This window comes from Antechinus flavipes, chromosome 3 (assembly GCF_016432865.1).
Source record: "Antechinus flavipes isolate AdamAnt ecotype Samford, QLD, Australia chromosome 3, AdamAnt_v2, whole genome shotgun sequence".
NCBI classification, from domain to species: domain Eukaryota; kingdom Metazoa; phylum Chordata; class Mammalia; order Dasyuromorphia; family Dasyuridae; genus Antechinus; species Antechinus flavipes.
The window spans coordinates 338,951,366-339,073,261 of record NC_067400.1 but is presented as its reverse complement, the minus strand read 5'-3'; the positions used below and the strand labels follow the sequence as shown (position 1 = coordinate 339,073,261).

Genomic DNA, 121,896 nt, shown 5'->3' with positions numbered 1-121,896 from the left:
TTTCTCATATTTGGTCTGCATTTTTCCTGACGTCTTCCTTACTAGACTGCGAGCTCCCTGAGGGCAGGGTTTATGCTTTAGCTTCACTCAAGAGCTTAGCACTGGGTCTAGTACAAAGGCTTTGCAAGCTGCCTTACTTAATTTTATCCTGCATAACTCTAGGAGATAGGTGCCTTAATTATCCCTATTTTTGCAGATAAGGACACTACAACGCCTCGCCATGGGGGAGGTCGGGTAGGAGGGCTCTACCGTTCGTGGCACGGCAGGCTAGTCTCTTCCGTCGCTCTGCCCAGGCCAGAAATCGCCGCGAAATCTCGTAAACTGAGCCGACCCCTCAAAAGAAAACTTGTGCGGAGAAAGGAGACCAAGGCCATTCAGCTCTCGAGAACTAAAGCCAGCATATTCGTGACAAAAACGAGGCGTCTGTCAACTGAGAAAGGGCATGACTGTTCCGAGAATGACTGTTCCGGGATTGAAGATGGCGGTCGAGCGACGCTCTGGCAATTGTGGGACCCGCTCTGTCACTCTATGGCCGGAAGTCTTCCGGGCATGCGGAAGCGGAAGTTTAGGTGGTCGGCGACCCGGGTTGTTTGCTGCTGCCTCAGGCCAGCCTCGGAAAGGAGCCGGTGCCGCTGGACTGGGCAGAGTGGGGCGGGACAGGACGGGAGCGGAGCGGAGCGTGTCAGCTGCTCACTGGAGCGGCAGCCACAGCTGCTCCCGCCCCCCCGAGCTCCGTCGGTGTTGCGGGCGGAGCGTGAGTCCAGCTCCGGGATGAGCAGGAGGAGAAAAGGCGGCGGCGGCGGCGGTTGTGCCGCAGTTGCGCGCCCTGTGACAGGTACCTGGGAAGGACGAGTGGGAGGCGATGTGCAGGCATTGGAAGATCGGGACGAGACTGGGGGGCGGGGAGGAGGGCGCTAGGTCTGCAGTGCCGGGACTGGGACTAGCGAAATAGATGGCCTGGTTCCTGGCCTCAGTTTATTCTCTCCGTAGAATGGGCATCTCAGAGGGTGCTTCAAGTGGCGGTTTGATGGGGGAAGAGAAAGAGATTGGTGCGTGCACGTGCTCCCTAGACGGCGAGCTGAGGGAGCGAGGGGGTCAGTGGACTCTGCTTGTTGATAACCTTGAGCGTGTACTGACTCTGTACCTCAGTTTTCCCAGCTGAGGTGGAATTAGTAATAACTTCCTGCCTCTTAGCCAGTTCTGGATGAAGGAAATGATTTCCATGCAAAACTCTCAGGGGAAATGTTTTCAGCCACTTAAGTGCCGTATAAATAAGTTGTTAACTGTTAATATATGTTTAATAATGCAACCCCTTTTAAAGGACTTTGATATCCACAATTGAGAATACAATAAAAGTGCAAAAGTGGGGAAAGCTGTTAGCTAACATTTCTATAGTATTTTAAGATTTGCAAAGCACTTTACCTATGTTGTTGGCATTGAACTTCATAACAAGCCTGTGAAGTAGGTGCTGTAACCCCCATTTTATAGATGAGTAAACTGAGGCTGAGAGAAGTTAAGTGACTCTTCTGGTGTCACATAGATAAGTATCTGAGTTACAGGTTGAATTCAGATTTTCCAGAGTTCAGGCCCATCACTCTTACCCACTTCCCTATGTGATTTTAGACCAAACTTTATATAAGCAAACGATGTTCCAGAGGTCTGAGGGCTGGTTTTGAAAAGATCTTTGTCCTTTGGAAATGATGACGTTTCAAATAAAAATTGGGGTTGTATATTGCTTCTTTAATCCCATTTTGTCGGCTAGATGTTGGATAATGAGGTTTCATTTTCATATTGCACTGTCCTGGCAGAAACTCAAGGTCTTCACTGCCAAACAAAGTCATTTCTGTGATCTAGACTTGTCTGTTGACTCATATATAAACTTAATTGCATTTTTTGACAAGTTTGGAAGTTAGCATTTTTTTTTGTATATTTCAAGTAACATATTATTTCCTTAAGTATTAGACACTAAAGGAGATTTTCACTCTGATAACAGTGAGTGGCGCAATTTTGATCCCAGAATGGCCTTGTAAAAAATGTCAGCTTTTCATGAAGAATTTTTGGAAGCCTCCAGTTACATTTTGTTATAATGATTATGTTTCCCATTCTACTTGAGTGTAGTCTTCAGAAGTTAGTTTTGTACTATCAGTACTCAGTCTATTTAACTAAATAGCACTTTGTGCAACAATTGAATGTCTTATTTTCAGTTGCCTTTTAATACATGCTTGTATAAATGTTATGCATGTAACTTTTATTTTTCAATGAAATTGTAATAAATGGTTGTTACCTATTCTGATTCCCCAACAAAACAGGTCTACTAGTTAAATAGCACTTTGTTTTAATTTTTATTATCAGAAAAGCAAAATTATGACTCAAGAAATAATCTTACGATAGTGTTCTTTTCATTTGGCTTCCTTCATTTATATCGAAATAATAATTATTTTATTTTATTATTAATTTTTAATAATTAAAATATAAATATATTTATTTATAAATTAAATTTAATATAAATTAAAATAATTATTTATTTTATTAATAATAAAGTGAGTTGTAAATTATATCTGCATGATTTGGCACTACTGTTTAAATAAAATCAATGATAATTATATTACATTTTTTGGTTTATATTTTTCAAGGAATTCAAAGCACTCCACATGTTATTATTAATTATATTAAATATCTGTTTGTAGAACACTGGCCTCCAAAGTCACTTATATCTCTGAATTCATAATTATAAATTTAAGGTTCAAAAAGGTGACTGGGCAAATAAAGTGGCAAATCCAAAATTCAAATTCAAAGATATTATTCCATTTCTAATGCACTTTACATTTCACCAGGATGAATCTCTATATTGTATCTCCCAGATACTCTTTTCATTTTACAGATGAAAAAATTTGGGTGATAGACCTGTATTCTAGAGAAAATGATTTTCATTTTACAGATGAAAAAAATTGGGTGATAGACCTGTATTCTAGAGAAAATGATCTATCTGTCTAGATATTTTATATATATTTATATATATATACATATACACACACACACACACACACACACACACACCCAGAGTTTGTCAGTGCTGTGCTTTGCATTTATTAGGCTATTCCATTGTAGTGTTCTCAGTCCTGCTATGTCAAGTTGGCAAGTTATTGATTTTTTTTTTAATAACTTTTTATTGATAGAACGCATGCCAGGGTAATTTTTACAGCATTATCCCTTGCATTCACTTCTGTTCCAATTTTTCCCCTCCCTCCCTCCACCCTTTCCCCCAGATGGCAAGCAGTCCTTTACATGTTGAATGGGTTACAGTATATACTAGATACAATATATGTGTGTAGAACCGAACAGTTTTCTTGTTGCACAGGGAGAATTGAATTCAGAGGGTATAAATAACCCAGGAAGAAAAACAAAAATGCAAGCAGTTTATATTCATCTCCCAGTGTTCTTTCTCTGGGTGTAGCTGTTTCTGTCCATCTTTGATCAATTAAGGCTCTCTTTATCGAAGAGATCCACTTCCATCAGAATACATCCTCAAACAGTATCGTTGTTGAGGTATATAATGATTTCCTGGTTCTGCTCATTTCACTCAGCATCAGTTCATGTAAGTCTCGCCAGTCCTCTCTGTAATCATCCTGCTGGTCATTCCTTACAGAACAATAATATTCCATAACATTCATATACCACAATTTACTCAACCATTCTCCAGTTGATAAATGGTCAAAGGGTATGAACAGACAATTCTCAGATGAAGAAATTGAAACTATTTATAGACATATGAAAATATGCTCCAAATCATTATTAATCAGAGAAATGCAAATTAAGACAACTCTGAGATACCACTACACACCTGTCAGATTGGCTAGAATGACAGGGAAAGATAATGGGGAATGTTGGAAGGGATGTGGGAAAACAGGGACACTGATACATTGTTGGTGGAATTGTGAACACATCCAGCCATTCTGGAGAGCAATTTGGAACTATGCTCAAAAAGTTATCAAACTGTGCATACCCTTTGATCCAGCAGTGTTTCTACTGGGCTTATACCCCAAAGAGATACTAAAGAAAGGAAAGGGACCTGTATGTGCCAAAATGTTTGTGGCAGCCCTGTTTGTAGTGGCTAGAAGCTGGAAAATGAAAGTTATTGATTGATGAGAACACTTTACATTTCTAAGAATGCACATATTGCCATACACACTTAAAGAACTTTTGAGAAAAAACTACTGAATGGGCTAAGTTTGTTTTTTTGGCCAAGCTTTTACTGTATGTTGTTTCTGGTAGTTCTTTCCATCTCTCCTTCCCATAATAAGTTTTTACTGATTTTTTTCTTAGATAATCAGTAGTGGAGCAGAGTCTTCTGAGAACCAAATGCATATCTTTTCTATCACTTCTTTTTCCCCACTCCTTTATTCCTATCTTAGTTATGTTAAAGTACATGGACTATTATTATAGTGCAAAGGAGGATTCTCAGGGTACATATAGAATAGATAAAGAATAAATATGTAGATTTGCTTTCTTCATTTAATATGACACAAGTTAAAAACATTAATGCAGTTTTATTCCAAAAAGCTGTTCATTTTACACTACCCTCATATTTTCCACCTACCCCCAGCCCCTCTTCTTTCCGTTCTCCTTCCTACTCCTACTGCACCAAGTTCTAGCTTGAGCTTCTTTTTAAAAATTTCCTTAGATTGTCTGTCTCATTTGACCCATTGACTTCAAGTCATAATTGTCCTTCTCTTAGTTCTTTCTAATCCAAACTTATTTCCCTCGGGTTTTTTTCCAATTATTTTCCTCAATTAGTACAACCTGAACATCTTTTAATCTTGCTGAACCTTTGAGTAGTCTAAAAGGATTTGAATGCCAGTGGTAGTGGCTATCTTATGACTCTCAACTTAATCATTAGTATGTATTGACTTTTTAAAAATTCACTTTTTATTTTCAGTTCCAAAATCTCTCTCTTCCTCCATACCTTCTCCCAACCATTGAGAGTGCAAGACATGTACTTCTTCTATATATAAAGTCATGCAAAAGCATTTCTGCATTAATTGTGCTCTGGAAGAAGAAAAAAATAAGAAAAAGAGAAAAAAATATGCCTCTTATCTACACTGAGTCCATCTGTTCTCCATTTGGATGTGGATAGCATTTTCCAGCATAAGTCCTTGGGGATTGTTGTGAATCATTGTATTGTTCAGAGTAGCTAATTCTTTTACCAGTTACCTTTACAATATTGCTGTTACTCTGTAAATTCTGATTCTCATTTTGAATCAGTTCATACAAGTTTTCTCAGGTTTTTTTGGAAGCATCCCCTTCATAATTTCTTAATTCTATCACATATTCCATAACTTGCTCAGCTATTTTCCAGTAGATGGACATTGCTACAGTTTCCAATTTTTTACCACTACAAAAAGAATTGCTATAATTTCCTTTTTCTTTGATTTCTTAGTTGTAGTGTACCAACTTTTAAAGATTATGTAACCATATATTTAAACATATTTCACACGTCTTGGTCTACCTATCATCTAGGCTGGGAGGGGAAAGAGGGGAAAAATTGAAACAGAAGGTTTTGCAAGAGTCAGTGCTGAAAAATTACCCATGCATATAGCTTGTAAATAAAAAGTTATAATTTAAAAAAAAGGATTATGTAACCAGGCTTTCATTTCTGGGTTATTGTTTCTTCCCCCTTATTCTAGATTTAGCCCAAAGCCTTGTACATAGTCAGTACTTAGTCCTTTTTGAATTGGGATCTTCAAGCAAATGGCGTATAATTATATTATAATCTTTCTGGTTTCATCCAAACTAGTTTTTATTTTGGGAAACATAAATTTGTCATATGTTAATGAAATAATTGGCTATATACATTACAAGAACAACAGAATTATGATTGTATCAGTTGATGCAGAAAAAGCTTTTGACAAAATACAATATATGTTTCTGCTAAAAACATTAGCATGGACGTTTCCTTAACTTGGTAAATATTACCTGTCTAAAACCAAGAGTTACCAAATCAGCCACTTTCAAATCTTTATCAGTTCAAGCATCTTCTTTTTCCCGCTGCAAGCACAGTTTCCCAACAGAATGTAGAGAATTTCTGGTGCAAAGAAGAATAACCCTTTCTTTGATCTCAGGCTTCCTGTCTCCTGTTGTATCTGTCCTTTCAGGGTAAAGGAGTTGTGTTCTCCATTTAAAGATGACCATTTTCATACCTAATTATATCCTTCACATGCCAGTAACTCTGAATTCCTGTACATCATCATTCAAATCTTATTCCATATTCTCTACAACATGATTTTCTCATTCCCACTCTCAATACTTCCATTCCAAAATTTCATCTTTAGACCCAGCCCTTCTACTCTGCCTTTTGGAATGCCTCCATAGGCAACAAACTTCCTTTCATCTTAAATCTTTTCCTTTTCCACTCATTCCATCTCTTAGCTATTATTGATACCTGGTTTTCCTGATGATATAGTTTCCCTGGCAATCCTTTCTAGAACTGATTGTATCTTCATTCCTTCTTCTTGGCTCTTTGGTCTGTGCAGGAGAATTGGAATATTCCTGCTCCCCATTGCTACTTCCAGGTTTTCCTTCCACTTTCATAATTCAATAATTTCTTTCTTTGAGGTTCATACTATATGTCTACCACGTAATCAAAAATGCTAATAGGTGTGATCTATGGACTCCCAGATCACTTCCCTTCCTTCCTTAACCAGTTCTATACAATTTTTCTCCCCTTCCCAACTCCAACTTTCATACTAGGAGACTTCACCATAAATATTGATTCTTCCTCAGATATCTAAATCGCTTAATCTCTCAACCTACTTAGGCCCTACAAGAAGTTAATCTTCTAACTCATCTCTGCTACACATAAAGATGTTCACACCCTCCCTTGATCTTGCAGTCACCCAGTCCATGTTCAATGAAATTCCTTATTCTGCCATAATCTGTTAACGTTTTCATTTCTCCCTCTGTCTTCCCTACTTTTTCATTCATACTGTGATGTCCAGTCCCTTGACCCCTCTCTCCTACCTCATCTCTCCTGCTCTAGCCACTCTCTTCTCCATCTTGACCCCTTAGTGAACTAATTTAGCTCTACACTGTTTTATTTTCTTGTCCCCCAGCCTCCTTATCATATCTCAGATTATATCAAGCCAAGGTTCAGCATTGGATCACTCCAACTGTTTGTTTTCTTCTTGCATACATACATACTATGAAATAAAAATAGATGAAATCACAAATTGTTCTGACTAGGTCTACTATAAATTTATCTTAAGAGGGTCTTCACTGCTGCTAGGCAAGCCTTCTGTGTCTTCTTCATCACTGTCCCCAGCAGCTGTTATAAATTTTTTCATCCCTCAAACTTTCTTTGGCTCTCCATTCCTCCACTCGCTTAGCTGTGAATCTTGCATCATGTTTACAGGAAAAAATTGAGGCCACTCACAATAGCTCCATTTTCTCCTGTCACTTAGATATGCCACAATCTCCTCTTCCATCCCTGTTATAAAATGTCCTTACTCTTTACCAGAACTAATCCCTCTTCTTGTTTATGTGATCTCATTTTATCCCATTTCCACCAGTAGATTACTTTCTCTGTCCTCATCAGTCTTTCACCTATTTTCTTTTTTAAAATAGCATTTTATTTTTTACAATTATATATAAAGACAATTTTTAACATTTTTACTAAAATTTTGAGTTCTAAATATTCTCTCTCCTTCCCTTCCCTTTCCTCTCCCTAAGATGATAAAGCAATTTGACATAGGTTTTGCACACACGCGTGCGCACACACACACACACACACACCTCCCAAATTATTTTCAATCTTTCCCTCTCCAATTAACTCCTTTCGTTCTGTTTTGGGGAAGGGAGGGAATCTCACCTGATTGTTCTATTTCTATTAATTGTCATATTTTTTACCCTTTGTAACTAAACTCCTTGAAAAGGCAGTCAACATTAAGTACCTTTTGCTGTCCTCTTCTTATTCTTTTCTTAGCCCCTTATAATCTGACATTTTCATTCCTCCCCTCTTCCTCCAAACTTCTCTCTGCAAAGTTACTAATGACTTTTTTTTTTTTTAATTGTCATACATTTATTTTTAATACACATTACTTTATGAATCATGTTGGGAGAGAAAAATCAGAGCAAAAGGGAAAAACCATGGGAGAGAGAAAAAAACCCCAGAAAAAAGAAGTGTACATAGCATATATTGGTTTACATTCAGTTTCCTTTGTTCCTTTTCTATATGCGGATGGCATTTTCTGTCCAAAGTCTATTGGAATTACTTTGGATCACTGAATTATTGAGAAGAACCAAGTCTTTCATAGTTGATCATTGCACATTTTTGCTGTTATTTGTGTACAGTGTATTCCTGGTTCTGCTTGTTTTGCTCAGCATCAGTTCATCTAAATCTTTCCAGGCTTTTTTATAATCAGCTTGTTCATCATTTTTTATAGAACAATAATATTCTATTACCTACATGTACCAAAACTTATTCAGCCATTCCCCAATTAATGGGCATCCACTCTTTGTTACCACAGAAAGAGTTGCTACCAACATTTTTGCACATATGGGTCCTTTCCTTTATGATTTCTTTGGGATACAGATCCAGTAATGGTACTGCTGGGTTTAAGAGTATGTGCAGTGTTATAGCCATTTGGGCATAGTTCCAGATTGCTCTCCAGAATGGTTGGATCATTTTACTACTCCATTAACAATACATTAGTGTGTCTCAGTTTTCCCACATTCCCTATAACATTCATCACTATCTTTTCCTATCATTTTATTACTAATGATTTTCTAATTGCCAAATTTAGTGACCTTTTTTCAGTCCTCATTCTCCTTGACCTTAATTTAAAAAAAATTATTATTATAGCTTTTTATTTACAAAAACATGTGCATGGGTAATTTTTCAACACTGACCCTTGCAAAACCTTCTGTTCCAAATTTTCTCTCCTTCCCCCCACCCTCTCCCCTAGATGGCAGATAGTCCAATACATGTTAAATATGTTAAAATATATGTTAAATCTAATATATACATATTTATGCTGCACAAGAAAAATCAGATCTAGAAAGAAAGAAAAAATTGGGAAGGAAAACAAAAATGCAAGCAAACAATAACAGAAAGAGTGGAAATGCTATGTTGTGGTCCACACTCATTTTCCATAGTAAAAATGGACTCTCTCTGGGTGTAGATGACTCTTTTCTACACTATTGAACAATTGGAACTGGTGTGAAACTTCTCATTGTTGAAGAGAGCCATGTCCATTAGAATTGATCATCAAATAGTCTTGTTGCCGTGTACAATGATCTGGTTCTGCTCATTTCACTTAGCATCAATTCATGTAAGCTTGACCACTCTTCCTTGATACTGTCTTTTCCCGAGTTTCGCAGAACACCATTCTCTCCTAGTCCTCATCCTACCCATCTGATCAGATAACCACTCTGACTCCTTTTGTGGATCTCCTCTAGATCATCTATGCACCTCCCTGTTCTCATCCCCAACATAGGAATCTCAGAGTTTTTTCCTGGGCTTTCTTAACTTCTCCCTCTCTACTACTTCATTCTTACTCTCATCAGCTCCCTTGAACTTAATTATCATCTTTGTGCTAATGATTCTCAAATCTACTCTTCCTGCCCCAATCTCTCTGATGACTTGCCATCTCACATTTCTTTCAACCTTCTCCCTAACCTGCCATGTTCAATCTGTTGCCAAATCTGTCAATTTTACATTTCCAACATCTCTCAAATATGTCCCTTTCTTTCCTTTGATACTGTCATCACTCTAATAGTCTGCCTAACCTAGGTCTCTCCCCATTCTACTTCATCCTCCATTCAGCCCTTAAAGTGATTTTTCTAAAGAAAAAGTCTGACCATGTGAGTCCCCCCCATTACAATGGCTTCCTATGACTTCAAAGGCAAATTTGTAACGCTCTATTTGACATTTAAAACCCTTCATAACTTAACACTTTCTCCACTCTTTCACTTTTCCGGTCTTCTTAGACTTTACTTCTCAACATTGACTCAAAAATCTATTGACACAGGTTTCCTGGGTATTCTACAAACAAAACACTCCATCTGTCTGCTCTGGACATTCTCTCTGACTGTTTCTCATGTCTGGAATGCTCTCCCTCTTCTGCTCCAATTGCTGATCTCCCTAGTTTCCTTTAAGACCTAACTAAAAATCTTATCTTCACAGGCGACCTTTCCCTACATCTCTTAATTCCATTGCTTTTCCTTTTTAAATTATTTCATATTTATTCTGTACGTACTTTTTTTGTTCAGTCATTTCATTTGTGTTTAACTCCTTGGGATTTTCTTGGCAAAGATAGTGGATACCTTTTCCAGTTCATTTTACAGCTGAGGAAACTGATGCAAACAGGATTAAGTTACTTATCTGAGGTCACACAGTTTATGAGACCATATTTGGACTCAGATTCTTTCTGACTTCAAGTTTAATGCTCTATCTCTAAATGCCTCAAATAGCGTACTTTGTATATGTTCATTTGCATAAGGATTCCTTTATTAGATTGTAAGATTCTTGAAAACAGAAATAACATTTTGCCTCTTTTTGTATCCTCAGTACTTAGCACAGTGCCTGGCACACAGTAGGTGCTTAATAAATATTTATTGAATTGATTTAAAATGTCACAGGGCCAAACTAGAGGTCAGGAGTATAAGATCTGAGGTAAAGCAGGTATGCTTATTATTATTGCTCTCTGACATAGTGCTAGTAATGCTAGCCATGGCAGGGCAGGAAAAATCATTAGAGAGAATTAGCATAGGTGGTGAAAAAATGAAATTATTACTTTTTTTTACAGATGATTTGATAGTATACTTTGGGAATTCTAGAGAGTCAACTAAATTTTACTGAAACAATAACTTTAGCAGAATTACAGGCTATAACTTATAGAAACAAACCTAGTAACCTAATATTTGATAAACCAGAAGACCCCCAACTACAAAGGTAAGGATTCATTATTTGATAAAATTTGGGAAAGCAGGATTGTAGTGTGGCAGAAATTAGATTTAGATTAGCATTCCTTACCTTATAACAAGATAAACTTAAAAAGGATAAATTATGATTTAGGTATTGCTTTTAAATTCATAGTAACATTTGGGAAGTTTTAATTTTAATTTCTTGTTATCTCTTAGAACAGATATCAGTGGAAAAATATACTTTGGAGGAGAAATGTATTCTATAAATCAAGTAAAATGGATAAAGTATTTTGCTCAGTGTGTTCTATAGATCAAGTAAAATAGAAAGTATTTTATTTAAACAGTTTTTTTGTACTGCTGTATCATTCTTTCACTTCTCATGGGTTTTATTTTCAAATATCTAGTTCTGTCAGTGCTATCCTTTCTCAGTTTCATTTGTATATCTCCCCCCACCCATTCTGTCTGTACCAGTGATTTCTAGCTCAGATTTTTTAGCATCTCAAAATAACTTCAGCCATTTCAAAGGGTGTTATGAAATTTTTTAGAAAGAAAAAATAATGAAAGATTTTTGCCATTAAAAAAAATTGGGATGATGAATGCTAAGAAAGTAAAATATCAAATTTTTAATGAAAATATAATTAATTTTGAATTTATTGCTTTATGGTATTAAAATTTTCATTTAGGTATCCTTTCCTTTTTTAGAATTTGGTTTTGGTTTTGTAGAATTTAGTTTTTTTAACAAATGAATATTTATTAGATGGATGTCACTTGAAGTAGGATATTAATACAAATATAATCCTTAAGAGAGTGAGACCATAACCAGTGTTTCTCTTATGTCATGTCATTTATATGTATAAAAATTTAGGTATATGTTCCATAATCAAGCTGCTGGATTGGCGCATAGTTCTACTCATACTCATGCTTCTAGAACAAGAAAGAATGCCATAATTCTTCTCATATATAGTCATGACTATTTATTATTTTTTCCTTCAAATTTTTGTCATTGGGTGAATTATTTTATGACCATGAAGATAGGCATTATATGGAAAACATTGATTAAGGTTCTGTTAGGAAACTCTACTAAGAATTAATATATTAAATATATAATTTAGATAAACAATTCTAACCTTATACCAGGATAAGTTTCAAAAAAGATAAATTATGACCTAGCTATTGTTTTTAAATTCATAGTAACATTTGGAAAGTATAAATTTTTATATGATGAATACTCTTCAGAGGGAAAAATTGCAGTAAGAATAATCTAGGGATATTATCTTAAAATTTGTATGTTTTCTACAAGGATGCCATTATATAATGAAACCTGCCTGAAATTCAGTCTGTTTTCCAATCCACTGTCATTTATTATATGACATATATATAGTCATTATATAATATTTCTTTTGCAAATAAGTTAACAAATGTTTGTCTCTTGATTTTTATTTTAGTTGTAAAATGAGATGATTGGATTAGATTGTTATTAATAGCTCTTCTGTCTCTAAAATTTACTTCTTTTATTCTACCATCATGGACCTATTCATTGAAGGTTTTGTCTGTCAGCCTTGTTTATCTATAGTCAACAAAATTTAAATAATGGATAACATGGCCTAATTTCATTGTGCCTCTGATAATCCTTTCATATTTACATAGCTCCAATATCATAGTATTGAGATTAAGTGATGTCTAGCAGGAAAAAAAATACTTTTGTTAATGATTATAGCATATAAATGAAAACAGTAGCAAAAAACCTTATTGATTTCCTTGCCTCAAGTCTCACCTTTTTCCTCCACCTAACTGCCAAAGTGATCTTCCTTAAGTGGGTTTGACTCCATCACTTTCCCTTTTTCCTCAACCCCAGTAAATTCTAGTGGCTTCCTAGTATTTCCAAATATAATCCTCTGGATTTGAAAGACCTTAAATTCAATTTAATACATTTTTTATTAAGTGTCTACTATGTGCTAGTAATAAAGGATCTTACATTATAATGGAAAAAGACAACACACAAAAAGAAGCTGAAAGGGGAAGGGGAGAGAGGGCCATCAGCTTGGGCACAATGTTCCTGAAATCAAATAGTGTTATTGATAGAAAAATGAAGAGTTGACTGGAAAGTTCTGCAACTTCAGAGCCATGTATAAAGGCAGGCTTTGGAATGAGTTTATTGTTCCATCTTCCAGCCCTCCAATATGAGAAGGGAGGCAGCTGAGGGAACTGAAAAAGATGAGGAGTATCAAAATTGAGCTCCTTAGTGTGGTGATGAGATTTCTGTTGATCAATATTTCCTGGCCAGAGGCATGATGATAGCTGCTGTGGAAAATGGGAGAAGTTCTGAAAGATAAGTTTGCCCCATTCTACTTTTCTTATACTTTATTCCCTCTCCCTCCACCACCATATTTTTTGATATAGAATATGTGGAATAGGGAATGAGGAAGTCATATTAGTAAATAACTTATTTTAAAAGTTATTAAGAAAGCCACACAAGAAATATTTTAGCTTTCATTTGTTAACCATCTTATAGATATTAAACATTATATTGTGTGTCATCCTTTTCAGCCCTTCCCTTTATCCCCTCATTTTTGTTACTTTTTTCTTTTTAAAAGATTTAACATTCAGAATATATGATTTTAAAATTAAATCTGATGTTTTGTTATTTTGTTTTTTCACTTAGGGGTTAATTCCAAAATGGAAGTTCTGATTGCACTGTGCCTGTTTTTCTCCTTGGTAAAGGCAGATTCTAAAGCAATTACAACATCTCTTACTACAAAATGGTTTTCTACTCCATTATTGATAGAAACAAGGTAAGAAGTATGATTAATTCTTTGACATGTTTGAATTAAACAAAAAATAAATTTGACAGTGGATGTACATTATACAATTCTGGAATTATCATCAGAAGCATTTATTAAGTACCTTCTCAATGCGGAGCTGTTTCTGAGAAAATAGTTGATTGATAAAGGAGGTTTGGAAAGTTAGACAAGGATATTGCAACATAAAAGATTTGGAGGTCATAATGGAGGAAAATTGAGTGAATTTAGTTAATTCCCATTTTTTGAGTTATGTTTAATTACTGTGCTTCCTGGGTCCCTTCCCTCTGCTCTCTGTCTGTTTAGTACTAAGCAATATTCTTAAATTTTACAAATTTACTTTTTTGGTGGGAGTGAGATAAATGAGTCAAAGAGAAATATAGGCATATTTCCACTTTAGGGAGACCCTGTGTGGTAGAGGGTAGATTATGAATTGTAAATATTGTAGTCACTTTATTTTACTGAAACCAAAGCACTAATTGGCTTTTTTTCAGAAGTGCCTCAGATTTGCTGTGTGATTCCAAGTCAGTCACTTAATTATCTTGTCCCTCACTTTCTTCAATTATAACATTAAAAAACATATTCATTCTCTACATGTCATAGAGATTCTATGACATTTTTTTCTTTCTGTAAGGCAATCAGGGTGAAGTAACTTGTCTAGGATTACATAGCTAGTAAGTATCAAGTGTCTGAGGTCAGATTTAAACTTGGGTTCTCCCAACTCCAGAACTGGTACTCAATCTACAAAGCCATGTAGCTGCCCCTGATTTGATTATAGTACAGTGAAACATCTCATTTATATGAGAATTTGTGCTATAGATAACAATCCATCCATGCCATTCTTTGTCATGCCTTCCGTAAATAAATTATCCAGATTTTGGGCCAATACACTGGATTTCTTCTTCCAAGTCTTTTAGTATTTGATGGTAGACAGTTCTTCCAGCAATCTCTTAGCTTTTGTGAGACAAAGGTCTCATATTTGTTCAATAGTTAAACTGATATTTATATTGACTCTAACAGATGGTATAATATTTTTCTTAGCAGCCCTATCTCTGCCTTATCTCCCAACACTTTTTACTTCCTTTCTCACTCTTCTGCCAGTGTCACTGAAGAAGCTAAACAAAGACTTGTATCAAATAACTTTTATTTAATTTTTGTTTCATGAATTAGAAATGAATTAATCACATACTGACTACTTCCTGGTGACTGATCTTACCATACTTAGCCAGGTCTTCGGACAACAAGTATAGTGTTTCTCAGACACAGTTGGGTAGAATCTGCCAGAAATTATATTTCATTGGCATAGCTTTCAAGAAATTAAGGCCACTTCCATGCCTTGATGATGCAGAAGGAAAATACCTATATGTAGTGTTATGATAGCGATGAAAGAAATAATGGCTAAAATATTTAGAGATCTTTGAGCCCCTTCAAAAACAAGAGGTGTATTAGATGTAAAAGTTCTCATAAATATTTTCCAAATAATGATCTATGGGATTCTAGTGTTCCATGACATGTGAATAAGGTTTTTTGTGAGCAAATTTTGATGCTGATATTTTCCCATCTAATAAAATAGTTATTGTAAAATTGCTTATGTGTTAAAAGTACTTGCTAAATTTTTTATTATTTTTCATAATAAAATAGCTTAATTTCCTTTATTTTACTTTAAAGTTTTCTCAACATCTTTTAATGCATGGCATATTTTAACTCTCAAGTTCTCCAGACCAACATTTTTATCTTCTGTCAGTAGAATTGTATAGGCAGAGAGTGTTCTTTGGATAAATTACTTTGGGAATTACACTTAGCAGAGTGTTTATATTAGTGACTTAAGATCCTTGGATATGCTTAACATAATTGGATTCTTTATATTAATGAGGATGTTTTGTAATTTAATTCCAAATGAGCAAAATTTTTTAGCATCTTGTTGATAATTCTTTTTTTAAAAATTAAAACATTTTATAATCAAAATATATACATGGATAATTTTCAACATTCACCTTTATAAAACTTAATTTTTCCTTCCCTTTCTCCTATCCCTCCCTTAAATGGCAAGTAATTTAATATATGTTAAACATGTGCTGTTCTTCTAAACATATTTCCACAAATATGCTGCACAACAAAAATCAGATCAAAAAGGAAAAAAAAAACAAGAAAGAAAACAAAATACAAGCAAACAGCAACAACAACAAAGAGTGGAAATACTATGTTGTGATCCACATTCAGTTCACATAGTCCTCTCTTTGGATGCAGATGGCTCTCTATATCACAAGGCCAATGGAACTGGCCTGAATCATCTTATTGTTGAAGAGAACCACGTCCATTATTGATAATTCTTTATGCCCATTCAGTTATTCAGTTTTTCTTGATAATCTGTTTATAATGCTAAACCTTTATTTCATTACTCATATTTTGACTGATTATAGCCTCCAAACTTAAAATAGTCTTGTTAGCCATATTTTCTAAGAAACTTTAGAAAAAAGAACTTATTTATAAAATATTATATTCCTAAGTAAGATATTTTTGCTTCTGAAGTAAAACTAGAAGTCTTTTTGATTTTTTTTTGAAATGCTTTAACAAAAATTTTAAAAGAGTATAAACTGCTGAATAGTTCCAAACCTCTTGGCACCCACTGTTCATACACTTTGCTCAGCCTGGTCAGAAATTTTTTCTTATTTTTAATGTTGTCATGATTTTTGTTATTTTGATCTTTTCCTTTAGGTTATTAAGAAGGGATTATGTTGTGATTGTTATTCTTGGTACCTTTATTTATTAGGTATTCCCAATTTCTAGAAATATGTATTTTTTTCTTTCCCCATCATAAATATTGTTTATGCTTTTTTTCTCTTTTCACAGTGATTTCTCCAATTATCTTTTCTTTTTAACCTCCCCTATTCTGAAGTACTTCACCCACTTTAAAAAAAAATTTTTTTTTATGATAGCTTTTTATTTACAAAATATATGCAAGAGTAATCTTTCAACATTGACCCTTGCAAAACCTTCTGTTCTAAATTTTACCCTCCTTCCCCCTCCCTTAGATGACAGGTAGTCCAATATATATTAAAATATATCTTAGATCCTGTGTGTGTGTGTGTGTGTGTGTGTGTGTGTGTGTGTGTATGTGTACATAAGTTATCTTGCTGCACAAGAAAAATCTCATCTAGAAAGAAAAAAACCTGAGAAGGAAAACAAAAATGCAAGCAAACAATAACAGAAAGAATAAAAATGCTATGTTGTGGTCTACACTCGTTTCCCGTAGCCTTTGGGTGTACATGGCTCTCTTCATTACTGAACAATTGGAACTAATTTGGAGCTTCTCATTGTTGAAGAGAGCCATGTCCATCAGAATTGATCATATAGTCTTGTTGCGGTTGTGTACAATGATCTACTGGTTCTGCTCATTTCACTTAGCATCAATTCATGTAAGTCTCTCTAGGCCTCTCTGAAATCATCCTGTTAGTCATTTCTTACAGAACAATAATATTCTATAACATTCATATACCATAATTTATACAGCCATTCTCCAATTGATGGGCATCCATTCAGTTTCCAGTTTCTAGGCACTACAAAAAGAGCTACCATAAACATTTTTGCAAATGTAGGCCCCTTTCCCTTCTTTAGGATCTCCTTGGGATATAAACCTAGCAGTAACACTGCTGAATCAAAGGGTATGCACAGTTTGATAACTTTTTGCATAGTTCCAAATTGTTCCCTGGATCTGTTCACAGTTCTACCAACAATGTATCAGTGTCCCAGTTTTCCCACATCCCTTCCACATTCATCATTATCTTTTCCTGTCATCGTAGTCAATCTGACAGGTGTGTAGTGATATCTCAGAATTGCCTTAGTTTGCATTTTTCTGATCAATAGTGATTTGGAGCACCTTTTCATGTGGCTACAAATAGTTTCAATTTCTTCATCTGAAAAGTGTCTGTTCATATCCTTTGACCATTTATCAGTTGGAGAATGGCTTGAATTATTATAAATTTGAGTCAATTCTCTATATTTTAGAAATGAGGCCTTTCTCAGATCCTTTGGATGTAAAACTGTTCCCAGTTTATTACTTCCCTTCTAATCTTGTCTGCATTAGTTTTGATTTTTTTTTTCATTAATTCCCTTGAAATTCTTGGCATTTTGTTTTTCCAGGTGAATATTGTTGTTATTTTTTTCTAGATCAGTAAAATAATTTCTTGGAAGTTTGATTGGTATAGCACTAAATAAATAGATTAGTTTAAGTAGTATTGTCATCTTTATTATATTTGCTCGACCTATCCAAGAGCACTTGATATTTTCCCAATTGTTTAGATCTGACTTTATTTGTGTGGAAAGTGCTTTGTAATTTTGCTCATATAGTTCCTGACTTTCCCTTGGCAAATAGATTCCCAAATATTTTATACTATCGACAATTATTTTAAATGGGATTTTTCTTTGTATCTCTTGCTGTTGGATTTTGTTACTGATGTATAAAAATGGTGATTTATGTGGATTTATTTTGTATCCTGCAACTTTGCTAAAGTTGTGAATTATTTCTAATAGCTTTTTAGTTGATTCTCTGGGGTTCTCTAAGTATACCATATCATCTGCAAAGAGTGATAATTTGGTTTTCTCCTTACCTACTCTAATTCCTTTAATCTCTTTTTCTTCTCTTATTGCCAAAGCTAGTATTTTTAATACAATATTGAATAGTAATGGATTTCACCCACTTTTAAACTGAGAAAGTGGTCAAGCTGGTTGAATTTGCAAGCTCACTGGATGAGCTTTTTTCAGTCATCCCATCTCTAGAGACTGGTCCTAAGTTTTCATTTTTGAAGTTGAAAAAAACTCAGGCTGCTGACTGGCTTGGTCCAGAGTTTCTAAAGGAGACAGTGTTCTTACTTGATTGAATTAGAACTCTGGATGTGTTTTGAGAGGCTTATATCTTTACTACAGAAGTAATATACTAATTATAAAGTGATATAAATAAGTTCTTCTTAATATTCTTGTGAGGAAAGATAGCTTTCATGTTAATGGTCTCTAGTCTAGTCTTAACTGACTTCAAAAACTAAGAAACTGACATGTGCTAAGGTACCATCTTGTTCATCTTTTTTAAAAATTTGGTTTTTAAAATAATTGCTTATAAAGGATGCCTAATAATTTTCCTGTTTTCTTTTTGACAAAGTAAGTATCATGGAATCATAGTTTGGGCTATGTCATGTTAAAATTTCTCAGCTACAATTTAAGGCTTATTTAAACCCCCCTTTTTTCTATGATTAATCTCGTAGAAAAATTCTTGTCAGTTTTTATGTACAAGTTAATTATTCCATTATATACAATATAACAAGATATTTAAGTTCCAAAAAAACTAATTCTTTATACTAGGAATAATGTTAAAAATAGTAAAAGTAATACTTTAGGTTTATGTTTGAGTATCAAAATTTTAATGAGTGGATAGAGATAGCCATATTACTTTAATTGAATAACTGTGAGTTAGAAATTTCGCTAAAAGATTTATTTTAAATAGTAAATACCGGCACAACAAATTAAACTTGCTTTGTACCTACTTCAGTTTAAACAAGTGATTTCACTATGTAAAATGTCATGTTTAAATCTCCCCAACATTTCTTTGCCTCTTTCCATATTATAATTACTTGTATGCTCTTTTTTTTTTTTTTTTTTAATTTCTTGTTGGAATCCTTACAAAGTGTTAACTCATTAGAGTTGATAGAGACAATAATTATCTAATTTAGCATGGTTCAGTATGATTCATCTATCTTACAAGGAGATGTTATGGGCCAGAAGAAACAAGGTACTAAGTAGAAATAAGAGAAACAATGCTTGTGTTCACACCTTTAGAGAGCTTATATAAGCAAGAAGTATTTAAGTACTCTTTGGAGTTCACTAGGATGGGAAAGTCACAAAAGTTAACTTTCTAACTTTGTGAATTCACATCTCCCTTAATCCCTCCCTCGGAGGGGAGGAGTCAGTCTTTAGGAGATCATATATAAAAAGCAGACAGAGGCTTAGTCGGGAGTTCAGCTGAAAAGATTGAGAGGGAAGCATCAAGTCAGTTCAGAGGCAGAAGCCCTCTCTCGGAGGCAAGAAAGATTCATTCCATCTTCCACCTTTATGCTGGCTGGAGGCTGAAGAAAGCAGAGGCAAAGGACAACTGCAAGAGCTCTTGGAACCAAGCAGAAAGTTAGGCCTCTAAGGAAAACTAACCAGGCTATTTTGGAGGAAACAATAAAAGATCTGAACTTTTATCACCTTGCTGCGTTTTGAGGTGATTATTACTTTTAACTGAAACTAAGGCTGCCTTCAGAAAACCTCCCCAAAAAACCTTGCTCCCACAGAGAACTATTATTTTAAAGAAGAACAAGAACACCGCAATTTCTGCCTTATTTCTTTGTATTATTATGATGGCACTTTAGATTTCTTTATATTCCTGTTAGTATTTATTTTATAAATATATTGGAGTTTATTTAACTATTCTATTGTTGGACATTGAATGTACTTGCAATTAAAAAATATATTTTTATTGATATCTTTTGTTTATATTTTATTTCATTTCCTAATATATAACACTTCCAAATTGTTTTTTGTTTGTTTATTTTAGCAATTATGAATAATATTACTTTTTAAATATTTGAGGAACTAGCTCTTTTTTTTTTTTTTTTTTTTTTTTCCTTTTGGATGACATTCTCAGGTGAATTCTCATCAGTGTCCAGGACTGAATTAAAAGAATATTTTCCTAACTGTTTAGGACACAATGTCAGGTTACCTTCTCAAAAGATAATAATAATTTATAATTCCACCACTAGTGAATGAGTGTAACAATTTATTTGCAGCCCCATCGACTTCAGAGTTTCATCATTCACAATTCATTTTGCCAAATATGAAGGTATCTTAGAGTTATTCTGATTTTTATCTCTGAGGTTGAGCACTTTTCCAAGTATTAACAACTATTGAATCATATCCCTTAGCTTTTTAATGGGGACTGCTTACTCCTTTTTTTAGATATTTAGTTTTTTTATTTTCTATTTTTTGATTTTTATTGTTATACAAAAATTTAATAACTTCATACATCTTATTCCTGTTAATATGCTTTGTTTATTTAAAGGGGGGGAGAGTCATTTGATTATACAGTTGATAAGTACTTCCCTCTTTTCCCCCTCCTTTAAGTTAAATTTTAAAATCTTTTTCTTATACTTATGTCTTTCATTTAGCTGGAATTCTTGTGGTATTTGCTATGAGATATAAAATTTCCTTTTGCATTGCTAGTTGGTTTTTCTAAGTATACAAATTTCTCTTTCCTTTATAAAGAAAATGTTTACTAATCTCCTACATATATATTATATATATGGTTGCCTGATATCTCTGTCCCGTGTCATTGATCTATTTTTGTTTTTTGACTGATAATGTTGATGATAATTCTTTGTAATATATTTTAAACTATCAGAAGGGTTTCTGAAAATCATGAATTGGTCTCTTGTCCCTAAACAACTCTAGAATGCACTTTTGGAAATTTCTAGTTCAGAGCACCTAGAAGCTAATTTTCTTAGTCTACATGACATTTAGTACTCAAGACTTTAGAATACATATTTGTTTGGTGAGGTGAATGAAAAATAAAATGAACACAGTATCTTCTATTATAATAGATATTTATTCTTTATTCTAATAGCATCCATCTAACCTTCAGGCTTTATATGTTTTGTTATTCTACCCTCATGAATTGGTATTTTATACCCTCTTTCCCTCCCAGATTGATTTTTTTTTTTTTTTTTTTTTTTGCTGAGGCAAATGGGGTTAAGTGACTTGCCCAGGGTCACACAGGCAGGAAGTGTTAATTGTCTTAGGTCATATTTGAACTTAGGTCCTCCTGACTTCACGGCTGGTTCCCTACTCACTGTACTACCTAGTTGGCCTCAGATTGTTTTTTATTTCTTTTTTTTTAGGGGGAGGGGGGAAGGCAGGGGGATTAGATAGAAGAGGCCTCATTTCTTACCCACCTTTAATCACTGAATGGGCATTGCCTCAGTCAAACTGAGACCTGGAAAAAACCTTAATTTTAAAAAGCCAAGATCTATGAAGATATAAATTGAAAGCATTCGCAATAAGATTGGGGTGAAACAAAGTTGCCCAGCATCACCATTACTATGCAGTATTGTATTAAAAATGTTAGCTTTAGAAATAAGAGAAGAGAAATAATTTGAAGGAATTTAAGTAATGAGAAATCAAAATTATCACTCTTTGTTGATAATATGGTATACTTAGAGAATCGACTAAAAACTACTAGAAACAAATTCTTTAAGTTTCAAAATACAAAATAAATCCACATAAATCTTCTGTATGTTACTAACAAAATCTAATAGCAAAACTTAGAAAGAGAAATTCCATTTAAAGTAACTATAGACAGTATAAAATTTTGGTAGTCTACCTGTCAAGACACAGCCTGACAAGACACATAATGAACACAATGACAAAACACTTTCCACACAAATAGTTAGAGATAACCAATTAGGAAAATGTCAAGTACTCATGGATAGCCTGAACTAATATAATAAAAATGAGAATTCTACCTAAATCATTCTACTTATTCAGTGCCATACTATTCAAACTGCCAAGAAATTACAGATTTAAAAAAAATAATAAGAAAATTCATCTGGAAGAACAAAAAGTCAAGAATTTCAAAGATAATTAATGAAAAAAGTACAAATGAAGGTAGCCTAGTGGTACCAGACCTAAAATTATATTATAAAGCAGCAGTTATCAAAACAATTTGGTACTGGCTAAGAAATAGAGAAGTGGATCAGTGGAATAGGTTAGGTTCCCAAAATACAATAGCCAGTGATTATTGTAAACTAATGTTTGATAAACCAAAAAACTCCAGCTTCTGTGATAACTCATTATTTGACGAAAATTCGAAAACAGCATGGCAGAAACTAGGTATTGACCAATATCTAATACCCTATATCAAGATAAAGTCGAAGTGGATTTATAATTTAAAGAGTGATAGTATTAGCAAATTAAGAGAATACGGGATTGTCTCTCAGATTTGTGGGGAAGGAAGGAATTTATGGCCAAAGAACTAGAAAACATTATGAAATGCTAAATGGATAATTTTGATTTATATTAAATTAAAAAGTTTTGTAAGAGCAAAACCAGTACAACCAAGATTATAAGGAAAGCAGAAAATTGGGGAAATTTTTTTACATTCAAAAAGGCCAAAGTCTTCCACTGCATCTTGGCCCATCTCCAGTCATCTTGATCTACATCTTGCCATTAGTCCCATTGTACATAGAATAAATAGTTGTTACTTGATTTGTCTATTCACTGTGTTTATAGAGCTTTGCTATATCTGAATTTGTTATTAAAAAAATACTCTGATGTGTTAAATGATGTTATGCTCAAGAAACTCTTAGCAAATGATGGTTACTATCAGAAACCTTTTTATAGGTCTACTATGTAAATTACCAGATGAACGAAAATGTTCTTTATTTCTCACATATATTTGGATATAGTAATAGGGTAGAATGAGAGTTGTATTCTCTTAGTTTTGACATGGAGGAAAGTATTCATTTTGCTACATAAAACAAGATTAAGACTTCAAGTTTGCTGCAAAATTCCTTTAAGAAAATGACAGCTTCATTTTTCTTTTTATTTTATCATATAATGAATCCAAAACTGTGATATTAGAGTCCTAATATGGCAACACTAACTGATGTTGATATTTTTGAATGCTCATTATAAAAATCTTTTTATCATTACTCATTTTTTGCTTATTTCTCATTTGATTTCATCCTTTAGTGTTTTCACATTGGTTGAGTTTTTTTTTTTTTTGAACTTCTTGTTAAGCTTTCCTTAAGCTTGTTTTTTTTGTTTTTGTTTTTTTTTTTTTTTTTTTTTTGTTTTTTTTCTTTTTAATACCTACTACATAGTAAGTGGTTATTAAATTTCCCACTACTGCTTGTTTTTTTAGGTAGTACTGTTTATTATCTTATACCCTCCCATAAGAATTTGAAAACAAGTTTATGTTCTAATCTATTGTTGCCCAGCAACAACAGATTTTTAATCTTGACAAGGAGAAATGTTTTCTGGTTGAAGTAGTTTTCAAGTACTCTTGGTCTCTTTATGTATAGGAGTCCAACTCCTACTGGACTATTTATGAATAGGATGAGTGTAGAAATGAAACATACTACCTGGTGGGATCCTGTCAAAGCAGTGCATTTATTGTGCTGAGAGTCAGAGTTTATATGCTCTTTAAATTAGTGTTGCCTTAATACCAGAATTAAGCTAGTGTTGCATTAACGCTAGATATCTGCAGGCGTCATTGTATACATTTCAGGGTTAGTATATATGCCATACCTTGACATTTGAGTTTGACATTAACTTTAAACAGTAACTAGCAGTAACAAGTTATAATATTTAATCATAAAAGAGTTGTAAATAGCAGTACTTATTGTAACAAGAGTTGTAAAGTGTATTGTTAGTAATACCTTGTTATTCAACAAGATTTCTCTAAATTTATCTCAAGTCTGTCTTTCATTGTTATGGAGACAGGGAGCCAATGCTTTGAATCTACTGCCTTTATAGAGAGCAGGTCTTAAATAATACCTGGACTGGACTCTTTCTGTATATGGACTTACTCAACTGGCTCGCTACACTTCTCATGATTGAATTATATGAGCTAACCTTTTGAACATACTGATAGTCTGTAGATGTGTTCTTTATCCATTTCTCCTTATGCAAACAGCTTGGTAAAATAGATCAGGTGTAGTTGCCTCCTTTTCATACCACATTTTTTCAATTTTATTATTTACTTTAGTTTTTATTGTTAAACTTTAGTTTAAACATTGTTTAGTTTAGTGTTGCTTTTGATCTTTGCTCAAACAATTTGGCTGTTTAGTTTTTTTTCTTTTTTCTTTCTTTTTTTTAAGAATTAGTAATTTTTTATTTTTTTCTTTTTAAAAATTTATTATAGCTTTTTATTTACAAGTTATATGCATGGGTAATTTTACCGCATTGACAATTGCCAAACCTTTTCTTTTAATTTTTCCCCTCCTCTTCCCCTCCCCCCCTCCCCCATGGCAGGTTGACCAATACATATTAAATATGTTAAAGTATAAATTAAATACAATATTAGTATACATGTCCAAACAGTTATTTTGCTGTTCAAAAAGAATCGGACTTTGAAATAGTGTACCATTAGCCTGTGAAGGAAATAAAAAATGCAAACAGACAAAGGTAGAGGGATGGGGAATTCTATGTAGTGGTTCATAGTTATCTCCCAGAGTTCTTTTACTGGGTGTAGCTGGTTCAATTCATTACTGCTCTTTTGGAGCTGATTTGGGTCATCTCATTGTTGAAGAGGGACAGGTCCATCAGAATTGATCATCAGATACTATTGTTGTTGAACTGTATAATGATCTCCTGGTCCTGCTCATTTCACTCAGCATCAGTTCATGTAAGTCTCTCCAGGTTCTGAAATCATCCTGTTGGTCATTTCTTACAGAACAATAATATTCCAAAATATTAATATACCACAATTTATTCAGCCATTCTCTAATTGATGGGCATCCACTCAGTTTCCAGTTTCTGGCCACTACAAAGAGGGCTGCTACAAACATTCTTACACATACAGGTCTCTTTCCCTTATTTAAAATCTCTTTGGGATTCCTTTCTTTTTTTCAAAAGTTGTTACATTTTTTTCCAATTGTAGATAAAGACAAATAATATTCTCTTTAAAAATTAGCTCCATTTTTTCCCTTTACATATGATGCTTATTGACAGTTTTAAATATACCTTCCTGACTATTTTAAGGAAAAGTCCATACATTCCTATACTCTCAAGTGTTTTTTATTAGGAATGGATATTGGATTTTATCAAATTCTTTTTCTGCATCTATTGAGATGATCATATGGTTTTTGTTAATTTGGTTATTAATATCGCCAATTATACTGATAGTTTTCCTAATATTGAAGCAGCCCTGCATTCCTGGTATAAATCCAACTTGATCATAGTGTATTATCCTGGGAATGATTTTCTGTAATCTTTTTGCTAATATTTTATTTAAGATTTTAGCATCAATATTTATTAGGGAGATTGGTCTATAATTTTCTTTCTCTGTTTTCAACCTATCTGGTTTAGGTATCAGTACCATGTCTGTGTCATAAAAGGAATTTGGTAGGACTCCTTCAATTCCTATTTTTTCAAATAGTTTATATAGCATTGGGGTTAATTTTTTTTTTTTAATAACTTTTTATTGACAGAACCCATGCCAGGGTAATTTTTTACAGCATTATCCCTTGCACTCACTTCTGTTCCGATTTTTCCCCTCCCCCAGATGGCAAGTTACAGTATATCCTAGATACAATATATGTGTGCAGAACCCAACAGTTTTCTTGTTGCACAGGGAGAATTGGATTCAGAAGGTATAAATAACTTGGGAAGAAAAACAAAAATGTAAGCAGTTTATATTCATTTCCCAGTGTTCTTTCTTTGGGTGTAGCTGCTTCTGTCCATCCTTGGTCAATTGAAACTGAATTAGCTCTCTTTATCGAAGAGATCCACTTCCATCAGAATACATCCTCAAACAATATTGTTTTTGAAGTATATATATGATCTCCTGGTTCTGCTCATTTCACTTAGCATTAGTTCATGTAAGTCTCTTGGCTGTTTAATATTACATACTTGTTTCTTCTAACATTATTTCCACACCAGTAATTTTCAGTTTTCAGTTTTTTGATATTTAATTAGGTTCAGAATGGGATGCTTTCTGTCACTTATGTCCCAAAACTTTTATCAAAGATATTATTTATAGCATATAGTCATGAAACTTGTTTTTTTTTGGGGGGGGAGGACTGAGGTATTGGGGTTAAGTGTGACTTACATAGGGTCACACAATTAGGAAGTGTTAAGTGTCTGAGACCAGATTTGAACTCAGGTTCTCCTGACTTTAGGATTGATACTCTTATCTACTATGCTATCTAGTTGCCCTTGTCATAAGACTTCTTTTGCAAGTCTGCTGCAAAAGCAACAAATTTATTATTATTTTTTTAAATAAAGGGTTAATAATACTGCATCATCTTCCATAAAAAAAATTAGGACATTTACTGTTATTATTTTTATGGTGATTTTCTTGTTATCTTTCTTGTTGCTTTTTTGTTGTTTGATTAAAACCAACTGTCATCTCTCTTATTTCTCCTTTCAGGAAGAGCCTATGAATTCTTTCTGTTTGAATACAAATTCCTTTTCCTTTCTGGATTCACTTATAACAAGAATATCATGATTGATATGATCTATTTTCTGAAGTGATAATGACTACTCCATGGATATCATGTGACAATATCTAAGTTAATGTTTACAAATGGTGTATAAACTGATTTTTAATATCATATGTCCTCTTTTCCACTGCTTTGTCATCCTCATTGCAAAAATAGAAGGAGCTTGCATAGGATTGAGCATTTTCAAAATTATTTTTGTTTTCATGGGTTGTTATGGCCAAAGGATTTATGAGACATTACCTTTCTGTATTTAAGTGGGTCTTGGGGAAGCATACTTAGTTTGTTGCTTATATTTAATTTTATATTTGCATATTTTTTCATGTACTTTTTGTTAGAATGTAAGCTTATTGTATACAAGTAGAGATCTTTTCATTCCTTGTATTTGTATCTCCCTCATTCAGTGTTTGGCACATAATAGTCCTTAATAAAAACTTGATGATTTATTGGATTATCCTTAAAGCCTCATTTAGCTTGGTAGAAGCTGTTAGAGATTGCCTTCTGTTGGTATTGCCTGATGTTTATAGTGAGATATTCAAATAGTGTGAAGTAAAATACTGGCCTGAGAAGTTCTCAGGGCATACTCCATTAGAAGAAATTTAAGAAACTTAGATATTTATCTTATCTTAGATTTCTTTGCAAATTCAGTACACAGAGCCATCACTAGAATTGAGTATTTCTTATCATGTTCCTCCTTGGCAGTATTTTGAATCTCTGAAGTTTTTTAAACTTCTTTTTTAAAGGGGCTTCTCAGCTGACTTCAATCATTTCTACTTTTCTCTCATTTCAAACTTTATAAGTAGTTATTGAGTCATTCAGTATACTTGGATTAGAATCTGAATTAGGAAATGATCAATTTGTTAAATATTTTGATCTCTTTTATTACTTTAGTTTTTGCTGGTTGATTTTAAATATTTTTTCCTCCTCATTTTGACATTTCCTCCTTTTCTCCCAGTGAATTTTTAGCAGAAGACAGTCAAGAGAAATTTTGGAACTTTGTAGAAGCCAGTGAAAATATTGGATCAACAGATCATGATGGTAAAATTGCAGTAAATACTGCTTTGACTTTTTTTTTTTTTGTTCTTTCTCTCCTATATTATGGTCTCCTTTGTTGTATATGAAACAGAAGAAAAAGGAAAAAAATACTTTTTTGTTAAATAACTTAAGTTGAGAAGTAATAGTCAGGACAGTAATAGCTTAAATACAATTCATAATAATTGTATTAGAAGGGATTTGTTTCTTTTGTCCTGAATGACTAAAGCAAAAAAAAAAAAATTCTGTGTTGATGAAATTTATCATTAAATAACACATAAGCTTTTGTTGGAACATAATCCATCAAGGAATGGATGTTGGGCAATATAGAAAGAGAAAACTTACCTTAAATTGTGAACTAATTTTTTAGTTATTCGTCCACATGTTGCTCATTAGTGATCTTGTATACTGTGTTCCATTATGTATATTTATGAACATAAGTATTACTACACAGCTAAAAATTCAGTTTGAACTTGAGTAGCTGAATATCAAATTCATTTCTGAAGATGTATGGTCTAAGCATTAATATTTTTAGGGACATTAAAATATGTTCAGTGCTTGAAATCCACATCTTTAGATTTTATTTTTATAACTGAGAACTAGCTAGAAATTTGAATTCTCAAAAATCAAGTTTGCCTTTTATTAGGTCAAATTTATGTAATTATGCTTTATATAATAAAATTTGAAATCTGTTGTATCATAATTAATAAGTAACATATGTATATATTATACTATTTTTGGGTAGAAGTTTGTTGTGAAAATATTTCATTTCCTTGACAAATCAGGAAAACATTTTTAAAGAAAAGATCACCTGCTGAGGTGTTTTCTTGTGTATTTCTTATTACTTAGCATATTATCTTTCCTCAATTACATGTAAAAACAGTTTTAAACATTCTTTTAAAAATTGTGATTTCCAAATTCTCTCCCTCCCTCTCAGTCCCCTCATTGAAAAGGCAAGTAATTTTATATAGTTTATACATGTGTAATCATGCAAAATATATTTCATTATTTGTCATATTGTAAATTGTTTGTTTTCTATTGCATAGTTCTCTCCAAATCTTTAAAAATATCCAGTCCTCTTCTATACTTTCTCCCATTCATTCATTATGTCCATCGCTTCTTTCTTCCACTCTCTACTAAGGAATTTTTTAGGACAGAGATTATTTTCTGTGAGCTCCTCCTTCTCCCCTTTTCTACATCTCTTATATACATTAATTCTCTCTTCTTTCTTCCTTTGCCTCCTTAAAGAGGTGACCTTTTTTCCTTCCAAGGACAACTGTTCTTCATGTAATCTTGATTCCATTCATTTCCCTTTTCTTCTTTAGAGTACCCACAATTTATTCTACCTTTCTAATTTTTAGTCCTTTCCTATTGTCTAGCTAGGAACTCACCTAGACCTCAGTCTAGGGGGAAATAACAGACATGTTTATATTTTTAAGCTATCATCCCATGTAGGTCTTCTCTTTCATAGTTAAACTCTTAGAAAAAGCTGTCAATGCATATTTCTTCCACATACTCTTCTTTGAAGTGTGACTTTAATCTTATCTATTAACTGAAAAGTTTCTCTCCAAAAGTATTGGCTTTTTATTAATTGCCAGTCCTTCTCAGTCCTTTTCTCAATCCTTCTCTTCTTAACTTTTCTGCTGCTTTTGATACTCAAGAACTCTCTCTTCTTGGATACTTGATTTTCCTGTTTTTTGATTTTCCTCCTTATGTGTTTGCTTCTGATTTCTTGATCTTCATCCACATTATGCTCACTAACTGTGAGCTCTGTGCTGAGCCCTTTTCTCTTCTTTTTCATCTAGTCACATCAGTTCTCATGTCTTTATAATGATTGTCTCTATGTAGATGACTTTCAACATCTTTATATTTGACTCTAGACTCGCTTTATAGCTTCAGTCGCACATTTTGGGGGTGATATTCCAAACTTAATATCCATCTCAGACTCACTACATTATCTTTCTCCTCAAATCGACTTCATTTTTTTCTTCTAAATACACTACCATCTTTCTAATAACACAGTATTGGTATCACATCACATATCAACTAGTTTCCCATATCTTGTTTCTTCCTCTCTATTCATATTGCCACTGCTTTGGTTTAGTTCTTCATCACTTCTGGCCTAGACTGTTGCCATAGCTTCCTAATTGGCCCTTTTAATTCAAGTCTTTCCCTTTTTTAGTTTGTCCTCCATACAGTTTCCAATGTGATTTTCTTGATGTAAATTTGATTCTATAAGTTCTTTACTAAATAATCTCTGTTGTGCCCCTTTTGTTCCTTTGATTAAATATAAATTTCTGTTTGGCATTTAAATTCCTTCACGACCTGTTCCCAACTTGTTCTTATAGTTGAATTGTATGTTGCTTGTCTTCATACTACCTTCTAGTCCAACTGGCATTTTTGCTGTTCCTGCATAAAATGCTTTCTCCTGTCTCTGGAAGGTGTTTTCTCCTTATCTCAGTTTCTTGGAATTCTTTGTGTATTTGAGGAATCAGCTTAAGTATCACTTTCTACTTTTGAAGCCTTTTTTGATTGCTAGTGTCCTATCATCTAAAGTTGCCTTGAATTTATTTTTTATTCATTAAAAATTTTTTTTAACATATAGTAATTGTTTTGATCATTTAAAGTCAAGTACAATTTTTGATTCTTTGACAGATACTGATTATTCTTATTATCATGAACTATTGAAGACAGCATTTCATTTTCTGTCACCTCTTCAGCAGAACTTGTTGAAATTTTCTCTGTCTCTTCGCTCCTACTCAGCTACAGTTCAAGCCTTCCAACAGGTTAGTACATACCCGTACTGTTATGGAATAACTGTTCTACCAGAATCATGATTCATTTGTATATAAAACATATATATTAATTGGTTAATCTGAACCTTGAATATATTGAAAAATGCCTGCTTGGGATCTCTTGTTTAAAACAACTTCTAATTTGTATGTAATAATCTATATATTTAGCTGTTGATAATCAGAATTTTACATGGGAATTCCATTTTACTCATTTTGAATGAAAAAAACAGAATGTATTTCACTTAAACTATCCCTATCTCCAAAATGCCATACCCTTAAACCCTTAAGACAAATAGTTTTGTGAGTGTATTGTTTCCTTTGCTAACATCTCTTTATTTTCATTTAGCCATGTCATTTTTTTTCCATAAATAGATTACAGAACTATAAATGATCTCATGGCACTTTTTCCTTTTCCTGTTTCATTACATTCAAATATGTAGACATGCATTTAATTAAACTTTCAGGCATGTATATCTCATTAAACCTTTGTATTTGTCATCATATGTCCATTGAATTTGTGCATCTTGCTTTGTCTTTCCCTTAGAATATTTAATTATACTCTTTATATAATTAAACCTTTCCACTTAGCCTTTCCTTGGTCCCCTTTCTGCTTACCACAGCTCTTTTTCTTGGGGGGGGGGGCATTTATCATTCATTCCATTTGCATTCATATTAGATTTCATGGCTCATTTAACGGAAATGAACTGCCTATACCTTTGAAGTTAAAATTAATGTTTTTGATATTTTCAAGTTAGACTCCATTTTGCAGATTTCTTGATACTGTTTTGTGACATTGAATCAGTTATAGAATGTTAGAAATGGAAAAGACTTTAAAAATGAGGAAACAGACATAGAGAGATAGCATCTTTGCATTTAAACAATGGGGTTGGTTGTTTAGAAATAGTAGAATTGCATCCATAGAGTATTTTTTTCTTTTTGCTAGAAATTATTTTAAAAAATTTATTCTTGTTTTCCTGGTAGATAGCAGCTGATGAACCTCCACCAAAAGGTTGTCACTCATTCTTTTCAGTGCATGGAGAGAAAACTTGTGATTTTGACACACTTGGAGCACTTTTACAAACAGCATCTAAAAGGTAAAGTTTATGTCTCTAATATTCTCCTCTCTCAATAACATGTCATCTTAGGACCATAAGTCATAGATTTCAGAGCTCAAAAGTACCTTAGAATCCATCAAGTCCAAGCTCTCCCTTTATAGATGAGGGAATTAAGGCACAGAGGTTTAATGGCTTGCCCAGAGGTTATATAGTAGTAAATCTCTGCAGTGAGATTTAAACTCATGTCTTCTTGACTTCAAGTTGCAGTGTATCTTACTCCTCATTTACATCATGTATCATATTTATATATAAATTATGTCCTCATATGTTATTTCTCTTTTAAAATTTATCATTTCTTATTTAAATATTTCCAGTAACCATTATTACACTATTATTTGTATCTTAGGACACTGTACCAGGTTGTTAACTTCATTTTAAAAATTCTGATTTTTTTAAAAAGCACTTAAAATGGGGGATGTTTGTGATATTATTTTATAAAAGTACAATTTTCAAACAATTAAGACTTTAAATAATTTAAATTAAGTAATTTAAATTTTATTAGAGTACTATAGCAGTAATTAAAAACTTTTTTCCACAGTTAAGTTATTATAGAAGCTAAATGGAAGAGATGGATATTTTGCTGTATCTCTTTATCATCAACTTTCCTTATTTTTTGCTAGTTTTTTTTATTGCAATATTATTCATTTTGTGGTGTTATGTTATACATATCTTAGGTATTGAAATATCAAAATGAGTATTGACTGTATATTAAATGTTCAGATAGAATTCTCTCAAATTATTTATATGTTCAGAAATAGTCATTTTGTTTTGCTTTGACATTTTTTTAAAATATAAAAAGTAGCTTTGATTTCATTCTTATATTGTTGACAGCCTTAGACAATTCACTTAAGTGCTTTGGGACCTTATTTCCTTACATTTAAAAATGAAAAGGTCTCAGTTTCCTTTATTGGATTCTTATCCATGTCTTCCAGAATGTGAAAATTTTGCAGGGTTCTCTCCTGAGGTTTCTTTTCTCCTTCCATATTTTCTTTCTGTTCTTTAACTTTCATGAGTTCAGCCATGTTCTTCATGCAGAAGTCCCCAGATTTATATATCTAGCTTTGTCCTCTCTTTTCTCTTCCAGTTTAGCATCATCAATATTAGGCATTGACTTATTGCACATCTCTAACTAGATATTTTATAGGCATCTCAACCTCAACAAAATTCATATTCCCTAAGTTTTTTTTTTAATTTTTATTTAATCAACCAACATCTACCCTTTCATTCTCCTATCCCCACCCTATCTTTCTGTTGAGAATACAATGAAAATAGAGCCCATTACAATTCTCTCCAAGTTCATCCTGTTTTCAAACAATCTTATTTCTATCTAGAGCCTTACTATCTTTCAAATTACCTAGGTTTGCTTCTTTAGAGTCATATTTATCTGTTTTTTTCTTCTAGAGTTATATTCATCAATTTTTTTCTTCATGTCTCATATCCAGTTAGTTGCTAAGTCTTGTGGACTTAAACTTTACAACAACTCTCAAATTCCTCCCCATCTCTCTTTACAATTACCACCCTAAGTTCATCACTTCTGACCTGCAATATTGTTTTAGACTCTTTTTTGGTGTCCCTGTTTTTAATCAGTCATTCTCACAGTTACAGTATTGATATTCCTAAAACACAGGTATGATATGTCCCTTACTAGACTACTTAAGAACTATAAATATTTACTTATTACCTCTGCTATAGAATATAAGGGTTTTTTGGGGGTTTTTTTTGGCATTAAAAGCTCTTACAATTTGGTTCTACCTTGCCTTTCCAGGCTTTTTACAGATTACTTTCTTTCATGCTATGTTTCAGCTAAATAGTCTATTTTTTTTTTTTTTTTAATTTTGTTCATGTCAATCAAGCATTTTAAAGCACCAACTGTGTTCCAGGTGCTGGGCTAGCTGCTAGAGATAGAAAGATAGCAAAATAGTCTTTTCCCTCAAGGAACACAAATTAGTAAGGGAGAACACCATATACATATGTGGACATATACACAGGGGAAGACATTTGCACAAACTAGGAGAGAAGGAAAGGTTGAATGTAGGAGGTGAAGCTAGAACTGAACCTTCAAAGAAAGCAAAGATTCTGGGAGATATAAGTGAGGAGGATATGCATTTTAGGGGTAGAAAACCTCCAGTACTAAAGCATAAAATGGAACTGGTTATAAAGTGTTATAAATGGAGGAGTTTTGTATTTGACTCATCAAGTAGTAGAAAGCTATTGGAATTTATTGAGTAAAGAGGATTTACCTGATCAGACCTGTGCTTTAGGAAAGTTACTGTAAAATGTTTGAAGGGATGTTGTGTGGAGGAGAAATTAGGTTTGTTTTGTTTGGTCCCAAAGTTACAGAATTAGGAGCAGCGAAGTTGCAGAATTAAATTTAGACTTGAGATTAGGATAAACTTCCTAATGCACCTTTCAGATAGTATAATGGACTGTCCCAATGGATGGTAGATTCCCCTTTCTTGGGATCTTCAAACAGGTTAAATGACCATTTGTCAGATAATTATAGTAGATTCATTTGGTAGTTAGGTTGGATCAGATAATAACTGGTATTTATATACCAGTTTGATTGTGTATCATGCACTGTACTAAGCACTTTTATAATTACCTTATATGTTCTTCACAGCAATTCTGGGAGGTAGGTGTACAGTTGAAGAAACTGAGCCAAACACAGGTCGGATTTGAAGTAGGACCTTTCTGATTGTTTACTAGCACTTTGAAGTCTGTTACATTTCCTATAATCAGTGATTTTTGTGGTCATAGAATCTTTATGTCACATGTAAGCCTAGTTAATATTTATAAATACTGTCAACATCATACAACAAATAAACAAAAACATCGCATGATTATAGCAGTAGGATGCAGAAAAAGTAAGTGATGATAATCCAACATTCATGATGAAAACAAATATTAAAAGGAGTAGAAATAGGATTTTTTTTCTCATCCTCTTGATATTAAAATACTTAAATAAAGTCAATAATACTAATTAAACTTTTGTAAAAATAGAGTTGATTTGAATTGTCTTATCACAGTTTTTGATGTTTATTCCCAGACCCAAACCAAATTTGTTCAAAGGGGATCACAGATATCCATCTTTAAATCCTGGAAGTCCGGTGGTGATATTCTACTCAGAGATTGGTTCTAAAGAATTTTATAATTTCCACCATCAACTTGTAGCAAAAAGCAGTGCAGGGAAAATAAATTATGTGCTCAGACACTATATATCAGTAAGTATTATTAATTTTTTTTAACTTTTATTGGTTGTTAGTTTTGTTGGGCATATATATAACATATATAATTTGTTCTTTTGCATCCTTTTAATTAATTTAAATCATTTTTTAGTATTTTCATTTTCATTACACTTACTTCTGTTTTCTTTCCATTTGTGTAGAAGAATTGCCTGCATTTCTAATAAGTATTAAATAGAAAATGGTGTTCAGGGTAGCCAAATGAAATTATTACATTTTTATTCAAGAAAAATCACAAATAGCACTTTCTAAATCGGAATTAGTGAACTGATGTTTCCCATAGTTTTTGACAATTCTGTTTTCCCAAAAATGTATTTCCTTTTTTTTGGGCTCCATAATGATCCTTTGAGAAGAATTGAGAAAGGAGATGAAACTAAGTTTAATGATTTTATACCATTTGTAGCATTCAGCTAATTGTTTTTAAAGTATTTTTCCATGTCAACACATTTATACATGGATTTCCCAACTTATAAGCATCTCATGTATAATTGACTACCTCAGTTTGAAACTGGCTTCCTCTGACAGCTCTAGTTGAGAATTGTTGAGACTTTTTTCCACTAGAAATTTTGAGGTCACTCCTGCTGACCTCATTTGAGAGAGAGAATAATATATTCCTGGGATTCCAAGTAGAAAATCTGAATGAATATGCTCTGAAACAATATTTTAAATAGTGATTGTGTTAATTGATATATTACATGTCAAATGGGCTGTTTTGGATTATTCTAGGGTTCCGATCACTATTTGTAATATTGTGATTCTAGAACAAAATGTGTTATGCATTCTAAGCAGTCTACTTAAGAATTTCTGGAACATGGTATACAAGATGGCAATTGTTTTTGCTTATCTTAACACATAGATTTTTAAAGGCCCTACCATGTACAAGATACATGTATACAATGCACATATGTATACATGCATACATACATGCATTATGTATATATGTGTGTTGTTGCATTTTAGATATTCCTATTTTAGGAAAAAGTTCAAAAGATCTGATAATGATGGAAGTACCTATTTTATTTGCAGAATCCTAGTAAGGAAAAAGTCTACCTTTCGGGGTATGGTGTGGAATTGGCTATCAAGAGCACAGAATACAAAGCCAAGGATGATACTCAGGTGAAAGGTGAATTCTTAAAATAAGAACAAAAGTTATCTTATTTCTCCTTTTGTAATTTAAATTAAAAAAAAAAAACATTTTGCCTTTTGATTATTTTTTCTTCTAAAATCTTTGCTAGGCATCTATACCTTACTCCTTGAAATTTTGTTTTTACCCTTGTCTGAGTATTTTATGCAATATCTTTCTGGCCAAGAGTGTTGATGAAATGTTTTAAAGCTCTCTATAATCACACTTTAATTAGCTAATGGAAGGCGTGCTGAATAATGCAAATCCATTTTTTCTTCACTTTTTCCATATCATGGTTTGTTTTTGAGAAAAACTTTTTTTTTTTTACTTTTATCCAGAATGCATGTGGATGTTTTCTTGTTCCATTCTCCATTCATTTCGTTATTTTTTTTTTTTAAATCTTACACATTTTCTTATTTACATGGTTTAAATGAAAGAAGTTTTTTAGAAGGAAAAAAGAAGGCTGAAAACTAGTCATCTAAAAGAAGTTGGTATGATTTTTTTTTTTTTTTTTATACACAAGAAAGTTTACAAATGAATTCTGCTTCATTGGAAAGTAATAGCACTTAGAGTAAATAGCACAAAGCTTTAATTTACTGTCAAAATTAATGTGCATTTTCTTTAGTTTAATTGGCTTATTGAAGAAATTACCTGTTAGGATATTGCTGATCTTGATTTTGGGAAGCTTCCCATACTTATTTCAAGTTTATGAATGTTGTAAGTCATTTATTAAATTTTCTAATATTTGAATAGAAAAAGCCTATTCTGACTTTGTCAATAGCAGAAAACAACTGAAAAACTTAAAGAAAAATTTTCCCCAAACAAATGCTTAATAGTATTTTAGCAATTTAGCAATTTAGCAAATACTGCAATAATAGCAGTATTAGTGAGTGGTGATATGTATAATACTTGCTGTGCTTTTATAGGAACTGACATGAATGCTACAGTAATAGGTGAAAATGACCCTATTGATGAAGTTCAAGGATTTCTTTTTGGAAGACTAAGGTATGCCTGCTATATTCAATCTGAAATAATCTGCTTAGTCTAAATTTCTTATTTTCTGGCTTTTCAAATATTATATGTTCATAAGGCTGTCTTTGACATACTCATTTTGCCTGACTTTCAGGATTTTTAAGTAAATGAATTTTAATAGTTGTTAGTAATTTTTTCTTCTTTAAACTGTTTTGTGCTCAGTAGCATAAGGTAGAAAAAGGGGAAGGAATAAACATCAATAGATAGATAGAACCATGACAAGCTTTCTTGGATTTAATCTAAAATAAGATTGCTATTGTACTTATTGTAATGATTATGTTTATGATTTTGAGTAAATTAATATACAATATTATGTATCTATCTGATTTCATGTTCTGGTCCTATGACCATATCAACATATTTGACCTCAAACACATGACAGATGTTTTGAGAAATTGAACAATTTTACCCAGTTTTTCTCTGGGAATTAGATGATTTCTGGCCATCTGTATATGTGTATATATGTATATGTATATTTACACACTTAAAACATTTTTTTAATCTCAGCCCTGATTAAACCATTGTGCGGTGAAAATCAAAATATTTTTTGAAAAATGATTTAGTAAGCTTCTAAGATATCAGATTTTTCCTTGTTTGCTTGATTATTGGTTACTTATAGCATACCAGGTATATTATGAAAATTATAAAAAACATAAGTGATGCATTTTCTGAGGAACTTAATAATTTAAAATATTTTTTTTAACATAAATAATGTAATTGTTAACATAAATAATGTAACTAGCATAAATAAAGAGGAATTTTCTACAGATAATGAAGTTTCCAAAATTTTTGTTTATGGATGATATTATGCTGATTCCTCAAGCTCTGGAACATTTTAGAGCTTCCTAAATTGAGATAGGTGTTCTTGATCAACTTGATTTTTCCAATGGGCTTATCACATAGAAAGAATGAAATATAATAGAAGAACTTCGTACAGGTGGAGATAATAGAAGGATATCCCACATAGGACTATTGAGTTCACGTAATGTCAAAAGATATAGAGTAATCCCCTATCATGTAGGATATACTTGCCATAAAGGATTTTATGTTATAGATAAGACTGGGCACAGGTGGGATAGATTTTGGAAAGAGTAATTACATGGACAAGATACAAGTGCAAATAGCAATTATTTGGTAATTTATTATGAAGAGGAACTGAGGGACACAGTATAAGTTAATTTTTTTCACTTCTGTATATTGGAGTACAAATTGACTTCACTTCTTTTTACCTGTTAAGATAATGTAAACTTTTTTCTTGTAGTTAAGTAAAAAAGGACTATTATTAGGAATTTGCAAGTCAATCTTGAACTAAATACAATTTCCCTTGCTCATGATAAAACTGTAAATTATCATCTATAAATCCTGATATTTCTTAGAACATAAATGAAATGAAACTCAGTAGCCCAAGTTTTAGTTCTGTGTAATGTCAGCACAGTTGAGGGAAATTGTCTGTTAATAAAAGTGTTTGTTGAAAGAACATTTTCGTAAAATTTGCCATTGAACATCAGCCATCCATCTTTTTAAATTTTAGGTTAATTTCTAATAAATTATAAATAGGAAAGAAATGAGTAAGAGGAATTATTTTACTCTTTGAAAACTTTTTGTTAAAAAATTGAACAGGAGCTTAAAAAATAACCAGATGTTAACATAGATTTTATTTGTGTACAAATATGTTTTGAATGAATAAGAGATAATTACCACTTTGAATCTTACTTTCCTATTTCTGTCAGAGAACTCCATCCTGATATGAAGGAACAGTTAAAAGAACTCCGGAAGCATCTTGTGGAAAGTACCAATGAAATGGCACCTCTGAAAGTTTGGCAATTGCAGGGTAATTTCAGTCTAATGAAATTAGAAACTATTCATAATTTGCTTCAATTTTATAATATAGAAAACATACAATTTGGATGCTGTTAAACAGATAATGGGAAAAGACATTTACAGTATGTAGCTCTGGGACCAAATAGTTGGACAGTATAGAAATTATGTAGAATTGTAAGATGTGTATATTAGTTAAGAAATTCAGATACATTCATAGTAAGTGCATGAATTCATGTGATGTTTATAAATTATTTACTTTCCTAGATTTTCCATTAACCATTGTCTCAACTAGTAGCTCTGTTCCTTAAAAAAAAAAAAATTCTCACTTTTGGAAGGGTATAAAACCATGTTTGTGATTTTTCGCTTGTTCATATTCTTTCAGTTTGAGCTAGCACATTTATTTTCTTTTTTCAAATCATCCTTTTTCAGAAGTTCTGATAAACTCTAGTATTAGAAATACTATAAATTGAAAGGTTGAATTAGGTTCTGTCTTAGTAGATGAATCCTAAAGGAACCAAAAAATGCTGTGAAATAGATTAAGTTTGGAGTTATGTCTTTAAAATACCGTCCTCTTAAATGACTTCATTTGAAGGTCTTGTCTTTTACTAGCAAAAGAGTGGGAAAGGTTTTTTAGTTGTAAAATAGCATGTCATTGTGTGTGCATGTGTATGCATATTTACCTGTATATGAACACGTTAACATCCTTTTTAAGAATAATTAATTTTTAGTATTTGACTTAGACTTTATTCTTTCTTTCTTTTTCTTTTTCTTTTTCTTTTTCTCCCTCTTCCCCTCAGATCTAAGTTTCCAGACTGCTGCCCGAGTCCTGGCTGCACCTCTTGAGGTAGCTTTGGTGGTTCTAAAGGATCTCAGTCAGAATTTTCCTACCAAAGCTAGGTAATACAGAAGAAAGCACAGGGAAATGTCCCTCTTTAATAGTGTCCAATAATAACTTGTCCTCTCATCTTGTTAAAATTCAAAGTGAGGTTTACTGAATGTAATAGAAAACAAGAGCAGTACATCAATGCATGGTGACATTATTTTAAAATATCAGTTCCAAGATTTGGGTTACATTAGCATTTAAAACAGAAATGTGTATTGTTAGGGGTGTTAGGGAAATTCATCGACTCTTTTGTTCTAAACAGTTTTTATATGATGTGTGCCTGTTTCCTTATAAAAACATTAAAATATTGACATGAAGTGTAAAAAGCGAGGATATTTCTTTTACATTAAAAAAGGTATTTTGATTGAAATAATACTGTATCTTGAAAGAGAGGAAATCTATATGAAAAAAAAATTGAGCAAGACCCCTTTTTTCTAATTCCGATTTTCTCTTCTTTACTTGATAGGTATACTAATAATTATCCAATATGAATTTTTCTTTGTTGAATCAAAAAGTCAGACTCTATTTTTATACACTTATGTAAAAACAATATTTCAAAAATCTTATTTGGTGCTCCCCAGAGAATCCCTGCTGTGTTTAATCTGCATGATTTTTCTACATTTGAATCAAATTATCTGTGCTTATATATAGTAGTGTATACATTGTTCTTAATTCTAAAGCTATGTGCCAGTTTGTGCCAAAATTTTTAAGTCGTCATTTTTTCATATCTTATAAGCATTAGTATTTTGTTTCATATTCCTGCTAAAGTGTTTTACCAAGAGATCAAAGATACTCTCATTATACAATATATGACTATTATATTGTATGCTAAATTATTTTGATTTCTGATTGATATTTTTAATACAGAGTTGTCTGACAAAAGCTAATTTACAGTAATTCTCAGTTATATCATTCAGAGATATTGAATTGAGCACATGAACACCTCTAATGAATACTTAAATACAATGAAAAATTTGCTCATAGTAGTTTTTTTATTCACTTTATAGGCATTATAGATAAATTGTATTATTGTCAAGAGTGTTGTTCTATTTTAGTCAAGAATCTGGAAGCAACAACTCTATATTTAAAAGCTTTATTTTGGCTCTTTTGGAAATACAGAAAAATGTCCCTATTAAGGGGCTACATACTAATTTTTTAGGATTGCATTTTTAAAAAAAATCCTTTTAATAATAATTCACCTAGTAGAGCATTCTTCAAAATCTGGCCCCTTTCCATAAGTTAATTTATATTTAATATTGAGCCAAACACCATATTAAATCTTTTTTTTTTTCTTAGAGCAATAACAAAAACCACCGTTAATCAAGAACTCAGAACTGAAGTGGAAGAGAACCAAAAGGTAACATCTGCTGGAAAAATCAGCTTCTGCTTTTTTTTTTTTTTTTTTTTTAATTTAACCAATTTATAATTGGGTGGCTTTACCAAGGCTTTTCCAAATATTCCTCTTTCCTCCCTTTTAAAGTCCAATGAATTTTTTTTTTTTTTACTTTTATTTAAACTTTACCAAGACTTAAGATCATTGCTTCAAAAAACTCAGTTCCAGCTATTTATGTAGTAAAAGTGATAGAACTCATTGGGGTCTTTAGTCTCGTATAAACTACATTTTGTAGTTGATTTAATTAGTAAAGAAATCTCTAATTGTTTCTATGCTTGATAATTCATCATTTAGTAATCAGTGCCTACTGAGATTGTTTCATTGAGATCTAAGTAATTCAGATATACCTTAGCCCTTGCTTTGTTCCTTGATAACTCTTAGCAGGGCAAAATAGCCACTGGCTATGGGGGAAAAGCCACCACTTTCCAGCACTTTCTTTTATTAAATAGTAGAAATTGTTGCTGTTAGTCACAAGATGTGTCCATATTATTGGTATTTTCAATTAATTTAAATTATTATAATGAAAAAGAGATGGATACTTCTAATCCCTAAATATTTTAGGAAACAAGATTAAAATCCTCTCTTATCTAAAAGGTAAAAGTTGAAAAGAGTAAGACACAAAATTGGCAGAAATTCTACTTTGCATAGCCTTTTGCATGTTAATGATTTTTTTTTTTCCTTCTTCTATATTTTTAGTACTTCAAAGGAACTTTAGGATTACAGCCTGGAGAATCTGCCCTGTTCATCAATGGATTACACATTGATTTAGATACACAGGACATATTTAGGTATGGATATTAGTATTCTTCCTTCTTTTAAATTTTTTTCTAATCTGGAATTCTTAGGATTTTGCTCAGATGTTAACTTTGTTGACTACATATTAGAATTCTTCCAGTGTTAGATGAAGTTTACCCAAGGGTAAATGTGTTAGTCAGTTTTCTTTGTGATTCTTCATATGAAATATTGCCTTGTAACACACCTTCACCTGCAGTTGGTCTTCATAAAAGCATTTATGATATCCATATTGATAAAAAGTAGCTTCTTGCCCTCTTGGCATTAAACATTTGTGTTGGCCATCTTGGCCAGAAGGTCTTTGGGAGAGAGAACTTGCCAGGGAGCCCTTTGTGTGATTCTTTTGGGAAAAAAAATTTGGTTTTATTCATGTCGCTGGAATGCTTTCACAAATATTACTGTTAATGTTCACTGAAGTGCTATTCAGTAATATGCTGTTAATTTTCAAATTGTGCTGAATTATTTCCTTAGTTATATTCTAATTTGCTCTTAATTTTCTCTTTGATGTTTCTGAGTTGGAGTTTATCCTTTGACTCATAAATAGTAAGCATAATATAAATTATATATGTGTATGAATAATATATAATAATATAAATGATAAAACAAAATAATAACTCTTGGTTTCTTAATATTAAATCACAAAGATGGTAAAGCTTTGTAGGAAGCAGTTATTCACAATAAACCATCCATGCTATCAAAATTAAGCCTACAAGGCCCCATATGATGTTATTATAGGCAGATATAGAAAGCCAATAAAATATGTGGTATAAATTTTAAGGAGCTTGAACTCATCACTATTTTGTCTTAGGTTGTCAATATGAAAAGCATATAGACACAATTGAATAAATATTTAACTCAAGTTACTTGTTTATTCCTATAAACAAAGGATAAAGTACTTTGATAAAGTAGTGAGTGCATTAGAATTATATATTTTGATTGATTGACCTGAAGCCTATTTTGCTAAAGCCCTGATTGGTTCTTGAAGCGGATAACACTGAAATTAAGGCTCTTGGGTGTTAGTAAGTAGCAGGAAAGGTTTCAAAAAGGGTCTTAACAGTAGGCTGGGTTTTTTTGTTGAGTTGTTGAGAGGGATGTCACAAAACTTTTTAGCTATGAATACTTATAAGATTGTGCATTCTTTATCAGTGGAAGGAGTATGCACACTAATGACATTACAAGTCTTTAAAAGTATTGAAAAAATGAGAAGAATTAAGATTCTAATTATTTAAAAAATTTAAACCAGCTATTTTATAGATTGTAGTTTTAGTTCACCTGCCAGGATGAGAGTTTCAGCAGCTTTCAATTGTTTATAGAAATTATAATGGCTTTGTAATTTATTTCAGCTTGTTTGATGTGTTGAGGAATGAGGCTCGTGTGATGGAGGGACTGCACAGACTAGGAATAGAAGACTTATCTCTGCATAATATTTTGAAACTTAACATCCAGCCATCAGATGCAGACTATGCTGTGGATATCAGAAGCCCGGCTATTTCTGTGAGGATTTTTAATTCTCAAGTATATTATTCATGTATCATTAACATTTTTTCTTCTTTTTCTCTTATAAAAATTGCTATACCAATTACTTTATTATTATAAATTGACAGTATATTATAATTCTTGGAGCCAGTTTTTTCATTACTCAAGTTTTTATGTTACAAAGTAGACTTACAATATTCTAAAACATGTTATATTGGTCTTAACCTCATGGCTTTTAACTTGTCTTAGAGGTACCTAGTGGTTAAGGGGTCATGTCTAAGGATTTCTTAGAAGAGAATATTGACTTTATATACTCTTAGTTGCCTTTAGACCTTATTCCCATAAATTACTCTGAGGCTTTGTCACTGAGGTCAGAGGGTAGGGAGAGTTGTTTGTTTTTGGCCACTTGATCTGAGGTTTCTAAAATGTCTTTTTTTTTTTTTTCTTCTAAAATATCTTAACATTATATTTAATAAATGTTTTTATGGAATGGTAGCTTTCAGAGTAAAATATGAATACTCCAAAGATCTCTAGGCAAATCAAATATTCAAGTCACTTGAAATTAAGTAGTTTTTACAGTATATTTTTTAACTACACATTTGAATCTTTTTTTTAAAATCCAAGAATGAGTTGTTTTTTTTTTTTAAATACAACCGAGGCAACAAAATGAAAATAACATATAGTCTCATAAGAACTTTACCAATGTCATATAGCTTGCAGAGGGCTGATAGGAGGCACATACATACACATAAATGAGATCCTTTAAGTTCTAGAAGACCATAATGTCTTCTCATTAAAGTCCATGATTATTTCAAAGACATTCCTTAACTACTTAAACTAGAATGAGAAAATGGTTGAAAACAGATATTGGCTAAATTATAGCTTGAAGTTGGGTGAAATTCTCCAATATATATTTACAAATGGTAAATTGATACTTCAGATGAACCACAAGTGGGTCTAGATCTGAATAGAAAGATATTAGGCTGGCCTCATTTAGGGAATTATACTTCACTTTCAATCAATCAGTAAGCAATTATTAAACATCTACTATGTTCCAGGCATTGTGCTAAGCACTAGGGATGTTAAAAAAAAAGACAAGTCAGTCCCTACTCTCAAATAGCTTATCATCCAATTGGAGATAACAAGCATATTTTTTTATATATCATATCATAATTCAGATCCTTAAAAAATCAGTATAGCAAAAAGAAAAATTTTATCTATTATAAACATAAGTTGAAGGACAGCTTATATGTTTATTACTCTATTAAAAAGAATTTTAGGAGGGATACTAAAATTTTGTTCATGTGAATATACATGTTTATATAATCAATGGATTTTTAAAAATTTGGTTTTTGTGGCAATGAAACCTATACGTGCTAACTTAAAAACCACTGACAAAAGCAGATGTTCAGATATAAAAACAAATGTACAATATATTTTTTAAAACTCTATATTAAATTTGACAGAACATTGTTGGGAGCATGTTCCATGTTCTCTTCTGAATTTCATAGATTTTGTTCTTTCTTGTATTACATGAATAATATTTATATTCTGATCTCTGCTTTCTTGTGCATTCCTTCATAATATTTTGCATTTTTTATATTTTGGCACAATAATATTTCATTATTTGAATCATGGCTTCTGGTTACCATATTCATGTACTATAATTTGCTTAGTAGCTATCTTCTTTTCTCTTTGTTGAGCCATTCCTCAATTAGTGGCCACATGAATTATTTTCAGTTTTTTCTTTTATGTATACCGTCACTATAAGTATTTTTGCAAAAATAAGCCTTTTTCCCCCCATTTCATTAATATTCTTAGTAGTAGAATTAAAAAAAAGGATATGACCAGTTTTAAAAACCTTTCTTTAAATTATGATAATTTGAATATGGGCAGGATGTCTGATCCCTATTTGTTTGGCAACTTGGGAATTTCTTCCATCAATGCAGATTTGCAGATTGCAACTTGCTCTTTGACTTAATGGGCAAATTCTAGGAATTAGGCCAAAGTTCTACGTATGAAGAGGTTTAATGGTTTGCCTTGGATGAGTCATATATCAGAGGCAGGATTTGTATCTAGTTTTTTCTGACTTAAGTTTAGTATTCTGTCTACTATGCTAGTCTTATTTCTTATTTCCTTTTACAATGATTGCATCAATTTACACCCTGCACTGCAATGTGCTTGTTTTTCTGCAGCCCTTCCAACAGTGAATTTTGTTAACATTTTAATTAAACAATTTAATAAGTATAAAATCGTATCCAAATTGTTGTAATTTGTGTTTTCTGATTATTAGAGATTATCAGATTATTTAAAACTGTTTTTCATATGGTTATTTATTGGTAAAAAAAATTTTGTTTGAGAACAAGTTTTTATGTATTCTTTCATTACTTAGGCATAAAGAAGATGAAACTTCAAAATTTGTGTCATTGATTATGAATGAAAAATTTTTATCCAGTCTTAAAGGCAAAAGTTTTTTTCCTTTCTTTTTCTTTATTTTATATTTAAGATGCACTTATTTTCTTTCCTTTCTAGCTTCCCTCTCCCTTTCCTATTGGCTCTCTGTTTTCTCACAGTTTAAAAGAAAAAAAAAACCTTTTTTTAACAGATAAGTATGTTTAGTCAAGTAATTCCAATTCCCTCAGTGTCTCATTCTGTATATTGAATACATCATCTCCCTGGAGGTAGGTAACATAGAACATCATGATCACCATTTGCATTGATCAGAGACCTTAAGTGTTTAAAAGTTTTTAATCTTTATAAAATTATACAAATATTTTTTAGGTTGTACATTATTGTATCTATTTTCCTGTAGTCCCTCCAATATTCATTATTTTTGTTACCTTTGCCAAACTGTTGAGAGACATTGAAGCTCAGAGTTAATTTACATTTATTGAATTATTAATGATTTTGGGCATTTTTTTTTACTTGACGGTTGCTAGTTTTGTTTTCATCCTTTGAAAGCTGCCTGTTCGCATATATCCTTAGATCATTTATCCATTGGGAATTGACTTTTATTTTTTTTTAAATTTTCAATACATTCCTTACCTATATTAGAAATGAAAACTTCATCAGAGAGACTTGCCAGAAAATGTTTTTTCTCAATTAACTTTTTATTCTCTTTTTAGCCATATGGATTTTGTTTGGACTGGGTGAGGTTAGGAAGAGATTTTCCATTTTATGTCAGTTTTGATGGTTGACTAGTACTTGAGTTCTGATTTAACGGCTTGTTGGAATGGATTACATTTCATACTTAGTTTTCATGTTTATGCTACAAAATTTCTTATCAGAAGATCTTGAGGTTGCTATTTTCCTTTTTATTTCCTTTAAAATTTTTTTCGCCTTTACAATGATTTAATGGTCTTTTGAAACTTAGTGCAAATTCTTGTAGGTTAACAATTGTAACATCTAGATTTTTCTTTTTTTTACAGTGGATCAACAACCTTGAAGTTGATAGTAGGTATAGTTCTTGGCCTTCCAGTCTACAGGAGCTACTTAGACCTACCTTCCCTGGAGTTATCAGACAAATCAGAAAAAACTTCCATAATTTTGTAAGCAATGTGCCATTCATTCATTCATTCATTCATTTATTTGATTTGCTTGCTGTAGATTTAGTTGATCTTTGCTTGATTCTCCTTTCTCTAAGCTTTGCTATCTTTTAAACATTGAGATTCTTTTCCTCTATTCCTGCCTCTCTTTAAAGTTGATGCTTTTAAGAAAATAGTCATATTTAAAGAATTTTGAGAAAACATTATAACTTTTAGGATTATAAATGTTGGCATAGAGTTGTTGTAATTATTATTGGCTGCAGATATTGTTTTAAATCAATAATAGTCTGGAAAATATGATGTCTTAAACTTTTTCCAATGCCAAGAAATTAAATAGCTTTATGTTCAGTATAGTTTCTCCTCCCTCACCCCTTTTTCTTTTAAATGCAGAAAAAACATAGACATTATGGAGTTTGTGTTGTAATCATTTCACTTAGAAAATATTTAAATTCTTTATAATTTTTGGTTCTAGAAGAATTATGAAGTATTTCTATGTTATATTTCTTTTTTTTTGGTATAGAAGTTAATTTTCTAGAAAAAATGAATTTTTTTCTTTTTAATAATTAATTTTTCCAATAGTGTGCTTCCTAATAATTCCTAATTCCTAAAATAATTATTAATAATTACTTATTATTTTGCATCATTTTCATCTTTATAAGGAGAGAAATTACATGATCTTATTAGGAATTTTTTCCTCTTAACATAGTCACTCTATCACATTGGCTTCCCTAGTATTATAAGTAGCCAGAAAGCTTTTTGGTGCATTAGCAAATATAATTTTCCTAAAATTTAGGAGGGAAACCAAATCCTTTGACTAAAGTTTTTCATTTTACATATTTTATTCCTAAAACTGTTTCTGAACTCCATAGCCAAAGTCCACTTGTCTTCTTTCTATTTTTCTCTCTGCCTTCCATACTTTGTTTATTTTGTTCCAGATGAATATTTAATGAATAAGTGCCTTTAAAAAAGATAATTTGTTTTTTAAGCTGAGAAAGTTAGATAAAGCACTGAAATAAGACTTAATCTGGGATGTATTTGTGGCTTTGGGAAATAGTGCAGTGAAAAGAGGGTGCTTTAGAGATAGGATTTGGATTTAAATCTAGTCTTCTATTTATTACTTATGTGATGTACAAGTTTTCCTCTTGAACCCATGTTTATTAATCTGTAAAATGTGGATTCCTTGCACCTTTGTATCTTGTGATCAATTTACCTCACCTTTACCAAAGATTTTTTTTTTTGTGTGAATGGAAAATGGTAGTGATTTCTATTTTCCTGTCTTTCTGGGATGTGTAGTTTAAGAATAACTCTGGAGAAAGGCCATCTTTAAACACAAAGAAGTAATAATATTTTCAGTCACATGTATAAATAATATTTTACTCATTTAAAAAATTTTTTCATTGCCCACAGATTATCATAGTTGATCCAGCTCATGAAACTGCAGTAGAATTGGTAAATGTAGCTGAAATGTTCCTCAGTAATCATATACCACTAAGGTAATACTATTATGTTGCTGATTTTAGCATATGTATAAGTGAGTTAAAATTTTGTTTTTCATTCTTAAATGATTCGATTAAACTCTTAATACTTAAAGATATTAATACATTGGGGTTAATAAACTATAATCAATTGCTCATTGATGAAGAAAATGAGTATTTTTTTAGCATAGAATATTTGATAGTTTTTTAGTGAAAGATTATTATTGGATGATTGAAAAATAACATCTAAAAATGTTTCATAGACTTGGCCTATTTTCTCAAAGATGTCTACATCATAATAGATATTAATATATTTGTAGCAGATTGAAAATATTATTAGTTTCTGTAGAACTATCCTCCTTTGCAGAGATCTGTCGAATTAACAGTGAATTGTGTTTATTTAGAAACTTCTTTTGGAAAAAAATTTATCAGGTCTGTGAACAGGTAGCTTATTTATCTAGTTTTTCAATATATAATTTTTAATTTTTTAAAAATGCCTTCTTTTAACTTTATATATTATTAGCACTTCTTTTTATCTTTTTTTTTGACATTTTTTTTTTACATTTAATACATGATGTCATATGATTTATAATACACATATCTTATTTGATAGTTAAGGCAGCTTTACAATGGATAAGCTGACTCAGAGAGGTTACATAATTTCCCCAAAGTCATGAGGAAGTAGCAAAGTTGGGATTCAAACCTAGAACCTCTGATTTCAAAACTTTTGACTTTTATCTTATCACTTCAATAATTCCACTATTAGTCATGAGCCACACATCTGAACATAATGTTCATGCTCACATACTACTGACAAAAACAAATAGATTCTTTTCATTGAGTACATCTTCTAAGCTAAATATGAGAACCTGACCAAGTACTACATATGAGAAGATAGTCCAGAAGAAAGATTGACAACCTGTGTGATGTAGTACTAATATTAGCTGAAATCATTGTTGGTATGTGGCTTAGTGAAACTGAAATTAGAATGCCTGGACTTGATTTCCATATATAGGATGGACTTTCTTTGTAATTGTGGGCAGGTCACATAGAACTTCTTTTTATCAATACTTATTAATAGTTAATTTGTTAATTTTTAGAAAGCATTTGTAGTCTATCTTGTTGAACCATCTACTGTTTGCATAGAATTAGCATTTCACCTTTGTAGTAATAGGAATAAAAGACATAGTCTGTGCCTCCCAGAATTTATCATTCATTTGGGAAAAACAGATTATACACATAAAAGAAACAGAACTATAAAGGATGGTTTTAAAATGATTTCCTAGTTACACATTCCCAGATGCCATAGGTATTCATGTTATAAAAGAAACGACAACAACATTGTAGGTTGGAGTGATTTGGAATGGCTTTGTGGAAAAAATTAGGGCTTGCCTTATCTGAGCCTAACAGAAAATAGCAAATATGGTGCTGAAGAGATAGAGTAGAATTTGTCAGATGGATTTTAAAAATATTTTTATTTATTTAAAACCAATGGGGAAAAAAAAAAAAAAAAAAAACAGCAGAACATGAGAGGATTCAAAATATGAGACAATAAATTTTCACATCAAGAAAACCTCTAAATACATTGTGCACAGAGCTGTCCATCTTTTCTTTACTTGGTTATAAAGTTTTCTTTTGTTCTCGCCTCTCACCTCCTCCAAGAAGACTACTGTTAAGGGCTGAAACTCTGAATAGGTGCACTTGAATCAGACAACCAAGCACTTAAGGCTAATTACCTATTGGACAATAACTCTATTAGCATGTTTGGAATTTCTCTTCTCACAATGCTAGCTCAATGCTTGGGATTAAGAGAATTGTAAGGAGGGATTAGGGGGTGGAGCGAGATGAGCCAGAGTCACTTTGGAGGTGGCCGAAGAGAAGGGAGGTTGTGGAGAGTTTGTGGCAGTCTTGTCCATCCCCTTCACTTCTCCCCCTAAAGACTAAGGACTTTTGGTTATCCTGACTCTGGCTGATTCTAAGGCCTCTAGGGAGCTAACCTGGACTTCACAGGCTACAATTAAATGTGTGTGTACACATACATACATATACACACACCTATAATTATATACATACATACATACACATCTACATCTACATAAGGCTGTATTGTGGATTTTATCTTTTTTTTTGAAGGTGGATAACATTATCCTTCATAAGTTCAAATCTTTCCATTTTTCCCCCTAAATCCATCAACTTATCATTTCTTATACTACCTATACATAGGATTTGTGAATTTTTTAGTATAGAGATTACAGTTTAATGGGGGGAAATGACATTGGTAAGAATGTGTAATGCAAGGTGTAGTGACATAACTATTTGGGAGTGGAAAAAAGAAAAGGATATTATTCATTATTAAGTGCACATGATTTAGAATTGTTGTAGGACTCCACTACAAAGACGAAAGTGAAACAATTTCTGCATTCAGGAGTTTACTTTCTATTGGAAGAGGCAACATGTATACATATAATTATGTAGAGAATACAAGGTAATTTTGGGGAAGGAGGAACAGCAGAGTCAATTTGTAAGGTAGAGTTTATGAAAGAAAGTAATGTATTAAAAACTTAGGTAATTGGGATCATGTTGGGAAATGCTTTAAATTTTTTTTTTTTTTTTAGAACCCATGCCAGGGTATTTTTTTTTTAATAGTCTTTTATTTACAGGTTATATATATGGGTAACTTTACAGCATTGACAATTGCCAAAGCTCTTGTTCCAATTTTTCCCCTTCTTCCTCCCATCCCCTCCCCTAGATGGCAGGATGAGTAGTATATGTTAAATATATTAAAATATAAATTAGATACACAATAAGTATATATGCTCAAACTGTTATTTTAAATGCTTTAAATGTTAAAGCCAGGAGTTTGTATTTGATCTTATCGATAACAATGAGCCACTGGTTAAATTAGATATTTTAAAGCAGTTAACAGGATTTTATGAAGGATTGGATATAAAAGACATGTTAGAATATAATTTGTGGGAAATAAAAAAAAATTTAAAGTCTGGTGAATTAGGCTTGCTAACTTGAGATAACATTTGAATCATATTTCTTATTGCCAGTATATTTTTTGGCAGAATAGAATTTTTTTGGCAAATGTTCCCTAAGTCATTAATTGCTATACAAAATGCAGTAAGGAGGGCAATTTCTATGTATGTATGGGAGGATTATTGTTCCATATCTTATTTTTCAAAAATGTGACTTGTCTATGAGGTTTTCTTTCTTCCTTATATAGTGTGAAACTATTGACAATCCAATAAAATGTCATTGTAAACAGTTTTGCTATGTTATGGATTTGATTTAGGTTGTAAATCAAAATATTAAGACTTATTTTGCAGTGTAATATAGGCTACATTTCTTTCACTGTAGTATTGAAAGTTTGTAAAGTCAGTTTTATTCTTGTTCTACAATATTCACTTTAAATGATAAAGTAAGGGATTGAACAGAATTATATCCTCATCTATCAAATAGGAATGGTACGTTTTTTACTGTGCCTGCTTTGTAGAACTGTTATGAGATTCTAATGAGATAATGCTTGAAAAAGTGTTCTGAAATGTTAAAAGCTGTATACAAATATGGTAGTCATTCTTAGAAAATTCCTTTTAGAGTAGACACAATAAGGTACCTTTACCTTTTATAGCTACATGGTATAGCTTTCACAAATGGCAGAGTGAATATAGTGCTTGATAGGCCTAAAATTGGTAAGACCTGAGTTCATGTGTAACCTGAGTTACATACATAACCTGAGTAAATACCATATAAATGCTAACTACTCTTACGTTATTATTAAACAGTATTCCCAGCATAAGATTGTTGTTTCCAGTAGAGAACTATATTCTTGCTCTCTAAATTTCTGAACTTTGAAATAGTTCTTGTATTTTGAAAATTCAGAATTAATTCCATCCTCATCCCAATGTAGCTCTATTCCTGAATTCTCTCACTTTAAAATCCTGTGTACCATGGTGAAGACTCTTCAGAGCTATACATTTTGTACATCTTCAGCTTTAATAAAACTCCCAGTTTGCCCAAAACTTTGCAGTCATATTTCTTTCCTCGCTATTCCTTTCCTTTCCAAGTCTAATACTAGCTTTGAATTTGGGATAGAATATGTTATATGTCATAATGGCATATTTTACAGTAAAATCACAGTAAATTTTCTTAAAAAGAAATCTTTTCATCATTGGTTAATTGCAATCACCGAATTGGATATAAAAGATATGCTTTACAAAATATTTGACTTTCTTGAGATAAATACTTATTTCCCTCCCCACAGAATTGGTTTAATCTTTGTGGTTAATGACTCTGAAGATGTTGATGGATTGCAAGATGCTGGAGTGGCTGTTCTTAGAGCGTATAATTATGTTGCACAAGATATGGATGATTATCATGCCTTCCAGACTTTGATATCGGTAAGTTTTCATTTAAGATGCTAAAGTGTTTTTGTCTAATGTATAATTTTTAAAAGTCTGTAGTAAAGAAAAATTGCCATATTTCTTGAATGAGAAAAAAAAAGTATTGCTTTTCTTACAACTACACGTGAAGTAATTATTTTAATAGAAATGCACATATGAGTCACTCCTCAATGCAAGAATTTAAAATCATATTCTTAGAAGTTGTCTAGTCCAATACCCACATTTACAGGTGAGAAAAATATAAATTGCTTCTCTTCTGATAAGAGGGATAATCTTGCATTTTGAATGTTCATTCATCTGTGACCAGTTTTCTTTCTTGAGGGAGGAAAAACTGCTATTCATATTTGATTGTGGCAAATTAAATGATGTCATTCTATGGCTTTAAAAGTAAAGATGTTGAAAAACATTTTTTCCCTGTAGAGAATTATGTTTCAGGCTAACATTATGTATTTTGAGAAATGTCAAAATAAACGACATAAAGATAGAACATTGCTAATCTCAGATTTATCTAACTCATTCCAAATGCTTGCTGAAATAGTAAAATGATATGGTAAACAATTTTCAAAGTCAACTCAGCAAACAGTTGGCTACCTATTAAATGCTTTGATGTAAAAAAAAAATGAATAGCTTCTGCTCTTAAGAAACTTACTGCTTAATATCTTGTACAAATGTTATCTTTTTTCTTTTTTCCTTTTTTTCTTTTTTTTTTTTTTGGCAAGGTTAAGTGACTTGCCCAGAGTCATATAGCTAGTAAGTGTTAAGTACCTGAGATCATATTTGAGCTCAATTCCTCTTGACTTTGGTCTGGTGCTCTGTCTACTGTGCCATCTGTTTTGTCTCCATTTGTCTTTATATGTTAATACCTTAATGGCAAATTAGTCTCTCAGACTAGCTTCCTCAGCCAATTTGCATTTTAGACATGAGGTCAAATGTGTATAGTGGACCATTTATAAATATGAGGTCATATGTAAATAGTGGATCATTTATAAACAAAATATTCTTAATTTATTTTCTATCTTTTCTTTTTTCCTCATTATTATTAAAAAAGCATCAGTAGAAACAGTTGGATGATGCAATGGATAGAGCATCAGCCCTGTAGTCAGGAGGAACTGAGTTCAAATCTGGTCTCAGACACTTAACACTTCCTGGCTGTGTGACCCTGGACAAGTCACTTAACCCTAATTGCCTCAGCAGAAAAAAAAGTATAAGTCGCCTAAGTGGGACCTGAGCATATAAAGGACTACTTTGGCTTTTTCCCACAGCATATTTTTAAGTGTCATGGTAGTTTGTTGTTCAGATATTTATAGTTTAAAGATTCATTAAAATTAGTTTAGCATTTCACAGTGGAGGGGAAGAGGGGGAGTGAGTGAACCTTACTGTCATTATAATTGGCCCAACGAGGAAATAAGATGCACAATCAATATGCACAATCTATCTTGGAAATAAGATGCACAATCAATATGCACAATCTATCTTAGCTTGCAGGAACATAGGAGGGAAAGGGGATATGAGAAGGATCGGGAGGGTGATAGACGTCAGGGCATATTTAGGGAGGGTATGGTCAGTAGGAAAACACTTTTGAGGAGAATCAGGGTGAAAGGAAAGAGAAAATAGAATAAATAGGGGAAAGTATAGTTAGCAATAGTAATTGGGAAGAAAATTTTGAAGCAGGTTTCTCTGGTGAAGGCCTTATTTCTTAAATGCACAGGGAACTGAGGCAAATTTATAAAAAAGAAGCGGCATTCCCCAATTGGTAAATGATCAAAAGATGTGAATTATGCCCAGAGATCTCTAAAATCATGCATCTCATTTGACCTAACCATTCCAGTATTAGCCATGGATCCCAAGTGAGATTAAAAAAAAAAAAAAAGAAAGAAAAGGACCTATGTATACAAAAATATTTATAGCAGCTTTTTTCTCAAGGCAGGGAATTGAAACTTAGAAGCATGCCCATTAGTTGGGGAATGGTTGAATAAGTAGTGGTGTGTGATTGTGATGGAATATTATTGTTTCATGGGAAATGATGTGCAGGATATTCTCTGAAAAACTTGGAAAGTCCTCCATGGACTCAAGCAAAATGAAATGCTAATGTGTACAAAGTAATAGCAATGCTGTGAAATGATCGGCTGTGAATGGCTTTGTTATTCGCAACAATACTATGATGTACAACTGTTCTGAAGGACTTATGATGAAAAATATTATCCATATGAAGGGAAAGAACTGATTGCCTGATACAGATTGAAACATACTCTTTTCCTTTTATTTAAAACAAATTTTTTTTACTTTATTTTTCTTGAGGGTTTTTTTTGGGGGGGAGGGGTGAAGGATTTATGGTTTTTTTCCGCAACATGACTTTTACGGAAATGTTTTGCATAATTTCACATATGCCTTCTCAATATGTCTGAGGAGAAAGGGAAAGAATCTAGAACTCAAAAGTTTTAAAAACTAATGTAAAAAATTGTTTTACATGTGACGCAGTGAAAATAAAAATCTGTAATAAATAGTCTAGCATTACCACTTTAAAAGGTTCCTAACACGAATACATTTATAAATAATTTCTACTGTTATTTTTCTTGAAAGTAATTTTAATTTAGAATTTGCTCTTTCTTCCTTAAAGAGAAAAGTATAGTTTTAATTTCTGGAAAAATTAAGAAAAAATTCATGAGCAGATAGATCAGTTTTTTACCCTGCATGTTTTGTTGGGGTTTCTATAATTATACTACTTAGCAATTTCCATAAATCGTAACATCGTTTTGAGAATTTTCAGTTTTTAAACTAAAAAGGAACCTTTAGGGCAATTGGGAGAAAGGAAAGTTAAGCTTCATTAATAACCTCAATATTGGCAATTTAAATGTTTATTCTACAAAAAAGGACACTTTTCTCAGTTTTCTGTAGTACTGTAAAGAGAAAATTGTCCTGTGAATGACATTCACCCCAAATGGCTGGGAATTTTTAAAGTATAAAGCTACCTTTTATTTCCTCAGATTTATAACAAGGTAAAAACTGGAGAAAAGGTGAAAGTTGAACATGTTGTCAGTGTTCTGCAGAAGAAATATCCATATGTGGAAATGAATAGTATTTTGGGGATTGACTCTGCCTTTGATCAAAATCGGAAGGTAAAAGATTTATTGATATTTCTTTCTCATTTGACTTATTTTCTCTTTTTCTTTCATAGAAGAATTTTATAATAAGAACATGGAGGACAGAAAATAGAATTTTTCAGGATTTACATACATCAGAATATAAATGTTGGTTGTAGATTTCAGTCTTAGGAAGGAAAAAAAATCATTCTAATTTAGCTGATATTATATATAATATTGTTTGATTACTAAATGGGAAATTATTCAGTTTTGTGCAAATCAGTGGATAATTTACTGAATATGTATAGATTGTAAGGTTTTCTGCATAGTTCTCTCTTGATTGTTTTAGTAAAAATTAATACATAAAGTTTAGATAATACATAAGTATTCTATAAGTGTAGAAGGATTATAGAATTTGATGTAGGACTTAGCTGAACATAGTATTTTGGTGATTGTGCAGTCTGAGTGTAAGAATGAATCCAGGCATTAAGCTAAGACAGTAAAACTATCAAAATAGTGAAAAAAATTAAGGTTACAAAAGATGCATTTTTTTAAAGTTACTAATTTTTATTTAGTTATTTAATAGGCATTATAAAATCACCAGCAATGTGCAAAGCATTGTCCTAGATGCTAGGGATAATAAGAATTATGATAGATAGATAAGAAATCAGTTGATTGATCCACATCTATATCTACATATATGTATATTACTATTTGTAGATAAAAATATACATACATAATACATACATACATAATACATACATATTTAAGGTTTGTAAAGTGTTTTACATGTTTTTAATCATTTGATCATCATATTTTGTCTTGCTGTGAACTAGGTACTACAGGAATTAATGTCTCCCATTTACAGATGAGGAAACTCAGGCTTAGCAAAATTAAGTGATTTGTTCATTGCCATACAGGTAGTAAAATCAGAGGTATGGTTTGAACCCATGTCTCTGCTGGCTTTAATTCTAGTACTCTTTATACTGCATCATTCTGCCTTAATGTATCATAGGATCCAAAAATAAAAAGAAAAAGAGCCCCTTCAAGGAATTTATAGTTTCTTGGATCTCTATGAAATTCATTCATTTTTCAGGTAGTATAGAATGATAATAATGACATAAGTTAGATATCCAAAAATAGAAAAACAAAGTACTTACCAGTAAGTGGAACAACACAAAATTGTACAGTGTAATATCTATTTATTTTAGACCGGCAAATTTCTGAATGCACTATATAGGATATATGTAATCTGTTAGAAAAAGATGTTTAATAAAAGTTTCATTAAATGAAAATTAATAGGGGCAAAAAATTGATTTCTAAATAGATATAGGTTAAAATGATGTCTCTAGATTGCCGACTGAAAAAACATACACTGTGGAGGTCTGGCCTTATGAATTCAGTCGGTTTAAGAAACACTATATAAATTCCATCTGCTAATATCAGTGAACAGGTTGTCTTTAATATGTAGTCTTAGAGTGTTACTCGAGGTCTTGAAAGGTCTTTATGGTTGCATAGCTAATATGTTTCAAGAGTTTGGATTTGTGTTTAAGTCTCAACAATTTCTAATCCAACTCTCTTAGACACAACACCATGTTGACTTTCAAATGTGTTCTAAGAGACCACACATACTGCCTCCAGACAAATAATAGGGACTTTCTTCAGTGATGGCTTCGGGAGCTAGGTTAGAAATAAGGTTGATGGTATGGGATGTGCTTCAAGCTCAAGGGCTTTCTCCATCCAACTTGAAGGAGCAATGGTGAGGATTTTACTTGCCTGACACATGGCTAATTACACTTTGTCTCCCCCCAAAATGATTTCAAGCAACTGACAATGTGGTTGAAGGTTTGAGTATTACCTTATAGTCTGTTTTGCCTAGGATATTTGTAGAATGAGGGCAGGATTTTTTCTTCTCTTTTGCCTCATATAAGCCTAAAGCTTTCCTGTCTTGTTTTTTAATATAGGAAGGAAGAGCTTACTATGAGCAGACAGGGGTAGGTCCTCTGCCAGTTGTACTGTTTAATGGCATGCCGTATGAAAAGGATCAGTTGGATGCAGATGAACTGGAAACAATTACAATGCATAAAATCTTGGAGACCACAAGCATCTTCCAAAGAGCTGTGTACTTGGTATGTGAAGATTCTGAATTGGATTTGGGTACACTTTTTTTTTATTAAGTTCTAGTTTTTTTAGTTTGCTAAAATTCTTTAAGCAGTGGAATTTTATATACCTTCATAGCAGCTGTTTTTAGATTCTCACCCGGATGACTCTTGTTAATCTTTTCAGGAGCTTTCGCTAGGAATGTTGAATTTTAAATGGAAACTACTGTGGAATTTGGCATTAGCATACTAAAAATAATTTTTTCAAAGGATATTTTTTTGGGATGATTGTTAGAAATTAGAAAATGGTTAAAAATTAAAAGTAAAATTAATATAGCATGAGTGGTTGAGAAATATATTTCAGAATTGGTTTAGTTATTGTGTTTAATTGTTATGTTCAAATAAAAAAAATCGTTCCTAAGTAAAATCTGTTGATCTCATCAAATCCAAGCAAGAAATTTTGATATGTTTTTTCTCTTAGAATTTGCTCGCTCTTCTTATAATTCAATGTTTTTCATCAAATAATTGCTTATTTTTAGGTACTGTCTTCAGGGTGAAAACATAAATTCATGATTCTCTACTAAGTGGTATTTGGTTTAGTTGTTCAGAATCAGAAGTCTAAACTTTAGGAATATCACACTTTTAAGGAAACATAATAAAATAATTGGAGCTTTTCAGGAGATTTATCTTTTAATTTTGTGTTATGTATATCTGTTATGGAACATTACAGTTTAGAAGAAATAATTTTTTTCTAAGACATTTGAGTTAATTATTTAGACTAATAATCTTAAATCTTCTAATTGTCATGCTTTTTTCTTCACTTCTTATTTCTTTATGGAAAATTTGAGACAGGATTATTTTAATTTGAATTAACTTGTCTGAAATGATGAACCTAAATGTATAGATGCCTGCAGTCTCTTCTGCAATGGTTTATTTAATCTTTGATGGTAAATTTTTTTTTTTTTAATAGGAGAGCAGGTTCAAATTCACTGATTGTGATTGTGCTACCTCAAAAATTTCTTCTTGATATTGGGCTAAGTAGTAAAAAATTGCACTTATTGAAGGAAAAGGCTAAACTAGATTCTTGAATGAAATTTGAAATAGAATTTGATTTCTATTATTCTTTTTCTTAAAAACTTTACAAGTTGGGGCAGCTAGGTGGTGCAGTGGATAGACCTGCACCTGAAGTTAGGAGGACCTGAGTTCAAATCTGGCCTCAGACACTTAACACTTCCTGGCTTTGTGACCATGGGCAAGTCACTTAACCCCAATTGGCTCAGCAGAAAAACAATTAGTCATAAAATATATTAATTTTTAACATCTTTGCAAACATTGGTATGACTGGATCCTACTTTTTTAGAAACTCATTAGTAAACATAATTATTGGAATGAATTAATATAAAATGTTTATAAAGGAGGAAAATTTTTTATTTAAGCTAAAGTGAATTGTCATTCCCTTTTAAAAATAAGATTTGCTAGAGAACTTTTTCTCCAAAGATAATGCATTGACAATTCAGTTGACACCAATTCTTTAAAAAGTTGAAGACTAAGATCATAGTTCAATAGCTTTCTACTCGCCCAGGTTATGCTTTGATTCTCTCTTTAAAGAAAAACTAAAAAAACCAAACCAATCCAAAAAACCTACTTCTTCTTAAATTCTTTTAACTTTATTGTAGTGAATATGTACTTAATTAGGGCAAGAGACTCAATGGATTTTTCTGCACTGTGGGGTTTGTATCCTATAACAATCTAGAAGGAATCTACTTATATAAAGTTATTTATGAGATTTTTCCATCTTTGGTTTTACTTGTGAAAAAGTATTTTAACTGGTCTTTATCTTTTATATTTTAGGGTGAACTGTCTCATGATCAAGATGTGGTTGAATATGTCATGAACCAGCCCAATGTTGTTCCACGAATCAACTCTAGAATTTTGACAGCTGACCGGCAGTATTTAGATTTAACAGCAACCAGTAAGGGGCATTTTCTATAAAATTTTTAGAATAAAAGGCACTTTCAGAATCTAATCTTGTTAAATTAGGGACCTTTTAAATTGAAGTTATATTTATTGCTGCCTCATCAGAATTTTAAGGTTCAAAGTACAAATTAAGAGCATTATTGAATATCTGAAAGCTGGAAGTAGGTCTTTCTCCTTCCTTTCTCATTTCTTCCTGAAAACTTGAGGAAGTTGTTTTTTAAGCTTTTAAATTCCAAAGATTTTCCTTTTGTCTTTTCCTCCTCATCAAAGTACTCTCCTGCTTCCTAAGCTACCAAAAAAAAGAAAGAGATACAGGAACAAAATCTTTGGAAAAGAAATGACTTATAAAATATTTTTTAAAATAACCACTTCTGTATAAATGTAAATTAATGGAATTATTCATCAAAAATAATATAACATAATACAATATATTGTTGACTTCCCTGAAAGTAAGCATGTGAGAGATGTGTTTTCTTTATCAATCCTTATTTTTACCTGTCACTTTGAGGCATATAGCTCCAATGTTCTTATATTGAGAACCTCAGAACATCTAAAGCTGGGACATTCAGTTTGAACACTTCTTAAGAATTATGATCTTACTTTAAGGCTAGCTTCCTTGGCTACTTTAGCTATGGAGCTGATGGTAAATTCTTCAGCTTGAAAAGTTGGTAGTTGGTGCATGATTTTTTTGTTTGCAGATGATTATGCTTACTGCAGTCTCTATAAGTTGAGATATCACAAAGTATGGATCGATTCTTTGCTGTTTGTGCTAATTTTGGCCTAACAATTAATACCAAGAAAATACAGGTACTCCCATCAGCGAAACCATTGGTTACAGCAGATGGTGACATTTTGAATGCTGTGATTCACTTACCTTGGCAATATACTTTCAAGGGATGCACAGATTGAAAATGAGATTGAAAACACAAATTGCTTGAGCTAGATTTGTGTTTGAAAGTTTCCAAAGGAAAGTATAGGAAAGGAGAAGTAATAGACTGACTACCAAACTGAACATCTACAGAACTACTGTGCTGACTTCATTGTTGAATGTCTGTGAAACATGAGTAGCTATGCCAGAGGTGTGAATAGTTTCCATTTGAATTGTCTTCAGAAGATTTTGAAGTCACCTGAAAGGATAAGATATCAGACACTGAGGTCTTTTCTCAATTTCCATGCATTCAAATTCTACTGCAGAGAGCATAACTCTGTTGGACTTGCCACATTATTCAAATGCCAAATATATGCTGCTAAAAAGACTATTTAGTGGAGAATTCACACAAAACAGGTGCTCACAAAGTGATCAGAAAAAGTGATACAAAGACATTCTCAATGATTCAAGAACTTTAGAATTGACTATATGGTATAGGAGAGACTGGCACAGTACTCTCTGGCACGGTATACCCTCATCAGAGAACATGCTATGTTTTGTGAGCAAAACACAATTGAATTAGCTCTTAAAAATTATGATTAATAAGAAGTTAGAGAAGCCATCCCAAATGTTCATAGAGACTGTTTGTGTCTGACCTGTGGCAGAGTATGCTGAAGGTGTATTGGTCTGATCAGCTTTTATTGGACACACAGTAACCTGACTAACATAATGATATTATTTTGGTCCTTTTCAAAAACAAAGAACAACCACCAACTATTGAGTGTTTAAAATCCAACTTAAAAGGTTATGTTGAAATATTGTTCAGACTCTTATCACATGACATTATGGTGGCTATGAAGAATCATTCAGAGAACCAAAAAAGTTCAGTTTAAAAGATTTGTTAAAATGGAAGTGTTGTTCTGAAAGTGGCTTCTCCATTATATAAAAAGAAAATATAGATATGTAAGATGATTACTTTATATTTTCTACTTATTCTTGTAAAAACTTGAGATTTTTCTTCATGGAAGAGCAAAGTATAAGTTTTTCAGGCTTGTGCCTAAACTTAAAAGCCAAAAAGTGAGCCTAATATTTCTGGCCTTTGGCCTTTCCTTGCCTAATTCTAGTGTCCTAATAGAAATGTTCTAAACAGGGAGGCAGAATATGATGTGGTTGCCTCTACCACATGGATTAAGTTTGTGCAACTGATTAATTCATTAAATTATCAAAAAGAAATCTGTTTTGAGGAAGACTTGGGAATATAAATCTTGTGTTGATTGACCCCTTTTTAATAGAGAGCAACAAGAAAGTTACATTGAAGTTCTGTGCTATGGCCTAGGAACCCTTGGAAAGAGTGCAGAAACGCAGGGGAGATTTATGGAGATTGATTGACTTATCTCTTTCTTACCTTGTAGTAGCAGGAACTCTAGAATTGCTAGGTCTGCAAAGTTTAATTTTGTAGTCAGGTAGTTGCTTCCAGTCCTATGATAATAGACTTCCAAAGTCATAAAGGCAAGGGTATAATACTTACTGAAAAGCGAATCTTTCTACTTCATTAAACACAGGCGGACAAAAAAGTTTCTTAGCTAGAGACGTCATGAAAGAAAGACTGATATTTTAGCTGCAAAATCATATATTGTCTTTATTAATGTTAAAATGTTTGCCATTGTCTGATTCACTTTACTCATTCTCAGGTTAGTGCTGAATTTACTGGGATTTTAAAAATAAGGTCAAATACACATATCTGCACTTTTGCATGTTTTTTCTTGGTGATTGAAGAAGTTTTTCTTCCGGAACTCAAACCAATGAATGTTCCAATCTCCTACTGATGACAGAATACCCTATGCTATGCATAGGTAAGCATTGTATCAGATAGACACAGGAATAGAGTATTAGATTCAGGCTTGATTGACCATGATTTCTGCCTTGTATTTGCTAGTCTGTTTTGTCATTATTTGAATATGGCAAGTCAGTGCTATTCTTCACTGATCTAAGGCTTAATGTACACTGAAGTTTTGTCCTTAAAATTTTAGGTTAGTTTGAAACTTGAAAGTGAATCAACCCAAGAGATATAGATACATTATCCTCTGTGCTTCATTTTAGCTTCTGGGACCCATTCAGAAAATCATTGACAGGTTGAAATGATTTCAGGTTTCTGAACTAACAGTATTACAATAGTATTTTGTAGTATAAGAACTATCAAATTGCAAGCTGCAGTGTAATACAGTAATATGACAAAACTTGTGTATTCATTTTTACGATATTTAAAAAAAAACCCACATTCTTTTTAAAAAAATAAATTTTTATTGATATATCTGTTTCTTCCTCTCCTGTTCCCAAGAGAGCCATTGTAAATAACTATTGATATGTTTTAGAGAGGAAAAATTTTGGAAAAAATCCCAAAATATGTACATTGTGTAATATTTGTGGACTTCCCACCTCCACAAAGGTTGGGTTTTGTTGCCAGCCCATTGCTTTGTTAAGATCCTCTGCGAGTAGCATGGGAAAGTTAGGGGAGGAATGCTGAATGAGTTCAGGATCATTGAGTGTCAGTTTATTTCTTTTGGATTCTGGGTATCCTACTCCTGAAGACTTGCTGTATCTTTGGCACATAATTTCTGTTTTGAAAAGTTTTTGAGAAGTTGTGGAGATGTTTAGTCCTCTGTTCATTAAAATGATTAAAGTACTTTTATCCTAGTAAATTTGTGTGATAGGTAGTGCAAATAATTATTTCCATTTTACAAATGAGGTAACAGGTATAGTTAGATTAAGTGATTTGCCCTAAGCCACACAGCTGAGTGGTGAAACTAGAAATGTGATCCTTTTAATCATTCCAAATCCCTTGACTTTTTCTAAAATATCACAATCAATCAACAAACATTTATTAATCCACCACTGGGTATCAGACTCTGTGCTAGGTACTGGATGGACCAAGAGAAACAAAATAGTCCCTAACCTCAAGGAGCTTACATTCTATGAAGGTCACTAGTTAGTACTCAGTTAATCCTTGGTAAATGAATGGGTTAATAAATTTAGTTTTTCCTTAATTTATTCTATCTCATATTTAGGAAACATGGTTTTTGTTTTTGTTTTATTTTTTGTTTTTTGTTTTTTAACAGACTTTATTATATTTTTTATTTATTTATTTTTAAATAACTTTTTATTGATAGAACGCATGCCAGGGTAATTTTTTACAGCATTATCCCTTGCATTCACTTCTGTTCCAATTTTTCCCCTCCCTCTCTCCACCCCTTCCCCCATATGGCAAGCAGTCCTTTACATGTTGAATGGGTTGCAGTATATCTTAGATACAATATATGTGTGCAGAACTGAACAGTTTTCTTGTTGCACAAGGAGAATTGAATTCAGAAGGTATAAATAACCCGTGAAGAAAAACAAAAATGCAAGCAGTTTATATTCATTTCCCAGTGTTCTTTCTCTGGGTGTAGCTGCTTCTGTCCATCTTTGATCAATTAAGGCTCTCTTTATCGAAGAGATCCACTTCCATCAGAATACATCCTCAAACATTATCGTTGTTGAGGTATATAATGATCTCCTGGTTCTGCTCATTTCACTCAGCATCAGTTCATGTAAGTCTCACCAGTCCTCTCTGTATTCATCCTGCTGGTCATTCCTTACAGAACAATAATATTCCATAATATTCATATACCACAATTTACTCAACCATTCTCCAATTGATGGACATCCTTTCATTTTCCAGCTTCTAGCCACTACAAACAGGGCTGCCACAAACATTTTGGCACATACAGGTCCCTTTCCTTTCTTTACTATCTCTTTGGGGTATAAGCCCAGTAGAAATACTGCTGGATCAAAGGGTATGCACAGTTTGATAACTTTTTGAGCATAGTTCCAAATTGCTCTCCAGAATGGCTGGATGTGTTCACAAATCCACCAACAATGTATCAGTGTCCCTGTTTTCCCATTTCCCAAATATATAGAGAATTGACTCTAATCTATAAGAAATCAAACCATTTTCCAATTGATAAATGGTCAAAGGATATGAACAGACAATTCTCAGACGAAGAAATTGAAACTATTTATAGACATATGAAAATATGCTCCAAATCATTATTAATCAGAGAAATGCAAATTAAGACAACTCTGAGATACCACTACACACCTGTCAGATTGGCTGGAATGACAGGGAAAGATAATGGGGAATGTTGGAGGGGATGTGGGAAGACTTTATTATAGAGGAAGGTAACTGCTGAGTCCCTTAGGGAAGAAAAAGATCTATACAAGATTCTTTTAAAAATTCCTAATTCCTGTAGAGAAAAATTAAGCCAAGGAGTTTCAATTTCAAATTGTGATCTACCTTAGAAATTCAATCTAAGTAATTAAATGAGTTCTTGATATATTTACAAAGGTAGGTTAGGTGCTGAGGAGAGGGGTATGATGTCCAGGAAAGGATAAGCTGAATGCTGATTGGTGGGGAGTTTGGGAAAATACGAGGGAAGAGCAGTATTTCTGGGGAGATAAAAGAAATAGGCTATTTTAGAAAGGGGTGCTTGATAGGATATATTAGAGGAGAAACTTGTAGAATTGGCTAGTCTCAAGTTTTCATTTACTTGTCCAATCCAACTCATTGCCTCACAACAGGATTAGTTTTATAATAGCTTCTTAAATGATTTTGCGTGTACTCTTCCACTTGACTTCCACTTTAACACATTACAACCAAACAAATCTTTGAGACACTATTTTCCTCACACTGCTACTATTCCCGTGGTCAAAACCCCTTACTGATTCCTCTCTGTTAAAGTCTCTTTGTTTCCTCCCCCAACTATACATTTATGTTTGTGTATATATAATATGATATGCTGTGATTTCATTTTATCTTTTAAAAAAAAAAAGGATAGTCCCTTGAGAATGTAGAGAATATTTTATAAACATGCTATACTTTTCTTATCAAATAAACAGCAAAATCTATGTTAAGTTTAAAGATAATAAATGAAGTTACTAGTTGATATTAGTATTACAAGAAATATTTGCATGTGAAATAAGAGTATAAGTCTCTTATTTTTTCCTTTTCAGATAACTTTTTTGTGGACGATTATGCTAGATTTTCTCTTTTGGATTCACAGGATAAGACTGCAGCTGTAGCCAATAGTATGACCTATTTGACAAAGAAAGGTAATCACTTTGAGTCTTATTTTTGATTCAGTATATTTTTGGTAATTTTGACAATAGTTTTTATCATCTCCTGAGAAAGATGCTATGAATTTTCTTTTTAATAACATTTCAAATAGTATTTTTGAATTCATTGTAAAAATTTAATGATTGAAAATTGTTAATTCATTATTGTGGAATATTATCTATTTCCCAGAATTATTTAGAGAAATTCAGTCTTTAAAAGCTTTATTTGTATTTATTATTTATAGTTTTTAGGTAAGGTTATTTCTTCACTGATGCTTGACTTTGTAAAAGTCTTCTTTTGAGGTCAGAAAATGACCATCTTTCCTTCTGGGGAAGTTTCTCTTTAGTTCTTGTTATATTTACTGCCTTTTCACAGTACTAAGTATCATCTGGAAAAGCTAATTTTGTCCCTTCTGAACTCCTTTCAATGAGAAAATTTGGTTTTCAAAGCATATATGTTTAAATTCAGGAATTTACGTTCCATCTGGTTCCCCAAAAGAAATAATTTTTTTAGATTAGAATAGTAGGGCTCTATTCCCAATTCTAATGTAGGAATTTCTGACACTTTTTCCTATCTAAACCCTTGAACCCAGGGAGTTGTTTTTAAGATTCTTTTTCTTCAATTGTGCTTTGATATTATTTTCAAAGTGAAGTTTCATTCTCTCCCACTCATTTGCTCCTTTCCTATTGTCCAGGAATGTCTTCCAAGGAGATCTATGGTAACTCATAATTTTAGAATTTCCAATTGCTTTATTTAAGTATCTTACATCTTCTCTGGGACCCTCATAATTGGGAATTACTGGACACTTTTTAATGAGGGCCCTGGAACCTGTGGGTAACAACAGCCTCATAGCAGTGAAATTAAATTTAGTTTAAATTGTTGTAAAGTTTAATTATGCATCAATAGGCAACAATTTTTTAAAAAATACAGTATGTTACTTGCAAGTTCAAAGGTTCCTTGTAAGTTCACATGCTAATGGTGCTAATTCACAATGTAATAAAATTAATCAGTGCATGTATGGAATTAAGCCATGTGGATATAAACTCTTTACCTTTTTGCATGTAAGTACCAATACTTTAACTTTATCCTTACTAAGAGCTTTGCACTTTTTAAAATCTTGCATGGGTTTCAGATGTGCTTTTTAATGCATTACCAGTATTGTACCATATGGAATTTCTTTCCCTTCCGAATACTATTTTCATTTTTCCACAGATGATTCTTTTATTAGACCTGTAACCTTTTGGATTGTTGGGGATTTTGATCGTCCTTCTGGAAGACAATTATTATATGATGCTATCAAGCACCAGGCAAGTTTGTGCAGTTTCTCTTGTAACTTTGTTAAGGTCTAGAATTTTTCCTCAACAGGTTATTCTTTATTTCCTTATTGGTTGAATAAAAGGAAGGAGAGAAAAGACTACTACATGCTAGTCTTACACAAAAGAATAGGTGACTTTAAAATAAAAAAGAAAGATTAAAAAGAAATGATTGTCTTAGTAACAACAATATTTATTTGAAGCCAGTGATTAACATAACCTTAGGTGATATAAATGTTTCCTGAAGTTTGTCCCATCTATCAAAATTCCTCCTTTGATATAACAAGAGATACCGCTTTGTTGATCTTCTTGTTTGTTATATTAAGAAAGAATGGTACAGCTAATTGGTGTAGTAGATAAAGCATCAACCCTAAAGTCAGGAGGATCTGAGTTCAAATCTGGCCTCAAACACTAACTTCCTAGCTATGGGACCCTGGGCAAGTCATTTAACCCAACTGCTTCAGGGGGAAAAAAAAATAAAGAATAAAAGAGGCATACACACTAATATGTTCTCCTACTATCCTGGATCATGGCTAACATAGTGTCCAAATGGAAGAGGGGGCTTACAACTGATATAAGGTCTTTGAGATGTTCTTTTTTGTGGAAGGTATTGTGCCTCGAATAATGTAGTCTCCTTTTCGTTATTCACAATCCCAAATAATACAGACACACACACACACACACACACACACACACACAACACACACACACACACACACGTGTGGTTTATTTCTATACAGCAAGAACTAAGTGGATGAAGAATATATATTTTCTGAATGTGATATGTATTTGAATTGACAGCCCATTGATTTGATCCCTCATTACATAAATCTTAGATATAACAGATGAACAGTGAAGTAGGTTCAGAACAGAATGGGAGAGCGAGAAGCTAAATTGCATTTGGGAAATTGTGTATAGCTCTCAATTCCAGTCTGCTTCCAGAAACAAAATCACATCTTTTAAAAACCAGTATTCTTCCCATGATGCAATATAGCTGTGAACTGGGAAGAATCAAAATTATGGGTGACTTAAATGATAATGAACAGTTACTAAGCATAAATGAACTACATTGTGTCTCTAGTTTCAGAAGAATTGGCATAAGAAGAAATACAGGAAATATTTAATCTGAAAAGTAGGTGGAACAATCACATAGTGTGAGATAAGAGGACCTAATATCACTAAAGCTTGTCCTGTGTTGAAAGACCTAGACAAGGTCTTTAGAATTTTGGATATACTCTTTATAGAAGATTTTATGAGAGCATGTAAGCAAAAGTTCCATAGGAAGAGAATGAATGAGTGATTTGTAACCTGCACTATTGGATGAAGTACCTGTGTAAACTGAGATCAGAGATCCTTTGAAGTGTATGTATGTGTGTGAGTAGACATTGAGCAAATATAGACATAAGCACAAATAGTGGAATTTGAGAGGATTGTAAAGGAAGAGAAAGAAGTTATCATAAAAGAAATTGTTCTATGAAAAGAAAGTGTATTCTTTCTCTTGGTTTGTCACATAGATTAGATAATCCATTATTAAATCTTTCTGGTTATATTAAAGCTTTTTTTTCTTTTAATAGATTACTTTTCTTTTTATTCATTTGTAGTATATTGCAAAAGTATGTTAATATTATCGCTACTTTTTGTTTAATCACATCCACTTAATAATTTTTAACCTTCATTTTGTTGTATCCATAGAAGTCTAGTAACAATATTCGAATTAGCATGATCAATAATCCTAGTAAAGAACCACGTTTTGAGAACACTCGAATCTCCAGAGCTCTCTGGGCAGCTCTCCAAACACAAACATCTAGCAGTGCTAAGAATTTCATTACTAAAATGGTCAAGGAAGAGACTGCAGAAGCCCTGGCAACAGGAGCTGACATTACAGAGTTTGCTGTTGGGGTAAGTCTTTGTGCCTTTTCTACACTTGTTCTATTCCATTGCTCACTGTCCCAATGAACGTCTAAGGGGCTGATGCTTCTTGTTTATTATCACATCAGCTTGTAAAATTCTCATTCCTGCCCTCAGAGGACTCATTTTTGAAATTGTGTGAGTCCCTCCTGAAAAGAAGAATTCGATGACATTTTTTATGTCTTTGAAGTGCACTGGGTTTCATAAAGTTTATGAAGTAAATCCAGAGTCCTTTGTTTAACACAGCATTTTTGTCACTGTGACAGAACACTATATTTACACAAATATGTAAGTGTATATAAGATCAAAAGAAGTATCATTTGAACTGTACATTTTTGGAGCTAGAAGCTTGTGAATTCTAAATGTGTTAATTATATGAACTCATGCTGTGAAATTAATTTATTTAATTACACCGTTCAACTTTTTCCAATTAAAAAAGTATTTTGTTTTTAAATATGCTTTGGAAATAAATATCAGTTCATGAAGTATGTTTCCTTAGGAAGGAAATTAATTTAAAACAAAGTGGACAAGATTGAGAAATACAAACTAAGTTTGGTAATGAATTTTGAGAATATATATTGATTTAATTAAGTTGTACAAAGAAACAACCAATAATTACTAGCTTATTAGAGGAAGCCAGCTATCTTATATGTTGTGCAATGTTAATGATAGTAATAATGAATCATATTTCCTTATTAATTAGCCAAGCAAAAGATCATTTATCTACTTATCGCTTATTTACTTGTTTTTTAAAATTACCCCCAAATTTTAGTTTATTCATTTTGATTATTTAATAAAAGCAACTAATATTCTTTTAGGGTATGGATGTCGGCCTTTTTAAAGATGCCTTTGATTCTTCCAAAGCAGATTTTATTTTGTCTCATGCTCTATACTGTACGGAAGTTCTGAAGCTAAAGAAGGGAGAAAGGGCTGTGATCAGCAATGGACGGGTAAGGAATTCAACCAGATTGATTTTAACAGAGTTTTAGAGTAGAGCAGTATATTATCATTGGAATATTTCCCTTTGAAATGCATAAATTCTTCAATACAGCATTTTTTTTTTTTTTGCTCCTAAACATGATTGTAACATACCAACCAACAAGCATTTATTTAAAGACCACTTTGCCCCAAATATTGTGCTATATCCTGAGGATACAAATGTAAGAAATCAAGTCATACCTTGCCTGAAAGGAGCCCATACTTAAATAGGGGAAGATATATTAAGAGAAACCCGAAATATAGGGGTTTTGGAGAGAAGGCTGGTTTAGAAATGGGTGGAAATGTGTGAAGAAATCTAAGTTAGGGAGATTAGGTAAAAGTTCACCTATTAGAATCTGGTATAGTTACATTTGCAGTCCAAGGAAAGAGACTAGGAGGATGGGATTAATGGAAAGGTTATGAGTGATATTATTTGTCAGTAGGTCATGATACAAATGAACCACTGTTGCTCACAGGAAGCCATTCTGGTTGGGGAGAGAACGCAAAGACATATAGACATAAACAAAATTGATAAAGTCTTGAGTGAGTAGGGACAAGAAGTAGGGCTCCACAGAGGAGATGTTGTCTGGGCTCAGTTTTAAAAGGAACTTCGATTGTAAGAGGCCTAGATGTTGGGAATTTACATTCTAGTACAGATGTCCCCAAAATGTCATGTGAAACGAATGCAAGAAGGCCAGTTTGGCTGAATCATTGTAATGTTTTTTAAGGCTGGAAAAGTAAATTAGGGCCAGCTTGTTAAGTTTTAAAAATTCTAAATAGAAATTTATATCCTGAAGGAAATGGGATCCATTGGAATTTATTGAGTTTTAGAGTGACATATCAAAATGTGCTCATATCATTGTAGCCTGATTACTTTAATTATTATTATTATTATTTTGTTTGTTTCTGTATCATCCTAAAATTTCCTTATTATATACAAGTTTTTAGATCATAAAACCAACCACCATGCTTCTATTTTCTTCACAGATTATTGGGCCACTGAAGGATGGTGAACTTTTTAATCAAGATGATTTCCACTTATTAGAAAATATAATTCTAAAGACCTCGGGGCAGAAAATCAAATCTCATATTCAACAGCTCCGGGTAGAGGAAGATGTGTAAGTTTGAAATGAAAGAAAAGATTAGCTTAAGACACAAAGCCTCTATTAATAAAATCTTTTCTTACTGATTCCCTTTTTTTAGATGTCTACCAAATTTGTGTATATACCAGTCATAAAAATACACTCTGCTTCTAGATTTAAAAATATAATAATCCTCCCTAGTTGTGTGTTTTATTTGATAATATTTTTGGGAAAAGAAAAAAAAAAAGCCAATGTAAATTTCAATAGATAAAGAACTGAATTTCTAATTTTCTTTTCTTTGTGGAAAAAATAGGCTGTTTTTCTGTACTGAGTATATCCTGTCTATCCTGAAGCCATGAAATTATATGTGCGTGGAGGTTGAATTTTCATTGCATCTTAAATATTTAAGGACAAACTTTAAAATTCAAAAGGTTTTTTGCTATTTTTGCATTCTCTCATGATATGATGTGATGTTAAAGATAAATGTTTTGAGTGTTAAGTCTTGACTTTAGTAGTTGCTTAAATCATTGCTTAGCCAAGTTGTTTGTGTAGTATATGAACAACTTCTCTGGTCAACTTAACAGTCATAAAAGAAGGTTCTTAGCAAATAGATGCCTTTCAGATAGTACTTAATGGGCCACCAATTGCATACTTTATAGGATGCTTATGGGTCATGCTTCTTTAGGAAGTGGGTCATACTGAGGAGCTTCTGAGAATCCCTTGGAATGTCTTTGCATTTTAAGCAATGTATCTACTGAGACTTGCCTCATCCCCGAACCACCAGAGATATTTCAATTTCTAGCTGAGTCATCCTTGAATTTTCACTGGCAGCCAGAAGATTCTCTAATCACAGATTCTAGAATAGTACCAGATAGAAGGGCAGCTAGGTTACATAGTGAATAAAACACCAGCCTTGGAGTCAGGGAGACCAGAGTTCAAATCTGGCTCAAATTGTGTGACCCTGAGCAAGTCACCTAACTCTGTTTTCCTTTTTCCACATCTGTAAAATGATCTGGAGAATTGGTAAATTCTTCAGTATCTCTGCCAAGAAAATCCTAAATGGGATCACAGAAAGTTAGACACAACTTAAAACGACTGACCACAACCAATCAGATGGGAATACTTAAATTTCCCAGAATTATTCTTTTTCCTCAGGGCCCTTCTAGCTATGGAGCTTTTAGTAGAATTCTTTTTGTCAGCTACAGATGCCTCTCATTCAGACTTCCAAGCTCTGTACCTGTAACTTTAGAGAGAATGGCTTTTTCCATCCTAATTTATAAAAATAATTTAGTTTGTCTGTTAGGAGGATCCACTTGCCTGCTGACATGTTTCTGGACTCCATCCCCACTTTTTGTTGTAGTTGTTGTTTGTTTTTGTTTTTGTTTTTACAAAGCAATTGTGGTTAAGTGACTTGTTTAGGATCTCACTGCTAATAAATATTAAGTATCTAAGACTAGATTTGAACTCCAGGACTGGTGCTTTATTAACTGTACCATTTAGCTGCCCTCATATCCACATATTATAATGATTTTATTACCCTATATTTAAAATTATAACCAGGGACTTAAATGAATAGAACATTTTTTAATAGAGGAAAACATAATTTTATTGAAATGAGTAGAAATTTTTCATTTTCCAATTGTTCATTCTCATCATTTGTTCCTCTAATAGCAGGGATGGTGGGGGGGGGGGGGGAGGAGGTTAAGGGGTGAAGTTCCCAGAGCAACAGGATTGTTTTATCTAAATTATAGGAAGATATTTTCCTCTTCAGAAAAAGGCTTGTCACTAGGTACCTGCTCTTATTTGGGAGACAGAGTAAAATACATTAATCATGGTATCACTTTTATTTTCCTGTGATAAAGGGGTACACTAACTCCTTTAGTTTGGAACAGTTTTGACTCAATTTTTTTAGTTTGTTTTATTGTTTGGTTATTTTTTCTGTTCAATAGCTTTAGGAAATTTCTGGATTCAATTTTACTTAATATTCACTAAGTAGGTTTCTATTTTCTATTAAAATTGGACTTGAAATCATTATTTATTTTGGATAATAGTGTAATAGTTTTGGTTCGTGGTTTGGTTTAGTTTCTTTAGACTCTATTTCAGAAATGAGTGGTTGTCACCAGATCACTTTAAATAATAATCTTAGTAGAAGTCTTTGTTACATATCCCTTGATGTTTCAGATTTATGGAGGTGTATATTGGATAAGCCTTTATTAAGTGAAAATGCTAACACTAACAGCATCTCTCTTAGGGCAAGTGACTTGGTGATGAAAGTGGATGCTCTCCTCTCTGCCCAACCTAAAGGAGAAGCAAGAATTGACTACCAGTTTTTTGAAGACCAACACAGGTATAAAATTCACTTTGAACTTTCAGTACATAATGTAGAACAAGTTTGCTTCAATTTTTCCATGTAGTTTTAAATTTAATATGTGTCACTTTTTTTATGGTAGAATTTGAGTGGACTTATGTTTTAGAACAGGAAAGACATTATTTAAGTGCTTACTTTCCAGCTTAATCATCCACCAGCTTATATTTTTCTGGTCTTGTAAAATTTCACAGTTGTTCCTAAATGAATTCATATCTCAATTTGTCCTTTAGAAAATATAAAAGATTTAGTAAAATAGACCAGATGATTTTATTGGTTCAGTTCAAAAAAACATTAAATGTTCACTCTGAGTCATTGTGTAAGTTAGATCTGTATCATGTCATCTGGTATCAAGGACCTTGCATTCTAATGATAGGAGTACCAAGTACCCAAATAACTGTGATAGGTGAAATAAGCATAAAAAACATAAAATAAGCATAAAAAACAAATAAGCATAAAAAAACCATTTGGTGAATGAGGTTGATGAAAGTCAGAAAAAAGTTCCTAGAGGTAGCATCACAGTTTGGCCTTGAAAAAAGGGGAGGGAAATGGAAATATGGTAATACCATTGCATGCATGAGATGGCATGGCAAAAGGCATGGGTAGAAGACAGAGTGAGGATATGTAATAGAACAGGGTTTCTTAAGCTTTTCCACTCATGACCACTTTTTGCCCAAGGAATTTGTATGTGACTCCTGATAAATCTGAGCCAAAGTGTTTCTGGCAGCATTCATACATGCACAATGTAAAGTGCTCATGTTGTGTATTCAGAACTACCGTGACGTTGTGTGATGCAACATGGGCAAATACTGCCAGAAACATCTTGCATTCAATGTGAGTTTGATTTTTGAATTATTGTTGCCAAATTTTTTCACAACCACAGCGTTCAATTATTCAACCCTAAAGGGGTCTTGACCCACAGCTTAAGAAGTTTTGCAGTAGAGGATACAATTATCTCTTTTGATTGTTAAATAAAGAACCCTTTAAAGAAAATTTGATACATCTTGGAAAAGTACTCTATGAGTGCTAAGATAATATTTAGTTCTGCTTAGAAGCAAGGCCAGGCAAGGAAAAATTTCAGGATTTGTTAAAAGTTGTAAAACTTCATTGAATTTTGATGAAGTCTCTGTGACACTGTTAGGGGATTGGGATTAGGAGAAGAACCTTGCTGTTTATACTAGCTGCTTTTTTTTTTTTTTTTTTAATTTTTACTTGGCTAGAACAAGTTATTTAACATGGTAATTATTCATTTTGGTTTAGTTTACTTGGATTTTCAAAGTCACAATTACCAGAGGTTCTGACATTATAAAATTCAAAATGGTAGAACAGGCCTTTCATGGATAAGCATTGTGTGGATATTCAAGCTGGGTGAGCATTCCCAGTTCTTTATTGTTCTGTGAAATAAGGGCCACTGATTACCTTGGCAGCTTGAATTTGATTTTTGCATAATTTCACCCAGATACCAATTCTGAGCCTTCCTTTCTTCTTAGCTCTTGCAATATTTAATAGGAAATAAAAGATTTTAAAATATAAACCAAGGTCTAGACTGGTTATAGTTCTCTTTTATGTGTAATTCACAAAGATTATTATTTTTTTCTGATACTATCTATTGATGTATCTCCAGGTATACTTATATTTACCTATAGATATGTATGGGTATATATATGTGTGCATCAGTATATATGTTATATAACAATGTCTATATATGTGAACATATGCGTGTCTTCACCTATCATATATAACTTAGATGTCATGTAGCCCCCAAAACACAACCTTTTGCTTATCATACTTGAAGTTTTTAAATTAAATATAACTTTAAGCCAATTCTGATTGAGCTCAAATTGTTAGGATTTTGTTAGAGAAAGAAGGACTATTTGGCAATAGGCCATGCTGTGTGAAGAACACGACTTCTGGTATATATTTTATACCACCATGTATGACACATTTACCTTTTGTGAAGAATCTGTTTTTGTGCGAAACTTCTACTTTCTTCCCATTTTCAGCAAGTGGCATAGAGAATGAACTCTAAATATAGAATGCTTTGTTTTATTATAATATTTTAATAACTCTTCATTACTTCCTATCATTAACAACAGCTAACTTTTTATAGTATACATTATGGTTTACAAAGTGCCATTGTCTCTTCTATGTCCATACTATTCCATCTCTGTACCTCTATATAAGCCATCATCATTCCTCTTAAAGTTCAGCTTTCTCCCTAAACACTTTTCTCCTCTCATATAAAAATTCAGCAAGAAAAGCCAATATGTGAAAAGAATTCTTAAGCATTTAACATTATATTCTGTTTCCTTCTAGTAAGTAACTTTCCCCCCTATTTTTTTTTTTTTTAGTGCTGTTAAACTGAAACCAAAGGAAAAAGAGACATATTTTGATATAGTGGCCATTGTTGACCCTGTAACCAGAGATGCTCAAAGGCTTGCTCCACTCCTTATGGTATATTCTTTTCTTGCATATTCTTTAGCACAATGCCTGGCACATAGTAAGTGTAATAAATGCCTTCTCCATTTGGTCATTCATTCATTCATTTGCTTATTCATTTATTCACTCATTCATTTCTGGGTGCTATGCAATAGTGCTTTAAAGATAATCTTAGCTAACATAATTTATTTGATATCCTATAATTATTTTTATACTTTGACCATTCTCTGTTAATTTATTTTGGATAGAACAGTATTAGAAAACTGCAAAAAGAACTTTCTGAGGCAATACTTAAAATTGAGAATGGCTTTATAGGCTTTGAAAGTTAATATAGGTTTGGGTCATCCTATGCATCTTCTTAAAATACAAAAATTATGGGGGAATTGTGTTGATTTATTTAACTAAAGGGAACCAGAGGGAAACTTCTAAAATATTAATTTTGTCACATGTTTTACTGTATGATGTGATGTCAAAGTAAGCACAAAGCCACCTACCTATTTACTTTCTCTTTTCATAGTTACTATATTACTATATATTTTTGTTGTAGTATTATGTACCCTAAATTGGAAAGAAACCAAATTTTAATTACATAGATTACTAGAGACATTCCAAGGAATTTTGTGAGTCCTGCTAACTTTTATTGCATATTATTGTTAATGATATAAAAACCAGTTAGTACAACTAACTTTTTAGTTAGTTGTGTATTTTTCCTTTAAGTGTTTCATTGTCTTTTATGATTTAAAAAAAGAAAAGATGTTGACATATGCTCATGTTTGTTGTTCTTTAAGCTTTGGGTGGGGAAAATCTGTGATTTTGACTGGAAGTTCATTCTCAGTATGGGGCAGCTACTTGAAAACTTAAATTATCTCTGCAGGAGATGTGTATCTTCTTCTAGCAACTCCCTTATTTCTTCTCCTGTGGCCTGAAGTTTAGCTCTGTGAATAATAAAACCAATAGAAGAAATCAGATTACATAAAATTCTATATGAAAATGTTTTTGTCCGTGTCAGATAGTACATGGCAACTGTATTCCTTCTGTAGATTGATAATGAAAAATTCCCTCACTCTCTGTATTTCTGTAAAATTTTGTGAAAAATAGATATTAAAATCTGTTCCCTAGAGTCAGAGATGTTTTCTGTAACAAGAATTTTGTTTTGAATGTTTGTTTGTGATTTTATTTCCTTTTAGGTTTTGACCCAGCTGATAAATATGAATCTAAGAGTATTTATGAATTGCCAATCTAAACTTTCAGACATGCCTTTAAAGAGGTAAGTTAATGCCTTTTAACAAAGGAACCCTATAGTGATCCCTGTTCATAATATGTCACTTATCTTAAAGCAACAATAGAAATCACCATCATATTTAGGAAGATTAACCTGAATTTACATTTCAGAACTTTTCCCTAGTCAGAGCTTTGAGAATTCAGTATTGTTTTAGAATAAAGGGAACAAAACTAGGATCTTTTTTGTTAGTGTTCCAATTTCTCCATCTTTTTCTTCCCTTTTATTAGCAAGGCTAGGTATAGTTTTAACAATAATTTGACTCGTAAGTAATATTGGCTCATTCAGTAAATCAGTTTGTTTAATCAGACTTAATGTTTGTGTACAGTAAATATTCAAAAGCTTAAAGTACAGGAAGCTCCCAAGTTACAAACAGGTTGTATTTCCAGTTTATTTTAAAGTCTGCTTTTTGGAATGTGATGCGTTTTTCCCACTGGATGCATGAAAAGGCAGAAATGAAGGCAATCCTGAAAGAATTTGCCCATTTGGACTGGAGCCAAACTCTTCTACATCTTAGCACAGTAGAAGATGGCAATTCATGTATATGAATGTTTTTGTTTATTTAGGACACATTTTATTCACGTACGGAAAAAAGGCAATGTACTAATTGAATTCTTACACATCTTTCTTTGTAATTTCAGCTTTTACCGTTATGTTTTAGAACCAGAGATTTCTTTCACTGCAGACAACAGCTTTGCCAAAGGTCCAATAGCCAAATTTTTGGATATGCCTCAGGCTCCTCTGTTTACATTGAATTTAAATACACCGGAGAGTTGGATGGTAGAATCTGTCAGAACACCCTATGACCTTGATAATATTTATTTAGAAGAGGTAAGTTTTCATTGCTTCTAAATGTCTACCATGCATGCAAAAAGTTGATTAGGATTTAATAGAATCATAAAACGAAGGAATAGCTCATTGAATAGATTAAGAATTTTAGAACATTTACAACAAGGAAAAAAAGGACTTAAAAAGGTTTTATCTCAAAGGTTTCTGTATATTCTAGCCATCTGAGGCAAATGATTTTAGATATCACAAACATGTTAAGATTAGAATTGTATTCCTTTTCATTCAGAAAGTATTTATTGAGACGTTTTAATATGACCAGTACTTTTTGAAGTATAAACAAGTAAGAAATCACTCTGTTCAGCCAGAAGTAGTTAAATGCTGCAATTGACAGAGCACTGGGCCTGGAGTGCAGAAGACCCGAGTTCAGATTTGTCTCAGACATTTAATAGCTGTGTAATCCTAAGGGCTCTAAGGAGCTCTTTTAATTTCTGTTTTCCTATTTTTATAACTGCAAAATAAATACAGTAATAGCACCTGCCTCCCCAAGATATTGTGAAGTTCAGGTGATATTAATAGTTGTTTCTGGAGTCAGGAAGATCTGCCTCCAAATCTGGCCTCACACACTTATTAGCTATATGATCCTGGGTGAGTTATTTAGCACTCTTTGCCTCAGTTTTTCTTTATCTGTAAAAAGAGCTGAAGAAGGAAATGACAAAACACACTTGTGTTTCTGCCAAGAAAACACCATGGACAAAAGTCCATCAGATCATATAGAGTCAGAAATGACTAAACGATTGCATTATAACAGTAACATAACATGTTACCGAGTAAGTGCTTAATAAATGCTTATTCTCTTGACACTTCTTAAGCCAATACTTTCTCTACGACTTAGTTATAAAGAATTGCATAGTTAGATGGGACTTTGACTAAAGTGTTTATGGTTTTGAAGACAACTCTACCCACCAATCCCTTGTGCCTCTCACATAATATACCACACATCATACTCTGGCCAATAAATCCTAGTATTAGATTAGAATTTTAAGTTGTAATGCCGAGTTGTTGACATTGGGTAGGGTCACAAAAATAGGATAGTAGTTCATCTGTGATAAGAATCCTTATCACATGAAGTTACTGACTAGGTTTTTTTTATATGGAAAGCTTCACATAATAATTATAGATACTTGCTTTTATAGAAAGAAAGCTTCACATAATAATTATAGATACTTGCTTTTATAGAAAGTTTTCTCCAGGGAACACGCAGGCAGATACTTCCAGCAAGTTAGGTGTTTGATGAGGAATATAAATGAGTTTAGATCATTACGGTACCATAAAATACATTCAGGACATCATATTCTACGACATTGTCCAGTTACAACCAGAGGATTCCTACATTTCCCTTATTGCTTATTATCCTGCATTCTTTATAACTTAAATTCCCCAAGATTCCCTTTGCCTTTTGCATTTTTGGTCCTTCACTTAAAATTCTGTCAGTTCTTTAGGAATGTGTATCTATTGCATACATTGTTTTTCTTCTTCCCATGTTCATTTCCACCTTCCTGCTTCATCTCTTCATCACTGCAAACTTAGAATATTGGAATAACCCCTTGCCTTTTCTACTTTAGTCTAGTTTCTTCCACTTCCATTCTGGTATGTTGCTGTTTTAATCTTAAATTATTGCTTCGATCACTTCACAGACCTATATGAACTTCTTCAGTGGCTCTTTACTCTCCATGAAATCAAAAATAGGAGCATAGGCTCCTTCTCTTAGAATGCAAAACCTTTCACAGTATGGATTTAATTGATCTTTCTAGCTCTATCCCTCTTACTGTACTTGCCAATTTTCTGCTTCTGCCCAAGCAATCTACTTACTGTCAATTTGCGTTGAGCTTTCTTATATCCATGCCTTTGCTCATACTAGTCTTTCTGCTATGACTTTTCTCCCTTTTCACTTGTCTAAATTCTATCCATTCTTTAAAGCATAGTTTTTAAAATCGTATCTTTTCCATGAAATCTTTCCTGACTTCTTTAACTAGAGTAAATGTTCTTCCTCTGCACTTCCAATATTTACTTTGCGTACCACTCACTTAATACTTAAATTATACTTTTTTATATTGTTATTTTTCTCTGCTTCCTTTCTGTAGCTAGTATAGGGACTATACTAATCTTTTTAGTGTCTTCTGAAAGAATTTATTAAATAGTTTTTTGTATCTTCTAGGTATTTAATATGTGTTTATTCACTGCCAAAGTTTGATAGATTTGTCTCCTTAGCCTTAACAACCTTTCTGTGAATTAATTTAGTAGCATCTGGGTATCATATAAAAAAGAAACCGTAATATGTAGGAATTTTTAAAAAGGGCATATTTTAAAATTTTGAAATGATAATCCCCCTTCTTTTGTTTGACAGGTGGATAGCATAGTAGCTGCAGAGTATGAGCTTGAGTATCTTTTATTAGAAGGACACTGCTATGACATCACAACTGGACAGCCTCCTCGAGGGCTCCAGTTTACACTGGGAACATCAGCAAACCCAGTTATTGTTGATACCATAGTAATGGCTAATCTGGTAAGTAGTACTAAATTATCAAATGACAAAATCTGATGTAAGATGCCAAATGGTTCAAAAGTTAGGGCAGGTAGGTAGCACAGTAGATAGAGTACCAGCCCTGAAGTCAGGAGGACCTGAGTTCAAATCTGGCCTCAGACACTTAATACTTCCTAGCCATGTGACCCTGGGCAAGTCACTTAACCCCAATTTCCTCAGCAAAAAAAAAAATAAATAAGGTTAGGAAAGAATTTCTGAGATACGTGGCATGATTAAAATTTATAATTAACTGACTTTGCTTTATCAATCATTAGATTAATGGTAAATTTGTTCAAAAGGATTTGAATGTCAGATGAACTTTTAAAGATTCTAATTCCAATTATGGATTGAATTCTGAAGTTTCACAAGTATCCTGTGGCAACTCAAATAGACAAGTTCAGGGAACCCCTTTATAGCCTGAACATCTAATAGTCATTTTCTTTTTTATGGCAAAACTTTATACATTTTCTCCTCAGAACACAGATGCTAGGATAATTGTATGCTGATAATATGTGTTTTGCCAGGAGTCATATGTTGATTTTTGAGATTAAACATTAATACATGCCAGTTTCTCTAACAAAGTATTAGAAATTACTATTTTTTGATAGACATAAATAGTATTTTGATATTTCCAAGTGTACTGATAATAGATTTCTCTTCTTCCAGGGCTATTTTCAGTTAAAAGCCAATCCAGGAGCCTGGATTCTCAGACTCAGAAAGGGCCGGTCTGAAGATATTTACAGAATCTATAGGTAGGAGCTGTTAACATATTTGGATTTTGATAAAGAATGTAAAATACTGGCAAGAGAGAATTAAATGATTTCAGCAGAGAGAAAAAAGGAAGAATGAATACTAATTAGATTTTCCAAACCATGTCTCTAGAAAACATAATTTGTAGATCACAGAGTAAATGAGAAAAGACATATACCCATGACTTTTTTCTCTTTTTAAGAAATTGTATTCATATATTTGAAAATGAAGGGATGTTAAAACAAAAAGATACACTCTTTCATCTGCTACTTAGAAAGCCATATCTTGTAACAAAGAATTTTAAAAGAGAAAAAAAGAAAAGTAGTTCAGCAAAACTATCCACCATGTCAATTAAGACTTGACAGTGTATAAAAAGTTCTATAGCCATAATCCTTCATTTCTTCAAAGAAAGGAAAGAGATTCATTTTGTCTTCTCTTCTTCAAGGCCAAGCTTGCTTAATATAATTTTATTATCCAGTTTTGTTTTGTTTTGTTTTCATTTACATTGCTGTAGTCATTATGGATATTATTTTTGTAGCCATGCTTACTTTATTTGTGAAAATGCATTTAAATTATTTCTGTGCTTCTCAGGATTCTTTATAGTCATATTTTTTTGTGCTATAGTGACATTCCATTACATTCATGTACCACAGTTTGTTTACCCATTCCCTAACAAGTTTCTCCTTTTTTTCCAGTTCTCTGCTACACAAAAAGTACTCTTCTGTTTTAAAACATACTGTACCTTTCTTTCCATCTTGGACCTGTATGCCTAGCAGTAGAGTCTATGAGCTTGACTTGAATTGTAATTGGGTATATTAATCTTCGAATATCTTGAATCATGGGGCAATATATAGATGTTCATTTTAAAGTACAGTAGGAGTTGTAATTACAAATAGTTTCTAATACTTAAAATCTTTTTGACTAATACTTGACCAATATTAGTTGCTCAATCTTTCAACTTTTCACCTGCAATACTTTCCCCATAACAGTCCTGCAAAGAAGGTAGTAATATCATCTCTGTGCTTTTTAGATGTAGAAATTGAGGTTCTTAGAAATTAAATGATGTTCCCAGTGTCACTTACATAGCAATTTAAGGGTGGAGCTAAACCTTAAAACTTGAGTCTCCTGATCGAGAGCCTAAGACTTTTTATCAGTATCTGCTGTTGTTGTTACTACTACTACTACTACTACTACTACTACTACTACAACTACCACTTCCACAACACTACTACTCCTAGCTGTTATTTATAAAGTGCATTCAAGTTTGTAATGTGTTCAAGGAATATTTCACTTTATCCTCATAACTCTGTGAGGAGAGTGATATTATCCCCATTTTACAGATGAGAAACTGAGGCTGAGAAAAGGTTGTTATTTGCCCAGGGTCACGTATCTTAGAAATGTCTGGGGCAGGGTTTGAGCTCAGGTCTTCTTGACTCCTAAGTCCATCATTCTATCCTATCCATTGTACCTAATAACTACCAATACCATACCATGAAAAAGCACTTCATTCTTATTTGAGAAATAGTTTGTAATAAGCATTTTTAAAAAGAATATCTAAATTTATATAATTACATAATTTACTTGGATATTTGAGATTTTCAATAAGGTCGAATTTACATTCTTTTAGTTTTATTTGAGGGTGAAAGTAGTTATTTTTTAACTTTCAGAAATTCTTTACCTAGAAATTCTGTGGTATTACTCAGTATACATTTGAAAGATACTGGCCTGAGAATATTTGCTGAATATTTGTAACTTGTAGTAAGGCTATCTTCATGGTAAATCATTAGAAGGATACAATTATCCTGCCTACAGTATTTTATATTTACCACACATTTTTTAAAAAGTTGTTTTCCTTAATTAGAATCCAGGCTCAGACACTTAATAGCTGTGTACCTCTGGTCAAATCACTTAATCCTTTTTGGGTTTCCTTATCTTTATAATGAGTTGGAGAAAACAATGGCAAACCATGTTAATATCTTTGACAAGAAAACCCCAAATGGGGTAATGAAGAGTCAGATATGACTGAAAAACGCCTGAACAACAGTGCCCAATACCCAGACATTGCTTATGTGTTAGGAATGGAAAGAAAGACAAAAGACAGCCCCTATCCTGAAGTCACTCAGATTTTAATGGGATCAGACATTATGTCCAAACAAGTTGTATATGGGACAAATTGGGAATAATCTAGAATGGGAAGGCACTAGCATTAAGAGGAATTGAAAAAAGGAAATGGAATTTTTTTTCTGGGACTGGCAGGATGCCAAAGAGGCCAGGAGGTGGAGATGGGGAAGAGGAGAAAATACAGGTGCTAAAACAGTGAAAAATCCATGATACCTTCCCAATTCTTCTGTGTTCTAAGAGCATTTTCATATTTAATACTTTTTTTTTTTTAAAGCCATGATGGTACAGACTCTCCCCCTGATGCTGATGAAGTTGTGGTTGTTCTCAACAACTTTAAGAGTAAAATTATCAAAGTCAAGGTGAGTTTGAAGAACTGGAATGGCCACTCTCCTGTAAGCTTTCAGAGGCAGGTTCAAGATTAGTCTGATGTGATTTTAAAAAGCTGAGGATTTGCCTACATCTTGTTAGTTAACCACAGAAATATTATAGACTGCATTTTTTTTGTTGGACCTAAGAATTTTGGCTTAATTCAACCCAGATCTCATTTAAGACAGACCACTTTATTCATCCGTAACTGCATTCCTCTTTTGGAAATTTAAAAAGCCTTGAATATCCTTGAGAAAAGAAGATGAACTAGTTCATGTAGTGAGAGTGAAGAATAACACCCAGCTAGCCCTTAAGATACACTGGTGCTCATGAGATAATAAAAGACCTATTGGAAGACCTTTAGCCTTTTGAGTAGATCTTCAATGCAGAATTTATAGGAGGTCATTGATGAAAATAATATAGAATGAGAAGTTGTGGTTAGAGAAGTACCCACATTAATAAGATCACAATGAAGCCATGAAAACTGAACTCTTTGCTTTATTGCAGTTTGTTGCAGGTATTTTCACTTAAGGTTTAAGTGTATTGAATTAAGTGTATAAAAGTTACTATGCATATTCCTAGAAATGAACAGCAGCTGAGTGATTTAGTGGGCAGAGTGCTGGATTTAGAACCAGGAACACCTGAATTCATATCCCATTTCAGACATTATCTGTGTGACCCTGAGCAAGTCACTTAACCTCTCTAAGCCTCAGTTTTCTAATGTATAAAATGGAAATAATATTAACACCTACCTCACAGAGTTGTTGTGAAGATCAAACAAGATAATAAAGATAAAAAATTTGCAAACTTTTTAAAGCATTAAATACATTCTAGCTATTGTTATTCACTGTTATTATTTTTACTATTATTATAGAACTTTAGTGCTGGAAAAGACCCCAGAAATTATCTAATCCTATTCCCTTATTTTATAAATGAAAACACTAAGACCAAAAGAATTGAAATGATTTGCTTAAGGAATCAATAATCTGATGTGGTAATTAGAATGTTGACTCTGGGATGCTTCATTGAGCTGTAATTGCCTAGGATTATATTTTTAAATAACTGACCTTTTCATTTTAATTTGTAAAAAATAATTTAAAAAATAATAACAACAATAATATCTAACATTTGTATGGTGCTTTAAGGTTTGCAAAGTGCTTTACAAATGTTCTCTCACTTTATTCTCACAACAACTCCAGGAAGTAAGGTGCTATTATTGTCCTCATTTTACAGATAAGGAAACTGAGACTGAAATTAAGTGACTTGCCTAGGATCTCACAGTTAATTAAGTGTTCAACGCCAGATCTGAATTCAGTTTTTCCCGACTCCAGGTCCAGCACTTTACCCACTACAACAACTAGCTGCCTGTATTAGACTAACTACAACAACAGCTAGCATTTATATGGAATTTTAAGGTTTGCAAAACACTTTACATATGTTATCTCAACTGATCCTCACAAGGTAAATGCCCTCTTTATTTTTATTCTCCTCCCAAGTCATTATTTAATGACTTTTATTACTTTTTTTTATTTTGAGTTCCATATTCCTTCCTTGCCTCATCCATTGAGAACTTACAGATACTTTAATTGATAGATTGGGTTTTTTTCCTTTTTTTGCTTATGTCAATGTTTCATAATGTACCGTTTATTCCATATAGAAAGAAATTATTCCAGGGAAAATATATCAATCTTTTTATTTGATAGACATGTTAAGTAATTTGGATAATGTGCTTAAATTTACAGGTTCAGAAGAAGGCAGACATGATGAATGAAGATTTACTAAGTGATGGAAATCATGAAAATGAGTCTGGATTTTGGGAGTCCCTTAAGTGGTAAATTTCTTCTCTTTTTTGGGAGGATTTTCTTTTAAGTGAAATCAGGTTATTCAGGAACACTAATATTAATTATTGAATCTTTCAGATTCTTTGTTTAATTTTAGGACTTGGGTAAGATATCTTAAGATTATACTTTTTCCATAAGATTATTTGAGACATAGAGTACGTCATAGAGAGCTCCTCTTTGCTGACTCATTTATGTGGTTTACTCTACTATTGAAAGGTTGTTGCTTTCTAAGGGATTATCTTTGGGTGTATTTTTTCCATTCTGAAACCTGCTAGGTAGAAGTGAAATGAATAGAGAAACAGGTTCAAATGGCATTATTTATCATTTCTTTTGGGTACTGCATATCTATATTAGTGACTAAATTGTTCTGTTGCTTCTCCATTTTATACTTAGGGGTTTTACTGGGGGTCAGAAGACTGAAGAAGTGAAACCCGATAAAGATGATGTAATTAATATTTTCTCAGTAGCATCTGGACATCTATATGAAAGATTTCTTCGGTTAGTCTTTTCAGATTTTTGTGTGTACGTGTGCATGTTTGTTGATGTATCACAATACAAACTAGGAATGGTTTGAACTCCATGAACTCTGAGATCTTTATGATATTGTTATTTTGTGTTTCTGTAAAGTACACTATGACATGCCCATAATTTTTTCTTTCATATATGACCTGAAACACCTATATAATAAACACTGTCCAAGGCAGTAGCCATACAGAAGACATAGATAAAATATTCCCTCTTTCAAAGAGTTTACTTTGTATAAGGGAAGACAGTTTGTACACATAAATGTTTACGTGGAATACATACAAAGCAACTACAAAGTAAGTTTTTAACATGCTCTAATGACTGGGGGATCAAGAAATGTCTTATGAGGAAATTTCTGATCTCAGCTTTGAAGGAAATTAGGGATTCTTATGAAGTAGAGGTGAGGACTAAGTATAAGACTATTTAATAGACTATTTAGAGTGATTTATAGTGGAGCCTTTTCCCACCAATTTCAGTTGCCAATTTTTAAATGGATCATAATAAACATTGTGATATAGGAGAAGGAATGTTGAATTTAATGTCAGAAGACCTAAATTCATAACCAGATTAAACATCTCAATAGTATTATAATTAATTCACAGCACTTTTCTGGGCCTCACTTCTTTAAAATGAAGAGGATGGGAATGGGTTATTATAGTTCAATAGATAAAGGATAAGTCTCAGAGCCTCCCCAGACTCAGTGAAGGTAAGGAAAAAAAGAACCAACCTATTAATTAGAATTAAGACTTGAGTGACAAAAAATTTAAGGTAGTGTTAAATAAGATGAAGAGATGGAAATAGATGATCTATGACATTTCTCAATTCTAAACATCCAATGATACATGATTTTATTAGTTTGGAATTGCTAATAATATAATTATTTAATAATGTAAATATATATTTGCATACATAATATAATTACACCAACATTTAATATCTTTGTTTACCAAGTGTAGGCTAGAAATAGTAATTGGAAGGTGAAAGTAGAAGACTGTAGCATGTTACATATGCTATTTTCTTGTCTTCCAGGATCTTTGTTTTTGTGAAGAATTGAGTATAGGGAATAGGAAAAGGCAATTGGTCAGAGTCAACCTTGTAATGGTTGACCTCCCTTAAGTGCCTGACTGTAATTAAAACACATAAGTCTTGGAAAAATTCTTAATTTTAACTTTATTCATGCTTCATATTTTTTTCTGGCACTGCAAATGATTGAAATGTTATTGGAAGAGTCTTTTAAACCCTCTTTCTTTTTTTTTTTTTTTTAAATGGCTCTGTGATGATTGTTAGATTTCTTTTCTTTTTTTTCCCCCCAGTGGGGGGGAGGGATATATATAAATTTTAAAATAACTTTTTATTTACAAAACATATGCATGGATAATTTTTCATCATCGACCCTTGTGAAACCTTCGGTTCCAACTTTTTTCCTCCTTCTCCCCACCCCCTCCCTTAGATGGCAGGCAGTCCAATACATGTTAAATATGTTAAAGTATATGTTAAATACAATATATGTATACATATTAAGCCTTCTTTTCTTTAATAAAAACATAATAGCTCAGTATTTCCACTGATGTTATATTGCTTCATGGAAGTAACTGTGGGTTGCTGAAGACTGATATTAGAATGTGTACTCCAATAATAAGTTCTGTAAAACCAGAACCATTTCTGAATGGGACTGGTGATAGACTATTTCTGTTGTACTAGGACTAGCTTAACCAGTTGATTGACACTAATTATTGGATTGCCTCCAGATTTTTCACATTTAGAAAGTCTAATTATCTACTAAGTTATGTGTGCTAGACTGTCCGGGCACAGTCTACCAGGGTCTTACATATCAGTCTTTGGAATTATCCCAGATAAACACTGGAGGCCAGTTGATCGGGAGGTGCAAACATTCTGTCTTTATTCAGTCATCCTCCCAGTGGGGATAGCAGGAAGCAAGAGAGGGAGTTCTGCTCAGGGCTGTCTATTTATGCTGCATCTCCTCTGGGATTGCCCGTGTGGAGCCCACTCAGAACTGCATAGGTGGAACCCCAGAAGGGAGGCTTCTGGAGTTAGTGCTGCATCCTAAGAGGAGATCTAGTAAGAGGACACACCCCTTGCCATCTTAAGAAACCTATTAGTTCCTTTAACTCCTGCTAGACAGAACCTCCTGCCTCAGAGGCCAAGCCCCTTTTTACCTCCAGCTAACATGGCATACAGGCTCCGTTGCACATCTCAAAGAGAGAGCAATGCCTCATTGCCCCTAATAGTTTTGTAAGAATTTCATTCTGCTTTGGTGGAGGGAATATCAGTACCAAGTTAGTTATTGATCATTGAAATATTAAAAATGCTATGTTCAGGGATTGCCCATAATTTGTATAGTGTTTAGAATATCACAAGTTCTTCACAACAATCCCATGAGATCAAGTATTTTTAGCCCCATTTTATGGATGAATAAGCAAGTTTAGACAAAAGAAGTTGGCTTGCTCCAAGTCACACAGATTGTAACTATCAGAAATTGGACCTGAACTCAAGCCATTCACCTTTATTAAGATTCAGTGTTCTTTTTTTCCTCCCAGTTTGTGCTGACAAGAATATATCAGTAGTACCTGTTACTTTTGAGCTGTTCAGAAAAGCTAAATGTCATAGAACAAAATCAGTTTTTTAGAATTGGAAAGGACATTATAGATTCATTTACAGAAGAAACTGAAGCTCATAGAAATAAATTGAATTGACTAATTTAAAAAAATACTCCTTGTTGAAGTTCCTGAGCTAACTTTTAAACATCTCACGAGATTTGATTAGAGATTGAAATGATAGAAAGCCATGTGAGAAAATTTTTCATTGATGCAAACAAGTGAGGGAATTGGCTCTCTTCCAATCATATATTTATGCTACTTTTGGAGAAATACATTGTTTACAATTCTTAGAAAAGCTGTTATGGCTTTGCTTTGTCCTTTTATCTGGTGGATGGTGGTTGTTGTGATAATTGCAAATTTGGCACCGAGATTGATATTTGTATTGTGCTGTGCATCTCTTTTTCCCACTTGAATAAAAAAATTTTTTTTAAGTATCTCATAATTCAAATATTGAGGGTTTTTTTTTAATAGAAAAAATGGTTATCCACTTGATTGGGATGATAGCTTTTATTTGGTTTAATGTAACATAAAAGTAATTTTCAGTCTGGTCTTATTTAATGGTTGGACTGTGAGGTTTTCTTGCTTAAATAGTCTTTTACTTAACTGAGCTATCAAATAACCACCTAGTACAAAGTCTAGTGGCCTATTTTAGAAAATGGTGGTTCATAATATTGATGTCAAAACCAGCATAAAGTGTTTTTTTCTATTTTTCGTTGTTTTTGTTTTTTGCTTTTGTTTGACAGCATAATGATGCTCTCAGTTCTGAAAAATACTAAGACGCCTGTGAAATTCTGGTTTTTGAAGAATTACTTGTCACCTACATTCAAGGTTTGTTCATCAATCAAAAACTAAATATTATAACAGGAACGCCCCCAAACCTCCAAGGGCTGTTTTACCTTTCTGCTGTCTCTACTTTTAACATGATTTTTTGGGGGGATGGAGGGGAGAAGGGAGCAGTTACAGTGGTATTTTGGCCACTGAATTATGTTTATTTATCTTTTAATTTTGATTTTTTTTGTTATTCTGTTGGAAAAACATTCCCCATCCCCAAGGAGTATTTCCATATACAAAGAGAAGAAGAAAATGCATATGAAATCACCAGTCTCCATTATGCTCAGCTTATTTTCATTTTTAACATAAACAATAAATTCAGCATGTCTGTTTCTAAGAACATGCCTGTGTCTGTTTTGCTCTGTACTTTTCTCATCTGTTCCCTTCTATATATCATTTTTAGAGATCATCATTAATAATCCTCCTCCCTCACAATTCTGCATCTTCCCCTCCCTACAATATCAAAACCTTTATCAGTCCTAACATATAAACAAAACAAATTCACACATTTTTCAGTAGGAAGCATACTTGTAACTTAAATGACTTCTGTAGTGTTGTGCTGGTGGATTTTAAATTTTTTACAATTTCTTGATTCTAATTTTATTCATTGTCATTTACTACCACATCAAAAATTATATGGAATGCCACATAATTTTTTCTTGACCAGACTTGGATCTAGGGTAAACTTAACTTTTATCAAAACCATTCAAAAAATAGTTTTCCTGAAGTATGTAACAAAAGGATATCGCCTGTTGTGAAATGCTTTCAAGTTTAAATTGCAATCAATCATATAACTTTTAAAAAAATAAATAATTTAAATTTAACTTGCATTAATTTATTTAGATGGAAAATCTTTTAATATGACCCTTATAATAGACTGTGTCTGCTATCTAAGAAGTGTCTTAGCTAAATTTAAAGGTGTTTAGCTTCAAAAAGATAAATTTTCTAGTTGTAGAGACTAAAAAGATGGCCCACTATAAAAGGCTTGCAATTCATATTAATTGAGAAAGTACCCATATTGGGGAGAAAAGGTACAGCTTTAAAGTATTAAAGGAATTTATATAAATGCCTTCAGAATGGTTAGATGTTCTCATAATTTCAAATTATGACCAAAATTGATTTGCCTGAAACAATTTTAGGGGAGTATTTTTGAAGACAATATTCTTGGTTACATGTGTTTTACCTATGCATTAGCCATACATTTCCTGGATTCTAATAAATGACTTAATGTTTCCTTTATTTATAAAAGGAATTTATCCCATACATGGCAAAGGAATATAATTTTCAGTATGAGCTTGTTCAATATAAATGGCCTCGGTGGCTTCATCAGCAGACTGAAAAGCAGCGCATCATTTGGGGTTACAAGATTCTCTTTCTGGATGTACTTTTTCCACTAGTTGTTGACAAATTTCTGTTTGTGGATGCTGATCAGGTAAGCTGTTGAGGTCCAAGCTTTGGTAAATTAAAAGAAATGAGTTTTAGAGTGTTTACCATCATCATCTGATTATCTACTATAGTGAAGGGAAGGTTTTGTGTAGATAATGAAAACCTAACCTAACCCATCTGGATTGCTGAGCACTGATAAATGATGCAGATAATTTATAATGAGGAGTTTTCTGGATAGCATTTAAAGGGGATACACCAAAGAGAATTTGTGCAAGAAAAACAAATGTGCTATTATTGACCAATCTCTTAATTAGCTTATTTAATTAACAACCCACCTTAATCTTCCCGTTCTCATGCAATATGAGGAGGAACTTTTGATAAATAATGTGTCTATGTTAGAATATTTGCTAGTAAAATAATAAAACTAAAATTTTTAAAAATGAGTTATATTGAGAAAAGCTGTATGTTGAATAGTGAATAATTTGAATTCTTTAAAATAGCTAATGCATGATTAATAAAAGTCAAATTTTTAAATTGTGAAGGAAAATCATCTATGATCATAGTCTCTTATTGTTGAAATTTTTTTTAATTTTAAAAATATGCTGTTTTCTGAATACTTTTACTAATTCTCTTTGAGCTAAAGATGAGTTTTTCTTTCCCATTCACCCTCTAAATGGCTCCTCTCACTTCCAACCTCTTTTACTAATGTTTGAGTTACAGTTTCTGTTTTGAGTTGGATAGAGAAGTATTGATTAAGAAGAAAAGGCCAGAGTTCTGTAAAAAGGAAATAAGGGAAACTTGATCAGTATGTATTGAAAACCCACTATAAGTCTTGAATCAAAAGATCGGATCCTTACACTATAAATTATAGCCTACTTAAGAATACAGCATTTTCTAGGGATTCTTAAACTAATATCATGGACCCCATCCAGAATGTTTTTAAAGACATAAAATAACATAGATATTATCATAAAGGAAACCAATTATATTTAAATATATTTAGAAAAATAGTGAAAAGTTTCATGGATCCCACATTAAAAACTCTTAGTATATATAAACAAAAAGGTTTTAAAACGACTTACATTTAATGCAGAACAGTTCTTTTCATTCTGATCTGAAATACTCTGCAGGCTTAAAAGTTGCAAAATTTCATTCATTTTCACTTTTTCCATAATGCTGATGTTTTAGTAATTCAAATTTCCTTTTCCCTTAGTTAGAATTGGTACGTGTAACACTTACTGGAATTTCCTTGATAGTGAATGGCTTCTTGTAAATTGTATGCCTTATTCAAAGACTTTGGAGCCCCAACGGCTCATTTCCTTCATTTTTTCTTAGTAAAATTTTTATACATGGAGTGGTTTTTAAGTGTTCGTTGTTCATGCAGATATTTATTGTTTGTGCTTCAGAAAGATTTTATTTATTAGATATCTATACCAGCTTTATAGAAATGTTTTTAGAAATAATTTTTGGCTTCCTTTTTTAAGATTGTTCGGACAGATCTGAAGGAATTAAGAGATTTCAATTTGGATGGTGCCCCTTATGGATATACTCCATTTTGTGATAGCCGCAAAGAAATGAATGGGTACAGGTTCTGGAAATCAGGCTATTGGGCCAGCCATTTATCAGGACGAAAATACCATATCAGGTACTGAGAAAGTGATTGTATATTTTAAAAAAACCACCACTGCTATTATATTAATTCTTCTTACAAAAGGATGACAAAGAAATAACCTTTCAAATCTTGATCAGGTAATAAATGGGTTTTCAAGCCTTTCCAGTTTTATCCCAGTTTTTGTTGGGATGTGTTACATATTTCTTTAATCCTTTATTGGTGGGTGGGGTCAGGAAATCAGAAGAAAGAGAAATGTAGCTGTAGGAAAATGAAACCAATATCTTTCCATTTGTCCTTGAATCAGAAGAATTATTGTATCACTTTTCTATTTTGGTTCTTAATTGGCAATATTGAAACAATTGTGACAGTGAGCAAGATGCTTTTGACCTCTGACTAACAGATATGTTTCAGTTAACCAAAATAGTTATTTCTTAAATTGCTAATACTTGTTACAAATCTTTGGTCAGAAGTTACATATTATCTTTTAACAACAATGATAATGAGCATCAGTGATGACAATAATAACAAATAATGTTTGTTTTGGGAAATATTTTATTTTCTCCTGGAAATAATAACTTCTCCTTTGAAATAACAAATGCTTGTGACCTTTAGTTCCCCTGTGAGTATTGAACTTGGGTGAAACTATCTTTATTCTTCAGAAGCAAGGTCCAAAAATTTGGCCACCAAGCCATTTAATTGGTGAATTTAATGAATTGGTGCTTGTGACATATTCTGTGGCTTTTAACAGCTGGATCTTCTATACTTAGTGCACTCTATGTTGTGGATCTGAAGAAGTTTAGGAAGATAGCTGCTGGAGACAGACTCAGAGGACAGTATCAAGGTCTGAGTCAGGATCCCAACAGTCTTTCAAATCTTGATCAGGTAAATGGTCTTTTTCATGTTTAAGATATTCTGGAATAACTGTGTGTTTGGTCTTGAAATGTTGGATTAAGGCTAAAGTATTTCCTTCTTCCCTTCAAGCTTTTCAAGTTTTACTCTAATTTTTGTTGGGGTGTGTTACATCTTTCTTTAATGAAAATTTTCTGAGTCATCCTAAACTAAGAACAGAGTGAGAGTAGGGAGAGCAGAGGAGACTGAAAACAGATTGCTTTAGTCACTGGGTCATCTCTAACAGTTTTTCCTTGGTGTCCTGAATTTATTATTTTGCTCCTCCTCAAATATAGCAAGAATAAGTCATTTAAAGTTTGTAGGGCAGGATTGGATAGGCTTTGTGATCATCTGCTTTTTTTTTCTTTTTTCTTTTTGGCATATTGTTTACCTGAAAAGCCTTATAAATATGGTCCATCATCAATTTAAATGACTTTATAAGTAATCCCATGTCAATTTTTACCCTATGTCAATAACATTGGGGGTTTTATTTAACTAATATCTGGTTCCTTTAGGGGTCTTCTTGCTAACTTCAATGTAATTTTCCTATTTTGTACTTCATAGTGGAATCTGATTTCATTTGACTAGCTTCAAATGGCTCATTGTCAGGCTGCATTTTAAATATATTACAGTCATTTCCCAAATCTCATGTGATTACTTAGGAGATATATAATACATGAACAATAACTTCTGGTCATTTCTCTTTGTAAAATGATACCTGAGAGTAAAACAGTTTACTGAGGTAAACTCTTAAAATATTTTTAAAAGGCAACATGGGGAAATGAAAAGATAGTGTACTGAGATTCCTGAGAAGCTTAGCTTTTAAGACTGACTCCTGTATACTTAGTAGCTATGTAGTGTTGGACCCATCATTTAATATCTCAATCTCAGTTTCCAAATTTGTAAGCCTGGAATAAGTGTACTTGCATTATTTTCTTCTTAAGAATTGTAGGAAAACTATTTGTAAATCTTAAAGTGCTATATTACTGTTTCCTGCTACTATTATTACTCCTACAATCTTTAGGGAAGAAGATGGCAGTATAGATAATTTTGTTGATATAGATTAGTAGTAGACTGTAATCTCATTTGATAGTCAGAAAACTAATCAAACATTCATAAATTTCTCTTAAAAAAAAAAACCCAAAACAAACCAATAAAAACAACCCAGAAAACTATGAATTGCCACTTTTGGATAAGGCACAAAATTATAGGTATCAGAAAAAGTTTGTATATCTTTTAAGTTCACAAGTTAAATCAAAAAGAAAACTTCTGCAGAGAAATATTATGGTTTGTGTGTGTTAAAACTTTAGGTTTCTACTTGTTTAGTGTTGATAGATTTTTTTGCTGAGGCAATTGGGATTAAGTGACTTGCCCAGGATCACACAGCTAGAAAGTGTTAAATGTCTGAGACCAGATTTGAACTCGGGTCCTCCTCACTTTAGGGCTGCCACCTAGCTGCTCATGTTAATAGATGTTTTATGGAATTTCTATCTCAAGGATTGGTGGGTTGGTTGTTTGTGTGTTTTTTTTTTAATAGTATAAATCTCATTTGATGACATAAATTTGGCTCCATCTAAAGGTGGAATTACTAAATGAACAAACTTTGATTGTGGTATAATGGAAAAAGCATTAGACTGACCACACTTAATCTGGGGCTCTAATTTTACCTCAGCTACTAACTCTATGACCTTGGGCAATTGACTTATCTTGATTCTAAACTTCATCATCAATGAAGGTATTAGACTAGATGATCTCTTAGAACCTCCATCTCTAACCTTAAGAATCTACAATTGTGTGATCATTTAAAATGGGAATTACAACTAGCAATTATTGCTGTTTAGTTGTCCAGAAGTTTTTCTTCCTTTAGTAGTTTAGATGTTGTTTAAATTTTATTTTGTTCACTAAACAGGATTTGCCCAATAATATGATACACCAGGTGCCAATTAAGTCACTCCCACAAGAATGGCTTTGGTGTGAAACATGGTGTGATGATGCCTCCAAGAAAAAAGCAAAAACAATTGATTTGGTAAGCTTGTAGTTGATTTGATGACTGAATTTAGTTTTGATTTCATGTTGCATAAGTCTGAATAGTTTTAAGACAATTTATTTTTAATTAATTTTTTCTTATATTTTCATAATTCATATCATTATAGATCAGTAGGGAGAGGTCTGTCTTAATAGAATTATAACACTTCTTGCAGTTTGGAAATAATAGAAGTTATAGTTACTGTGATGATTCTAATTGATTAATTACTGGAGAGAAACCTTTTATAACTTTGCTATCCCTAAAATCATCCTGGTTTAGTTTTTGAATCAAGTAACTTTAAATTCTTCCCAGAAAAAAAATACCTCATTTTTGATTTCTGACCCTTCATCATATTATCTCTCCCTGTGTTTTTGTTATCTTTTCCCCAATCCATAACCTTATTCTTTTTTGTCTAGTCTGTCATAAGCTTGTTATTCCCACAATTTTTAAGTTTTTTATTTGATAACTTTTAAGACCATACAGAACTACTCTTTTAGATTGTAACTTACATATATTTTGAACTTTTCAGCTAGATGTTATATTCCTTTCTTTTTTCATACCAACCTCTGTCTTTCACAGTGTAATAATCCAATGACCAAAGAGCCAAAGCTGCAGGCAGCCGTCCGCATTGTCCCAGAGTGGCAGGACTATGATCTCGAAATCAAACAGTTACAGGGTCGTTTCCAGAAAGAAAAGGAAATGGGAATTAGGCATCCAGAGAATGAGACAAAAGAACCAAGCATAATAGAAGGTAATCTTAATTGTTCCTTTCATTTATTTATTTACCATAATAAATAAATGAATGAAAATTTATTTTATTTACCCAAAATGGTAATAATAATATAAATAAAAATCTGTTTCCTTTAGACAAGAATTTTTTTAAAGGGAGTAGTGTGTGTGATTATTTTTAAGTATTTAGAGCATTGCAGGATAGAGATAATGAAGATTTTCCTTTCATCTGCAATAATTATATGTGAATAAGGAGCTATATAATAATATATGGAGATATTGTAATTTTTTCTGCTATTTTTAATTCTTTGGTTTAATGCTGCATCTACCTAAATTTTTCTCTAAGAGCACCTGCTTTAAAACTCTTTGTTTTTCCAAAGACTACTAGTAATGAATGAATTTTAGTAGAATTCTGCAAATTAATGTAAAATTTCTCCAAGCAGTGTTCTTTGAAAATATGTGCATATGCATACACATAATTCAATTCGACAAACATTTATTAAGCCTACTGTGTGCTGTGCTAAACACTGGGATACAAATAAGAAAAAGAAAGATCTTGTCCTCAAGGTGTTTACATCCTTATGAAAAGAGATTATACACTAAATAAAGCTGAAAACCTGAGGGTCATGCATAATAATGTTGAAATTGAATCCTAGGAGTGCAGCTGATGGGAAATAGTTGGATTGATGGCCTTCTTTAAAGGGAAGCTTTAGGAAAAGTCTGTTTCCCTACCTTCCACTTCTCATCCAGTTATAGGGGGAAAGGTATTCTGAAGTCACTGTGAGTTCCAAAGCTGGGGCCATATCTGGGATGATAAAATTTCTTGGTGATAAGAGTTTCCTGGGACTATAAAGATGATGGAGTTGAATCCAAAGAGTAAATACCATACACATCCAAAATTTTAGTCTTCGCATTTTGTCTTACTTTGTAGATTCTTTGGTCATTTAAGGAAATTATATCAAGATGTATAAACAAAAAAATTAAAATTGCTTATTGGTTGAGCTGATAAATTGGGGCCCTTACTTTGAAGGATTTAAATAAAAAGCAAAAACAAGAAATTGTAGATTGTAGCTTTTGTTGGGCAAATTTCCCTAACATAACAGAATTTGTAATGCAATTTGAGAAGCCTGCCAGATTAGTGTAATTATAATTTTAGACTTTCTGCTTCATTTTAATTTTTTCTTCTTTTCCACAGAGCTTCCAGCACACGTAGAATTATGATCCCTGAAGGAAGATATGAAGTGATACTGTGTGAAAGACAATTTTTATATTAAATGCTAGGTTTTTTTTCTGGTATCTCTACACAACTGCTGATAAATTGGATAGGAGAATGTTTCCAAGCCTTTTAAATCCTGGAATTTTGGGTTGCTGTATCCAAATGAATGATTTGGCTCCAGATCATTGGAATTAAGATTATACTGGATTTATACTGTTGCAGAATAGCTGATTATAGATTCTAGAGTTTTGGAGAGTGAATCTTCCGGGGGGTTCTTCCAGAAGCAGTTCACAGAGGAATACAGCAACAGACAAGCAGAACACATGTTCTTTGGAACCCACATCACCTCAGTCAAGAGCACACCCACGATATCTGGTCACGGGGAGCAGGACATCCAAAGTGCACGAGTTCTTACCTCAGTTTTTGTTTGTTGCTGGAGCTAAGCTCTACAAACTGTACTGTAAAGTAGAACTGTGCCCTGAATTGGTTTTCTTTTGTAAGAATGGTATTCACATGATCTTTGTGGTTTGAGGTTTAGAGTAATTTGTTCCCTGTTTCTGGATGGCAGATATATTGTATAATGAAGACCTCACTCACAGATCATCTGTTTCCTCAGGACTGGCTCAACACAAAAGCTGAATTCAATTGGAAACTACCCAGGATTTTGGAGGGTGGTTTGGGATTGGGTGGCGTACACTTGCAAATTGGTCACCCTCTCTTATGACCTGATAGTACCACAGTGTCTTTTTAAAAATAAAAATGTTGTTGTCCCATCCCCCAATACTGTAAACCTTTTGGTTCATTGTTTCATAAATTTAATTTTTATAGTTTTTTAAATTTAATTTTGAGGGGCAGAGGAAAAAGCAAATCTCATAGTTGACATATTTAATAAAAACTAAGGTACATAAAATCATCATAATTATATACCAGATTATTGTAAGGTAATTGTGAAGATCATCTTGACTTCTCAGTAGGATTTTATTTAAATAGACTGAGTAGTGATAACCATGTTTTTGTCAAAGATTCATTTCAAAATCTCAGTACTTGTTACCCAAGAGCTTCATTTTTGTAGTTGTCATCCCTTTGCACATTGTCCTCTATTTCTTTTCATTTATTGTTTTTTTTTTTTGCTCTGCAGATGTTACTTGAGAAGTTAAAGACTTTGAATCCACATAGCTATGTTATCAGATGAAAGAATCCTAAACATGGCCAGTCAAGCATATGCCTTCTATGTCTTAATTTTTATACAGCCTTTAATTACTCTGGTGTTTTTTTCCCACATAGATGAATCTCTCCTTAGACTGACCGTAGGTCTGTGGACAAATATACCTTGTGTGTGGCAAGACAGCATGAATAATTGGGTACCCAGCAAGCCAGCTTTTAAGCTTTCTGGCTCTTTGTGTGAATCTCACTGGGCTTTATGCAAACATGATACTGTCATGCATATTGCTTATTCTAAGAGAGGTAGGAATCCTCAAATTTACTGTTAAAAGCACAGCAAAGTCTTATATTTTCATATTTCACTTGCTTAAAAAAGGTTTTTAAATTTTTAAAAAATTTTCTAAAATGGAAAACTTATCTCAAAGCTGATTCTGATTTTTATTCATATATTCATTTGAAATCTTTCTAAAAAGCAAAAATCCACCAAGCATATATTTTATAGAAATTTGAGAAATTGATGAAATAGTTCATTACTTACTGCTGAGAAGTAAAAATTAGATTAAGGATCTGCACCATCAAAATGAATTTAGCCATTACCATTTAATTTTCAAAATAACTGTTAAGTGACCTGTAGTTACAGATGTTCTGTTTTGCTTACATCATTTCCTCCCTTTACCCCTAAAAATACAAAGGAGCAGGAGAGAATTTGATGACTTCAACCCTGATTAAACAAAACCAGGTCTGAGAGACTTTTGCCACTAGCAGTTGCTGCAACCTAACTCTCCACCCTGGAGGATTTAAGTTGAAGGATTATGAACAGTAATGATTAAGCATTCTTATCCTGAACTAGCAGGATTGTCTGTACCTCAGTTAACTTTTATTTAGCCTTCAGATGTTATCTACTCTATCGGGGGAAAATATGTGCAAAACACATGTACCATAGCTCCTTTAAAATTTGGTATGGCAGTAGGAAATAATCAAGTAAACTTATTAATTTTTTTTAGACATCTTTATTGTAATGATGTTTTTTTGAGAGCATTTATATGTGAAGATTATTTACTAGTGCCAGGTTTCATCTTTTTCACTTGTCTTCCAGCCAAGTTTTTTTGTTGATAGAACTGCTTCTCATAAAGAGATTGAAGTACAAATCTTCATTTAGAGCAAATGCATCCTTATCACCTAGATAATCTAGATAATCCGTCTTGTTATAAAAAAAGATTGTAATAATTTACCTAATATACAGGAAGGTGCCTTGGAAATGGTTTTGTTCTTCCCAACCAATCATTCTTTTTTCTGGCTAGCACAGTTTAAATTGATTAATATTCAATGCCTCAGAAAATGTACTATTACTTGAACAATGGGGCAAAGTGACTTTGCCACCAAAAAAAAAAAAAGTATGGAAGGATGGTTAGAAAATCAGTTTAGAAATTGAGATTGATTGCTCTGAATCTCAATCAACTTAGGGAAATACTGTTAGATCTGACTAGTGACAGAAATGTTCAACAGCTGCTTTTGAAAAAAAGGAAAAACTAACATTTGTGTGGAATTGATTTTTTTTTTTTTTGTATTATACCATATGCAGAAAATTTTCTTTCCAAAATAGTCCTGGAGAGAAATTATTTGAACTTATAACTATCTTATGTTCTATGAACAGTGGTATTTATTTGACTGAGATCTGAAAACTCTGCATACAGCCTATCTGTGGGATAAGTGTGGCGCATATCATATTTATGCATAATATAGACTTAAGTTTGAGCTATTACTTTCCCCTTTCATCAAAACTAAATAAGTTGTTTATTCTTGGTAATGGTAAAGTTTTGAAATGTAATTAAATAGTACATTTTAAATCAAAAAAGGGTCATATACGTAGAGCAGGCACTATTTATCTGATGTGCAACACACAACAATACTGTTGCCTTTTCTTAGCCCAGGCTAGAATACTTTTCACTATCTATTCATCAGCATGCTAAGGCAAAGCAAACTCTATAGTCCTAGTTTGATAGGCAATATGGTGTGATGGAAAGAGCACTGGATTTGGAGTCAGAGACCTGGGTTCAGAATCCTCCCCACCCATCCCACCCCTTTTCGGCTACTTTTACTATCTTTGTAACTTTGGGCAAGTCATTTAACCTGTCTATATTTGTTTCCTTATCAGTAACTAGATTGATTTTGAACAACTTTTGCTTATAGAAGGAGTCCCCTAGGAAACCAGGGGAAGATGGCAATAATCAAGGATACCATTTTTCATAAATCTTAAAATATGAATATGAATTGTCATTAGCATTATTAATGTACAAATGTAGTTCTGTGAGGAAGTGGACTAAGTCTCACAATTTAAACAATGATGATAGTTTGATTTGAGGATGATAGTTGGCATATTCCAAATGATGCTACTGGTTGCAACAATGTATTTGAAAAGTCTGCTGGACACTTTTCTGTCTCTGTATTTTAACACAGCCTTTTCACCTACATCCATTTCTATTTCAGATCTTTCAGATTAAAACTGAAGTGTGGCTTTAGGAACATGTGGCATATTTTGTTTGGGTAATATATTAGCAACATACTATTTGTTAAGTGGAAAATAGTTGCAAAAAACACTTGGTTAGTAGTCCTGAGCCACTTTTAAATATTGATTGGTGTGGTCATTTTATCATTTGGGTGATTAGTTTTTTAAAGTCCTAGATTCTTGTGGAACTACTTTATGCAAACTTTGGAGTAACAGTTTATAAATTACTTGATGGAAAAAGGCAGTCCAAACTATCAAAGTAGCTGATGATTTCTTTAGTCTGACAAGGATATTTTTAATTTCAGTCTGTGCTTCTTAACTTGACATGTTTGGGGGGATAAATTCCTTGCCAGAATGTGTGTAATGCCAGTATCTGGTATATGTTAAAGCAAATAGACCATATTCTGTCAAATATCATTTGGATTTCAAAACACTGTGCATCTTTTGGGATTCAGAATTCATTTGGATATTTTTTCTGGTGTTGATTCTTTGAATTCTATAGTTTATATAATCATGTTTGGAAAAGAAAAGTTTAGGATTATACTCTGTGGTGATAGTGCTTGTAATTTCCTTAAAACTGTAGGGAAGGAACAGTCTCTCAGGATTTCATCAAGTGTTTTTCTATTTGGATTGTGCCTTTTAATGGAAAGTCCCCTAGGAAACCTAGATCCACAAAATATTTTTCACTGTTTAAACTACCTTTTATCAATAATGATTTTTCAGACAATAATCTGAAGGTAATCCAATTGTCAGTATTTTATAGAAAAAGTTGGTTGCTTCTTGGTGATACGTTATCACTGGGCTTTTTTTTTTTTTTTTAAGCTTTGATTTGTTTAACTTTACGACCAAACTCAACAGTGTAGAGGCTAAGGGTAGGAACAAATTGATTTGTAACATGAAATTCACACCCCTCTTCTACCTATCATAAATAATAATACTGGCTTAGCTATTTTAGAACATTCCAGATGGTTTTTTAACATTTACTAATTGGAAATCCAAGTTTAATATATGCTTTGCCTTGCTTCTCACCATCTGAGTTTCCTGAGATAAGGGTATGATTCCCTCCAAAAAGAAAAATTAGGCACAAAGTGAACAAAATTCACTAGAAGTTGACAGTTAAGTGTTTGGAGGAAGCAGAAGATTCTCAAGAAGATTTACTTTCAGCTACTGGAATCTGGTAATGAAGGGGCAAACATGTACAAAGGGAAAAAAAAAAGATGTTAGAATTTTAAAGAAACTATGTACTTTTTTAATCTTTATAAATATTCTATTTTACTGTGATTCTGTTAATGCAATGCAATGCGGAGTTCAGGTGCTGACACTTGCTTGGGAGCAAGCTTTGGGATTTTAAATGTCTGCTGGAACTCTGCAATCAGAAGTGAATTGAAAATGAATTTCCTCATACTGTAATGCAAATGAGGCTCACTCAACACAATAAACTGTTTCCTCCCTTCTTTAAAACTGCTGTCTACTCTTCCTGTCACTCACACTTTACATTTAAGAAGCACTTTGGACTAGAGAATATAGGAACTGAAAGGAATTTCAGATTATCCTGGGTTTTGTTGTTGTTGTTTTTAATATTTAACTTTAAAAAATACATATTTTACAGATGAGGACATTGGGTCTCAGAGAGATTGAGTGACTTGATCTTGGTCTCACAACTAGTTGCAGAACTATGATTAGAACCCATGTCTCCTCACTCCCAAATATATTGCTTTTGACTATACTATGCATTTGAAAATTTAAATAATAACCACATTGTTCATCTTTCATTCACAGCTATTCTACCATTAGGAATGGGTTTCAAGTGCATTAGGGGGAATAACTCTGTAATTGGTTTCTATCCAATGATGCTTTCTAGATTTAGTAAGTGTCCAAATTGTATTCTTAAAAATAATATTAATTTGCAAATTTATTTGCACTTTAATATCTGAAAGACCAGAAATCTTCCAAGTTACCTAGTCTTTGCATTGTCTCCTTGTCCCCTCATTTCTCATTCCATTGAGTGTTGTCCACAAAAGATCTGATATAGTGGGACCTAGGTTATTCCTGAAATATTTTCCATTTAAAAAATTCTGTGACTCAGTTAACTTATATTACCATTTTGGAAATAAATCCAGTTGGCTTCTGTCTCTGTGGGTCTGCTTCTGGATCCCTTTCTACTTAGGAATACCAAATATAGCTTCATTTAATCAAATAACCCTACTATATTTTACAATCCACATCAATAAGCATATAGAAGGCATTTAATAAATGCTTATGGATTTAATTTCTGGCAAATCAAAATCTGAATTGAAAGAGATGTCAGAGGCTTTTGAATAACCACAAGTTTCAGAGTTAGCTTTAATAGTCAAGGAAATATTGCTTGTTTTAAAGTTAGTAATCTTATTCCATAATCTCATTTATCTTTAGAAAATACGCATGAGACTGATCTCTTGGTACCTACCTGTAGTTCTGTTTATTCCCTGGCATGTAGGTATATATTATCATGGCATCAATCTGTGGACAAAAGGCCTTCGCAGCCCATGATCTTCTCAGGACTGATTTTATGTTATAAAATTGGAAGAGCCACAGACCAAATTCCCAGTTTTACTACTGAAGCCAAAAGTGGGGGAAGAGGGGGAGGGGATGCCTAGGATTACACAATTACTGAGTTAAGATTAGAACTCAAATTTCTCGATTTTCTTTTATCAATGGATTTTCCACTATTCCACTTCCTGTGTTGCCAAAGAGCCAGCATCCTTTCCCAAAGAACAATTTACTGCCTTTTCAATAGTCAGTAGAATGGCTATAATAGTTGGCTATTGAGGGTGGTACAGAGGAGCTTGTAGATCACTGCTGACTTGAGAGAAAAATTCTGATGTACATGTGGGTACCCTGGGATCTGTGATTCTAGATAGAGGATAAAAAACCAGAAAGTCCCTGGCCTTATGGATCTTACAGACTATATAGCAAAGGAGACTTAAACAGTAGATACAATGTACAACAACCATATAAGCAATCTTCATTTATGTACAAACAATCCAGATGCTTGATTTCTGGGATTCCTGTGCCGCTTGACTCAACTCAAGGTGAAAGCCTCTATAAAAAACTGTAAATACTGTGGCTCAAAAGTATGCAAATGGAAAGAATTGTGACAATTAGGCACAGTTTTGGGAGTGCTATCAGGGAACTAACTTCCAGGAAGGACCAGCTCTGTGTTGGCCTCCTCAGCCCCAAAATTTCTTTCTTCTATTGACTGAAATCACAAAATCAAAGATTTAGAACTGGAAGGGAGTTCAGAGGTCAGATCTAGCCCTGACGTTTTATAAATGGTGGAAGTGAGGTTGACAGATTAAGTGACTTGACCAAGATGGTGCAACTAGTAAGCAGGTTTTGAATGTATGTCTCCCTGATAACAGCTCCAACATCATAACTGGCATTTATATAGGACTCACTATGTGCCAGGTAATGTATTAAATGCTTTACAATCATCTTGTTTGATTCTCATAACAAACTTGATAGATACATGTCATTTGTATCCCCATTTTACAGATGAAGCATCTGAGGCAAACAGATTAAATAACTTGCCTGGGATCACACAATTCAGTGTCTTCAGCTGAATTTAAACTTGTCTTTCCTGATTCTGGATTTCAGGCCCAGCACTCTATCCACCTAGCACCTATTCATATGTGTCATATTCCTCTATCACACGGCTAAAGGATACAAAAAAAAAGAAACCCAAATGTGTACAATTTTATATATATGTATAGCAGGAAGATTTAAGAGGCTATCAAGATTCACACTTTTGTACTATACTGTAGCAGAGATGTGAACACAACCCACATATATTGTGGCTTAAGTGATGAACCAGATCAAAAGGTAATTGGGAAATATTTAATGAAATAATATAGATTTTGGTTTTTCTAAGTCAATGTGACATACAGGGCTCCTTAAATGTCAGTTGACTGAAAGGGACTTTGGAAATCATCTAGTCTAATCCATTTTTTAGATGTAGAAAATAAGGGCTGACAGTAACTTATCTAATGTAAGTAGCAGAGCCTGGATTCAAACACAGTCCTCTGAATAGAATCCAATCCTTTTTCTACTATACTATACTAGACTACATTAATGTAAATTTATTTAGCTTTTTCTTCTTAAAAAGACATACAACAAACCAATATTTTATCTTCTGGCTCTTGCTTCTGACTTTCCAGATTTTACCATCATAGAAAATTAATACTTTTTGTGTATCATCTATTGCAAAGAATTAGGAAGTTGAGAATTTCTAAGAATTAAAAAAGATAATCTAAAATAATAAATGTTAATAGTATCAATGCAAATGAGACTATTTGAAAAGATGGTGAAAATATGTTGTTAAATATGGTCCAGGAAAAAAAGAAATGTGACCAAAGGCTTATAAACTGTTATAACTACAAAATTAATGATGATTAATACTTTCTTCAAAAGGAGAATTAGGTAGTATTGGACATGACAAACACCACATAACATAAAAAAAAAAGATATTTTAATAGGAAATAATTGGTAGCCAATATGGTTTCAAAATGATCAGTATTTGTGCAGTCAGAACACAAACTAAGAGGATAGACACTTCAATAGTCCAGGTATAATGAGATGAGGACCTAAACTTAGATTTTTGGACATAGAAATAAAATTTGTCAAACTGGTTATGTGGTATGAACAAGACTGATGAGGCAAGAGTAATTCCTAGATTGTAAACCTGAGTGACTGGAAAAATATTGGAAAACTTGACATACCATTTTGTCCTCTGGAAAGTAATACAGCACCTGGTTTGAAATACAAATTCATTTTTAAAATCCCATAGGAGAATGGAAGATTATTATTGAGCAGTGTCAGTTGAACTAGCTGTTAGTGATATAGAATAGAATGCTGGATATGAAGCCCTGAATTCAAATCTAGCTTCAGACATTTACCAACTATGTGACTCAGCAAGTTGCTTAACCACAACCACAATTTCCTCATCTGTAAAACAGGAATAATAGTAGAATATGGTTGTTGTGAATATCAAATTTGTAAAGTCACCTTAAATCATTATATAAATGCTAATTTAAAAAATGTTTACAAACATCTTGATAAGAATGAGGCAGTATAATATAGTGGTTAGCAGACTTCAAAGTCTCGAAGACTTGGATTCAAATCCCACCTCAGACACAGACTGTCTTATTACAGGCAGTAATTAACCTCTTGGTGTCCCCAGGCAATTTTCCAAGATGCTTTTTTGCATTGGGAGGAAGCCCACAAGCCCTCTTTTGGAGGCAAGAGAGATTCATTCCATTTTTCACGTTGGTGCTGGCTGGAGGCTGAAGAAAGCAGAGGCAGAAGCAAAGGACAAAGCTGCAAGAGCTCTTAGAACCAAGGAGAGAGAGAAGCCTCTAAGAAAAATTAACCAGGCTATATTGGAGACAATAAAAGGTCAGAACTTTTAGTACCTGGCTGCATTTGGGTGATTATTACTTTTAACTGAAACTAAGGCTGCTTCCAGAAACCCCCCCAAGAAACCTGCTCCCAGAGAGAACTCATATTTTATAAAACATTGGTTAAGTTCCTACTATGTGCTGAGCACTATGGTAAGCATTGGGGATTCAAAGAAAGGTAAAAGACCAGACTGTTCTCAAGAAGCTTACAGTCTAATGGAAGAGACAACAAACAATTATATGTGATTGTTTGGTCATGTTGGACTTTTCATGATCCCATTTTGAGATTTTCTTGGCAAAGATACTAGAGTGATTTGTGGTTTCCTTCTCCAGCTCACTTTATAGATGAGAAAGCTGAGGCAGAAAGGGTGAAGTGACTTGCTCAGGGCACACAAATGGTAACTGTCTCAAGCCAGATTTGAATCCATGAAGATGAGTCATCCTGATTGCAAATCTAGCACTCTACGCACTGTCACCTTGAAGAAGGGACCCCAAAACTCCAAAATCTCCTTCAACTCTGCCTCAGTGAGGGACCCCGCTTGAGGGAAACAAGATAAATAGTTTCATTCTATTATCTAGGTAGGGTTGGTTCAGTCCTGAGCTAAAAGAATTCCAACCCTATTGAATTAAAGAAACTCATTCTACTCAAATTCCATCTCAAGCTGAAACCCAGTTTGTAGATGAGCCAACTTGAGACTCCACCCACTAGCCCCCTTCAGCTCCTATTACAAAAGAGCCAATCTAAAATCCTCTCTTTGTAGAGGTTCTGAACATGCTAGGCTATGCCATGGTATGCCAAGGAAGCCTCTGCCCTCTGGAATAATATTCTTTTCCAGCGACACCCTCTCTTTATCCTCACCTATTTCCCTAATGAGACTTTATATCTCTCTGTCAGGATTTCTAACACTTCCCAATGCCTATAATAAAGCTCTTTTATCAATCTAGGTTTTTTTTTTTTTTTTATCAATCTAGGATTTTTATCAATCTCCCTTACAGAGAATCTCTGTGCCATCAGAAGGGGTTCCCCAAAACTCCCTACCCTTGTGCCGAATCCCAAGGGGGTACCAGGGAGCCAAACCTCTCCATTTGGTTCCCTGAAACCCGAACCTGTCACTAGACCTTATCATTTAACTCCCTGACCACCAAAAACCCTAATCTCACTTGGTTCCCTAATGCTAGACCTTATCATTTGGTTCCCTATAAAGGGAACCCCAAAACCTAAAACATCATATTTTTGGTTCCCTCACCGGGAACCCCCAAAACTAGACTGTAACTCATCAACCTTATTTGGCCAAACAAACTATATATGAACAAAACATAGACACACTAAATAGGTAATTTCAGAGAGAAAGCACAAGATTAAGGACTGGGAAAGGTTGCTTACAGAAGGTGAAACTTTAATTGAACCCTAAAGAAGCCAAGAAGATTGGGGACAGAGTCTGGGGATGGAGGGTTATATGAGGATCAGCAAAAAGGCCAGTAATCTGCATTGGAGGGTAGATATGGGTTGGTGGGGAAGAAAAGTGTAAGAAGTAAGAAGTCTAAGATGCAACCACATGGTGGACAGCTATGATGGCCAACAGAGGATTCCATATTTGATCCTAGAGGAGAGATTCTTTTATACCAAAAAGTTACAAGGCCAATCTGAAAAGGGGGAGGGGGAGACCTTGGCAAAACCTCAGACCTTATTATCTCCGCCCCCTTTCCCCCCGCCGCCCCCCCCCCCCAAAAAAAAAAAAAAAAAAAAAAAAAGAAATCAGTAACTGCAGACCCACATATGAAGTCATCACTGGTTGGTCTAAAGTTTGAGGTAAACTTGAAGCAGATGGGAGAATGGCTAGAAAGACCATGAAGAAAAACTTCAACTGTCAGTACACAAAGCCTCATGGGGGGAAAAAGCCCCAGACTGATGGTGCCTGATACCTTAATGTGACTGCTGAAGAAGCAGCCTCTTTGGACAGCAGGAAGGCTAAGAAAGAGCTCACCTGGAGTGCCTCTGGGAAGGAACTTGATAGCTTCTGATTTTAACTAATTATTCTTACTAATTAGACACTAAGTTGTTTCTGCTTGCTGAAATAGGCATGAAAGTACTCTCAGAACTTTCTAAATTTTTGTGTCTGGGATGATTGCTTGTTGGACATATTCCATGAAAGGAGCAAACACCTTCCTTGAACATACATCTCCTTGTTTTATGCCTAAATGAAAGAAGAAAAATAAGGGCTAAGTTTTGTATATACATAAAGGAAAAATAGTCCCAACTCTCAGGCAGCTTCCATTCTAACTGAGAGTAACAAAACAATAAAGTAATAAAACAAAACAAAGGTCTGCTGTAGGACAGTTGGGAAAGTCCCAAAGTCCTAAGAGTTCAACAAATGGCAAATGGCAAGGCTTCCAGATGTCCTTTTGCCACAGACTCAAAATTCCATGATGTTATATTTTTCAAGAAATCTTAGTATGGTTTAAAAATATGCATGAGAGAATCATGGATGGAAAAAAGTCTTTAATGTGGCATTTTGCTTTATTAAATGTCCTGTAGTTTGGTGACCCAAAGGATAGAGAGTTAGGGCCTAGAGTTAGGAAGACTTGAGTACAATTCTAGCCTGAGCAGTTTACTAGCTGTGTGACTGGGCAAATCACTACCTCTGCTGCCTCTGTTTCCTCAACTGTAAAATTAGAATAATAACAGCACCTACCTCTCAGGCCTATAATGTAGATCAGATATGGTAATATTTGTCTAGCATTTAGCACAATCCCTGGTGTTTGTTAAATGTTCCTTCCCAAATCTCATCGTTTTTTATAAACAATAAATACAATGCAATCCTCCATTTTCTTCAATTGTATGAATGTAAAAGCATGGTCCACTATGTAACTTTGTTTATGAAAACCTGCTATTTCATGTATGCCTATAACAAGATGCCTTTGAAAGCACGTGTGTTTTATATTCACAGTGATCTTATGGAATTGGCTAAGAAGGTCTCATTTTATTTCCTTCTTCAATTCCATTTCTTAGAACTGCCAAAGTGATTGTTCTAGAATGAAGGACCATAGCTGCCTATTGACTCTGGGTTTGACCCTGGCCTCTGCTCTGGGCTTGAAAAATGCTTCGTAATCTGGCCCAACCCTATTTTCCAACCTACCTTATTGTACATCCCTCTGCTTCCTATACTTCATGTTCTGCTGTTGCCCATACAGCCTATGTATAGACTGTCCCTCAAAACTGGAATCTGCTCCCTCATCATTTCTGACTCTTAGAATCTTTTGTTTCCTTCAAAATTCAGCTGAAGGGTCACCTTCTACATGAAGTCTTCCCTGGCGTCCTCAGCTACTAGTGTTCATCTCTTCCCTTCCTCCTGCTATGTTTATATTATATGTGCAGTAGAAATGCTTGCTGTTGTTTGGTCCTTTCAGTTGTGTTTAACTCTTCATGACCCCATTTGAGGTTTTCTGGGCAAAGTTACTTGAGTAACTTTTTGCCATTTTTTTCAGCTCATTTTAAGATAAGGAAATAGGCAAACAAAAGTAAATATCTTTTCCAGGGACATATAGCTAGTAAGTTAGTAAGTATCTGAGGTCACATTTGAATTCAGATCTTTCTGACTCCACTCACAATACTAGCTGCATCCTTGGAATAAGTATATGCATATAAAACATACGTAGAATATCAGATAACTGCTTAGGAGGGTTTGTTGAAGGAAGGAAGGAAGCAGATAGTGTGATGGAGTGGTGACTGTCATTGATCAAGAAATTCTACAATATTCTGGAGTATGATTCCTTTGACTTGAAGGATTATGCTGGGTACCAGTCTTCAATCTTTAGATTTCTAAACTTGGTATTTTTGAATTAATTTAGAGTGCCTATGAATTTGGGTAGGTAAAATTATATCTTAATAGAACTAATTTATATAAGCTTATTATTATACTATAACAGTATTATATTGCAATGTTATTATATTTATTTTCTGCATTTAAAAACATTATTCTGAAAAAGCTTGACACCAAAAAAAGTTAAGAACTCCTGCCTTAGAGGCCTGTTGATTTAATAGAGAGAGGTGGCACCTAGTGGCAAGACTCACCATCACAAGTTCTTGGGAGGGATGACAAACAATTGCCAAAGAGCTCAGGGAAGTGATTATGTCATGTGTTATTCTAAAAGAATTACTGTGACCAACCTGTCCATCAGCTTCCTTTCAGGTACAAGAGCTAAAGAAAACACTCTCCTGTTGACTATTATGCTTCAAATGAAGCTGTTTATCAGTTAAAAGATATTGGGTTATATTTTTAAAATCATCTGGGCCACCTTTAAATACATCTGCTAATTGCTAGAGCTGATCATAAGATTATAGAATTGAAACTAGAAGTAAACTAAGATATGAACCAATGAACTTTTATTGAAAGAAGAAAACAATTATTTATTAGGTACTTACTTTGATTCAGGCACTGTGCTGAGTGTTTTACAAATATTTGTAAATATTTGATCCTCAAAACGATTCTGGAATGTAGGTGCTGTTGTTATCCCCACGGTTAATTTGACTGTTATTGTCATTTTATAGTCGATTTACCCAGGGTCACACAATTGTTAGGTTTTGTGAGGAGTACAGAGAAATATTTGATAATTTTTCATGAGCTCTCTCTTTTCTTCTCTTCGGGTCAAAACCACTTGACATCCATCCTCAGCATAGTGAGCAAACCTTCTGTGTGCAAACTGATTAAAAGGGTCAGACGGGGTTGAAGGAAGACCCAGAAGAGAATTACACAGTGTGGATAAGCATGGATGGGTGGAGATCATCAGCAGAAGCATCATCCACATGGATGAGAGCACAAAGCCAGTGGGGGGAAAGTACTTCACTCACGGGGATGTTGTGAGGATCAAACAACACTGTTCGTGACAAGGATTTTACATCCCCCAAAACAATAAAGTTATTTCTATTATTTCCATGAAAATCCTATTGATGCCCAAATTTTCAGGAACAGGAATGTTGAGGTACATGAGGAGAATGTCAATCTGATGCTGGCTGGTAGGCTGAGTATTACCAGCTGTTACCTCTAGATGGCAAACTTGCACTGCTGTAGGGCCTGGGGACGGCTAAGCTTTTTACAAACTTCCACCAATGTTTAAGTGGGGCTAAGGTTTGTTCTGGGCAAAATGCACCCATTTTATTATGCCTTTGCAGTACAAAGAATGATTGACACATCAGTGTTTTTGCCTTGTAGGGTGTTACTTCCCAGATGACAGGTGACTGGCCAGCTGGCTCTCCTTGGTGTTCTCCTGGTGGGCTTAGACTATAAGTTCTGTTGGGAAAACCACCCCCTTCCCAATCTTCAAAGATGGGGGATAACTTAGAATAAAGAAAGAGGGAAATCTAGAGGGGCAGGGGATAAAAGCTTTACCTGGCAATGGCTCACCTTGCTGAATACCTCTAATGCATCCACATCATAATACTGTCTATTCTAATGGGCTTTATAGCTTGTCAGAGTACCTTTCTACATTATCTCTGGATTTCAGAGTTAAAGGGACCTCAGAGGTTATCTAATGCAATCTTTATTAGAACAGAAATTATTTCCACAAGAACCAAGACGAGAGACTCTTGTGATGATGATGACAGTGGTGATGATTACCAATAGTTGTCATTTTTCTGTTACTTTAAGATTTACAAAGTGCTTGACAAAATATTATCTCATTTATGTCTCATAAGACCCCATGAGAAAGATACTGCATTTTATAGATGAGGAAGCAGAGGCTTAGAAAGGTTTTTTTTGGTACTGTCAGTGGTCACAAGCTATAATGGATAGGAGGTAGGAATTGGTAGGCTATCTTATAAGAGTCTAGAGCAGAGAACAAAAGATGGTTAGCAATGGGTTAAAGGTACCTTAATGATCACCCGACCCAGGGAATCTTAATCTTAATCTTAATCTAGAGCCTTTGGAAGATCCATGGATGGATTTTAAAGAGTCTGTGAACTAGGAAATAAATCACATCCAGTTTTTTCACTAATCTCTAAATGGAATCTAAATTTCCTTTAATCATGAATTAAAAAAAAAAAAAAAAAACATTTTGAGAGGAGATCCATAGGTTTCACTGGACATCAAAGGGATTCATGGAACAAAAAGATCAAGAACCCCCAGTCAAATCTTCTCATTTAAATATACAAAAAAAGCCAAAGGTAGTGACTTGGTGAGGATCATCTAGTTAGCACAGCAAAAATTAGAACAAAGGTTTCCAGGTCTCCAGTGTGGAACTGTTCCCACTATACCATAGACACAACCAGCTTTTCTGACATAAGTACAAATGAATGAGCTAAAATTTGATAAAAGTCACACAATTTGGGTGACCCTGTGCCCTCCACCTCCTAGATTTTAGCACTTCTGGAGGAGATGCCCAGAAATAGCTGTGTCCAGGAATTGTAAACTAGCCTGTTTCTTTTATTTTCTCAAAGCCTCAGTGCCAACATGAAGAGCTATGCACTAAGTGGGATGGATGATATAGAAAAAGAAAAACATGGTTCTTTTGCATATGAAAATCACAGTACTCATATGTAAGAAAAAATTCACAAACAGTACAAAACAGTATAAAATTAGGTGCTAAATTTTTTAGTACAAACAATTTATTTGTGAGAAATTATGAAAAAGGAGAGAATTGTGGGCTAGAGTAATCAGGACTTGTTTGGGTGTGAGGGGGAGTGTAAAGATTTGAGTCTCTGGAAATTCTTCCTAGTAATCTGGAAATATGGGATTGTATGCTTTGGGTATGAAGTCCTAGCACCAAGAAAAAAGGCTAAGGTCAAGGACTCTTAGCTACCCAGTCCACATCTGACAGGTCCTACATAGGTTTCATAGAATACTAGGGTTGTAAGGGACCTCAGAGACCATTTAGTCCAACCTGTATGGGAACAAGGATATCCTCTATAATACTTGACAGGTGGTTTCTCTGCACCAAGTCTTTCCCCTCTCTAATTCATCCTTTATGTAGTTGGCAAGATTTTCTTAAAGCACCACATCAGTTTCCTCTTCATGTAGATTCAGTGATTCTCTATTGCATCAAGAAAGTATAATTCTTTCCTTCTTCTGTAATGCTGGAGAAACTGAGGCAAGATAGAGATTAGAGAGTTTTTTATAATTTATTTAAAAGGGAGAGATTTACTGGGACCAAATGGATCCATAGTTTGGTCCTAGGGCTGAATGAGACTATGGTCTCCAAGAATTCAGCAAACAATGTGAGTTCTCAATGACCTATATACACATGGCTCAGACACTGGGGGTAGACTGAGGCAGGGTCAGAGTCAGGGTGCTGAGAGCAGGAACAGGACTCTGACAGGGTGGGGTGAGCCATCAGAGAGGGGAATAACATACTGGGGGGAGAAACCCCGGAAATTGGGAGAGGCATCTTGATAAGATAATATCTAACATTCCAGTAGCTTGAGTTAGGGAGAGGCATTCTGATATTCTAAACATAAGATCTTTTATCCTTATCAAGTATTCTGATAAAGAGGGAGGGATAGTTTTGCAGGACTGAGCTTTGAGCTGATAATTATAGACTGAAGGAGAAAAACTGAGTTAGGACTGGGTCAGGATAATTAGGAAAACTGATTCAGGACAATAACAGAACTGTGTTATGTGTTGCATAACACTTCCTTCGCCTCTCCTCTTCCATCTCTCCTCCATTCCTATCCCCCTTCTCTTTTAGTTTAAAAGTCTTCAAAATCTAATCCAATCTATTTTTTCAAGCACATTTGTGCTCTAGCCAAATTGGCCAACTTGATGTTCTTTTACTTGAAACTTCATCTTCTACCTCTATGACTTTGCAAAGGCAAAATCTCTGTGTCTTCTAACTTCCTAGCTTCCTCTGCCATCTCCTTTAAGAGACTTCCCTTAATTCCCCCAATTATTAGTTCTCACTAATCTCTCTCTTTGGATTTATTTTGTTATTTATCTTATACTTATTTACTTGTGAATATGTTATATCCACTAGGTAGAATGTAAGCTCCCTGAAAGCAGCAATTGTACATTTGAATTTGTATTCTTAGAGCCTAGTATAATCCCTACCACATATTTTTCCCTTTAAAAAAATTAAAATGTAGGAAAATGCAGATAAACTGAGCATAGGTTGTAGAACAGAAGGAAAAAATTGAATGTAAAACTGTGAATATTATTTAGAGGATATAATAAGTTCAGTGTGTAAATTTCAATGCTGTCCTGTTTAGGATTCTTTGTGTTCTCTTCTCATTTGGGTGAGGATGAATCTTATTTTAGCTCTCTCTTTTTTTTTGGGGGGGGGGGCGCTGAGGTAATTGGGGTTAAGTGACTTACCCAGGGTCACACAGCTTGGAAGGGCAAAGTGTCTGAGGTGAGATTTAAACTCAGGTCCTCCTAACTTCAGGGCTGGTACTCTATCCACTGCGCTACCTAGCAATCCCATTTGCTTTTTTTTCTTTTTTTGCTGAGGCAATTGGGGTTAAATGACTTGCTCAGAGTCACACAGCCAGGAAGCGTTAAATGTCTGAGACCAGATTTGCATTCAGGTCCTCCTGACTTCAGGACTGATGTTCTATCCACTGTGCCACCTCACTGCTCCTATTTCAAGCTCTTTTTAAAATAACGAATATACATAATAAAGCAAAACAAATCCCCATATTGTTCAGGTGCAAAAATGTCTGCTTCTTCATTTTGAAAGTCCATCAGCTCTCGGTTAGAAGCCAGCTATCATATGCTACATTATCACTGATACTCTGGGATCATTTTGGTCATTCCATTGATTGAATTCTTAGGTATTTCAAGGTTGATTTTGAGTCAGTTTTCTATATATTTTAGAAATGAAGCCTTTTCCTTGATAATTTCTTGAAAGATAATGTCCAAGCTCTTTTTGATCACGACTTTCAAAAAATTAATAATTTTAAAATATATTTCTTGGATCTATTGTTTTTCCAATGAGATACTTCACTTTTTTTTTTTTTTTTTGCTCAGGCAATTGGGGTTAAGTGACTTTCCCAGGGTCACCCACCTAGGAGTTATCAAGTATCAGAGACCAGATATAAACTCAGGAACGCCTGACTTCAGGACTGGTGCTCTATCCCTTGAACTACCTAGCTGCACCTTGATATTTCACATTTTTTCCTTACTTTTTCATTTTTTTGGTTTTGCTTTATTAAATCTTGATTTCTCATAAAATTATTAGTTTCCATTTGCTCAAGTCAAATTTTTAACAAATTATTTTCCTTACTGAACTTTTGTACCTTCTTTTCCATTTGGCCAATTTTGTTTTCTAAGACATTTTTCTCATTAGCTTTTTTATATTTCCTTCTGCACCGCTTTCAATTCTTTTCCTAATTTTTCCTTTGAGTTCTTCCATGGTTTGAGCCCAATTCTAATTTTTCTTGGAGGCTTTGAATGTAGGCACTTGGATTTTGTTATCATCTTCTAAGTGTTTGTAACTATAATTACTTTCTATGGTTAGAAGTTTTTAACTTTTTGTTAAAATAGGGCCCTGTTTCCAGGGTGGAGAGTACATTGTCCCAAGTTTCAGGGGTTTTTGTGCAGCTGTTTTCAGAGATCTTTCCAGGGACCTGACCACAAACCCTTTTTTCTGCTCTGAAATTGTTAGGTATGTTCCTGCCCTATCTGCGGCTATAAGCATGTGCTACTGCTGTAAAGCAACAGAGTCCTGCTTTGCTGATTCTGGGGCTGGGATTGGCATTGAGACTGTGCACCAGGCTCCTACGCTGTTGCCACAGATCCTCTCTGATGACCTTCCCAGTCTTCCCTGGTGTTCCCAGGTGGAGAGGTCCAGAAGCCACCAGCACTGTCTCTGATTCAGAGGTCCCACCGTGCTGAAGCTGGGGCCAGAAAGGCAGGGACTCAGGGCCAAGGTTGGGGCTGCTGATACGGCTTGCATAGGATTGAGCACTGGGTTCCCACCTTGGTCCCACAGACCTTTTCTGCTGACTTCCCAAGTCCTCTTTGGTATCTCTGTGCTGAAAAGACTGAAAGCCACCAGTACTGCTGCTGATTCAGAAGTCAGGGCTGCGACTAGGGCTGAACCATGGCCTGCCCGCTAGACTCCCACTCTGATGTCACAGACTTTTCCTGCTGACCTTCTAAAGTACCTTTGACTGGAAAATATTCTCTTACATCTTTTTTGGGTGTTCTGACACTCTAAAATTTGTTTAGAATCATTATTTAAAGACATTTGGAGTGATTTGGAAGGAGGTTGGACAAGTTCCTGCCTTTAGTCTGCCATCTTGGCGTTGCCCCAGATCCATCTAATTTCTTCTTGACTGCCTTCCAGTTTTCCCAGGGGTTTTTGTTGAATAGTGACATATAGGTGCTTAATAAATGCTTATTGATTGATTGCTCATCCAATTCTTGTTTGAAGAATTCAATAAACAGAAACCTATGATTTCCTAAAGCAGCTCTTTCCACTTTGCCATAGTTCCAACTGTTATTTCCTTATATCAAACCAAAATTTGCTTCTTTATAACTTCTGCTTATTGCTTGTGGTTCTGCTCTGTAGGGTCAAGCAGTTTATTTACTATTCTATACAATAACTCTTTAAGCTCTTGAAGAAACTTATCATGTCTCCTCCACATTCCCTGTTACTCATTCTTCTCTAGAATTAACAATTCCATTTTCTTAAACTAATCCTCATATGATATGAATTTGCAACTTTCCATGTTCCTAGTTATCCTACTATAGATATTACTCAGCTTATCAGTATTTTTTCTTAAGATGTAAGACTTATAACTGAAACTTAGTACTCCAGATGTGGTGTAATAAGGGCAAAGTTCAAAAGTATAGTCATCTCATAATCCTGGACATCATGTCTCTCTTAATATGACCTATGATTGCTTTAACTTTATTGAATGCCACAGTAGTCTGTTGATTCCTATTTCATTTGCCCATTAAAAGTCTTTTTTCTTACAAATTGCTAGTGAACCATGCCTCTTTCAACCTGACTTGTGAAGTTTTTTTTTTTTAACTCAAATATAAGACTTTACCCCTAATATTCCTTTACCTTGCTACCAGTATCCAAGGTCTTCTTTCTTTATTAGAATGTAAGTTTGTTTAGGGCAGACACTGTCTTACTTTTTGTTCTTATATTCTTAGTACTCAGAGTGGCACAAAGTGAGTATTTTGATGCATTTCCATTTATTTGTTTATTCTTTCATATATCCTTATCTAATTTCATTTGACTTGTTTTGACCTTATATTCAATCAAGCTTCTCAGTTTCATTATGAATCTTTATTTATAATCTTGTGTATTAACTGTGCCAACCTGAATGTGTATCATGTGCTAATTTGATAGGGATGCCATCTAAGGTTTTATCCAATTCATTAATATAAATATTAACGAGCAGAGAACTAACACAGATCCTTTGGGTGTTCCACAGGAGAACTCCTTGCAAGTTGCCATAGATTCATTAGTAGCGATTTTTGGTGTTGAACCATTTGATCAATTCAAAATCTGCCCAATCGTATTGTAGCCTAGTTTATATATTTATTGAATCAATCATCCAATACTAATTATGTTCTGGAAACTGTGCTAGGCACTGAGAATGCAAAAAAAAAAAAAAAGGCAAAAATGTGATATATGTTCTGAAGGAGCTCATGTTCTAGTGGGAGAAACCATATGAAAGGTTATCTGAGAGAGAATTAAATAGAGAGGGGCAGGATGGGATTAGGGAACCCTTACTACTGAAGGTATATTTTGAGCTGAGTCTTCAAGGAATTCGAGGAATACAAGAGGCAGAGGTGAGGAAATAGAGCATTTGAGACAAGGGGAATGGTCAATGCAAAGGCAAGTGCAAATGTATAGTTAGGAGATGTAGAAGTGTGTGTGTGTGTGTGTGTGTGTGTGTGTGTGTGTAAGAGGAAATAAAGGTTTGTAATGGGGTTGTAAAGTGTGTGGAAAGGAGTGAAATATAGGAAGATTGGAAAGGAAAAAAGAGGCCATATTCTGAGGGGACTTTAAAGGTCACACATAGCATTTTATATTTCATACAGGAGAAATATGGTGACCTAAAAAGTATTAGGAAATTTTAGAAGAAAGGCAGGTTTGGGGGAATAATAATAAGACTTATTTTAGAATTTTGAGTTCAAGATAATTATAAGTCATCAGATTTGGGATTTGAGATGTATTTTTTAGATAAAAAGGTGTACGTAATGTAGGATTTGAGATTAGAAGAGTTGCTGGGGTTATGTACCTTCATTTGGGAATCATTACGTCAGGGTGATAGTTGAGTCTATGGGAGCTAATATCAATAGATATAGAGGCAGAAAAGAAGAGAACCCAAGCAGTCTAAGGGGACACCCATGTTTGGCTATAGATTAAGACCCAAGCAAAAGAGATTGAAAAGTGGTCAGATAGGTAGGAGAAGAAAAGGGAGAGAATCATGTCAAGAAAACTTAGAGGACAGTGGCCAGGAGAAAACAATGATCAATGGTGTGAAAGTCTGTAGACCAGGCAAGGGGTATGAGAATTTTTAAAAGACCCTTAGATTTATCAATTTAAAGAAAACTGGAAACTTTGGAGAAAGCAATTTCATTTGAATGATGAGATCAAAAGCCAAACTAAAGAGACTTTAAAATAAGTAAAAGGACAGGAATTAAGTGTACTTAATATAGATAGCTTTCTCAAGGAATTTATCCAAAAAGGGGAATATAAATATGAAAAGAAGCAGACAACATTTAGAGACACTTCTTTGAGAACAGATACAAATGTAGAAAAGATTATAGAATGTTATTACTAATTTTAATATAACTAATATATAGCCCTTTAATTTGACAAGTGAGGAAACTGAGTCAGGACAGAAGGTGTGATTTTTAAAAGGGGCAGAAAAGAGAGAAGTCTATCTGCTATCTTTTTTGAATTAAAGAAATTCCTGATGTTTCACTAGAAGGAAAATATGTGGCAGAGTGAAAGATCTCTGATTTAAGAGTGAGGACTTCTGGGTTCCATTTACATCATAGTCACTGTTTCTTGTGTGTAAAATAGGTTTGTCTAGATAACTGAGATCTTTTCCAGCTCTAAAAATCTCTGTGCTCCTGTGTAGGTATCTGAGTTCATCTAGGCATTCTTTAAATATTGCTTCTACATAAAGTCTTATTTTTAAAATAGTTTTAAATTTAACTGTAGAAATGTTTAACAGTTTCACTGTTAGTTACCAAAGTCATGGTCAAGAAGTAGTATGGGCACTGGAAACTGAAGGAATGCCCATCAAGTGGGGAATGATCAAACAAGTTGTGATGTATGATTGTGAATTAATACGAGTGCTTTAATAAATGATGAACAGGATGCTTTTAGAAGACTTATATGAACTGATACAAAATTAAGTGAGCACAACCAGGATAATACTGTACACAATAACAGCAACATCATAATACTCAATTATAAAAGACTTAGCTACTCTGATTAATAGAATGATCCACAAAAATTCCAGAGGTCATGATGAAAAATACTATCTATCCACAGAGAAAACTGATGAATTCTGAGTGAAGATTGAAGCACATTTTTTTCACTTTATTTTTCTTGCTTAAAAAATAATTTTTTTGCAACATGGTTAATATGGAAATGTTTTATTTAACTTAGCATGTATAGTAGGTATCATATTGCTGTCTTTCTCAATGAGTGGAAGAGAGGCTAGAGAGAAGGAGAGAATGGAAATGAAAATAAGTAAAAGAATGTTAAAAATATTTTTATGGAAAAGGTATTATTTTTGCCTTCTGATGTACTCCCAGGAAGGTCACATCAGTTTAATCAGCCATATCCTGAAGAGCTTTTGGACATGCACTTTGTCTTCTCTACTATTATATGAGTCATTACCTCACAGAAAACTGGGCTTAGCAAAACTGAAGCCATGAACTTCAGTCTCTTTCAGACTATTCTTTTCTCAGCTTCTTCTTCCTTTCCTTTTCCCCTTAGTAACATTTTCATGTTATGCAGATGTAGAAACTGGAACTCTGGTAATACTATAAGCAGAGCTGGTGTCAATATTAAAACTCAAGACTTCAGTCTAAGGAGTCCAAAGCGGACTCCTCAGAGGAGTGGGATTTTGATGCAAGCCAAATGACCTGCGATGATGATTCTCTCATGGGAGGAGTCAGGAAGTTGCTTGTGGGAATCAGGACTGGCCCAGGTGTGGACATTCTAGATTAACCTGCCTTTTGGTAAATGTCTCTTTACATTGACTCTTTAGCTTGAACCACCTGCATCTTTACATCTAATTGATTAAGGCCTTCTCTCTTCACTCAGGAAAAGGATTCATTCATTAACAGCAAAGATATTATACAATAAGCTGAGGAAGAGTCTGAGGCTCACCTATTTAGTTCTAAGTTTTGTAGTGTTTTTAAGCAATGAATTTGACTCCATGAGACAAGAGAAATATAAAAAGACAGAAGAGTAAAAAGAATAGAAGAAAATGTAGCAAAACCAACTGATTTGGAAAACAGCTCAAGGAGAGATAATATAAGGATGATCAGACTGAAAGCCATGACCAGAAAAAAAAAAAAAAAGAGAAATTGGGTAACAATTCTTTTCCTTTTTTTCTTTCTTTTTTTTTTTTTTCATGAACCTGAAAAACAATAATATGAACACTTGCTTATACAGACAGTTCTTGCTTTACATAAATAATGTTCCTCAGAGCTCTACATAATATGCTTTTTATGTAATGTAAATTTGCCAGAGGACATAGAGAAGAGAAAGAGGGAGGGAGACAGGAAGGGGAATGCAGCCCATGGAAAGAAGGGGCCTGCATATAGGTCAAAGATATGTGGGGGCCAGGGATAGAGATGCAAGAGCAGAAGGTGGAACAATGAAAGGCTGGGATCTGGTCAGAACAAAAGGAAGAACATGTAGGGGACAAACACATTAGAGCTGTGACAAAGACAT

At 33.3% G+C, this 121,896-nt stretch overlaps 1 protein-coding gene across 2 annotated transcripts; it reads left to right on the top strand.

Moving 5' to 3' along the window:
* Positions 1-513: 513 nt before the first annotated feature.
* Positions 514-103,045, top strand: UGGT1 (UDP-glucose glycoprotein glucosyltransferase 1). Of its 2 annotated transcripts, XM_051985666.1 has the most exons (41): positions 514-835; positions 13,583-13,712; positions 27,924-28,006; positions 30,656-30,786; positions 31,777-31,889; positions 34,957-35,131; positions 36,179-36,275; positions 37,202-37,280; positions 39,038-39,138; positions 39,926-40,025; positions 41,308-41,368; positions 42,101-42,192; positions 43,540-43,690; positions 47,101-47,220; positions 48,625-48,710; positions 52,960-53,095; positions 56,083-56,214; positions 58,143-58,307; positions 60,129-60,249; positions 66,172-66,270; positions 66,969-66,992; positions 67,487-67,581; positions 69,280-69,486; positions 70,314-70,445; positions 71,461-71,591; positions 73,807-73,902; positions 76,272-76,374; positions 77,547-77,626; positions 78,280-78,469; positions 80,832-80,990; positions 81,675-81,760; positions 84,154-84,238; positions 85,988-86,076; positions 86,480-86,584; positions 89,973-90,057; positions 91,310-91,492; positions 92,931-93,091; positions 93,826-93,940; positions 95,856-95,972; positions 96,552-96,723; positions 97,897-103,045. In XM_051985666.1, the coding sequence occupies exons 1-41, from the start codon at positions 529-531 to the stop codon at positions 97,920-97,922; spliced, it is 4,920 nt and encodes a 1,639-aa protein (XP_051841626.1). In that variant the 5' UTR covers positions 514-528; the 3' UTR covers positions 97,923-103,045. The 2 variants fall into 2 exon arrangements, with proteins under 2 accessions (XP_051841626.1, XP_051841627.1); XM_051985667.1 differs by lacking the exon at positions 66,969-66,992 and having other exon boundaries at positions 535-835.
* Positions 103,046-121,896: the final 18,851 nt, after the last annotated feature.

What these genes read in the sequence shown, in the direction of transcription:
- UGGT1 (XM_051985666.1), top strand. Translation starts at nt 529, where the DNA reads ATGGCCGGAAGTCTTCCGGGCATGCGGAAGCGGAAGTTTAGGTGGTCG. An exon ending in ATAATATTTATTTAGAAGAG is followed by an intron (nt 78,470 to 80,831) that starts GTAAGTTTTCAT and finishes TTTGTTTGACAG; the next exon opens with GTGGATAGCATAGTAGCTGC. An exon ending in AGAACCAAGCATAATAGAAG is followed by an intron (nt 96,724 to 97,896) that starts GTAATCTTAATT and finishes TCTTTTCCACAG; the next exon opens with AGCTTCCAGCACACGTAGAA.